The following is a 144,179-nucleotide window of genomic DNA, read 5'->3' on the forward strand; positions in this document are numbered from 1 at the left end:
TTTGTTTCTGCCGCTTCTTCATCCTCAGGGGGAGGACGACTCCTCTCATCGTTCCCCTGCTCCAGCACGGAGTCCTTCTCACGGGAGACAGTCCTTCACAAGCTTCTCCAGCATGGAGTCCTTCCCATGGGCTACAGTCCTTCTCGAACTGCTCCAGAGTGGTCTCTTCCATAGGGTGCAGACCTTCAGGAGCAAACTGCTCCAGCATGGGTCCCCCACGGGGTCACAAGTCCTGCCAGCAAACCTGCTCTGTTGTGAGGTCCTCTCTCCACGGGTCCACAGGTCCTGCCAGGAGCTTGCTCCAGCGTGGGCTTCCCACAGGGCCACAGCCTCCCTCGGGTGTCTCCACCTGCTCCAGCATGGGGTCCTCCACGGGCTGCAGGTGGAATCTCTACACCCCCTCATCCTTCCTCCATGGGCTGCAGGGGGACAGCCTGCTTCACCATGGTCTTCACCACAGGCTGCAGGGGGATCTCTGCTCCGGTGCCTGGAGCACCTCTTCCCCCTCCTTCTGCACTGACCTTGGTGTCTGCAGATGTTCTTACATCTTCTCACTCCTCTCTCTGGCTGCAAAAGCTCTCTCTAACTGTTTTTGTCTTTCTTAAATATGTTATCACAGAGGCGCTGATTGGCTTGGCCTTGGCCAGCGGTGGGTCCGTCTTGGAGCCGGCTGGCATTGGCTCTGTCAGACACAGTGGAAGCTTCTAGCATCTTCTCGCAGAAGCCACCCCTGTAGCCCCCCCACTCCCTGCTACCAAAACCTTGCCACACAAATCCAATACAATGGGAACTATTGATTACTGCTCACCTAACACTAAAGAGTAGGATAATCTTTATTTATGGGCAGCGATAAATAATAAGGCATAGACTTACTCCTGAGAACCATGAATCCAGGACACCCTTCCAGACTAGCCTTTCTGGCTGACTGTGCTTGCTTTTGAATGTTGTATTCTTGGCCACATAGTGGCTCCCTCTCATGAAATAAGTAAAGATAACCCAGTGCCAGTTTACCCTCTGGTCTATCTATGGCTTTTTTCCTGGAAGGGTGAACCCTTGTCAGAGGAAAGCACTGAACCAGGGTCTTCTACTTTCTGAATAAGTCTAAGTGTCAAGACTTCCTTTCAGAGGAATGCACGCTAAAAACCCCACCACCAACTCAGCCAGCATCCTGACTGAAAGGACAAACTGGTCTCTGTACTCTAGAAGGGAGTTTCTTACTGGGAATTTCAGGTTTTCATATACATCAAGTCATAAATAAAGTAGAGTTCCAAGCCCAGGAAAAAGGTGAGATTTAAAAATTACTTCTCTACTGACCTCTATCAGTCTGCCTTGAACAACCAGACTGGCTTCTAGCCCAATTCTTCACACAGTGCAAGATGCTGAACAGCCATAGGTTCCTTTTTTCATCTGAGACTTCTGTCATTAGCTTCCAAGCTTTTCAGTAATTTGGACAGCCTAAAAGATTCAGAAATCCAAGGGCACGAATTAGGAATATAGATGCTGGTACTGGGACAGCTGTGTGCAAAAGGTCTGCGGAAAATCTCTCTCAAAAACATGCACCAAAGTGTCTCAGCTTCTCTTTTTCTTCTGAAAGAAACAGTGAATGGGATAGCCCTGTTTGGAATCGCATGTTCTCTCAAAATCTGTAAGGCAGAGTGTTGCAAGTCAAGAGGTGCCTCATTTGCCTCATCATAATATTTGATACTGGCTGCCAAGAAAAAAATTACTTCTGAATTCAAAGTTCATTCAGTTAGACCAATACAATCATAATAAGAACCTGATGAAAACCTGTATTCTTCCATCATGTGTAGCTACCATTTAATCCACAAGATTTAATTGGAATGAGAAACTTCCTTGCATGCACCTCTGATCACAGAGTCTGGGGAGCCTCACATCCTGTTCTCCTCATGAAGACTGGGTTCTTCCTCTTTATGTCTTTGAGAAGGAAAAAGCCCAGATTTCTGAGCTTTTTCAGTTCCTATACAATACTCTATTTCCCTTTGGGGTTCATACCCACATTTACCAGCAGCTTTAGGTGAGAAATCAGATAACATCACTAGAGCACGATCTCCTGATTATGACCTGATAGATTTATTATGGCAGGCAGAAAGAACAATATACAGGCAGACAGACATCAGCAAATGTTGCATTACTGTCCATGGCTAAATAGTAGGTGAACTGAGGCAGCATATTCTCATCTGGGAAATGTAAGAGTTCTGTTTGTTTAAATGCAGCTAGTCCAGTGGAAGTATTAACTCATCTCTATTTCTGTGTCCATGTTAATACTGAGCTGCAGTCAGCATTCAAGTTATTACTTTCAAAGGAGACATGACAGGCATAAAAAGGAACTATTAATGTTCTCCTTTCTTTGCTTATAGCAAAACTTACTGGTTTCATTCATCTTCCCTTCCTACTTAATTTTCATGCCATGCCAGGGTGAGGCTTTTGCTTTTTTTTTTAAAAAAAAATCTTCTGTTAAGTCATTAGAAAAGTGTCCAGACGATCAAAATAAACACCAAAGAAAGAAGGTCCTGAAAAGTACTTCACCAAAGAGATCTCATAGTAATTTACCTATAGAGTTTGGTGTTGTCAGCTGGTGACCTGTTCTGTGTATAGGCTAGATCACCATCCATGAACGCTACAATTTGCTGAACTGTTAAAAACCAAAACTAAATTTAGATGAAAATCCAAATAATTTCTGGTGTTCAAAAGAGTTTTCACCATTTAAACTAGTGGTTGTGATAATTCTGTCTTTTCTTATACACTTCTAGAGATTTACATAGATAAATTATGGAATGAGGTGTTACATCTGAATGGGTTTTCTCTGAAAAAGGTGTACTTTAAAGAAACTATGGCATAGGCTGAAGTGTGAGCTAGCAACTTGTACAAGGTACATATTGAAAAAAGAGAAAGAAACTCCTGTAGCAGATGCAGTCATCAAAGTATCTGAGATGACTGAAAATTCAGTTGCTGAACATGGAGTTTGATTCTTGGAGCCAGCTGCATTTAGGGAAATATGATGTTATTCACCTTTGGAAGAAAATTATACAGGAAACTCCCTGAAGTATAAACAAAGCCACACACTTCCCCAGAACTAATCAGGGGAATTAGCTATGCAAACAAATTTCATTAGTTATCAGACTGTTTTGGATAATTAAGTCTCATGGGCAAGGGTATAATCACTGGAAAATTCCCACCCTCTCCCCACCTCTGTGTAAAACTTTGAATAGATACCTCATGTGTCTTATTCCTGTTTTACTTTAGCTCATCTATCATACAACACTACTGAAAACAGGATGCAGAGATGAAGTGTTATCTCTCATACTAAATCGTTAGACTGTAAAGAAGAGACTGGAACTCCTGCCCCAATGAACTTAAGGTCTGTGTTCCTGAATATTTTTATACCCTGAAAAGACTCTGTAAAGATAACTTCATTTAACTTTATGCTTAGAGGCTGGGAGCAACAGAAGAAACTGGATAGAATACTGGTCTAGTGTCATGTAGCTGAAGGTCACTTGCAGTTTTTGATCAGCCTGCAGACATCCCAGCAGACAGATCATTGCATCAGGCTTTTAACTGAGACCATGAGTGAATTGCAACACAGTGAAATGCTGCTAACCATTTCCTGTGAATCAGAATTATGAAAACAGTGCTTTGAACAGCTTTGCACTTCTGGAAACAGACCCAGTTGTCAGGAACCAAAGACAGGTGTCAGAAAAGAAGGTAGTGGAGAGAGCATAAAACAATAACCACAGACTTGCATGTTTGACTACATAGGAAAACACTTGAAGATGCTGTAGTGTTACTGTGGCTAACTTCAAGGCAGCTGCATCCACAGCAAGCTGAAAAAAACTTGTTAATCTTGCACTGGCTAATGGGCTCAAGCAAAAGAGAGTGTAGGCCTGAACTTTGGGACCTTGCTGTTATCACATATGTATTTGAAAATCCATAATCAAAAAGAAAGATTGAAACATTTGGCTTTATAAAAATACACCTTAACAACTGAAAAACAATGAAGAAAAAAATCCTGCTCTGACTTCTAGTGTTGGATAATAATGCATTTAAAAAAACCCCAAAACCAACTTCCTGCTATAGACTAAATCCACCCTGACAAATAAATATGGCAAAAAAAATCAATAAGGACTGTAAAGCAGATGCACTACTAGAACTATTTTTTCCAAAGCACACTTGTGATATTAGATCACTGCCAGCAGATTTCTGAAAAAAATGTCAACTGTGGCATCAATCCTTACAAAGCGAGAAAAGAACAGTATGAGGAATTCTTTCCTGTTCTTTAACAAAAAAAACCCCCAAAAAAACCAAACAAAAAAAATCTTCTCTCAGCATTAATAATGTTGAAAAAGTGTTTTGGTTGAAACAGAATTAAAAAAACCCCAAAACCACCACAACAGGCTAGAAATTGTACAGCTTGATAGCTGAGAAACTCAGAGCCAAATACATGTTCCCTTTATTTTTTTCTGATTTGATTACTAATTTAATTTACTTTCTAAGAAAGCTTACATGGCAAAAGTAAGTATCCTTGACATGATGTTTCTATTATTTCAATCAATGTTGCAAACTATACAGCTATAATTGATTTATATTGCAATAAGCGTGTTCTTTATGCCTCTCTATACCAGTGTCTATAGCATGTCCCCATGACTAACAGGCTTTGAGAGTTGTAGGAATGTCAGTTCAGACGCTGATGGTTCTTCATGAAACAGCTCAGACTTTCAAGCAGTACAGACAAGTCCAATAAACGAACATCCTGCCTGGGAAATCACAATACTTTTTCTAATGGCAGCTGCCATTGAGTCATCAAGAAAAGTGGTTAGGGAGAACCTCTTTCCCAATGCACTGAACTTCAATGATTCAAAGACAACAAGTACATAACATATTGCTTCCTTTCAAAAATTAACCACAAAGCCCAAAGAGTATTATGAGAAGAAATAATGTAGGTAGAAACTGTACCTAGGGGTGACAAACCAGACAGACTTGTGATGGACCAGCTGATGCATAAAAAAATGCAAAATAGCTAAAAAGATTTCCCTTTTTATAATACTATTTTTGTATGTCATGATGAGTTTAAAGTCCTTTTTTACTTAGATCATTCTAGAAAACATGGCTTGGGCAAAACCTCCATGAACATACTAGCTAATAAGAATGGTGCTTAAACTGACTATTCAAAAGAGTCTTTTTACAACATATTGCTGAATATGTAATTAGAACAAAAATTTAGGCTGAAAACTCCCAGATGAAGTCAATGGAGCTGCGCAGGCTGAGACTAGTGGAGAACCTACCCTTTGTCACACTCTAAAAAGGCAGTTCTATACAACAGCTCAAGTAGTGCTTCTTAACTTAGTGTAGGCAAACTGTGTTATTTATGTGAACAAGTCTAAAAAAAATAGTAAAAATAATGAGTGTAACACAAGATTATAGTGTGCTTCCTATATAAGGAGATCACAGCAGTGCCTGGATACTATTATCTGGTTGTTATAGTAATAAGTATTTTCAAAATGCATGGTTTCTATGTTGCAGTCAACACCTGCTGCTTTACCAAGAAACCTCCAAAACTATATTTTCATGCTAATAAATAGCATGCAAGCAAATCTCTGTTTGGGGGAGAGGAGGGAGGGTTGCTTTGGTTTGGTTTCTTAAGTGCAGTAGCCTCCAAGATGGATCTCAGCAGCTGCTCAACAGCATGCAGTAACACACCACAATAAGTTTAAACAATCCAAATTGAAGCTGTACAAGCAGCTTTCTAGGGAGGCTGGAGGAAATTAGTCAACCTGGAACATTTCCCACAATGCAGTTCACTATACAGCCCCTTCCCAGTCCTCTGTTTATTTCACTATTCTACTGTGACCATCTTTGCTAACTTTCCAGCACAGTCTTAAAAGTCAATCGCTGCAGTATATTATACAGGCTACTATTTACACTGTGCAGAGAGAGGGAACTTTGCCTCTCCTTTCAGATGGGACAGCACAGTTAAAATCTTGGTCAGCTTGGAAGAGATTTAAAATTAACATAGAATGGAATCATAGAATCATAGAATGGAATCATAGGTTTGGGTTGGAAGGGACCTTAAAGATCATCTAGCTCCAACGCCCTCCACTAGATCAGGTTGCCCAAAGCCCCATCCAACCTGGCCTTCAACACTTCCAGGGATGGGGCATCCACAACTTCTCTGGGCAACCTGTTCCAGTGCCTCCCCGCCCTCACAGTAAAGAATTTTTTCCTTATATCTAATCTAAATATATCCTCTACTAGTTTAAAGCCATTACCCCTTGTCCTGTCACTACTTGCCCTTGTAAACAGTCCCTCTCCAGCCTTCTTGTATGCCCCATTCACATACTGGAAGGCTGCTATAAAGTCTCCCTGGAGCCTTCTCTTCTCCAGGCTGAACAACCCCAACTCTTTCAGCCTGTCTTCATAGGAGAGGTGCTTCAGCCCTCTGAGCATTTTTGTGGCCCTCCCCTGGACTCACTCCAACAGTTCCATGTCCTTCTTATGTTGGGGGCCCCAGAGCTGGACGCAGTACTCCAGATGGAGTCTCACAAGAGTAGAGTAGAACAGAGGGGCAGAATCACCTCCTTTGACCTGGTGATCACATCCAAGTATGAAAGACCTAATAGCCCATGGAAACAACTGGAGAAAAAAATACAGTTATTAAAATGTCAGAAGAGCCAAGGATAACTATACTTATTGTTAACATGAGTGAAAGATCACTTGCTTCGATCCAAATCCCTCATATTTCATACAAAATATAAATCTGAATAGGCAGCATTTGAATAATGGTAAAGCTGAGGCCTAAAATAAAAGTGGGAAAAGAGACTTAAAAAATGAAAACAGAAGAAATTGAGAATAGAAAATTGAGAGGCATGCAAAACAGAATGATGGGAGAAGCAGTGGATAAATGAGACACACAAAGGGGAAGAGTAAGAGGAAGAAAAAAAAAAGAAGAAAAGAGATCAAGAAATGAAAAACAGGCCATGGGGAAAAGAAAGCATAGGATAAGGCATTGGGATTGAATAAGACAAAGCAAACATTACCTGGAAGACCCTGGTGTTCCTAATGTGACACCTGCAAGTTTTGTGAATGCTAACAGCTTTACACATTCTAGTTAAAGTGCAAAAACTTCTACTAAAACTTCTACATATTTTTTCCCTCAGCTTAATTAGTTAGCTGGCTGACTACCAAGTGAATCTGCCATTGTAACACTGCTGTCACCATAAAACACATCAATCTCTACAACAGTGAAGCTGCGCAGTCTACCAACTAAATTACTGTAAATACTTTATATACTGTATATTGTTGACTGGAAAGTACTGTATACAATGTATGAATATACATATCTACATAGTGCACCCTCTCTCAAGGGTTACCCTTACTTTAGCACTGACTGTCACTCTAAATCTGTACCTATTTAGCGATGGCTTTGTGAAATAAAAATCTTTTCAGAGTTAAATTTCCAGAGCCTGCCCATGTCAAAACATATAAACACAATGAAGGTCTGTAAAATTTCATTTTTCTCCAAAGGTATTCTTTTGACTCAACCAATAAAACTTTCCAGGATATCTCATCATCCACAAGGCTACTGAGAGTGAGGGCTACAAATTTTTGAAAGCACTCTTGTGTTCTTATTCATTATGTAGCTTCTAAACCAGTTTACAATGACAACATTAAAGACTGATACTCGGCAGTTATGGATACAACTTGAGGAAGATCTTGTTGCATCATAACCCATCCCACACTTGTGTCCTTGTTCTTGAAGAAGTAATAGCTGTCCAAGAAAAGAATGAACTCCTACTATAACACTCTAAAAATTAATCTGGATTGATTTTGCCTTTTTTCAGGCATAATACGCTTGGCAACTCAGTGTATTTCTTCTTACTTAGGCTAGTTCTGTGTGGCCTCATATTTCTCAAATGAGCTTTTTGAATCTAAAATCTAGCAAGGCAGAAAGTAACAGCATCCTGAGTTTGCTATACCTCCAGCTTTTAGAACAGAGGTCTAATGCTGAGATAAAATTAAGCTGGTTCTATTACACAAAGTATATACTGGTAATTAGGATAAAAATGAAAACTCATTTGTTAAGTGAAAAGAAGGGTACATTATAAACGGATCTCTGAGACTACACTTCCCATTTCTTAAAGGAGCATATAAGAAATAAATACAGCAGTAATTTTGAAAGGCAAAAAAGTCTCTGTAAAAGATGAGCTGGAAGGCTGACATTTTGCTAGGAAAATATATTTATGAAAATACAAAGATTAATCTTCAATGAAAGTTGAGATAAACTTGAATAAACAAAGATAAAAACTGAGATTCAGAAAATATTGGAACTGAAAGAGGCTGATCTGGAATTGAGAACACATTTTCACCTTGGTAAAGCTGCAGCAAAGGAGGTTGCACATGAAAACCATAGTACATTGAAGTTGTCAGAAGCTGCACAAAAAAATGACTCATTCTTGGAGCAGCAAGGGTCAGAGCAGTCCCACAGGGACTGAAAACAGTGGACAGAGACAGATGCTGCTAATGAGGGTTTCTTGACACTCCCAGGCAAGGCAAGTGATGGAGCCCATCTAGGGAATCCAGTCAGGAGCAGAAGACAGGGCCAGAAACAAGACTATAAGGTACATTCAAACCGACTGCTCCAGGAGATAAGGTGCCTACAGCCAAGGTCTGATAGACATAATTCACCTTTCTTAACAAATGGCTTTCTGCAGTCTGAGAAGCTTCATGAGGAATATGTTATTTAATATGCATAATTCTGGAGCTATTTCTCCAGGTGATGACTTTCCTCCAAGTAACATGCCCAATAAGATTATTTTCTGCATCTTCTCTCTGTACTGACTTCTTGGTCAACCTGAGACTGTTCCAGGGAAGCATACACCCCAGAAATCTCATTTAAGCACTCTGAAAAGGGTGGTTTTCCTTAAGAGTTCTTTTCTGAACAGATTAATAATGATAATGTCTTCTGATAGTGTCCACTAAGGCCATCAGCAATATTTCATTTATGATTTATCATGGCTCCTTTGGAAGTACTATGTCATCACATAAGAATAAGATCCAGCCAGCAAAATGCTTATAGATGCCAGAGCAGAGGAAAAGAAGAAAACTGCCTCAAGGGAATAGAGTAAGGGAAAACGAAACTACAGCAACAGCAGGAAAGAAATATGAGAAAAAAAGACCAGGAAGTCTGGAAAACAAAAATAAAACATTGGGTACACAAGGCTTGCTGGAACTGGAAAGGCCAGCAACAGGTATGGCAGGTAGATTCTGCAAAGCAATCTGCAAACAGAGGCTTTATGGTTAGTTCTATGTAAATAAAAAATGAACCACCAAACCACCATTCTCAGGTTCCTTTCAGCAGAAATGTGCCCCTTGTTCTGGCTGTCTACCCCTAAACTCAATGACCCCTCAGTAGAAGATTGAGTTAATAGCTCTTGCCTTGTTTTAGTTGTAGTCAACAGGCACAATGCTGTGGTTGATCACCATATATTTAACCAGCAGGCATAGCAAAGCAAGCTTCTGTTCTTTCTGGAGTCTATGAAAACTACAGAGAAGAACTTGATGTTTGTAGGTCATAGTGCATTTCTGTTCTTAGAAATCAGAAATTGCCAGCATGCTGCCAAACACATTGGCATATTGTAATAATTCTGCTGCTGAGACAAGAGCAACAACAGCATTTTCCTTTCTTAAAAACAAACTGTAATTAGTGATAAAGTGAGATGCAGTAACACTGTAATAAACAGTAGAGATGAGGCCTATTAGTTATGAAACACAATGGAACTTTTCTCAAGAAGAAATAGTGGTGTTTACCCTCTTTCTAATACACCACTGTTTTTTCTTTAGCTTATTCACTGCCATATAAATGAATGTGCTGTTTTAAAGATAGTAGCTACTTTTGTGATTTGGCAGTGGATCTAAATATGAAGGATGGAAATCCTGACTTTCTTAAAGTTTAAGGATAGTAATTTTTTTATTCTACTATGTGCTGGACATAAAATAAGGGTTGTGGAAAATTCAGGTTGCAATAAGAAGCAAATTTCTTCCAAATCTAGGGGGCAGTTATATTACAGGCTTTGATTCCTGTTTCCTTCTCCCCACACTGAAACTTGAAAACTTATGAGTGATGTGTCTAATACCTATGCCCATACTTAGTTTCAAATGGTTCTCATTTTCCAACCATCCTTTTCTTTTTCACTCCAGCTGTTGTAAGGCAACACAGTAAGTTAATATGTGGATTTTTTTAATCGGTCTTTGGTATCAGCAATTCTCTTCCTCCAATGTCATTCTGCCTTCTGTCCCTAGTGCAGGCAAATTTAGACAGTTGTCCACACCCTTTGATGTATTCTAGAAAATAGAGCTTATTTTACAGTAAATTGAACTGAACTTGCTTGGTGAAGTAGGTGCTATAGAATATTTTAACATCAGAATGCAAGGGTACGCCTGCTTAAAATTCTGGAAGGTTCATGATAAACAATACACTGTGGAAATGCAGCCTGGAAAGTTACAACTGTTTCCAAAGCTCCAAAAAGAATGACTGGTACTCCACTAGAGTTTAAGCATGCTACCATAGAGATGATGTACGATAACATGTATTTAGTTATTATAGAGAAAATCTTTCCTTCTCAAGTACCCACCCTACTGTTAATAATGCTGAAAATATTGTCTTCTGTGTAAAATTCAGATATTTATTCCCTCCAGCTAAAGAGCAATAGGAATTTTAGAAAATAATCTGCCATACAAGGGATTGATGTCTGGATAACAGATTTGACTCTCTGAAATGTCAGGATTGAATAAAATCACTGGAGAAGTTAAAGGCAGAGAATCATTGAAGTACAGTGTTCTCATGGTGAATACACAAGTGCACAGCAAACTTCACTATAGCAAACAACTTCTGATCAAGACAATTAGAGCAGGTATTGTTTCTGTTTAAGGAAAGTCAGGTTAGATGGGTTGCTAGCATTTAGCATTGGCATCGATGTGATACTGTGAGCAGAAACTCATTTAGGTTCAGTAGCTGTTAAAAATTGAAAGGGAACAATAAAAACAAACCATAGTCTGTTGTCAATAGCTTGTTAAAAAGGATTGCAAGAGATGCTTACTTGGGAGAATTTTTGCTTCTTAAAACATGCACAATTGTGTATCAGAGAAAGCAGTATATCTGCCTTTTCAGGTTTGTCCTCCGTATGTGTTGGGGTGATGTCCCATACTGCAGACATCTGAGTGGTATGGAAGGCAAAAACTATACTTCAGACTGAGAGAAACTGAAGAAGCATCTTGTATCCTTGCTCACCACATCACAAATCCACAAATGCTTATGTCCTGGTTTCAGCTGAGAGTTATTTTCTTCATAGTAGCTAGTATGGGGCTGTGTTTTGGATTTGTGCTGAGAACAGTGTTGATAATATACGGATTTTTTTGTTATATAGAGATATTTTTGTTATTGTTGAGCAGTACTTGAATGGAGTCAAGGCCTTTTCTGCTTCTATTATCACCACACCAGCAGGATGGCTGGGGGTGCACAAGAAGTTGGGAGGGGATGCAAACAGGACAGCTGACCCAAACTGATATTCCATACCATGTGACATCATGCTCAGCATATAAAGGGCTTGGGGAAGAGGAAGGAGGAGGAGGGACGTTCAGAATGATGGTGTTTGTCTTCCCAACTAACTGTTATGCATGATGGATCCCTGCTTTCCTGGAGATGGCTGAACACCTGCCTGCTGAGGGAAAGTGGTGAATGAATTCCTTGTTTTGCTTTGCTTGCATGTGCGGCTTTTTCTTTACCTATTAAACTGTCTTTATCTCAACCCATGAGTTTTTCTCACTTTCACTCTTCCAATACTCTCTCTCATCCTAGTGGGAAGGAGTGAATGAGCAGCTGCATGGTGCTTAGCTGCCAGTTGGGGCTAAACCATGACAGTTTAATCGATTCTTATTGCTCATATCTTTCTAAAACATTTCATACAAATGATACAGGCAAAGAAAAGTGCTTGTATCTCTTGAATATGTCTGAGGCATAAAGATGTGCCTTGACTCTTCTGTGATTTTAATTAAAATGCTTTGGAAATATTTTCCTGTTCATTTCCCCACAGAAAGAGGCCTATAACATCTCGAATGAATACCGTATGTTCATGGCAATGTTCAGAGTACAAGGCATCTCAGGAAGTTCTCCACTGGTTCCTGGAGTAAGTTACCTGTTACTTAATACAATACTTATGCTTAATGCATTATACACAAAGCACTGAAGGAGCTGAAGTATATCAGCAGCCAAAAAAGAAAAACTGCAAAATAACAAACCATTCAGTCTAGATTTGGTATCTGCACTTAACTTGCCATTTTCCTGTGAGCCACATCAAAGTAACCACTTAGAATGCTCTACAATGTGACAACAGATAGCTACAACACTCACACACTGACACCACTTTATGGAGCAGAAAAGAGATGCAGAATCAGAGCTATTTTCTTTGGAATCAAAATGGTTTTATTTTTATTAAGTACATTGTAGTCAAGGAGGCATTGTTTTCCATAACACAAACTGAAAAAGCACCTGGCTGGCATCCCAGCCACAAATTGTCCTTGTTGGATATCTGAACTAGGCCAGACAAGCCACTGAATAACTCCATCTCTATCCTGCTGATCACAAATGCACTCAATAGAGTCCACATAAGAAATCTCAAAGACTTGTTGCGTTATATGCTCACAATGGCTGGAGTGAAGGCAGCTGTACAAATGTTAACTTTTACCATGGATAAAACCCCATGACGCAGAAGAGGCATGGAAGGTAAGCGCTCAGTTCTGGAGACCACTCAACAGTTCCAGAAGCAGAGAGACAAGGCTGCCTATAAGTCACTGGGCAACTCACTTCCTCCATTCAACGGACTTGCTCTGCTTCCTGCAGTGCCAGCCAGCTGACTTGCATCTCTGTTTTTGATACTCATCTCTAGTTTCTGGCATATGTTCCTCTTCTTGGAAACTCCATAACCTTCTTCAGCTTGGTCTCCTTCTGTAACCTTATATGTCACCTGCTGACATGTACTCCCCCTCCAGACAAATTATCTTCCTTGGAATATAATAGGAATTGCATGCTCATCTGTTCTAAAAATCAGGCCTAATTACAGACTTAATTACATGGCTGTTTATATGAATTACAATCATATTAATTAATTGTTAATTCTTATTCCAAATAATCAGTTGGAACAGTACTGGGAAAAATCCAGTGTATGGCCTTTTATAGCAATTCATTTGCCTTGGTGTTTGAGATCAAAGGCATTAGTTTGATGATGTCATGCTCTTGGTTTAAGACAACAAACCTAGTGTGTTGCAATCAGCATCAACATGTACCAGCATCTCTTGTTTTTTTTGCCTACTGTTTTCCTGCTATATTGCTAGCCTACTATTCACTAAAGAAATGTTTTATTGTATACGTGCAAAGCATTTAGAAGATGCCTACCTAATTACTCTTAGGTTTTGGCAAGTCGTGTACGCTGGGAAAAGTCCATATCCTTATAGGAGCATTTTCTTCTTTATGTCTAGGTTGAGGGCTTTTTCATTTAAAAAAAAAATGCATACAGAAGAAGTAACTATATTTCATATTAATTTATTATGTAATGTAGTTATCCTGAGGAGCACTATTTAATTTTTATTTCCACTCTAAATAATCAATGAAGGCATCTAGTTTTCTTCTTGGCTGGATGTGTTCAATATGAAATCAGAGCACACTTCTAATTTATTGTTTGCACGCATCTTACCTAGTTTTAGTAGCAGTTACATGATTTTTAGTTCCTGATTTTAAAAAGTTTCTGTATTCTCTTTCATATACCTCAGTAAACCGCTTGGTAAGCATCTGATAAACAGGCAGTCCTCAGAAATCTGGGGTGGGATTGTGTTTGCAGTTTGGAGTTTCCTGGGCACCTACAGTTAAAATTCAACAGTCACATGTAAACATTTAGCTGTCTACCACGAGTTACTAGATAGAACTTTTGTCCTCTTTGATTCATGATCCAAATCTCCAAATTAAAGACAACAGTAGTTGATGCTGAAGATTGGATTAGATTTAATCAAAACTGAAGATTCAAGTGTCTCTTTCCTGCTGTTTCTATTTCATTGAATTTCAGTTCATTGTTATAAATGATCTGAAATCTATCAGAAAGATAAATCAAGCTATTCTCCAGCAAGTCCTTTGTTTCTCATTTTGGGAGTAGCTTGCAAGCTGATTTCTTACCTGTGTATGAGGTAGCTCTCTGCCAGTAATGCAGAAGTTGTATGTAACATGTATCTTTATTTTCAGAACATGCACAACTGCTGATGTTGTTAGAAACAGGTCTCCAAGTCTAAGGAAAAATTTATTGTTTTTATATAAAACCTTGCAGTGAAAATACAAAAGATTCTGCCAAAACCCAATCAATTAAGAAAAAAATCATTCAAGCTCATTCTCTAGGGAAACAAGAAACAGCAAGTCAAAACCTAACAGTGGTTTCTCTCTGTGCTTACTCAGTGATGGGAGTTCATTGTTTACATGCAAGCCCCAGTGTTATTTTAGACACCTTTGGATATCCCACCTGGTCTCTAGCTGCCAGTCCTGAAAAGCAGCAATTTAAAAAAACAAACAAAACCAAACAAAAACCAAGGTGTAAAGGGCCACCACAATCCCAACATGCAACTTGGGGGGTAAAAAAAATTAAAGCAGTAAAAGTAAATTATAAATTATGCTAGCTTCAACAACAGTGTATTTTACATATGCCTCAGTAGACAGCTTTTAACAAAGTGATTTGGGAATGGTTATAGGTACTGTGCTCTAAACTGTAAAACACTGTATGTGCTTTACATTAATGAGTCCTGCTTTAGTGAATCTTGAAGAATTAAAACAGTTTACAGATGGACAAAGGCTTTCTTTTGAAAGAGTGACAAAACCTGTTGGATTACAGTGGGTAGTGAACAGTTTACAAAGGAGGAAATAAAGTAATCGTAATGAAATATTTCCTCTTGCTTCACAGGCTTTCAATAGTTACCTCAAAATAAACCATTCAAAGAGTTTTCTGGATAGGCAAATGAATACGATATTCACAAATACATATATATATATATATATATAGTCATAGTCACAAATTTTTACTTAAAGTCTCTGCTTTTCTCCTTTTGACAAATATCAACCAGTTCCTGACACAGGGCTGGTAAGCATAGAAGACAGCTTCAAGAAGCAGCACTAGCAGGGATTATTCAAAGCCAGTGGGAAGATGAGCTAATGACTGAGAAATGATGGCAACACAAGGTTACAGAAAAGGAGGCAGCAGGGTTGTGGGTTTTTTTGCCTTAAGCATATGATTCACAAACTGGCTGAGATTTCAAGACTTACGTCTAACAAACAAAATAAAGTGCCTCTAGAACATCTCTACCACAGTCAGAATAAGCTCCACACCAGGAAGACCCAGCCTTCACAGTTATGGTGGTGGAGAAACTGTTATCTTAAATGTACAGGGACAAACATAAATCTAATTATCAGGTAACATTTCTCTCACCTTTAATGTCTGGAATCTTTACAATGTCCCCATGTAGCTAAACCAAATCACAGAATCATAGAATCATTTAGGTTGGAGAAGATGCTTAAGATCATTGAGTTCAATCGTAAACTTAACACTGCCAAGTCCACCACTAAACCATGTCCCTAAGCACCACATCTACACATCTTTTAAATACCTCCAGGGATGCTGACTCAACCACTTCCCTGGGCAGCCTGTTCCAATGATTGACAACCCTTTCAGTGAAGACATTTTTCCTAATATCCAATCTAAACCTCCCCTGGAACAGCTTGAGGCCATTTCCTCTTGTCCTATCACTTGTTACTTGGGAGAAGAGACCAACACCCACCTGCATACAACCTCCTTTCAGGTAGCTCTAGAGAGCAATAAGGTCTCCCCTCAGCCTCCTTTTCTCCAGGCTAAACAACTCCAGTTCCCCCAGTTGCTCCTCACAAGACTTTTTCTCTAGACCCTTCACCAGCTTTGGACATGCTCCAGCACCTCAATGTCTTTCTTGTAGGGAGGGGCCCAAAACTGAACACAGCACTCGAGGTGTGGCCTTACCAGTGCTGAGTACAGGGGGACGATCACTTCCCTAGTCCTGCTGGCCACACTCTTTCTGATACAAGCCAGGATGCTGTCGGCTGCCTTGGCCACCTAGGCACACTGCTGGCTCATATTCAGCTGGCCATCAACCAACACCTCCAGGTCCTGTGCTAGGCAGCTTTCCAGCCACTCTTCCCCAAGCCTGCAGCGTTGCAGGGGGTTGTTATGACCCAAGTGCAGGGCCCAGCACTGAGCCTTGTTGAACCTCGTACAACTGGCCTTGGTTCATCAATCCAGACTGTTCAGATCCCTCTGTAGAGTCTTCCTACCCTCAAGCAGATCAGTACTCCCATACAACTTGGTGTCATCTGCAAACTGACTGATGGTGCACTTGATCCCCTCATCCAGATCATTGATAAAGATATTAAATGGAACTGGCCCCAATACTGAGCCCTGAGGAACACCACTTGTGACTGGCCACCCATCCAAGCCATGAACAGCCAGTTCCTCCAGGAGAATGCTGTGGGAAACAGTGTCAAGGCTTTACTACAGTCGAGGTAGACAACATCCACAGCCTTTCCCTCATCCACTAAGTGGGTCACCTTGTCATAGAAGGAGATCAGGTTAGTCAAACAGGACCTGCCAGTCATAAACCTATGCCAAGTGGGCCTAATCACCAGGTTGTTCTGCACATGCCATGTGATGGCACTCAAGATGATCTACTCCACAACCTTCCCTGGCACTTAGGTCAGACTGGTAGGCCTGCACTTCCCTGGATCCTCCTTCCAGCCCTTATTGTAGATGAGCATCACATTTCCTAACCTCCAGTCAACTGGGGGGGACCTCCATGGTTAACTAGGACTGCTGATAAATGATTGAAAGATGCTTCAGCTTTCTGCTGTATCATCAGTTGTTTTCTTTGTCTTCTCACAATTTGACTGCTTGAAAGAGATGAGACTGAGTGCCAGGAGACCTGATACATGTGAACACAAAGGGTACATGCTTCCTCACTGATATTTCATGGTATCACTGGAAGCCAAAGGCAGCTTTTTAAAATGTAGTTGGAGCTGCTATCCTAATCTTTTCAGTCCCTCAGCACCTCTGTGGACAGTCCTGGTTGTATTTTCATGCCACAATTCTGAATGGACAGAGGAAATATTTCTAAATTGCCTAAAAAGCCATAACTCTTCTATACTTCTCAACAGGGTAATGCAAGATCTTATAACATCTGATAAATTTCTGTAGGCACAACCAATTCATTTGTGAATTGACTCCAAAATAATTCTGTACATAACTTGTCTCTCTAAATACTCTTGGGGGGAAAAAAAGTGTGAATATTATTTTCATTTGAATCTGTGTATTGCTTGTACTATGAAGTGAATAGCAGTGCTCTAGAATCATTGCCAAAATGAGCAAGTGAGTAAGCAATGTATTGCACTCAGAATATTTAGTTGAAATTTACACTATAAGCGAAGAGTGTAAGAATAGTTTCTTTCCTGATCAACCAAAGGATCCATTATAGTTCCTATTTTCCATGAAAGGAAGAGGAAATGGCGTGATGCTGTCTGCTGAAACCTAGAGAAACTCAGTGCATGCTGCTAATGAAGACTGAGACATGACAGAAGGTATAAGCATCTACACAAGCAACCTCCATGGATATTTAATCTTATAATTTATTTGGCAGGGAAGAAATTAAAAGTGCACCAAAATCACAAAATGAAACATATTTACAAGTAGTTTCTTAAGATAGGCAGCTGAAACAGGAACTGGCTGATGACTAGGTCACCAGGGAGTGTCCTACAAGGTTCAGTTGCTTTGATCCCTGCAAAGTGAAGCAAACAGCATGCTGTTACATAGATAATGCAAAAATCATGAAACTGTAGGAGAGAGAAAAAGATCTGCTGCACTAACAATTCAGTATATTCTTCATACAACAGTGAGCAGAAATGAAAATGTTCACGGCTGCCCTTTCTTCCTATCTAAGTCTAGGCCACATGAGAGGAACTTTTAAGGTATAAAAAAGAATCTTCTCTTGATGTCTAATCTTTAAGGAGATAAATAGTGTATTTATTAACAGCATGAATCATTTTCCTTAGTGCATGTAATGAACAAACAGAAAAATCTGTCATTTTCCAGCTAGTTATTTCTCATAATGACACAAATGTTTAACTTGCCAAGTAGGACAATATTGTTATTGTATCTGAATAATTATCCACTGTGATACCTACAAGTCAAAGCAAAACTGATATCAAAGGGAAGGAGTGCAAACTGAATTCAAGCAAACAGTGATGGCTTTTCACTGATACTGGTCAGGCAGATTTTGTAAAGTAACCATGCCAAGTAGCCAGTCAAGCTTCTAGTAAATGATTTGCACCCCAGTTTAATCAGCACATGTCGATTATCCTAAGTTTATGTGTTTCTTGGAACATTTACTTATTAGCATGCTTCTACAAATCTCCAGCAGGCTACCGTGAACATCCTGCTTTACTCAAGCATCATTACAAAGAAAGAAATTACAGAAAGTTACAAGTTTAAAACTTATGTTTAAGTAAGAACTTATTGAAAGGTACTTTCAACTCAACAGTTTTTTCTCTATTTAATCTATCATGGGTGTAATTGCCAGACCGACTTAGAGGACTCTGCTTTCTATGCCTTCAACATTTTAGGGACAAATGGAACAAAACATCATTGAATATGAGTTAGCAGTGTGCCCAGCAGTCAGATGGGCCAACTGCGTCCCAGGGTCCCTCAAGCACAGCTTAGCTAACGGGTCAAGGGAGCTGATTGTCCCACTCTACACTGCACTGGTGCAGCCTGACCTCGGGCACTGTGTGCAGTTTTGGGCATCTCAATATAAGAAGGATGTCAAACTATTAGTGTGTCCAGAAGAGGGCAACCAAGATTGTGAAAGGTCTCGAAGGTAAGACTTATCAGGAGCGGCTGAGGTCACTCGGTTTGTTCAGCTTAGAGAAGGCTGAGGGATGACCTCATCGCAGCCTACAACTTCCTCAAGGAGGACAGTGGAGGGGGAGGTGCTGATCTCTCTCTGGTGACCAGTGATAGGACTTGAGGAAATGGAATGAAGCTGCACCAGGGGAAGTTCAGATTTGACATTAGGAAAAGGTTTTTCACTGACAGGGTGGTTGGCCACTGGAACAGGCTCACCAGGGAAGCACCAAGTGTGTCAGAGTTCAAGGAGCATCTGGACAAAGCTCCTAGTTGTATGATTCAGTTTTAGGTAGTCCTGTGAGGAGCAGGGAGTTGGACTCAATGATCCTTATGGGTCCCTTCCAGCTTGAGATAGTTTATGATTCTATGATCCAGTTCTGCAGGAAGTGCCATACAATGACCAAAGTTTGCATCTGATCCTAATTCCAACAGATCAAGGCAAGTTAGTGTTTACTATTCCTTCTTTATTCATGTCAGGTGCTTTCTGAAACACTTCAAAACCAAACGACTAACCATCAAGCTATAGTTTAAATACAAGAATATCTACATACTAAAATAGTTTGGTGACTGTATTGTAGAGAGCCAGAAAGCCAGAAAACCACACTGCTCAGTCTGCCCTCTGCTGGCCTTTCTGTATTTTAGTTTTCTCTTTAAAACAATCTCTGTCATTGACTAAATAATCGAAAACAGTGGCATCATCAAGGTTTATTCCAAGTAATCCACCGGTGAAGAGTACATCAGTACCCATTTCTGAAGAATGATTCAGTGAACAGCTCTATGTGCAGAGATTAATAGGCTGATTAATATACTTTCTTGGAAACAAATTTTGGAAATTTATGCAATACAGCAAAAGAAAACACCACTTCTCATGCACTTGCATTTCCCTGTAGAACATTTTGTTTTTCATGCTACATTACTAGTCAAAAAGGAAACTGATAGGAAACACACTGAAGATACTTCTCTCTTGTGCTAACATCCTTTAAAGCTACTGCCGCAATGCTCATCTTCCTTGCATCTTGAGATCAATGTCATGCTCATCTTAGATAGACTCCTTTTTCTGCAAGAATAATATCTAGCTGGCATGTTTTTTAAGTGATTGCTAGGACTTTAATTTAAATGACATATTCTCAAAGGGTTTGGCCTTGCCTCTTAAAACCAACAGAGAAATATCTACTCAACTCTGTCATTTAGCTGAATTTAAAAAGGAAATAATCATAAATTAGATGTTTCTAAAACTTAACCTAGTCCACAGAGACTAAAAGGGAAGGATCAGAACATTTAAATTACTTAGAAAGGGTTATCAAAAATTAATCTCATTTTATTGGACTATCATTTAGCTAATACTTGGAAACTTTTAAGGAAAATGAAAAATCATTATTATTGTAAGTATACAAACAAGAACATACACTGAACAACCGTATTTTTCCATCTTGCTTACTTACAAAGCACTGTGTGACTATTCACATATAATTCAATAGCTCTTTGAACAAAAAAAAGGAAATGTAAATAGTCTACAAACAGATATTGGGGAACAGGAAATTGTAGCTGCTAGGACATTTCTTAAATGATAATGCCTGATTGCTTATTAGCAACCTTCAGGGTAAAAGAAATAATAGCTATTTATTTCTGATCCATGATGCACTATAGTACTAGATGAGAATCTCTCCTGATTTGGAAAACTCAGAAAAATATTAAGAGTGGGAGGATGGCTAGTTAAATTTTATTAGTTGTGCTGTGGTACTTCATAAGAAGTGAAGGGACATTTTATTTCAAGCCTTGAAAAAAAAAGAATTAAAAAAAAATTCTCTAATTTCAAGAACAAAATAGCACGAATCAGAGCAGTTAAGGCAAATCAGCCATGAACCAGAAGCTGAAAAGCAGCCCTTCCACAACATGAAAATGGTACAGAACATAAGATGAAATATTACCTACACAAAAGGCAGCAGAATTTACTCTCATGACTAGAATATCTAATGATCTAATAAATGATTTATTAACCTTGCAGCAGTACAAACAATACTCAGCATGGGCAATAGCTCAAGAGTAGTAGTTTTCATGCAATAATAGAATGGTTTGGGTTGGAAGGGACCTTTAAAAACGATCTAGTCCAACCCCCCCTGCAATAAGCAGGGACATCAACTAGATCAGGTTGCTCAGAGCCCTGTCCAACCTGACCTTGAATGTTTCCAGGAATGGGGCATCTACCACCTCTCTGGGCAACCTGTTTCTGTGTTTCACCATCCTTATCGTAAAAAAATTTCTTCCTCATATCTAGTCTGAATCAGTTTAAAACCATTACCCCTTGTCCTATCGCAACAGGCCCTGTTAAAAATGTTTGTCCCCATCTTTCTTGCAGGCCCCCTTTAGATACTGGAAGGCTGCAATAAGGTCTCCCCAGAACCTTCTCTTCTCCATGACGTGCATGTTGTCATGTTTCCCACATCTCTTTTACTTTATTCTCCATCAACTTATGGCACAAATTATTGTATATGAGAAACACATCAAGTATGACAGTTCCAATAATTCTGAATCAGTTTTCCCCTAACTCACTCTGCAATTGCGTATACTTTAATGTGATCAATTTGCAACTTTCTGTACAACACAGCATATAAAAGCATGCGTTCAGACTTTGTTTCTTGGATTATTTGTCATACTTTCTGCTTCCTACTCAACTTTAAAATATGTTGTATCCAACAGGACTAATCATTAGTTGAAATAAGAGTGTCTACTGTATTTTGTATGGATGGAGATGAGCACATGGACAAAAGGATTAGGTGAAAACAGCGCTTTGCAGGAGTGAAGTTCTTCAGGGATTACGTGCAGGAAGATTAATTACAGAAATTTTATTTCATAAGGAATACATTGCAGGAAAAAAAATCAAAAAAATATTCTGACAGTGTAATTAGGGATTCAAGTGTGACACACAGTTCAATACTTGTCAACAATCACAAAGTCCAAAATAACTACCTTTTATGTTTTTCTAACTATGCCTCTTGCAGCGGCAAATGATACAAAGAAAATAATTTTCCCCAAGCATATCCTAAAGGCAGACATTTTCAGCAGATGTTAGCATACTTCTTAGATTTTATTTTTTTTTAATTCTTCAAGAAAGTAGATGTCTTTATGGTATTTCTTGCTTAGGTATGTAAAAAAGATGTTGACAGAAGACATTTTAAAGAATAAAATGTGAAAAGTTATATTTTTCATCTGTGAAATTTTTCCTTCAAGGCAAATTTGCTTCCAACGTAAGCATAACCATTTCATATGCTTCACCTTCTAGGCCATTTTATCCATTGCCCCCATCCCCAAATCCCTAAATTCTTCAGGAAGACATTAAATGTTTTATTTTTTTATTTGAATCTGTATGGGCAACTATTGGTTGTCTCACTTCTGCTAAAATGGCAGAAGTTGCCAAATGGCACAATTACTCTGAATTAAGGAGATCTGACTATCACATGTTTGAATTCCAGAGATTTCCTTCATAAGCTGATGACTGACAAATCACATACATCTATCTTTATGTCAAATGACAATGCTGGCAAGCAGGCAGGTGTAAAGAAATTTGAATTAAAGCTTGTATTAGCCTTACTGAGATTTGCCTAGTTCAAAAGTTGTAAAGAACTGGAAAAACAGCTGCACTGTCTTCACCTCTTTGTGTTGAACAGGGAAAGTATAATGGATGTATTAGTACCCACATGAATGAGACATGATAAACATTCTACACTTACATACAACAGGGCCCTCCAATGGCTCCAAAAGCAAAAGTAAAACATACTGACTCGCACTACGTGAACACACATATTCATAAAACTACAGTTGTACACATCAGTCACACAACCGTTAACTGTGTCCAGCTAAAGAATAGGACCTACAAATGCTGGAAAGCACACACCACCACTAGAGCACCAAGTACAAAAATGAAGAACAGTATATCAGATTTTAAATTAGTCTGCAAATTCTCTTGGGCAGAGCAGATTTATCTATGCAAACTTCTTGTACATTATTAAGGACAATATATAAACTGGTGGGTTTTTTCCCTTCAGAGTAATATGGGATTGACAAAACAACTTTGGAAAAATTCATGGTTAACCATTTAAAATTGCAAATTAATCTTCAGCACCCAATCTGGAATATAATTTATCAGCGAAAAACTCCTGGAAATACAGAATGGGTATGTTCATTATTGCACAGTAAACTAGATTTGGTAATCAAAATCTCTCCCTACTGTTAGATTAATAGTTTATGAATTTTTTTTATATCAGAACAAGTCAAATAAGCAAACTCATTTAGCAAGAACTCTCAACTCAGTATTAACTAAAGGTTTTGTCTTGCAATTAATGTTTTAATTATGGCAGCAACTCAACAAACAAATCTTCCAAATCTTTAAAAAAAGTACTTGCACAAACTAGAGTAAGACAAACTCCCAGAATTCTACTGGCAATTTATATTCTCACCAGGTCCTGTAAAGTGAGAAAACTCATGGGTTGAGATAAAGACAGTTTAATAGGTAAAGAAAAAGCCACGCACACAAGGAAAGCAAAACAAGGAATTCATTCACCACTTCCCATGGGCTGGCAGGTGTTCAGCCATCTCCAGGAAAGCAGGGCTCTGTCCCACGTAACGGTTACTTGGGAAGACAAATGCTATCACTCCCAACACCGCCACCCCCCAGTCCCTCCTCTTCCCCAAGCCTCTTATAAAGTGAGCATGACATCATATGGTATGGAATATCCCTTTGGTGAGTTTGGGTCAGCTGTCCTGTCTGCGTCCCCTCCCAACTTCTTGAGTACCCCCCAGTCATCCCGCTGGCAGGGCGGTGTGGGAAGCAGAAAAGGCCTTGGCTCTGTGTAAGCACTGCTCAGCAACAACAAAAATATCTTATACTGTCAACACTGTTCTCAGCACAAATCCAAAACATAGTCCCATACTAACTACTATGAAGAAAATTAACCCTCTCAGCTGAAACCAGGACATGCAGTTATTTCATTACAAACTCATACAATATGTGGTTCCATATTTATATATAAGAAAAAAACTACCTACTTCTGTTAATTTAAACTTCAGGCCACTGCACTTAAGCACCCACGTTACAATTCAATATACACTCATGATGAAACACTTTCTACTTTCATCTTTATTCTATCCATGCAAACAACAGCATTAATCAGCAAATATTCAGTGTGCAAAATTTGACCTTTTATATTGGAAACTCTATGAGATTAAGAGATCAAAGCTAGTTTTTCATCACAATACTGCTGGTACAATTAACTTGGGTTTTAAGTTAACCACAACATATCAAAAAGCACCTGAATTTTTTATATATATATATATATATATGTAGGTACTGAAGAAGATATTTAGGCCTTAAATAAAGCATCCCATCTCAGCACAGAAAAGACCCCATATGGACAACTGCACCCAGCTGTGGAGCTCTCAGTACAAGACAGACATGGATCTATAGGAGTCCAGAGGAGAGCCACAAAAATGATCAGAGGGCTGGAGCACTTCTCCGAGGAAGACAGGCTGAGAGAGTTGGGGTCATTCAGCCTCGAGAAGAGAAGGCTCTGGGGAGATCTTATTGCAGCCTTCCAGTACCTAAAGGAGGCTTATAAGAAAGATGGGGACAGACTTTTTAACAGGGCCTGTTGTGACAGGACAAGGGGTAATGGTTTTAAACTGAAAGAGGGTAAATTCAGACTAGATATAGGAAATAAATGTTTTACGATGAGGGTGGTGAAACACCTTTAAAAGTCCCTTCCAATCCCAACTATTCTATGATTCTCTTTTAAATTTCATAAAGTTTTCTGCTATTTTCCTTTACATAGGAGATACTGACTTTTCTATGCAAATGTTACATGCTATTAGTACTAAGCGTTTAAAGAAACGTGATATATTAACTTCAAAGTCTTTTAGCTTTACAGTATAAAACCTGGTCATTGCAAAAGACTAAAAGCATGAAAATTAATAGCATTTCATGTCAATTCAATAAATTAAATATTTTAACTGTCCATCTGAGAGTAACTATTTACTCCTCAATACAGAAAAACAACCCCAAGTATATACCAGTAATCTATGCTGACAAAACAAGAAGCAATCTTCACAGAGTTTAACACAGGGCAAGTCGCATTGGATTCTCTATGTTGGCTTTCAAGGTCTCCAGAAACTTTGAAGCCAGTTCATCATCTACCACCCGACCATCACTTGAAAGAGTCACTGTCATGAGTTGATGCTGCTTAAGTTTCTCATTCCCTTCTTCATCTTCCACAATCTTGAGCTCTGGTCTTGCTCTGCCCACAGCTAGGATGCAGGCCTGCGGAGGGTTTATGACTGCGGTGAAATCATTGATGCCAAACATGCCCAGATTGGAGATACTAAATTAAAGAGAAAAGAGTTACTAGCAATGTCAGAAATTATATATCCCCCCAGAAGAAATAATCTGTATTCATTAACTACTGTCTCTCCCAAGGCCAAACCCATTAACTTTAAAATAGATTTGAACTGAATTTCAGCTGGGCAAATTCACACTGTCAAAGGTTTGGGATTTTTGCAATTACAACTAATGCACCTTTTAAAAAGTCCCATACAGTAACATATCCTTGCATTGCATGCACTACAGGCAGGAAGTAAGAGGGGAAAGTGGTATCTTCAAATAAACTGCCTGCCCCTGTTCCAAGCCAAATGTCTTAGATTGAACCTCACAACTTTAAGTTACAATGGCTGCTGATAACCAAGTGATACCATTTAGGCTTATAGATATCAGTCAGGCACTGGAAAGCCTCATCGTGCCTTTCTCCCTTGAACATTTTTGTCTGTGTCACCACTGGGAAGTGGTATATTAGGAAAGGCCTGTGGACTATTTGTGACAGATTGTCTATAGAGAAAGCTGGCCTACCATCTCCTACTTTTTGTTATAGTTACTGCAAAGAGTGGAAAAAAGATTAATGTGTACAGCATCATAGAATAGTTTGGATTGGAAGGGACCTTTAAAGATCATCTAGTCCAACCCCCCCCGGCCCCGCAATGTGCAGGGACATCTTCAACTAGATCAGGTTGCTCAGAGCCCTGTCCAACCTGACCTTGAATGTTTCCAGGAATGGGGCATTCACCACCTCTCTGGGCAAGGCAACCTGCTCCAGTGTTTCACCACCCTCATTGTAAAACATGTCTTTCTTATATCTAGTCTGAATCTACCCTCTTTCAGTTTAAAACCATTACCCCTTGTCCTATCACAACAGGCCCCGCTAAAAAATTTGTCTCCGTCTTTCTTAGAAGCCCCCTTTAGGTAGTGGAAGGCTGCAATAAGGTCTCCCTGGAGTCTCCTCTTCTCCAGGCTGAACAACCCCAACCCTCTCAGCCTGTCTTCATAGGAGAGGTGCTCAATCCCTCTGATCATTTTTGTGGCCCTCCTCTGGACCTGCTCCAACAAGCCCATGTCTTTCCTGTGCTGAGGGCTCCAGAGCTGGATGCAGTACTGCAGGTGAGGTCTCACCAGAGGGGAACAGAGGGGCAGAATCACCTCCCTTAACCTGCTGGCCATGCTTCTTTTCACATGGCCCAGGATATGGTTGACTTTCTGGGCTGTGAGTGCACATTCTGCAAGTGACACCATCTCTCATACCATCCTCATTAGCAAGCTTAGGAAGTGTGGGTTGGATGAGTGAACAGTGAGGTGGGCAGAGAACTGGCTGAAGGGCAGAGCCCAGAGGGTTGTGATAAGGAGCATGGAGTCTAGTTGGAGGCCTTTATCTAGTGGTGTGCTCCAAGGGTCAGTGCTTGGTCTGGTCTGATTCAATGTATTCATCAATGACCTGGATAAGGGGACAGAGTGTACCTTCAGCAAATTCGCTGATGATACTAAACTGGGAGGAGTGGCCGACACACCAGAAGGCTGTGCTGCCATTCAGTGAGACCTGGACAGACCAGAGAATTGGGCAAAGAGGAACCATATAAAATTCAGTAAGGTCAAGTGTAGGGTCCTGCACCTAGGGGGGAATAACCCCAGGTAGCAGTATAGGTTAGGGGTTGACCTGCTGGGAAGCAGCACTGTGCCAAAGGACCTGGGAGTCCTCGTGGACAACAAGCTCTCCATAAGCCAGCAATGTGCCCTTGTGGCCAAGAAGGCCAATGGTATCTATCCTGGGGTGCATTAGGAAGAGTGTGGCCAGCAGGTCAAGGGAGGTTATCCTCCCCCTCTACTCTGCCCTAGTGAGGCCACATCTGAAGTACTGTGTCCAGTTCTGGACACTCCAGAACAAGAAAGACAGGGAGTCCAGTGGAGGGCTACAAAGATGATTAGGGGACTGGAGCATCTCTCGTATGAGGAAAGGCTGAGAGAGCTGGGTCTGTTTAGCCTGGAGAAAAGATGACTGAGAGAGGATCTTATCAATGCTTATAAATATCTAAAGGGTGGATGCCTAGAGGAAGGGGCCAGACTCTTCTCTATGGTGCCCAGTGACAGGACAAGGGACAATGGGCACAAAGTGGAACACAGGAAGTTCCACGTGAATATTAGAAAAAACTTCTTTACTTTGAAGGTGACAGAGCACTGGAACAGGCTGCCCAGAGAGCATGTGGAGTGTCCTTCTCTGGAGATACTCAAAACCTGCCTGGATGCAATCCTGTGCAACCTGCTCTAGGTGATCCTGCTCTAGCAGGGGGGGGTTGGACTAGTGATCTCCAGAGGTCCCTTCCAATCCCTACCAATCTGTGAATCTATGAACTCTTTCTATTCTAGAAGATATGATTAATGTAAGCATTCAGAATCAACTTTTAAAAAATTGTCAGAAAGTGAGCTTAGCTAAAGTTTATATCAATAAAAAATGTTGCTTGATGATACTGTGTCATAAAATACAGTACGTTAAAAGGTTTATAAGCTTGGGAATTGTAAAAAGTCAGCGGAGAAATTAGTTGTGCAACTGTGTCACTACATTTATGCTAGTATTTTACACATGCCATTTATGCCATTGCTGAGTTTGCTAGCTCTTTTTGCAGAGTATCTTTTATAGAAAAAAATATTTACTAAATATATGCTACTATTTAAAATCAATCTACTTGGTTTTTAATGTTTCAATTAAAAGTAAACTGTAAGAGTTAACACCACAACCTTGCTGTAACTTTTTTTTTTGCCCCTCTATAGACATTCTTCTGAAGAGTGAATTGAAGACAAACTGGATATCACTATCTGCTGTGATGCCTGTGCCAAACAACTCCTTTTAAAATATTTATTTTTAAGCTAGTATCAATGGGTTTTCCTAACTATAGAATGTGATCTAATGCCCGCCCCCCCCCCCCAAAAAAAAAACCCCAACAAAAACAATCCCCCACATTCTTCTGCAACTGGGAAAAATTAGGTGCAAAAATAAACATCAGACCAGTCTTGGTATGAAAACAATGAAATTCACAGAAGGCTCAAATGAAAAAAACCTGTACCAAGATAATTGTTTCCCTCTAGTACAAGACACAGGATACATGGAGTATTTTAAAAAGCAATTAACATACATTAAATGCATTAACATACAGTGGAATAGCTGAGGATAAACCAGTTCTGAACCCACACTGCATGTATTGAATGCCCCTAGAGAGTTTTACCTAAAAGATCCTCCCTGGTACTCTTCTGGTAACAGTTTTCCATCTCTTGCTTTCTTTGCTAGAGCCTAAAGAAAATGAAAGATGAAAAAGGAGAGTGGAAATAAATTAAAGTGTTGTAACAGACTAATTCTTTTTACTTCAGTAAGACATTATAAGTACCATACAGCCATTAAAATGTCATCTGTTTTTGCATTTAGGGAAGCACCTCAGCAACATTGTTGTTTTAGCTGTAATAATTTGGCAAAGACACTAGGACAGAAAACTTCTTTTTCCCAATGATACTGGCTGTTCAACAAAAGCTGTTCTATTACCCTACAAACCTTGCTCCAGTTTTCACAACAGAACCAACATTCTCCCTGGTGTTTTTACATGACAAAAATATCTAGCAAAATACTAATGAGACAAATTCACAGTATTCTTCTTAACATATTTGTTTAAAGAAACTGCCATGTACCACCTCAGACCTTTCTAGCAGATTGACAGAATGTATTTCTTCCAGCTAAGCATTCAACTACCTTAAAGACCACCCTTCCTGTGACCTCCATTTCATTTGTGAGACTTTTCTACTTTTAAATATAACAGAAGAAATTGTCCACAAACTTTTTGTTCAAAATCCAGCCCAAGAACTTCATACTATGTTCTAAGATAAGATCAGAGAAAAAGAACCTTAGGCCCACTGTCCTGGTTTCAGCTGAGAGGGTTAATTTTCTTCATAGTAGCTAGTGTGGGGCTATGTTTTGGATTTGTGCTGCAGGCAGTATTGATAATATAGAGATGTTTTTGTTCTACGGACCTATTGTTGAGCAGTGCTTACACAGAGCCAAGGGTTTTTCTGCTTCTCGCACTGCCCTGCCAGCAGGATGGCTGGGGGTGCACAAGAAGTTGGGAGGAGACACAGACAGGACAGCTGACCCAAACTCACCAAAGGGATATTCCATACCATATGACATCATGCTCACTTTGTAAGAGGCTTGGGGAAGAGGAGGGACTGGTGGGTGGCAGTGTTGGGAGTGATAGCATTTGTCTTCCCAAGTAACCGTTACGTGTGACAGAGCCCTGCTTTCCTAGAAATGGCTGAACACCTGGCTGCCTATGGGAAGTGGTGAATGAATTCCTTGTTTTGCTTTGCTTTGCTTGTGCATGTGGCTTCTGCTTTACTTATTAAACTGTCTTTATCTCAACCCACCAGTTTTCTCACTTTCACTCTTCCAATTCTCTCCTCCATCCTGATGCGGGGGGGAGTGAGTGAGCAGCTGCATGGTGCTCAGCTGCCAGCTGGGGTAAAACCATGACTCCCACCTAGGATGCTTCTATTCTAGCTCTTCTTTAGACAGAAGCAGTGGGAATCATAGAATCATAGAATATCCTGAGTTGGAAGGGACCCATAAGGATCATCGAGTCCAACTCCTGGCTCCACACAGGACCAGCCAAATCAGAGTGTTATCCAGATGCTTCTTGAACTCAGTCAAGCTTGGTGCTGTGACCACTTCCCTGGGGAGCCTGTTCTAGTGCCCGACCACCCTCTCAGTGAAGAACCTTTTCCTAATATCCAACCTAAACCTCCCTTGTTGCAGCTTCATTCCGTTCCCTTGGGTTCTATCACTGGTCACCAGAGGGAGGAGATCAGCGCCTGCCCCTTCACTCCCCCTCGTGAGGAAACTGTAAGCCATGATGAGGTCTCCCCTCAGTCTCTTCTTCTCTAGGCTGAACAAACCAAGGGACTTCAGCCTCTCCTCATACGTCTTCCCCTCTAGACCCTTCACCATCTTTGTTGCCCTCCTTTGGACACATCAGGATGAATAATTCTTACAGTAGCTGTCACATAAGGAAGGACTGGGTGGATGTCAAGAAAAATGGCACTCAGTTGGTCAAAAGCCAATTATTCAGCCACCAACCTGTTCTTAACACCCTGTGAGTACCCAATGGAAAAGGTGGTGACTGGAAATGTATCAGATGACTTCTCCATTAGCAGCAACCTTTTCAAAATGAGGACCTCTTCAACTGACAGCAGAGACTGAAGTGGGAATATATGCAGGACAGATGACATATCCTATTCATACAGAATACATTTAGTGTTTTTGGCTTGAATCATATTTATTCCGCAGGTGGAAAAGCACATGAAAAATGTCACATTGTGACATTTGCAGCATTATGACATTTTAAGACAAAAATAACTGTTTCCAAAAGCACAGTCAGGGAAATAGACTCAGATCTGCTTCTGGGAAGACTGATAAAAACAACACAGTCTGTTTATATTTTCTTTCTTCTGGTAAAAACAATAAAAATAATGACAGTTTCCAATCATTTAATTATGTTACAGAAATTTCAGTGGACGTGAATAAAACAAAAAAAAAAATCTACTTTATCACAACATGAAAAAAGTGATATATCAAATTTGTGAAACTTTCTTGGAGAAGATTATTCTATGAATCCCCTCTGTTTTCTAGGAATTTTCCACTCCCTTAATTAGGAATTCTACCACTGTTTTCTAGGATATTTTCCATGTTCTTTCTAGGAATTGACCTTGGGTTTCGGTTGGGTTTTTTTTTTTCTTTTTTTTAAGTTTCTACATTGCTTTCTAGGAATTGCCCGTTCTGCTTTCCAGGGATTTCTACATGCATTCTATGAATATCCTGTCAAGCACTCAACTCAATCTACAAAGAGGCAATTTCTATGAAACCTCAACCCTGCCTTTAAGGACCAGAGTCAGTAAGTATAAACTATGATTGAATTGACTTCTTTTTGTTTGCATGTGGATGGAGGTAGAGTCATTACAAGATAAACTTTTGCCCAGATGAGTTTGTCAGTAGTTATAGTTCTGACATGGATTAATCTCCTTTCATGTTTTAATATAACTCTGTTGGTCATGGCAAATAGCTGTCTTCTCTATATACATTTCTAAACATCTTTGAGGTAAGGGTTCTGAAAGGCCATGGTAGTATAATGACTGCAATGACTTCAGCTTAGAAATAAATATCAAGAAATTAAAGAGACTCTCATTCTAATGAATTGCTCACTAAATACTCAAGCTTACACCAAGTTTTACAAACCTTTGACACCCTTATTATGAATGTAAAAGTTAAACGGTATATTGAATTTTATTTTAGGCTTTTATTCATCTCTGAATAATTAGTGAACCAGAAGACAACAGCCATGGGAACAGCATTCACACAATAAGGTCAATATGAGCATAACTTGTATGTGCCATTGCATTATTCGAATGATGAAAATACAGTGCTAGGATGCACGTGACCTGAAAAGAAGTTAAAATTAACATGCTGCAGAAGGGGACATATAAGTAATCTACACAAAGAAAGCACCTGCCAAACTACAGGGAGACTGGTAGAAAAGCAGCTGCAGTTTCAGTTTGTGCCTCCCACATGTGTATGTCAGCTATATATTTATTTCAATAATTCAGTGAAGAAGTTGAAAAGCAAAATTATGTTGGTGTGGACACCTGCAATCTATGTGACCCAATGACTTTCATATTGAGTAGTGTGACCAATGTTACACACATTCCATTTCAAATGAAAGGGGAATGCTTACTTTATTATAGCCCTATTGAACATAATGTAAGCCTACGTTCCCATCATGCGAACTGCAGGACACTGTAATTTATGGTAAGAGAGGTTTGTAATACTGCATCACAGTATCACAGGTATTTGGGATGATAATGAAAGTTCAACCTATACTTCACTTCTCATAATGCTTTTCTTCTTGTCATTCTATTGCTAATCACAGAATAATGCAACAATCTCACCTGACCTTCCTCCTTGGCTGGCTATTATATTAGTGAAAGGATTTACTTTCACAACACATTCAACATGAAGTAAGCAATATAGGCTGAAAAAATCTTTAAAACATCCAGTTATGGATGTTTTGTGGCATGACAGTCATGCCTTTTTCTGCTACAACTTTTTTGGTTGTTCCCCTCTGCCAACGCAGACTATTAAGATTCCTGTAGTTTTCGGTAAAAGACAAAAATTTACAAAGTGCACCTTGTGTCTAGTTTTGGGACAGTTTTACACCCCAGCACTACTTCCACTGCATTCCTCAGATGCTGTAGGCCTTTGATTAGCACTCATTAAATTACAAAAAAAGGCTTGTGTTAGAGCTGAACTCCATATTGAAAAAATGCAGACAGAAATAAGTGCCATAATATTACTACACAGAGAGTAACACAAGCAGCTACAAGCAAATTTCTGAGAATGGGAGCAAAACTCCTCCCAAACAAACAAAATCTTAAACTCAAAGACTGGAAATACTAAAGAAATTAACATTATCTATCTTTCTCATGAGGATTAAAGAAATACAACTATATTAAATTGCAGAAGTCTGTACAGGTTTATTTTTCAAACAGTCTAGCCAGCATTCAACTCAATAATATCATGGCTAAGTTACTGTTAATTAAAAATCAATATACTTGCAAAATTAATAATAATTTTGAAATCTAAGGACTGCTGAAACTGCTTTAGATGATTTTGAAACTGCCTTTGTTATTATTAATGTGTATCTCTGTGACGCTATGTTTTCTGCTACAAAAAAACTATATAGCTACTATATTCCTCAGCCTACCATACATTTAAGACCTACCTTTGCAGAGGCAGCAATTTCCTTTATTCCCTTGGCAGCAACATTTTTTATGATTGGTGTAATAAGACCTCGGTCTGTTGCCACAGCAATAGAAATGTCAATGGACTGCAGCTGCCTACAGACTTCTCCATCCCAGGTTACATTCACATCTGGCATTTGCTAGAAGAGAGTGAGTAAAAACAGACAGCTGTTAAAAGAACAAAGATGCAATCAATTATCAAGAAAAAGGAAAATCCTTTAAAACACATAGCTACATAGAGGCATTCACCAAATTAATGCATCACAGACAGCTGTGTGCAAATGTAGGCAAAAGAACAGGTCAGTCACGTCTGTCAGCAGGACTGCCACGAGCAAGGCAAAAAAAAAAAATAATCACAGTGAGGGTCTAAGAATAGATGTATACGATTAGTTTACCTTTATTTTATTTTATTTAAACTTACTTTGTCAAAAAGCATGAATGTATGCTCCAGAAACTGAAAATAGCAGGGCAGCCAGAAGGTTTTTTGGTGCTGCTGGAAAAAAAAGTAACAAAAGCCTACAAATTCCTTCAGAGTCACTGATACCAGTGTCATTAAAAAGCAGGGAAATGGACATCCTACTATACCTGCGTGTTGTTTTCCACTCATGTCTCAAGCATGACTCTTAACAAAGGAAGCTACAAATAGAATACGCTGCAGGTACACTCACTGTTTTTCAGATAAGGTTCTCCTAAAATGCATCAGGCTTTTTTTTTGTGTGTGTGTGTGTGTGGACTCAATTAAAATTGAGATAATGTTTACTGATAATTTCAACCAAATTTTTGAGAAGCTGAAACAGTTCGGGAGAAAAACCAACCCCAACATCTCAGGTAAATCTCAGGTAACTGGTAATAGATACTGTGAAGGTACTATTTACAATAAATCCAAGATTAGTATTCAGTGTCCTTAATGAATCAGGAATTAGGAAGTTGACTTCATAATGGAGTAGGTATTCCAGAAAAAAAGTGCAGGAGGAACACATTATCTAAACCAACTCCACTCCTAGAAGAAATGGTGTAATAGTACTCTCAGTTCCTATTCTTCAACACTAGAATGTATATTCAAAAAAAAAGGAAAAAGGATGGTATTACTCCTCTTTGCAAGTTAAATAAATTACAGGAAAGTCCCACAGTATGCACAGTTGTAAGATGCCTTCAAGTGGGTGTGGTGCAAGTATGACTCTCTATATAAGGTATACAAAACAGATGTTAGGGACAAGGAGTTTTTCCTATCAACTTCAGTATGATTAGAATACTCTTAATTTTGATGTAGACCAGGCAGTATTATTTCTCCCATCATTTCAGCAATGAAAGACTGTTTATTTTTAAAGGACGGATGCTATAGCGGCTGTTGTTACTAAGCCCAACCACTTGTGGCTATCAGCACAAATACAAGATGGGTGGAGAATGGATTGAGAGCAGCCCTGAGGAGAAGGACTTGGCGGTGTTAGTGGACAAGCTCAACAAGTCCCAGCAATGTGTGCTTGCAGCACAGAAAGCCAATCGTATCCTGGGCTGTATCAAAGCAGGTGACCAGTAGGTCAAAGGAGGTGATTCTGCCTCTCTACTCCACTCTCATGAGACTCCACCTGGAGTACTGTGTCCAGCTCTGGGGTCCCCAATACAAGACATGGACCTGCTGGAGCAAGTACAGGGGAGGGCCACAAAAATGATCAGAAGGCTGAAGTACCTCTCCTATGAAGACAGGCTGAGAGAGTTGGGATTGTTCAGCCTGGAGAAGAGAAGGCTCCAGGGAGACTGGAGTCCTTCCAGAACCTAAAGGGGACCTACAAGAAAGCTGGAAAAGGACTTTTTACAAGTGATAGGACAAGGAGTAATGACTTTAAACTGAAAAGAGGGTAGATTTACATTAGATACTAGGAAGAAATTCTTTACTGTGAGGGTGATGAGGTACTGGAACAGGTCGCCCAGAGAAGTTGTGGATGTCCCATCCCTGGAAGTGTTGAAGGCCAGGTTGGAAGGGTGCTCTATTGGAGGGTGTCCCTGCCCATGGCAGGGGGGTTGGAACTAGATGATCTTTGAGGTCCCTTCCAATCCAAACCTTTCTATGATTCTATGATGACACGCTACAGATGAGTTTCTCATGTTCACAGCATAGAACTGTTCTAATCCTTAAGTTCAAGATTCAAATTCTGTATTAGAAGTGTCAGCTGAAAATACTAAGATAAAGAATACAAATCTAATCACAGACTAAATATTTTTATTTGCATATCAGAAAGAGAAGTAATTTTTACAGAATTCATTAGTTATGTCACTTTGTGATGGCAGAGAAGGAAATCTTGTTTTGAATAATGGCTACGAACAACATGCATGATCCACATGTATGCTCCTTCAAAGTACAGTAAAGCAGCCTAATAGTTAAATAAACAGGAAGCTACTTGTCTTTTAATTTTCAGACAGCAATTTAAAAAATCCACAGATAACAACAAAAAACTTTTATAAGCAGAAGTAATAAAAAGTACATTGGATGCTTGTATTCAAGTCATTCTTTCACAAATAGACAAATGGTAAACTAGGATTACATCCCATTATCTTTCTTGACTGGTCTTTTTTTTGTGTGGAAGAGAAAAACACAAAACCTAATCTTTCATTCCTCTCTCTATCTCCTGTTACTTTCACCTGCTCGCTGGTGCAGAGATTTGTTATGCCACGCTCACAGCTAGCAGTTCACAGTAATTTTTGGATGTCACCATTTCGTTGCATAAAGTCTCACTAGGTCACAAAAAGAAGCTTCTTGCTATGTTCACATCTAACAAATGCATAGCAAGCATATCTAGCTCCTCCTTCTTTTTCTGGTATAGAATAACTTGGGAAGTTTTTTCCAGTCTATCCAATGCCCAGAATTTCTCTCAGGCATTTCCTTATGAAACTGCCTAGAATCTTATCTTTTTTCTGTCAAAATCTATAGCTCTGGCAAATATACATTAATATTCAGATCACGTTTGGTTTTAGTCCATTCCAGTGCACTGTTCTCTCTTAATTCCATTCTTTTAGAACCCACTGCTCAAATGATGCAATGATATCATAAGAGTTTAGCTTTTCTAGGCATTTACCATATAGCTACAAGGTGTGATCACTGTGCAATCAAGAAGGTATAGGTAACAAATCTACAGCAATATCAAACTGCTTCAACATCTGCATTCATTCCTTGTCACACATAAGTACATTGCCTTGATGACGAGGGCAAACTCCACAGGACAGTTGAGAGATCAAGCATGTGTCCCCCTTAATTATCTTTCTACATGAGAGAGATCTTTTCCAGGTGTTAGTGATCAGTAAAGACACTATTTCCTCCTGAACCTTAAAAATACCGGCCTTCAGGCTGGTCAGAGCACCCACCTATGACTTACTCTAAAATTAAGTGCAAACTGAATTTATACCAAAACCACTCCACATCTAAATGAAACCATCACAGTTCTTTCTTTTCATAAGCTTGGAAATAAGATTAATTTCACATTATGTTTTCCAAGTGATTATATTTGAGACACTCTGGACTAAGAAGACACAGTTCCAAAGTGTGGGAGTTATAAAGAAGGATCTCTGAAACCTTACAATTTCAAAAAATTTAGTGGCACTAGCAATGTTTTCCAAGCAGAGCCATCGACACAAATTAGAGGGCAACGTATCCAGTTCTACCCAGAGAACACACAAATAGCTTATGGAGACTGTGAAGTCTCTGTAGTTTGGCATGGAATAAGTAGACCCTAATGAAATTTAAGATCTTAACTTCAAGATGTACTGCAATTGTTTAACTTTTACATTGAGAGAGGGAACAATGAAAATTTTTAGCAATGAGCAAAGATTGGTTGCCTGAAGAATTTCTAATTCAAAGTAGAGGTCACTGAATATGCCATCAGAATACATCTGAAGTAATACATAAGACTGGTATAAGACTTGGATAAATATTTGTTTATAACTGCAAAAGAAAATAAGATGTAACAGCAAAGAACAGAAGACTTATCTTGCCAATTGCTTTAGTCTGCTGACAAACCATCCACCATTATCTGCAGATGGTAACTGTAATAAGTGGATCTTTATTAAGAAGTTCTCATTTTTACAGTCCACAGTATAGACAGTGTAGAGAATTTTACCTGGAGAGCTTAAAAAATCCTAACAATAAGCGATAAAGAATTACAAGCATTGCTATGATCGCATTCATAACTCCATATAGGCTAACAAAACACTCTTTTCTCCTTGGCAGTTTGCTATAAAACATATTTTTTTAAAGTCAATTATTCACTTACCTTCAGAGTGACTGCAGTTGCCTTGATAATAAAATCATTTACAGATACTTTAATGTCATCTGCAAAAAGACAACAATCATTGCTCATAAGATTTGTTTATCAGCATTGGTGTGATGACAATATTCTAGTCATTCAGCAGATTTGCTTCTTTAAACATTGCCAGAAAGTAATTAATCTCCAAACTAAAATCATAAAAGAAAGCAAACTTTTCTCCCCCTTGGGACAAAAGGAGTATCATCAAGGAAAAATCTTCTGAGTAGAGATATTTTTGCTAGCTGTTACTAGGTCCATAAAGCTGCTAACTTCAGTATTACTACTCTTGTAAGTAGCAGCCCACATGTGTTTTATGCTTTACATATTTACTGTCTATTTAGAAATCTATTGCAGGACCTAAATATATAAAGATAATACTGGAGATTACTATTCTTTATGTAGTGTGATGCATTAACTGGAATAATTGCAGAGTTCAGCTTTTATTCAGCTATAGATCAGAAGTATGTTATTCTCCAGTGACCTCTGGGGCCTTATAATGTAAGAAGTAGCAAGGTGAAAGCATCTGCCAATCCTTAAAATGAGTTAATAATATATTCTAAAGCAGGCTGCAAAATAATATGAGAGTGACAAAGATGTTAAATTAAAAGCAAAGCTACACACAAAAAAGGTAGCATTAGCCAGAAGCAGATAAAATACCTTGAGAGGACTGGATTTTTTCAATGTAAGCCTAAGAAATACTGCGTAACACTTAGTACATTTCCTTCCTTTCCCCAAAAGCTTGGGAGAAAGGATGGATGGAAACAATAGCTATATTTGCTTTGCATTATTTTTTCCAAGTTTTAGGAGACCGAAAGTACTAACTAAAATCAGGACCGGCAGCAGAAGTAAAGACTATAGATACAATGCAGAATATGCCACAGTTGCAACAAAATTATCCTGAAGATGCATGATATTTACACAATATTAAATCCATCATTCTTATAATAAAAAAGCCACATTATGCTGCTACCATCATCACTGCTGTCAGCTGTACAGATCAAGAAGCAAAACTACTTCATTCTCAAGTCTGGTTTATGGCATGTAATATACATACCTTTAGAAATGCTTTTTAAAAGGGAAAATTATTTCTAGATAATTATATTAAGTGAAATCTTCTTCAGTGATCATAAATTTGGAGTAATGAACCAAGTATCCACCCCCAAATTAACCTGAAACGTTTGCCATGATTGGCATGTCACTGTCTACTAGGGGGGCAGGAATACGGTGAAAATATAGGAGTACAGTTAAATGAAGTGTATCTGATAATATTTTACCCTCAATCATTGAAGTTGACAGTAAGGGTAATTGCTATATTTTACCTCCAAAACAAAGCAGCTTACAACAGGGTATGCTGCATAAAAATTCCACATTACATCTCATTATGTAGTAGAAACCACCATCATTTCCATCAGAAAAAAAAAAGTAATTTCCATCTCTGCAATTCAATTTTGTGCAAAGACATATTGCTGTTTCCCACCTCTACATTTTTAAAAAATATTCATTAAGAATCCACAGCAGCAAGAGAGATGTGAAAAATTTTGAGTGAGCATTCCTAAGACAATTTTTTACTTAATTTCTTATGAACTGCTGCTGTTTAAAGAAAATATCAACATCATAAACTGTCTTTGACATTAACTTGTGAATAAATGAATCATTTAAAAAAAGTCAAGTAGAAAAATGACCTCGGTACTCTTGCATTAAAAAGCAGTCATTCAAAACTCCAGTGAAAGGAGAAGCAGATATTGTCAATTCAATAAAAAACATTGCTAACCTTAGAAACTAGAAATATTGTCATTTTATAGAAATTAAAACATTTTGTAGAAACTTAAGACATTTTATAGAATCTTAAGATCAGAAGAATCACCTACAGATATTGCAGTCAATCTTACTATATGATCTTGACTAACTTCTCAAGTTCTGCCTTAAAATGAGATAGATTTCCTGAGAAGGTTACTCCTCCTGGACAGCTGCGGTCAAACCTCATTTCTCAACGTATTAGAATTAGTTAGAGCTCCATGGACAAGCAGGAAATTGGAGGCAGGCATTGCCACCACCCAGGCCTGTCTCCCTTCCCCTCAGCTACTGCTTCCTACTTTTGCAACAGCACCTCAATTGTGCTTGTATAACTGTTTTACAGGTCTGATGCCAAAATGTATCAGCGGACTGGAACAGCTTAAAATAACTCAAGGTTTGGCATCAGAGGGAATAAGGATACTACAGAAGCAGAAACACACAGCACAGGTTTTCAACTATTTAATCCAGCTTTTCCATGAAGAAGAGTAACGCCAAAAATCTATAACTTTCAAGTATCTTAGGAGATAAGATGGAAGATGCAACTGAAAAAGGACAGCGAGTTCATTCATTGATGTTTTTCCGCAGCTTACCAGATTGGTGACAGAGATATGACCTTGCAGAGAAAAATACAGTCTTGTACTGCAACTGCTCAACAATTCTCTCTCTGATTTTATTTCATTACAGTCCTTTAAATTCTTGTTCAAGATGTGTATTTAATGGAAAATAGCTTTATAAGCATGATGGAAAAAAGAAACATTACAAAATAATTTTTTTCTCAGGCTTAAATATCTCTGAGTCGAAGGATAAAATTTTTTTAAAATCCTCTAACTTAAGATGAGTTACTGAAGAGCAAGATGCCCTAGCTAACCTACTCAGCTGTAAATCTGGCTTGATCAAATTAACTTACAGATGTTGACATTTTAGAAAAACATTTGTTTCCATATTTCTGGCACTGGTATTTATAAATAGATTGTACTGTGTTGGTGTCCTCTTTACAGAATATTAAACCAGCTACCAAATTAAAAAAAAAAAGAAAAAAGAAAAAGAAGGAAAAATGATAGTAACTGCAGGCATTTGCAAGAACTGACATAATACAAAACAATGTATTCCTAAAGAGTTTCCACAGGATTTGGTTCAATACCTTCACAAACTATGAAATTGGAGCCACTTCCTGTAGACATTAAAGTCAGTATATTGACCAAATATTTCTAAATATAATAGAATTTATTTAAATTAAGAAGATTATGATGTTAAAGTAAGAAAACATTTCATTCAGTTTTCTCACCCAACTAAGTAGAAATCCTTAAACAAAAAGATACTCAGCAAACAACACCTTTGTGATATTTTGCATGAAAATGAAGTACCTGCCTGAAGAGTGTTCTATTGAAAAATCCTCTTGGTTTTTTAAATGCATGTAATATACACTTTGTTGAACTGAGATCTGGGAAAGAAGATTCTAGTCTGCATAGTTAATTTTGAAACTATTAACACATCCTATTGTACAGTATGTTCAGCTGATTTTAGCAAAAATAAAAAGTTTTAGAAAAAACAAAGCAATCTTTGATTATGACCTTAAACTTCAAAAACTTTTTGTAACTTAACTTCAGTTAATACAAATTGAGACAAAAAGCGAAAATTTGATTTCTTAATCTTATACATAAACATGTCTGTCATTTAATCCAATTCTCAATGTATATTTTAAAATTATACATCTTTCCCTTGGACAGATTTCTATTCCAACAGCTTTAACGTAGCTTTAAGCATATATATAAATTTCAGTGAAAGAGATAATCCTACCTCCTTCACATTAATACCATTACTTTGCCTTCAAGAGGAATTTACTATGCATTGGCTGGCACATACTAAAAACTCTTTCCTTCCTCAGCATGGATAAAGCCATTCTCACTCAGAATTTGAGAAGCTGCATTAGCTTTCCTTTTCCAGTAAATTCAACAAAGAGGCCAGCAAAACTAAATTTTAACATTGTATCTAGAAGGACAGAGCACAAATGTATTTTAATTTAAAGCTTCCCCTATAATCCTTCACATGAATAATTTGAGATTTCAACCATCAAGAAGTTGAATATTGCTGCATCTGGATGGAAGGAAACAAAAACCTACTGCACAATGCATAGTCCTTTGTTAAATTGCAGTTGCCTACAGCATGTTGTGTTAGCTGGCAAAGTAACACCTCTGTCTTCTTATATCTTGGTAAGTTGTCCAATTCAATAATCGGAGGAAACTACAGCTTGAGTCCAACATACAGAATACTGAAAAGAGTTTTTGAATGCATAGTGTTCTGATTATACAAAAATCTACACCTCTTGGGCAAGATTATTTAAAGAAGACAAACTATTATTTCCACACATTATAGTAAATCAGTTTATTTACTAACCTTTGGCCAATTCTTTTCTTAATTTCAAAATAGCATCAATGTCACAGTCGGCAGCAGCATATGCATGAGGTACAGTAGTTTTGGACTCTGTTAATCTCTTAGCAATAACTCTTCGGATGTTGCTAGCTGGGATTTCTGTGAATGTGCCCTAAAAGAAAACATATGCAGCATACTTAATACCAAGAGAGCAAATATACTTCCCTTTTGCTGAAACAGGACTCCAGCACTGATGCGTTATCATCAGTGACTCCTGCTCTTCAACTATACCCTAAATATCAAAAAGCAATACGTTCCAACTACTGAAATTAATATGATTAAGACCACTGGGTGTTCTAGTCTATTCAACTTAACTTGGATCAACACAACAGGTTTTATAGAATAAAGACAGTTTCACTTTACAGCATAGAATTAATCCTCCGCAGGGGTTGGTATTGGGACCGGCACTGTTTAACATCTTTGTCAGTGACATGGACAGTGGAATTAAGTGTATGCTCAGCAAGTTTGCCGACAACACCAACCTGTGGGGTGTGGTTGACCCACTGGAGGTAAGGAATGCTGTCCGAGGGACCTTGACAAGCTTGAGAGGTGGGCCCATGTGAACCTCATGAAGTTCAACAAGGCCAAGTGCAAGGTCCCAAGCACAACTACAGGCTGGGCGGAGAATGGATTGAGAGCAGCCCTGAGGAGAAGGACTTGGGGGTGTTAGTTGATGAGAGGCTCAACATGACAAGGCAATGTGCACTTGCAGCCCAGAAAGCCAACCATATCCTGGGCTGCATCAAAAGAACTGTGACCAGCAGGTCGAGGGAGGTGATCCTGCCCCTCTACTCCACTCTTGTGAGACCCTACCTGGAGTACTGTGTCCAGCTCTGGGGTCCCCAGTACAAGACATGGACCTGCTGGAGCAAGTCCAGGGGAGGGCCACAGAAATGATCAGAGGGCTGGAGCACCTCTCCTATGAAGACAGGCTGAGAGAGTTGGGGTTGTTCAGCCTAGAGAAGAGAAGGCTCCAGGGACACCTTATAGCAGCCTTCCAGGACCTAAAGCGGGCCTACAGGAAAGCTGGAGAAGGACTTTTTACAAGTGATAGGACAAGGAGTAATGGCTTTAAACTGAAAAGAGGGTTGATTTAGATTAGATGTTAGAAAGAAATTCTTCATTGTGAGGGTGGTGAGGCACTGGAACAGGTCACCCAGAGAGATGTGGATGCCCCATCCCTGGGAGTGGTGCAGGCCAGGCTGGATGAGGCTTTGAGCAACCTAGTCTAGTGGAAGATGTCCCTGCCCATGGCAGGGGGGGTTGGAACTAGATGATCTTTAAGGTCCCTTCCAACCCAAACCATTCTACGATTCTATGATTCCTACTATTCTAGCAGACTGCTTCCAAAAAAAAAAAAAATTTCAAATCTTCAGGGATTAATTCTCTGTCAGAGAATAGAAGCATTGTTCCATCTGCCAGAGCTGGCATATTGCTCAGAATATGCTTTGTTCCCTTTAAATTATAATAGAATGTTTCGTCAGTAAGATACTGCTTTTTCAGTCCCCTGGGTGGCTCCTTAAGACAGGCTTTACTGCATCTCCTTTTTGTTATTCTTCTCTCTCCTTCCAGATATATTCAGTAATATTTGAATGCAGAAGTTTTCCCACCTTGTTCATAGAAGCAAGTCAACTTTCAAGGAATCTCTTGAAATATCAGTGACTACAGAAAACAAGAAGATAAGTGATTCTGTAAAACATTATTTTGTATACCTAATCTATAGCAGGTATACTACATACTGAGTAGTACGCAACACAGAAGAAATTGCAATATGTATGTCTGGTGCAATCACAGAAACATTTTTTAATCTGTAATGTTAAAAATATTTAAGTTTGAGCTTTCTGCGCTTTGTTTGCTTCTTTCTACAGTACAACACCAGCAGCATTTTCTGAATATTATGAATTGTCACTACATTGTAAATTTCAACCTTTAAAGTTACTTCAAATTTAGTTCTAGAGCCAGAAAGGTTTTTCCTCCATTTTTCACAAAAGCTTTTCAATTTCTACTAATGTGTGTTTCAGCATGGGCATTTATTCTCTAAAAAATAATTTCTGGTATTTCTGAATTTCAGATTAACATAGAAACTGTATTTAGGTGCTAGAGTTTGCAAATTACTCTTCAAAGCAACCACTAAGCCCTTTCCTTCCTCGCTTCTTGATAACTCATCAGTGGACATTTACATATATTGCAAGAAAGCAACAGTAAAAATACATCAGGATTCAAGTTTTTCCGAGTTTGGAAATACACTCTGACACACTGATCCTTCAGGGATTGAGGGAAAGGGTGTATTGTTGATTTCCAAACTAGTGGCATCTTCTGTTTTGGGGACTGAAATAAAATTGCTGCCTCTCTGACTTTCCCTTTTCCAAGGCCTGCAACGTAAACTTTTTCATGGCTTCAATTTGCAAGTTACACAAAATAGTGTGCAGACCGTAATTCTGAGAACTCTGCATTTTGAATTACACTGCTTTAGAAACACTCAAACATACTACAAACTGCACGTGACTGGGCTTGGCATCTGGGTAGCCTTAGTTTCCTTTGTCTCTCCAGTTCTGGAAATCTCATATACCTATTTAAGTAGCCATGCCAATATTTAGCTGTAGCAATGTTGAGGACTTAATAGAAACATTACCAGTGCAGCGGGTTGTCCTGGTGTGGAAACTGGTGGAACTGCTGGCCGTGGATAAGCAGAAGTCACAGCTGTTGCTTGCAAAGCAGAATGCACTGCAGTAGGCTGGGGAGGAGCTGGAGAAACCACAGGTTTCAATTCACTGGGTTTGCCCTTCTGCTTCTCTTGCAGAAGTTTGAGAGCATCCCTGGTGATTAAACACAGTGAAATACTGACAACAAAGAAACTATTTCAAAAATTCCAAAAGTATTACTATTTCATCACTTTAACGAGCCACATCTGTGCAGTTAAATTTCTGTTGTCAAAACAAACGTTAAGAAGGTGATTATTACTGATACAAATTTTGTGTCTCTCGTTATCTTTTTAGTATATTCTCATTAACTTCTGTGAATAAATGGGCTTGAATATAGAGCAACAGAAAACATTTTTGCTAAAGAAGGATGACATTCATCATCACTAATTCTGAGTACAAGGTAATTTGTGAATTACACTAACAATTCTTCTGAATAAGATATCAGAATACACTTACTCAGGGTATAAAGTCTCAAATAAAAGCTGTTTCATCTATTGTATTTGTAGGCATTTGAATCTAATGTAATTAGTGTTCACAGAAAATTGAGTAGTATATTTATCATTCACTTTTGTGTACCTTTCTGACATAAATATGCACCAGCAGGTGTAGATAGTATGCAAGTCCATACTTTATAAGCAATTTGAAAGATAGCACCACACTAAAGAACCAAAGCTAAAAACTGAGTAACATCTAACAGTTCCAGGTGTGGTTGAACCTCATCTACTCTACAAACATTCTCCCAGGGTCTTTATACTGATATAGCTACCACCACAAAACTTCTCTCTTGTGGACAGAGAATGACTAACATAAGTAAACTCCCATCTTTTAAGCTACAATACTACATCTACTAGTACACTGTATTTATAAAACAACATGCTTGTTGTGGTTTAGCTCCAGCCAGCAGCTGAGCAACTTGCAGATGCTTGCTCACCCCTCCCTGCCTCAGTGGGATGGGGAAGAGAATGGGAAGAAAAAGGTAAAATTAGTGGTTTGGGTAAGGACAGTTTACTGGGACAGAAAAGGAAGAGGAAGATAACACCACCACTTATAACAGAATACACAAAGCGGGTGATACACAATGCAATTTGCTCACTTGATGACTGGACACCTAACCATCCCCAGAGCCGCTGCTCCTCCCTGGCCAAGCCTCCTTTTTATCCTGAGCATGACTGTCATATGGTATGGCATACCCCTTTGGCTAGTCTGGATCATCTGTCCTGGCTATGTCCCTCCCATTTTCTTGTGAAAATTAACTATCGTGGCTGAAAAGCAGGACAATGCTAAAGATTAGCACCAACAAGACTAAACAGAAAAGACTGCATTTACACCACCACTGCCAAGTGCAAAGGAAATAAGCTATAGTAAAACTTCTGTTTTGCAGTTGTAACTACACGTACACTAGTGACTTGTAAGAGCAGCTCTATCAGTCATACATGTCTTCTCTTTATGCTCCAGATCTGATAACAAAAGTCTGTATCTTACACCCTAGATAGATCTCTCTCACTTCATGAAGACATCACCACAGCATGTACACAAAGTTTTGTTACATAAACTGGCAGAGAAAATTAAAAATAAATGTAAAAATCAGACTACTTACAACCATACCATGGCTTCAAAACATAAGTCATAAATACGAAACAACAAAACTATCTAGTTTCATTAGATTACTGCTTGAGTGAGAGTCTATTCTTGAGTGAAAGTCAATAGTTTGTGTTATTAAATTTTTGTAGAAAGGAAAAAAATCTCAAAACATTATGCATTCTTAGTTGTTCCTGACAAAGCAGCACTGTAGAACCAAGAACTGAAACCTGAAAAGCTGTGTGTTCTATGTAATGCCTTTTACTGATTGCTGACTCGCTTCAATTTATTTTTAGCTTCAATATGTACTCCAGCAAATGATATTAAAAATGAAAAAAATTACTGAGGTCAGGATGTAAATTTGTCATTATTGAAGTTGTTACTTGTTTTCCCAAATTGACAGGTTAGTCAAAATTTCTTTTAAAAATGTGTTTAGTTTTTAACATAACTACTATATCAGGGAAAAAAATGAGATTTCATTAAATAAAATCATCCCCTAGCATTACAATTTGAGATGAAAAAGTAACAGCATGGCATAATACAACTTTCCTTGTTAACATATTAGAAGTTACCAAAAACTACCTAAGGGTTTTAACTTGGCAGTCATAAGACAGACCATCTGCTCATTAAGATTCCATAATACATAAAATAAAGCTTTTCTAACTTATATATTGTAAAGGTAAAAAAATGCTTTAAACTTACTTCCATATATTATGCAAATGACAAAACCCAGATGGTTCTACCTATCATAGCCAAGTCAAAATGCATTTAATAATTTTAGTGGGTTTTAGTGTGTTAACTGAAAAATGTATTGCCAAAATTGAGCTTATCTTTAGATTAGAAGATTCACTCAGGAGTTTCTGAAACTCATGTGTATGAGATATAAATATATATCTAAAATATACATATATAAAAGTCATAGTCATATATATTTATAGATATTATATAAATATTTGTTATACATACAAATAAAAATAATTTCCTTCCCACCAATTCCACATGATTTAACTGATTAAGAAAAACAGATACAGCAATGTTATGACTGTCATGGGTGCAAGATTGCAAGCCTGCATATAAGTATAGTTGGAGGAGGCACCAAAGCAAATCAAGTTAAACAGATTTCAGTACAAGACAGGCAAATAGATATTTTATGAGAACTGGAAAAGGAAGGGTTGGACACATCTTTCCAACCACTCTATAAACCTCTATCAACACAGGATAGTAATGCAGAAAGATGAGAGAGGTAACAAACATGAGAGTAGTCTACTGATGAGAAAAGATACCAGAGCTTGGTAAGCATTTATTAAACAAAAATATGCCTTACCAAACTGTTATTATTGGAAGTATGCAGATTCTGGCAACTCTGTTACATTTCAGTTTAGCACTACTACAGGTGTGTGTGTGCTGCTTTTGGCTGGGATACAGTTAATTTTCTTCCTAGTAGCTAGTATGGGGCTATGTTTTGAAATTGTGTTGAAAACAGTGTTGATAATATAGAGATGTTTTCGCTATTGCTGAGTGGTGCTTACGCAGAGCCAAGGCCTTTTCTGCTTCTCACCCCACCCCACCAGTGATACACTGACATCATCATCATATGGGGCAACACAGCAGAATAAGTGACTGAGAATGGGAAGAAAATAATCCAAATCCTTCTGAAAACCAGTTTTGCCATGCTACAAAGTAAAGTCAAGGGACCTGCACAGGAGATCCAGTTTTTGGCAATAAAATGGCAAGATGGGTGTTGTCAGCAGCTATGTCTCCACTGACTAGCAAAAAGAAAACACAAGCTTTCTTAGGCGTTGTGTGTTTTTGGAGGATGCATATTCCAGATGTTAAAAATGGGCGGTACACCTCAGCCGGGGAGAATGGCCCTACCTGGAGTCTCTGGCAGAAGGCACCAGGGGAGACTCAAGGTTGACCCCTAAGGTTTTGGAGTTGAGAATACAGAGCATCCAGGGCCTGCTACACTGCAACTCAAAAAGAGATATTGGCAGCGTACGAAGGGGTTCGAGCCACTTAGGAAGTGATTGGTACTGAAGCATGCCTCCTGGCACCCCGACTGCTGGTGCTGGGCTGGATGTTCAAAGGGAGGGTCCCCTCTACATATCACGCAACTGATGCTAGGTGGAGCGAGTGAGTTGCCTGTGATCACACCACGGGCTCCAATAGGAAACCCTGATCGCCCAGGAATTCTGAAGTGATCATGGACTGGCCAGAAGGCAAAGACTTTGGAACGTCACCAGGGGAGGAGGTGACGCTTGCTGAAGAAGTCCCACCATACAATAAACTGCCAGAAAATGAGAAGCCGTATGCCCTGTTCACTGATGGGTCTTGTTGCATTGTGGGAAAGCATTGGAGGTGGAAGGCTGCTGCGTGAAGTCGCTGAAACTGCTGAAGGAGAAGGTGAATCAAGCCGGTTTGCAGAGGTGAAAGCCATCCTGCTGGCTTTACATATTGCTGATCGAGAAAAGTGGCTGGTGCTCCATCTCTATACTGATTCATGAATGGTGGCCAGTGTCCTGTGGGGGTGGTTACAGCAATTGAAGTAGAGCAACTGGCTCTTTAACTGCCAAGCGGCTAAAGCCTCTGTTGTAGGGAGGACAATGGCTGAAGTATAAATATGGGGAGGCCTGGCAGATTGATTATATCACACTCCCACAAACCCACCAAGGCAAGCACTATGTCCTCACAATGGAGGAAGCAACCGCTGGATGGCTGGAAACGTATCCTGTGCCCCATGCCACTACCCAGAACAGTATCCTGGGCCTTGAAAAGCGAGTCTGGTGGTGACATGGCACCCCAGAAAGAACTGAGTCTGACAATGGGGGTCATTTCCAAAACAACCTCATAGACACCTGGGACAAAGAGCATGGCACTGAGTGGGTGTATCACATCCCCTGTCATGCACCAGCCTCCGGGAAAAGCAAACGCTACAATGGACTGCTAAAGACTACACTGAGAGCACCGGGTGGCGGGACCATCAAACACTGGGATACACAGTTAGCAAAGGCCACCTGGTTAGTTAACACTAGGGGATCTACCAATCGAGCTGGCCCTGCCCAGTCAAAACTTCCATGTACTGTAGAAGGGGATAAAGTTCCTCAGTTAGCCCTGCTTCAGGCAAAAGCAAATCAATCTGCTGGATTGCTCAAGGACCTGGGTACACTTGGGTGTAGAAGAAATTGAGAGGGGACACAGCTGGATCAGCTGACCCCAACTGATCAAACAGATATTCCACATCATATCACATCATGCTCAACATATAAGGGGCTATGGGAAGAGGAAAGAAGAGAGGGACACATTTGGAGTGATGGTGTTTGTCTTCCCACGTAACCATTACATGTGACGGAGCCCTGCTCTCCTGGAGATGGTTGAACATCTGCCTGCCAATAGGAAGTAGTGAATGAATTCCTTGTCTTGCTTTGCTTGCATGTATGGCTTTTGCTTTACGTATTGAACTCTCTAACTCAACCCAGAGGTTTTCTCACTTTTATTCTTCTGATTCTCTCCCACAATCCCGCTGGGGGTGGTGGTGAGTGAGCAGCTGTGTGGTGCTTAGCTGTGAGCTGGGGTTAAACCACGACAGTGTGTAGTCTTTCCACTTCATGTTAGCCAAAATCCAAAGAATAGCGAAAGTAAACTGAGTGTTTTGTGCTCAAAATATACTTTATTTGAAATGGACAAGTTAAAGGTTATACACCTAAAAATCACTAAGGATTCAATGGTGCAACAGGAGATGCGCAGGCTGACATAAGCTTCCTCTGGTGTCCCAATGCCCTTTCATCTGAACATCCAATTGCTCAGTTACCTAAAGGGGGCCTGCAAGAAAGCTGGGGGACTTTTCACAAGGGCATGTAGTGACAGGAAAAGTGGTAATGGCTTTAAACTGAAGGAGGAGAGATTTAGATTAGATATACGTAAGAAATTCTTTACAATGAGGGTGGTGAGACACTGGAACAGGTTGCCCAGAGAGGTTGTGGAGGCCCCATCCCTGGAAGCATTCAAGGCTAGGCTGGATGGGGCTTTGAGCAACCTGGCCTAGTGGAGGGTGTCCCTGCCCATGGCAGGGGGGTTGAAACTAGAAGATCTTTAAGGTCCCTTCCAACCAAAGCATTCTATGATATTTCACAGAAGATTTCCTGGAAAGGAAAAAGGTGATCAGAGAACGTTACACATCAGATACTTCTAGGTATCAGACTTACTGCACTATCAACAGCGTAGAAGTCATAATGGCAGCTGACAAATTGCATGCAGCATACATCCCACTGTAAGTCTGCAGTCAATACATACACATGTAATGACTCTCTGGAAAACCAGCATGACATGTATGTGCTGTGCCTTATTTGCAAACTGAAAATGCAAATGCCTGAGCAGCTCTGAGATCCCAAATCACACTTAGTGACAGCTGATACGAAGTTACAGATAGGAGGAATATGGCCTCAGAAAAACATATTTATTATTGATACCCCCCCCACCTTTTTATAAATCCCTAGATCACTAATAAATAGGAGGAGAAAGGGCAGAAGTAGTCTGAAACAATCAACGATTTTAACTTAGCTCTCCCAAACACAGTGTCTGAGCTGATGACTAAGAAGATGGTGCAATCTTTGATGGAAGTTGTGAGTTACTTTGTACTGACATGTCAATTTTCTAGTACATTTCTGAAGAAAGCAGAGGATATTGCTTAAAAATAATAATAATAAAAAAAGCTGTCACTCCATAAACCAAAAACAAGCAGGAAGAAGACAACGCTAACTCAGCCTTTCACAGATACATAAGAGAAATGAAGTATCAGCCTACTAAGAGAGTAGATTATGACAGAGAAAGCTATTACATGAAAGCTCCTATTGCTGTTAAAAGTTTTACAGTGAATTAAATTTAAAGATAGAAAGTTGCAGGGGGGAAGAATCTTGCTTGCTTACATAACTCACTGTCTTTTTTTGTTTCTTTTAATCTGGTGAGTGTGAGCCCTGGAAACTCAGAGTTTAAAAGTGAAAAGTGAACTCGAACACTTCCTCAAAGAATCAATTGCTAGTTTACTTGGAAAAGAGACCACAAGTCACACAGCTATAAAGCATGGCATGTACTTTAACAGTAATGGCAAGTTAGCAAAATAAATATTTCCCTGAATATCTGTAGCTGCTGTCTTACAAAAATCTGTAAACATTTCATTTCAAACTGAACATATAGCAGAGCCTGTAGGCATCTGAAAGATTAACACCATTTCAAAAGAATGGTTAAAAACCCCTCAGTCTGTATCTTAAAATGACGTTTCACAGTCAAATCTCTATGGAAGAAAGCAGTTTTGAAAAAAAGATACTGTTAGATAATTCTCATAGCTACAGAAAAATCTTTGCTACATCTCCATGACAACTAGGGAAAGTTAATTAGGTAGCTCAAAGTCCTAGAAGGTTTGCACATGTCATAGCCTAGTAATACACCATAAATTACCACTGCACTTACATAATTAAGAAAAAAAAGATCTCTGATAATTTGCTGTTAGATCAGATATTATATCTATTCAACTCCTTATTTTATCTCAACTCAGCCAAAGACCATAGGAAAAAGAGTTCTGAAAAAACAGCAGACTTCCACTGCCTGCTTCTCTGGGTTCAATTCCAATTTATGCTGGCCTGGTTGTCTTTGAATGGAACTAAAATTACAGCAGCTAACAAGGTCTGTGTAGGTGAATGATGGCAATTGTCAATAGGAATAATTTTACTGAGAACAAAAATAAGTATTCCAGCCAAAATCCCCATCTCCAATAACATGCACACTAATGCAAAGATAATGCACCATTTTGAGGCTAAGGGCTCTGGATCTACCACAACATGTTTTTATTACACGAGTTCCTCACTCCAAGGCTTGAGTGCCAATCATTGCATAAGAATACTCAAAAAGCATAGTAAACTACTAGAAGCCTGATTATGACAAACACCAGGTTTTTAAACAAATATTCTTTAAATCAAAGATGGGGAAAAAAACAGAGTTCTGGATTTCTTACCATTACACTTCATTGCTCTCCCCAGCCTAATAAAAAAGGGAACAAATTAAACCCTGACAGACTTCATAACTGAACTTCAGTTAAAGAAGCAAAAGACCTGAACTCCACAAAGAAAAGAAGCTGAAGAAAACAGGCCACTGGTATTTTATTTTGGCTCTGAATACATCTCTGAATAGCAAAATTATTGAGATCCACAATGGTAGCTAACAGTGGTGCCCAGGAGTTGATAGCTACCATTAGGCTGAGCTGCAGAAAATGTGACAGCAGTACCAAGCAGCAGATGGGGATATAACAACAAAGAGATTTTTCTTTTTTTTTTTTTTTTAATTAAAGGCTTCTTACAATATTTCCTAATCTATTCTCCATATTTTCTCAACAGGTATTTTGACTTTAACTAAGCCATGCCCTATAGAAAAAACTGGAACAAAAAGCTGACTTTTTAAATAAAAGGACTTTTTAAGGTCATGGAAATTGCTGTAGGTTCAAAGGAAGAAATAAAGGAATATGAGGTTGTAGCTTTACTGAAGTATCTACATACTCTTTAGTGAAGATTCCTCGAGGCCCAGAAGGTGTAATATTGCTTGGATCTAGTCCATGTGTCTCCAGAATGTTGCGAGCTGCAGGACTTAAGCGAACCCTAAAGAAATGAGGGGTAAAATAAAATATTTAAACAGTAAGATTAACTTATTTCATTCAATGTATATCAAGAGAAACTATACAATATATGCTCTATTTCAGAAGCAACAGCTGGGGAAGAAAACAAGAATTCTGTACAAAGGCTGTGATCGTAACACAGAAGTCAGACTGTGACCTTTCAGCAAGCTTTATTGCAAGGTTGAATCTAAAAACACAATAATGACCTTAAAGAGAGCAAAATAAAGAGTGGAAAACTCATCTCCAAATTTTCCTCTTACAGCAGCAATGTAATATACTTGTGGAGTCTTCTAGAAAAGGGTCATCAGTGAAGAACCAAACACATTTTTTAAGACCAGCTTATTATTCTAACATTAAAAAATGAGTTTTAGGAGCTCAGACAAGAGGGTTGCTCATCTCCATTATTTGTTTGGCTAGCTGTAATTGCATCATTAATGCAGCTTAATGCTAATTATAACATTACCTTTCAACTTTATTTTATAGGACTGACTTAACGAAATGGCTACTTTTTCGAAAAGCAAAAGCTATACTGAATTATGCAACCACATCTGTATCTGCTTTAGAAGACTAAATATTAAGCCCCCCCATACTTGAACATTTTAATCAGCATACACCTAAGATATACTATAATACTAGTAAACCTGTACCTGTCACCTTGACCTAGATGGGGTATGCTCAATAGTAACATTTCTGCCTGAAACAGAAACAGTGATCAATTACAAAGCACAGTGCATAGCTACAGAGCACCTAGGGAAGCTTAGCATGATTTCCTTTCTGAAATGAGGAAAAAAAACATGTAAAGAACAGATTTCAAAATTCTTAGATACAAAAGCAGCAACATTTTCACAAAAGAATAAATACTTGGTTTCAAGTCTTTCCACAAAATCTCCAATTCATTATTTCCTAAAGGAGACTATATTTGCACCACATTGAGTTTTAAGAACTGTCTGTAAGCCCTTGCCAGAAAAAACATGTCATAAATGATCACTTGATTCCAAAGATGCTGATACATCTCTAATTAACAGTTGCAGTGAAACAGACACACTTCTGATGTTCTTTGGTACTAAAATGCAACACTTAATCCTTTCCAAGGATCCTTTCCTTGGATCATCCTACTACTACTGGTAACATTTCAGCAATGACTTCAATCAGTTGTCTTCCACTTGCATGAGAAAAGCCTAAATGCTGACAATAAAAGAAAATATAGCAAACCAGATAGAAAAAGTAATGAGGTTTAAAAAACCTCCAAAACCCAGAAAACAACCAAACCCAAACAGTCTGCTAGCACAAGCTACCAAGATTAGTTTCCTATTCTTTTCTCTAATAGGCTGTAATTTTACAGCTTTTGTTATTGTAATTCACTCCAAATAAGGATTATACCTCCAAACAGGGTACATCCTGCGACACAAAACAGTGATTTATAGATTACTGTTACCTGACTAACATTTTGGTGTTAATTTACTCCCCCCTAAGATGTTTGTAATGCTTAGAGTACCCTAACAGATCAAAACAAAACCAACAAAAAGCACATAAATCCACAGTTTTGAGTATTTTGCATTCCACTGTTATGAAAACAAGAAGAAATTTTTTCTAATATCAAAATTGCAAGAGCTTGGAAGGGTTTTGGAGTATGCCACTTGTTTGTTTATTTTTTCTCCTAAAAAAGGAATAGAAAACAAGTTATAGGTAAACTGAGCATCTGATGCATAAGTATTAGTGTCTATTGTATACAAACACAACTTCTAATCTAACCCTGGAATCCTTCATAAAAAAATTGTATGTCAGAATAAAAGCACATCCATAGAAAGTGTTCTAATAAAACTATATTGTTTGAATTGACTTATTGGGTTTACAAGCAAAGAAATATTCCAGGCAGGCAAGCTTTATTACCTAACACATACTGAAACACTCCCTTAAACTAACGGCTTAATACCAGGTAAAAAGGGACAAAAGATTCTTCTTGGTTCAGCTCTACTGATCTAACTAAATAAGAGTTCCATTTCATAACAAACAGAGAAACTTACTGCAATTTTCTGGGTTGATGTTCCAGTTTACGAGGGGCTGAAACTGAAGGACCTGCATGAGTTGAAGTAAGCGCAGGTGCTGGTGATGCCAGAGAAGATGGATCAATACCATCAGCTGGTATTTCAACTTGCTTCCAGTCCTGTCCTTCCTCTACCAGCAGAGCAATTAGTGATCCCAAGCGTACATTTTTGCTTCCTTCTTCCATCTAAATTTAAGGCAATGAGAACATTAAGTTACATAGTGCGCTGTCTAGACTAATATGACTAAAAATGGTAGATGTAAGAATTTCAGGCATATTAATGACACTTAATCAAGAAAATATATCCCATTTTATTCCTGCTATAAGATGACTCATGACTGAAATTAATTATAGTTGGTATTATAAAGTGAGGAATATTAACTTATGCCCCAAATCCCATACATCTAAAATTAGCATTCAGAAATCAAAGCAAGCAAGTTACAGACTACCGAGTACCTCTAAGAATAAAGTCACACTAGCTACTGAAAACAAACGTGGGTGCCGAATCTTTGCGAACCCAGCCTGAAAATTTTGCTGGATACATTGAGCAGATGTACTTTAAGGTATCTACCCTGTATCTAGCAGTGTTACTTCTTAAAACACAAGCTTGTAAATTCAGACGTTAAGGGAACAAAGAGAGGCCAAAACCCCACAACCACAATAGTGCCCCATTACTTCTTTTTGAAGAAGATAACATTCACTTTCCACTAACTTCCACCTCTAAGGTTGTCTATTTTAACATAACTGGTGCCAAATAACAAGTCTGTCCCCCAAGAAAGTGATAGCACTTATGTGGTCTGTAAATCACTGTTTCAAAGAACATCTGAACAGAAGTCTTACAGAAAAATTAATGTAATCTAAATATAATCCAATTAGATTGGATGTTCCTTTTAAAACCAAAAGATGTCTGTATCACAGTCAAAAATTTTCTTTGATGCTTTGGCAGATGAAGGCATGGCAGTCATGTTGACTTAACAGCCTAATGAAGGGCTCTTCATAATGAAGGGCTCCTCATACAGTCTCTGAAATGGTTGCAGAAGTACAACGCCTCAGGTTCTCAAAACCAGTAACATTTCCAGGGCATCAGACCAAATGTAAAGATAGCCCTTTAGGACCACAGGTAGTCAAATATGACTCAGATTGAACCAGCCCAAATAGAGCTGATTTCCTAACAAAGGAAATGGACATCATATTTCCACCATAAATCCATATTGCACATACATTTGCCTCAAATGAAGCTGGTCTACATACGTGCAATGCTGACATTTTACTCCAGAAAACACAAATCACTATCATTTGAAAAGCCCAAAGACAGACACACAAAATAAAAATATACATAGTACCAGACATCACACTGTTCTTACTAACTTAATTAGGTTTTCTAGGCATTTAACGCTAATAAATAAACAGAATGCTGTAAAGACTGTACTAGATAGATGCAAATACTAGAACTCAGCTAAGACTGTTGCCTGCACACTGTTAACTCCACTGACAGAATGTATCACGTTTCACAGGATTACCCAGCTCCCTCACTAGAAGGACCAACACTAGACCTAAGAAAGAACAGCAAAGGCAGTTTGTTCTCAGTATGTTCCGATAAAGCATCTCACATTTACAGTTTTGCCAGTTCACTTTTTTTTCCCCCATAAACATTAGGTAAATTCTAGTGTAACACTTCTTTAAGAGTATTTATTACATGAAAAAAATTCAAGATTTAGTTCAATATCTCTTGTTCTGATCTCTTAATGCATTCTTCATTAATATTCTGAAAAGTTTCATTTGAAAGAAAAAAGTCTGAAGAGTCCATCAAGACTTGATGATATTTTATTTTTATGAGATGACTTTAAAGTACTTGCGGATGACAGAATGCCAACCAAAAGTCCTGAACCAATTTTTCTAAGGCTGAAAGATCCTACCACAGAAAGGTCCATTGATAAACAGATTTATAAAACTATGTATAATTACAATGTTACTACCACTCATAATCAAATAAAACAGCAGCTTGAAGCCAGTACAAACACAACCTACCTAATCTAGTTACTGAAACATAAAAACTGGGAAAAACAGAAGACGACAAAGCTATAAACATACAAAATACTGAAGTTATTAACTCTAATAATTTTACAGCATTATCATACTTAGCACTGAACAAGGTATTTAGAAAAACTATGTTTATCAGCATAATACTCAGATGTTTGATCCATATCAATTATGATGCAAACCAGCTATGTCCTCCAAGTTCAAAATACTCCCCATAACATATTAATATGCAGCACTTAACATTTTTTTCCAAAATAAGAATTTTTTTTTGCATATCTTCTCTTTCCTTCACAAAGGCTTGCACATACAACAGAGAACACTTATAAGCAGCACTGTCTACACAGTGTAACTGAATAGACCAAGAAGCACTATGACATGCTTGTGGTGTCAAGTCCTTACCACAATTTTGGTGTCAGTGTGCTTTAATGGTGCTATGATAACACATGCAGAAATCCAACAGGGACAGCTGAGCCTTCAGAAACATAACGCAACAATTACACTAGTTAGGCTTTGTTTATAACCCAGCATTATATGAGCATTCATAGCCATCAATGTTGTCAACTCTCACTCTTCAGAGCAAGCCAACTGTGTTTTTTCCTTATGTTCACCACTCCAAGACAGTTACATGAAAACTACAGCATTCCTTACTTTCCAATACAAGTTTCCAGCCTAGATGACTGCTGGTTTATACTTTTAAAAAGTGTATGCATGCAATTATTTTTAAAAAAAAAACCATGTTTTTAAACACAGAGCCTTTGCAGATCAGAACTAGAATAGACAAAGAAAAATTGCTATTATTTTGCTTAATTTTTCATCTCCTGGATTTTTGAGTCATTTCTACATTTTCATAATTCACAGTACCAGAAAACCTCTCTGCATAAATCTCAATGAACCCCCGAATCTCAGATGTAAGAAGAGCTGAAATAAGTAGCTTCACAATACTTCTATTACTATGTGTACACATAGCCAAGAAGAGTCAAAAAGATTGTAACTTTCCTGACTAACAAAGCACAGGTGAGCCATGACAGGGAGAAAAAACTGGAGGAGATTAAGTGCACAGAGGAGTAAAGTTCCCTCAGAGCTGCTGCCACTGCAGCACAGTGCTTTAGTCATTAAAGACATACCAAAGTAGATGTTTATTTCCTACACTGGGAAGAAAGGTGAATGCTACGTATACTGGCTCACTCTGCAGTGGAAGTTTTATACAAAGTAGTTTCAGTTCATACCAATTTAGGTCATGAATGAGAAAATGGTAATGGATAGTAAACCCAGTTCTTAAACAATAATTCATCATCTGGTTTTGGTCCAAATTGAACTAGTAAGTATTTTCAGCAAAAAAGTCAGTGTTAAATTAAAAAGCAACTGTACTGAAAGAATAATCACTATTCCAAAATTACCCTTCTAATATTTTAATTCAGTCATTTAATCTTCTACTGCATTTTACACTGAATCAGATGTGATCATTAAAAGACCTATTCAGACAGAAAAGGAATATATGCATGAGTATCTACTTTACTGTTAGCCTGCTCTTTCTGAAACCATACATACTTACATTATACACTCAAGAAAAACCAAGAAGGATTACAGAAGTTTAATTAATTTAATCTAATAAACTTTCTATCTTTAAAGGTGAAAAAGCCAAAGTGTTAGGCAGATAGTGTATTTAATTGACTCAGTTTTCCATAGTGAACTCAGTCAAGGTAGTGCAGAATTGTACTTGGCATCAAAGAACATAAAATTGTTGCCTTTTAGGAAGTAAGTAAACTTCAGCCAGATGCTGATAACTTAGATGCGTCAAACTTTCTTTAATTTCCCATCAACCACATCACATTTGAAACTTTTGAGTGGCCTTCGGAAGGACAGTCTTTTCAATAAGAAATCAACTCCCCAACCACAAACCTGAGACAGCTTAATGTTATAAACATTACACAAACATCTACTGAACACCAAAGATAATGCAGAAATATCCAGAGGATACTGCAGAAAGACTCCTAAGGATCATGCTTGAGCTAATAAAAGAAAAAAACCAGAGAATTTCTGATCACATTGCTCCCCTATTATTTCAGTTTCTTCTGTACTTTTTAGGAGACTGGAATAAAAGCCTATTTGTGTATCTACTCTGTACTCTAATACTTAAGGCCATCATTTCTAGATTCCAAAAAGGGGGATTAAAAGAATCCATTAAAGATTGGGTTTGCATAATAATCTGTTCATGTTACTCCAATAAAGCTGCCTCTCTTCCCTTAATCTGAACAACATTATAGTTATTTTCCACCTCCTGGCATCTCTTTCTCAGACTCAGCTCTTGGTGGATAATGTTGACATCTTGGCTAAAGGCTAAGTGTCACTGCTCCATGATACTGATATCACGTAGCTGCCAGAGACTCTTGTTTTGATGTATCAAAAAACGTGCCACAACAGCAATATACACAAAGAAATTTTGGAATTTGGAATGCATTCGTAATGCAAGACAGAAAACAGTAAAAACACATCTTCTGAAATACTAATGCTACTTGGACTCATCATGAATTACTATTAAAGAAACTCAAAAAATCAATATTGGAGTCTGCTATTCTTTTCTTAATGTCTCTCTAGGAATCATTCTTTAACACTTTTGACAGAGACAATCCCCGTATCTCCTCGTCACATAATCTAACAAAGCAGTATCTGTAAATGCAGAATAGGTACTTCATATTAAACAAAATAAAGAGGTCACACAAGTTTTTGTCAAGTGCTAAGACCAAAACCTGCAGTATCTTCCAGGGAAATTTTACTAGCAACACTTGTGGTCACAACAAAATTTAGTAACTACAGCTTCAGAAACAGCATAAGATTTCTGTGGAAAGCCACACACACACACATTTTTAATTCTTCTTCCTGTTTTCTACATAAACTTAATTTGATTGTGAAGTGTTTGTATTAAACATAGTGAAACAATGGAACATAGCAAACATGAAGGAACAAAGCAAACATCAAGGAAACAGACATTTAAATTTCACACCATTTTGTTTCTCAGACAATATTATCTCTTTACAAATCCTTTTCAATTTTGACTGAATGCCACTAAGCTTTAAATAGTCTCATTATTAACAAGTGCATGTATATAAAGTAATATTTGCAAGGCAGCATCTGATACACTTTGTTTAGCAAGGAACTACAAAAGCAGCCGTATCTTTTAGACAAAGTCCAACAGCTTCACAGAGTTAAGATAAGCATTCATGCTCAGAAGCATGACTGAGATAGTGGATATCATCTCCACAAAAGGATTTAGAGTACTGAGTAGAGTTAGAAAGTTTCAGTCTTCTTATGGGTATTTGTCGATCAAAAGATACGAGCACTAAAGCTATTGAGCTAAAATGGAGAGTAACTTTTTTCTAGCAGACGTATGGATTAGTTGAAATCTTAATCTAAGCTTCAAGAAATCATTGCTTTATGTTTACACAACTTTGCATACTAAAACTAGAAATACTTTTCACTTAATATCACCCTAAACACAGTGGAATTCTTATTATTTGTTCCTGCATTTCACATGCATTGCAGTCTACAAAATACTTCTAATCTGATATATGACCTCTGTATGTTAGGAAGGGGAAAGATTCCATAGCTTAAAAGGAATCTCACATTTAATTTTTAAATCATATTTTCCAATTATCAGCAGATTCTGAACAACTGTTTTAAGAAAACACTAGCAAAATTGGTATGCAGATTATGAGCAAATAACCCTTTAAACAGATCATGCAAAACAAAAATAACAATTTTAAGAATATTACCTTTCACATTACCAGGTCAAAATGGTAAAAATATTTCTATCACAGAAGACAAAGGATCTCAGTGAAGAGAAGTCGATGAAGTGTCTCCATAGTTCATGTTAATGAGCATTCATTTAATGAAAATCTATATAGTAAATTCGATTTTATTTCCAGCTCCATAAAAATTACTTTTGTCAATTAAAGTTTCAAATTAAAGGCTGGATCTCTCAGTCAGGTCTCACTGTTGATGCAAGAGAGGTTTCTTTTTTTGATCTGTTTTGGGGGTGTGTGGTATGTTTTGTTTTTCTCCCCTCCTTCCTATCACAAAAAGGATTTTGTTCAATATAGTTTTTCACTAGGGTCTTTGACCTGTTCTCCAAGTGGAGAATTCTGTAACTGCAGTATCTTCACTCTATCCTCTACCTCTCTTCAGCCTAGAATTTTCCCTTTCAAGTTTATTCTCGTCATCTTATTACATTTTACTTTTCAATCTCTAAATTTTTACCACTCTCTTCTCTCCCAACACACCAATTTGAACCAAACATTTTGACAAAGGGTTTCATAATCTATTACACATATGGCAAAACAATTCTCATAATTTTTTATTTCATTCAAAATTCTTCCAATCCACCCCATTATTTAATTATTGTGGACAGAGAGAAGAAACAGCTGCAATACTCCACCAGCATAGAAATGAGAGTGTTCTGAAAATTTCAAAAAGTGAAGAGTTTGGAGAGAAAAGCATAAGAAATGAAGAAACAAAATTTTAGTCCTCCCAAGCAAGCCACAAGGATGGACTCTTGTGAGGGTAACACAGACTATAATTTACATGTGTTATTTTCTTTCAACTGAGGCACAGAGTATCTTACAAGTAACACGAAAATTTGGAAAATGTGGTTTGCAACAAAAAGTATATTACAACTGATTTCCACACACAGGAATAGCAAAAGACCATTATCGTATTGCTGAAAGGCAAACGTTCAATCAGCACAATTTCTGCATATGTACAATTTAGTCTTTAATAACATGCTCACTTATATTTATTCCATTTTCTATGAAGCTATATCAAGAGTGTGAAAAGACATGGAGTTTTGTCTCTAGGATATTCCTGCTTCATTATTTTTTGCAGCCTTTCATTTGTGTTTGGATTTTTTTATGATATAAAAGATATATAAGGAATGAGGCAAAGAACTAAAAGGGAAGTATCATCAAAGACAACTAAATCTTATGCTGGAGAACTGAAATTTAGTTCCTTCTGTTACCAAATTCCCAAAAAATACAGGGACAAGTCATTTAAAATCAGACTTTTCATACGAACATTAATGGCATACTCTTTGTATCCTGAATGCAGGAGTTAAAACTGATGTACAAGTTGAAGTATGAAAACTTGCAGTTGAAGCTTGTCCTGGTTTTGGCTGAGATAGAATTAATTTTCTTCCTAGCAGCTGGTATATTTTGGATTTAGGATGAGAAGAATGTTGATCACACACTAATATTTTAGTTGTCGCCAAGCAGTCAAGGACTTTTCAGCTTCTCATACTGGCCTGCCAGTGAGAAGGCAGGGTTACCCAAGAAGCTGGGAGGGGACATAACCAGGACGGATGACTCAAACTGGCCATTGGGATATTCCATACCACATGATGTCACGCTCAGTATACAACTAGGGGGTTGGCCAGGAAGCTGCTCAGATCAGGAACTAGCAGAGTATCGGCTTCGGGTGGTGAGCAATTGTGCTCTGCATCCCTTGTTCTGTATATTCTTTCTATTATTATCATCATCATCATCATCTTCCTTTTCTGTCCTGTTAAACTGTCTTTATTGCAACCTGTGAGTTTTACCTTTTTTTTTCTTTTTGATTCTCTCCCCCATCCCACTGTGGGTGGGAATGAATGAACAGCTATGTGGTTGTTTTAGCTTCCTGACAGGTTAAACCACGACAAACCTGCAACAGTATTTAAATACAAAGCCCAACACATTCACTATAAAAGTATGGTGGTAAAAGCATGGCACCACACAGCTGCATATTCATGTATCCCCTCTGCACACAATCATGCTGGGCTGCGCCTATGTAAAGGCAAATATCCATGCCTGCTCCATGGTGTTCATTTCACACCTGGTTCAACAGCACTTTGTAGATGCAATTGGTTGGCCAAGCAACTGAGTGTTATGCAAGGGTAAGGAATTAGAGAAAGGCAAATACTACAATGCTGGAAACCTGAGCTATTAAGCAATGCTTCAAGACACAAAGGATCCTTTGACAGAAAGAATACAAGCTAAATTATTAGTCCTGGAACAACCAAACCTAACATACAGCTGTACCAAGACAGCTAAAGTGTCAGTCAAACACTCTTAGAGTTAAGACAAAGTAACAGTACTAATATCCATTTTAACATGTCTACCACCAAAAAAAAGCTATGAAGTTGCACAGTGATTCAAGTAGATTTCTTCAGTATCCTATGGATTGAACATTACAAAGTATTTCATAACTTTTCTTGGAGACACTAGCTCATAGGTAAGATGTTTAACTGTGGTAAGAAGTTCTTTATATATCAGTATATGCATTAAACCTGAGAAATATTATGCTGCAGAACTTTGTTTCCCTGTTTAGCTGCATAATTGCCCAACTAGATTTTCTACAATTGTAATTGAGCAAGTTGTTTTATCTTAACCAAACTGCAAATTCATTGCAAAATCATATTTAAGTATACCACATTTATCTACCCAGTTTCTAAAAGGAAAAAAGAAAAGGTATCAGTATTCTTGTGTGAGAGGCTAGCTGACAGTTTAAGCCTTCACAGGATAAATAAGAGAACTCCACAGATTTGGATACTGTTTAGGGAAAATTTTAGAAAAAGTGGTGAATATTGAAAGGGAGGGAAAATCCTTTCGCTGTCTTTATACACAATTAATAACAACTTTCATTTCCCTCCCTAAAGACAAGAAATTCTAAAATGCATTTCCCATTATACATATTTAATGGACAAGAAAAATATAGTCTCCCTTAATTTTTAAGCATAAAATATGAGCTTTCAGAAAATGCAGTATTTACTTTGACGCAGAAACAGCAATAGAAGGCCTCCAAATTACAGCCCCAACCTTCTAAATTCTGATGAGAATTAACATCAGGTCATTTTGAAATAAGAAATGTTTTTTAAAAAAGTCAGAAAGACAAGAGGAGAAAGGGAAAGATACAGAATTTGACTTGTCTTTTTAGAATCCAGTATGCAAAGAATAGCACAGGACTTGCAAGCAGACCTTACGCAATGCAGGGTTAGAACTAAGTCCTTCATCCTGATCTTTGTAGTCCTGTTGTTACTGATTCATTCTTGGTACAGAACAGGATTTAAAGCCAAACATAAACAAGGAAGCAAAACAAACTGAGCATTATCTCTGTTATATATGCACATACACACAAATACTCCAAAATGATGTTCAGAGAACTTCACTTTCATCCCAGTTCTCATTCTTTATATTAACCCTGATCAATCTAATTTTATGAATACAGGAAATTAATAGTTCTAAGAATGGTCTTCTGAGTCAGCCCATCTTGTGTAACGTTCCATCTTCAATGGCCAGCATAAGATAATCTAGTGTGGAGATCACACATCCTGGAAAAAGTATCATCCGAAATTCCACATTCCAACTAACTGACCACAACTTGGTTTTTTATAACTCAGAGTAAGAGATGTTATGAACTGTAATATTTCATGGACATAATCCATAAGGTGTAAAACATACAAAACATCATAATTCAATCAGTTTAACTGAAAATCCATTAAACATATATAGAATCATGTACCATGTACCAGTAGTCTGGTACATGTATGAAAGAAATAGAGTAATTATTTTTCACTAGGAATGCAAGTAAGTGCATTATTCTGAAAACTGAGCAGAAGGAAATCTAGCTATCTAAGTTTTTGCTATGCTATGTTATGCTAAATAACAGGCTGAAGAAAAGTTGTATCATCCTACTCAGAAAGGCAGAATCCCTACCAGTATTTTAGCCAATATGCCATCATCACTTGATTCCATGGTAATCACCGCTTTGTCTGTTTCAATTTCACACAATGCATCTCCAGCATTCACTGTTTCACCTGCAAAATATAACAGAACTTAAGAATGCTTAGCCTAAACTTCCTTTCAGATTTATTTAACCATGGAAGATAGATATTTATCAACATAATACAGATATTTTGCATTTTTTAATATATTCTATAACTAGGTGATCCCCTAATGTTATTTTTCATATTGTAACTTTGATTTCCAAATAAAACCCACTAATATTCAGAGACATAAACTGCTGCCGCAGAACATTAACATATTCCAAATACTGATGTTTACAGTAGGTTTTCAAAGAGGAAGTACACACACAATTAAATTTATTTCTACAATGCCATAACTCAGGAACACTACCATGAATAAAATCCTGATGCTTCCAAATTCATTGCTAACTATAAGTCAAAGCAAGCTACTTAAAACTAATTTTTAAGACAATGGTCACAGGCAACAACATTTTTAACTAAGCATCACAGTTCTCTAGTTTGTATCTACACTATTAAAGATATTCAAATAAAAACTTCAGGAACTTTAATCTCTTTGGAAAGCACGTCTGCAAGCTTGTTTCCTCAATCTCCTATACAGTTAAAAAAGGTCTTTTAGAAACATACTTACTTTTTGAAATAAAAACATGCATAAGTGTTAGAAATTCCTTTCCTACATTACACAAATCTACGATCACTTTTGAGGTATACTCTTCCTCTCCTTTTGAGGAAAACCCGTATATGCTAGCACATGATAAAGATATTATGGGTCTGGATTCTTTCAACAGATCAATACTGACTAGGTGGCTAACATTAAAATTGAAATTACATTGAAAAACTTTGAGGTAGTTGAATGTTTTGGCCTCCAACAAAATAAGATAACCCTTTCCTTACAGAGCACTGAAAAATAGGGACAATATACATGCAAGCCTAACACGATTACAATTTTTCTACGAAGTAAAATTTTAAATATTTCCCCAGTACCAGAAATGCTGCAACAGTATTATCTAAGCAGTTAATCTAATTCCTGATATCACTCTCTGTTGTACTTAAACATCAGAATAAACCTAGTACAGGTTACCACCTCTGTTTAGGTAACAGATAAAGATTTTTTATTTTTTTTAAATTATTATTTCCTGTTTCAGGACTAACTGAATAAGAAGAGGAAAATGAGCACTGTATGATCCTTGTGATCTCTGCAGTAGTAAACAACGGAAACATTCAAAGGTAAGTCGCTTACATGGTTTTATAAGTCATATATGTTCCTATTGTATAACTTGGCAGGGGAGCACACAAAGTAGCACCTGATCTTTTTAATTTAATAATCTAATTGCCACACTTAACAACAAATAGAGCATAGAACATTTTGACAGGAAGTCAAAACTCCAGGCTCTATACAAGTGTTTTAATTCTACTGGATCATTAATTCAAGTAGCCCATATATCAGATCATTAGGTAAGTCCTTCATAGATGTTAAGAAATCAAATTGTTGGGCAAATTCTGTAGCCTACAGAGCTAAGATAGGCAAGCAGAAAGGAGCTTAACTCCATATCTTTATTATTCTCTCCTCCCAACCTGCAATCAGACTCTAAGTGTCCTGCACCATTAAAAAGAAATCTTAATGCTAAGCAACCTATAGCAGTAACTCCAACAATGCAAGCTAGCCATGCACACTAGTCAAAGCAAATACCTTCATCGATATGTTTGTCACACACGACATATCTCTTAACTTGGGTACATGAGGCTGTTCACAGGAAGCTAAGGATTTCTTTGCACAGGGAAGGCAAGAGGAAAAGTCTTCAGAGAACTGGGCAAACCACTTTTCCACTACTATTTTTGCTTTCCTTTCACTGCTGCAGCCAAGAAGTGGTCATAAATTTGGAAGGCAATTGATTAAAAGAAATTTTAAGAATATTTCATAGCAGCATTCAAAAATCTCATGCGTGTTTCAGTACCCAAGTGCAACAGAAAGAATCATAGTTATTTTCATGATGATTGCAAAATTTGTGATAGTTCCTAATCCATGCCCACTTTGATGTCAGCTTTCCCAATAGACAGGATTGGAAATTGTCATGGTTTAACTCCAGCCGGTAACTAAGCATTATGCAGCTGCTTGCTCACCCCTCCCTCCCCAGTGGGATGGGGAGGAGAAAGAAAAAAAATCTTGTGGGTTGAGATAAAGACAGTTCAATAGAATAACAAAGGAAGAGAAATAATAAATAAAAAAAAAATACTACAAGTGATGTACAAATGCAATTGCTAACCACATGCAGGAAAAAACCCAATGATGCTGAGTCTATTTCTGAGCAGTGATCCCACCTCCCAGCTTCCTTCCCCAGTTATATATGGAGCACGATTTTATATGGTAGGGAATAGCCCTTTGGCCAGTCTGGGTCAGCTGTCCTGGCTGTGTTCTCCCAGCTTCTTGTGCACCTGGCAGGGCGTGAGAAGCTGAAAAGTCCTTGACTTAATGCAAACAATAGAACTACCTAGTAACAACTAAAAACATCAGTGTGTTATCAACATTATTCTCATACTAAATCCAAAATACAACAGTATACCAGCTACTGGAAAGAAAATTAATTATCTAAGCCAAATCCAGGACAAAAAAAGAACACTTTTGAAGAGCATATCTTTGTTCTTACGCTTTCTACTAAGAGAGCGGTCTGTGCAACAGAAGTTACCTAAACAGCAGAGTACATATAATGCCCCTGAAAAATCTTGGGTGAGGTTCATCTGGGTTTTTTTAAATGACTAAGTTCCTACAGTAAGGCTGAATGATTAGGATCTCTACAAGTTTCCCTCTAGGAGATCACATCCAAACAGCATTCAATAGCCTACATGCTCTGTTCAATAACTGACAGACAAGTATCCTAATCAAAACATACAAACTCCACTCCTTGATGTACTCTTTGAAAATCAAACTGAAGTTCTCTGACGATGTCATGGTTTAGCACCAGCTGGCAGCTGAGCACCACGTGGCCACTCACTCCTCCCAACCCCAGTGTGATGTGGAGGAGAATCAGGAGAAAAAGGTAAAATTCGTGGGTTAGGATAAGGACAGCTTACTAGGACAGCAAAGGAAGAGGAAAATAACAATCCTTAGGACAGAATATACAAATATACAGATATACAATGCAATATCCTCACAACCAGGAAGCCCGGACTACCGACCAGCTGCCCCTCCTCCCCAGCCAGCCCCCTTTATTTATTGAGCAAGACATCATACCATATGGAATATCCCTTTGGCTAGTTTCGGTCACCTCTCCTGGCTGTGCCTCCTCTCAGCTTCCTCGTCAAAATTAACTCTATCCCAGCCAAAAATGAGACTAGTATCCACCCCTAAATTCTACACTACTACCATCATGCCGGGATCCTACACTTTCCAATTAATCACCACCACTCTTCCTATCTTTGAACATAAATATATACACGCAGATGTCATTCCCTTAGTCCATGTACCATCCCTCTAACATGTCCACTGAATTCATTTAGCCCATGGCTTCTGGGCTCCATCTGTCTTAACATTCTCTCAGGGCAGGGGAGATGGTGTGTGGTGTTTGATTGTTGCATGCTGCATCTGGAGGTCATGGTGTACCTGGCACAGCCCACACTCATGGTCTGCAGGTTGAAGGTGTTGATCTCGAGGAAGTTGCTGGGTGCCAGTTGTTGCAGCCAGTTCTGGTTTCATCACCTCTGCACCTTGCTCAGTTTCATCAAAGTTTGTTCTTCATTACTCTGGGTGATGCTTACTGTAATACTGTTTTTATGGCATATAGCAAACGTAGTAGTGATGACATGCATTATTATGTAGTAATTAACATCATACAATTTAATTTATTGTCTACTGTCACCCAAAGTCAAATCCCCTTGAGGTACACATCAGACGTCCCCATCCTTCTGCATTACCCACCAAGTGCACCCAGGCCCTTGAGCAAAAGCGATCCAGTGAATGGATTTGCCTTTGCCTGAAGCAGGGCTAACCTAGACTGTCTTCCCTAACATATTCTTCATCAGCACTACAGGGAATTTATCCCCTTCTACAGTACATGGAAGTTTTGACTGGGCAGGGCCAGCTCGATTGGTAGATCCCCTAGTGTTAACTAACCAGGTGGCCTTTGCTAACTGTGTATCCCAGTGTTTGATGGTCCCACCACCCGGTGCTCTCAGTGTAGTCTTTAGCAGTCCATTGTAGCGTTTGCTTTTCCCGGAGGCTGGTGCATGACAGGGGATGTGATACACCCACTCAGTGCCATGCTCTTTGTCCCAGGTGTCTATGAGGTTGTTTTGGAAATGACCCCCATTGTCAGACTCAGTTCTTTCTGGGGTGCCATGTCACCACCAGACTCGCTTTTCAAGGCCCAGGATACTGTTCTGGGTAGTGGCATGGGGCACAGGATACGTTTCCAGCCATCCAGCGGTTGCTTCCTCCATTGTGAGGACATAGTGCTTGCCTTGGTGGGTTTGTGGGAGTGTGATATAATCAATCTGCCAGGCCTCCCCATATTTATACTTCAGCCATTGTCCTCCCTACAACAGAGGCTTTAGCCGCTTGGCAGTTAAAGAGCCAGTTGCTCTACTTCAATTGCTGTAACCACCCCCACAGGACACTGGCCACCATTCATGAATCAGTATAGAGATGGAGCACCAGCCACTTTTCTCGATCAGCAATATGTAAAGCCAGCAGGATGGCTTTCACCTCTGCAAACCGGCTTGATTCACCTTCTCCTTCAGCAGTTTCAGCGACTTCACGCAGCAGCCTTCCACCTCCAATGCTTTCCCACAATGCAACAAGACCCATCAGTGAACAGGGCATACGGCTTTCTCATTTTCTGGCAGTTTATTGTATGGTGGGACTTCTTCAGCAAGCGTCACCTCCTCCCCTGGTGACGTTCCAAAGTCTTTGCCTTCTGGCCAGTCCATGATCACTTCAGAATTCCTGGGCGATCAGGGTTTCCTATTGGAGCCCGTGGTGTGATCACAGGCAACTCACTCGCTCCACCTAGCATCAGTTGCGTGATATGTAGAGGGGACCCTCCCTTTGAACATCCAGCCCAGCACCAGCAGTCGGGGTGCCAGGAGGCATGCTTCAGTACCAATCACTTCTAAGTGGCTCGAACCCCTTCGTACGCTGCCAATATCTCTTTTTGAGTTGCAGTGTAGCAGGCCCTGGATGCTCTGTATTCTCAACTCCAAAACCTTAGGGGTCAACCTTGAGTCTCCCCTGGTGCCTTCTGCCAGAGACTCCAGGTAGGGCCATTCTCCCCGGCTGAGGTGTACCGCCCATTTTTAACATCTGGAATATGCATCCTCCAAAAACACACAACGCCTAAGAAAGCTTGTGTTTTCTTTTTGCTAGTCAGTGGAGACATAGCTGCTGACAACACCCATCTTGCCATTTTATTGCCAAAAACTGGATCTCCTGTGCAGGTCCCTTGACTTTACTTTGTAGCATGGCAAAACTGGTTTTCAGAAGGATTTGGACTATTTTCTTCCCATTCTCAGTCACTTAGGCTGCTGTGCTGCCCCATACGATGATGCCATCAATGCACTGCAGGTGCTCCAGAGCTTCACCCTGTTCCAGTGCAATCTTTCCTCTTTGAGTCGCTGGACCGAGTTCTCCGCATTGCCAAAGACGGCTAGCCAATTTATCTGCTATTGGTCCTATTAGTTGTGCCTCTTTGGAATAACCACAGTATTTTCCTTTCATATATTCTGTAACTCTATTAGAGTTTTGTAGTTGTTCAGGAATGAAATTTCAAACCATTGGAGATGAGAAGTTCTCTAGCTACCTGCCCATATTCTCCCACATGCTATGCCACCCATGACTATCCAGCCTTAGGGCAGATGTCTCAGTAGTATTTCCTAACACAATTTTTTGTAATCCTAAACAAGACTGGAACACATTCAGGAGACACAGCAATAAGAGCATGCTGGCTTGAACATCCCAAGGGTATTCACAGTTCTCAAAAGCTGTTGTAACTAGCCTCAATGAACAAGGGGAGGTGAAAGAGCAGTAAAACCGCCTGTCAGTAAATGACAACAAGCAAGGAAGGAATAACATAACACAACCATGTGAACAAACAAAACACCATTGTGACCAGCAACTATCTAATTGATATAATAAATGCATATAACATTTGTTTTAACATGCTGTTGTCAGATCTGTCATTATCTCAACCCTTCAAGACCCAGGTTGGGCACGAAAAAGGACTGTTCTGGTTTAGCTCCAGCTGGCAGCTGAGCACCACACAGCCACTTGCTTACTGCCTCCCCCCTACCCTGGTGGGATGGGGAGAAGAATCTGAAGAAAAAGGTAAAACTTGGGGGTTGGGATAAGGACAGTTTACTAGGAGACCAAATAAAGAGGAAAATACCAACAGTACTTATGAAAGAATGTACAAAGCAGATTATATACAACCTAATTTGCTCACTGCACAGAAGCCCGATGCCCAGCCCAACACTGAGCAGTAGCTCTTCCTCCCTGAGCATGACTGTCATATGGTATGGAATACCCCTTTGGCTACTTGGAGTCAGATGTCCTGGCTGTGTCCCCTCCCAGCTTCTTGTGAAAATCAACTCTATCCTAGCCAAAACCCAGGACAGCATAGATTACTAAGTCCCTGGAAGTGATATCTCAGAAGCAGTGGGAGTTACACCGCACAAGGGAACTGCTAGCACTGTTGCCTATTCTGTTTCCTGCCCACAATAAGAGGAGGATTTCAGTCTCCTGGGCTGTCAGTCTAGCATCTTTCATCAACATTAAATTCATACATAATACATACAAGTTTTTAGTAACACAGTTTTATTTTTACGAGAATGACTTTATTACCCACAGGAATCAATATGAAATGGCATTAACAATGAGAAAGAAATAGTAAAGCTGTCAATTAAATTCAACATATGTCCTTCTGCAGTACTGAAATCATCTGTCTATCCTGTGAAACCATCAAATGAAAAACATTTGATATTTACACAGAGCAGAAAAATTATCAAAATAGTATTCTACTGACCCCTGCTGGTTATGCAGTAGGCGAAATATTTAATATGCAATCATCAGCTTTCTTCTGTCAATTGCTTTAAAATATTTATTTTCTTGGATATGAGATTATCAAACACATTCAGCAACGATACTACATTTAGACGGCCAAGTCACTGGACAATTACGTAGCTATGAGCATCCCTTGCAGACAGAAGGAGTGTAAGCATTAAATCACTTTGCTTTTTTTCCTCAAAATCTATCTTCCCTTTTTAAAAATGTTGTCATTATGTTTATTTTCCAGACTGTCAGAGGAAAAAAAAAAATTATCCATAGGAACTAATTATGGTCACAGATGTGCCAAATAAAACAATACACTATATTCAGTTTTGGCCTTGTTTCTAAATAGAAAGTAGAGTAATAAAAATCCTAAAATAGTTTTCTCTCAAAGTCCAACCATCAATTAAGATTTGATTTTAATTTAATTAAAATAGGTGTAGAGCTTCCCTCCCCCCCCCCCCCCCCCCTTTTGTGCTGGGAGGGAAGTATAGTGGAAAGACTGAGAAAAACCATTGTATAGCTGTTGCATTCTAAGACATTTTTATGAGGAAAACTAACTCAATCATGTTGTGGAGCAAACTGGTATCTACTTTAACTCCCATCATGCTCTCTTCTTTGCCTTCTCTTGTAATTTTGAATGCTGTATTTATTGTAAAACAGACTGTTGATTTTTAATTTTTTTACAGTTATTGACAACTAATGAATATAAAAAGCACTTTGGATCATTCCTTTCTCTCTGTGTAATCTTGGACTTGATACTTGACTAACTGAAGCTTCAAGTTTCAAGAACATCTGTACAATTACTTTCTACGGACATTGACTGCCACACTGTTCCTAGTAAATTCTGCAAAAATTCTTACCAGAAGTTTTACAAGCAAAAGACCATGTCTAGTACTGGAGCCACAAGTTGCCTTTTGGCCACCTCTCAAAATGTATTAAAAAAAAAAAAAAAAGCATAAAAGCAGGGTGCTCCAGTAACACAGTGATGGAGCCTGTATCAACACTTAGAGGGTAAGCTAAAGGCAATGGCTTTTCTAGGCAGAATAGTCAAAATACGTTTAGCTCACCAAATTGCATTTGTCAAAGATAATATGCTTTAAGAAATTTTCTCTTCTCCAAACATGTTCATCTCTTTAGCAAATCTAAAAATGTCTGAGAACACAATATATTCCTACAGTCATCTAAAACTCTGCTTGCATCATATACCAATGGACAACTGCTACCTGGAATCCAAAACTACATTCAAAATCCAGTTTTAATATTAAATTGGAGAGGGGAAAGAGTAGGAGGAGAGGGGAGAAAGGTCTTCCTGACAGAACAGGGACTGAAGATTCTTCTGCAGGTCATTTTTCATTTACGTACAACCTACGCAAAGACAAAACATACACTCAGACTATTTATCTAGCTGCTCCAACATATTTTAACAGAAGTACATTACTTTTCAGTTGTCAGAGCACAGAAAACCTAAGATAACCATGGTTGTTAGGACTTTTTTTGGAGGACTAGTTTGGGTTTCGAGTTGGGTTTTTATTATTTGGAAACAGATTTCCCCATTTGGAATTTGGGTTACGAAAGTAATTTAATTTTTTTTAGCAGCTTTAATTGTAGACTATAGTTTAGATATGAAAAACATAAGCCCTGAATAGCAACTATAAAAATACCATAACTTTCATGTTATTTTCATAATGCAGCAGAACAATGAAAGAGAGACCCTTCCCAAAGTCAAAGGCTCTCAAACTTCCAAAGTTACTGATCAGCACGACAACACCGGGAATTCAAGACAACACATGCATACTCACAACCTGGAACAGCCTAATGGGAATTTTTCAAAAACATAATCAATGCAACAATTTCAAAGCGCGTATTGTTCAAGAAGACAACATCTATATACCAAACATTTTGCTTCAAAATACTAAGGTACAAACAGAAAGAATGATCTTATTCTTGCAGAATAAATTTATATAGCTGAAGAATTATAACAAATGTGGCCACAGAAAATGCTATCTTACCTTCCTTTTTTAACCATTTCACAATGTTTCCTTCTTCCATTGTAGGGGAAAGTGCAGGCATGAAAACTTTAATACCAGGCGTACCTGTAAAACAAGCACATGATTATCTAGACTAAATACATTTTCAGTATAATGATTTTCTCAGTTAACCGCTTAACACAAACAAAACTAGAAGTGCATGAATCTGAAAGTGTTGAACAAAAGATACAATATGATGCTGTTTTTTGAGTTTACAAACAAGCATGCACTCCCAAAAGCACCAAGGAAAACAAGGCACTAGGTATATAACCTATATGAGAACAAGGGCCAACTTGAGTATAAAGTCATAAATAATACAAAGCATTAAGCAAATTAAACTCTGTTTTAAGTAAAAATATGACACAAAAACTTTGGATCACATGAAGATGACTTTAGATACTCACACTGTTTCAACTTTGATTCAATTCATTTTTAATGAAAACTTTCTTCACAACCAAGTCTTAATGCATTACTAAAAATATACAAACTAGTACTTCAAGTACCCCTCAGTTCAGCCTGACCTACTGAACAATCCTACGGGGCATGCAAGTGAAACAGGGTTATGTAACTTTTGTCCAACAGAAATGTAAATGGAAAAAGAATCTACAACTTGCTTAGAGCTCCAACTACACACAAGCTATGATGTGTAGAATGAAAAAGCAGCTGTAAGATACATATATTAGAAAAAAAACCACAGCAGCTAGCATTGAAGTTGTGATTTTTTACATTTTTTATTCTCCCCTCACCCCCAAAATGCCATAAGTTTCAAATCTGAGCCAACTAATACCTCATGCCTCTTGAGTATCAGAGGCAGATGTACTAAACCAAACCACATTTCCATTTTTGGGGCCTTCCACACATGGCCCTGCATATGCTTACTTCTGCCCCTGTCAAGGCCTCTTTGATCAAAAGCTTGGTTAAAATGCTGCGTCACAGCCTCTCATTTATTCTAGGACACAAGTGAATGTCCAGGAAATGAGTGTCCTGCTCATTTCCTGCTTGCTTTGCAGGAAAGGAAGTCTGGACATAAGACTTGTCAGACATAAGCAAGCCCAGAGAAGAGAACACACACAGACACACATATTTCAGTCCTCAAGAGGCCAAAACTGCTGCAATCATGAGAAAATGGATGAAAGGTATTGATGTGTTCCCTGCTGATGAACCATGATGTGCTACAGAGGATAGTGTAACTCCACCCACAGATTCCTCAGTGGTATTTACCATAGTTTTTCTTCCTAGTTATGCAGTATGTCAGCAGTATGATTATGAATGTATGACCAGAGTACCAGCCAGGCAGGCATCTTCTCTTCTGTTTCAGAGTACTTACCCATCCTCAGGCTTCTAATCATGGGCATGCAAGCATGAGGACAGAGTGAAGTGTAAACGTGCAGAACATATCTAGACAATTGTTAGAATGCTTTCTGACTCTTAACCACAGGCTAGATACTTATATGTTGATTATGACCTCTGTCTTAATGCTGAAATGCAATATTAAGAGCACCAAGGCAAAGCATGTAAACCCATTCCTTCAAAGTTCAAACTTTATAAAAAGAAATGGGAATTCAGAGTCCAGAATTCCTGGGTGATAGTTTTGTTGGTCTTATCAAAATCCACCACAAACATGACATCCTCCTTTTTCCTCTCTGCCACAGGCTGTGGAATTTTTTCAAGATGACAGATTAAAGTATGTATTTTAAATTAATAAAAGTCCCCTGATCCTAGTACTCCATACACTCATGATCTACCTCTTTCACTGATGAGCTTGTCCAATGTTTATTTATCCCTTCTGCTATGAAACTTCTATTTACTTTGCAGACTGAAATTGCCTAATTTCAAGTTTCAGTGATTGGATCTTATGTCTCTGTTAAAAAGCTTTAAAGATATCTCATTAAAGAGATCCTTCTCATGGGTAAGTGTCTATAAACAGACCAGGTAAATTGTTAGCCATTTCTTTCCTTTAACAAGCCAAATAAAGAGATCTGAAAAGTCCAATGTATTTAAGCAACACCACCTCTCTGGCACTGCAACATCATGTACCAGACACTAGCTAAGCAGATCATTTCAGTCTGCCAATTGACTAAATCTGCTTAATAAACCCATATGCAGAAAGAAGTGGCACTGCACAGCAGCAAGCCGCATGTCATGCAAGTGGGATTTTTCTGAGGACAGGGCTCATGATACAGCACATTCCCTGGCTTCATAGCACACCACATCTCTCGTCATTTGATCCAGTATACCAAAGTAATATTCTGACATACAGCTTATAATGCAAGAGATACTTTTTCTGAACTTTAAAGGATCATTGTGAGGCCAAATAAATATACCTTTTTAGATACTATTTTGTAAGAGTAGTTTTCCAGCACCTGACTGATTTTTGAGGCTCCTTCTTGAACTATTATATCTGAATCTATATTCAGTTAGACAACTGAAATAGACACATAGAAAGTACATTGTATACAATGGCAAGAACCAGTTCTGCTTCATATTTATTCCCTTTTATCTAATACCCAGCATTAAGGCTTATTATCATTCAATAGGAAACAACACTACATTTCTCCCAGTTGCTGTATGGCTTACAGTAAGCAGAAAATGCTTTAAAAACATAGAAATTAATCCTCCCCCCCCAATCCAGAATAAAAAGAGCAAGGAAAAAATAGAAGAATTTTGAGCTGAAAAACACATCACCTAGAATGAGAATGCTTCTCATTCTTAATTCCAAGTCCTAAGAGTTACCATGGTTAAGATTTCAGAGAAGACAGAGATGGAAGAGAAACTTCAATTAATACACAATGACTTAAGGGAATTAAAAGTGTCCACCTATGTTTTGTAATTCACTGATGTTAATATATCAAATAAATCTGACCTTGCTACAGGATCTGATCCTGCTACAGGATCCTGCTACAGGATTACGAAAGAATAAATCATCATTGAGCCAACAAGGAGAGGTGCCATGCTGGACCTTGTTCTCGTCAACAAGGAAGGGCTGGTGGGGAATGTGAAACTCAAGGGCCACCTTGGCTGCAGTGATCACGAAATGGTGGAGTTCAAGACCCTCAGGGCAGCAAGGAGGGTGCACAGCAAGCTTGCTACCCTGGACTTCAGGAGAGCAGACTTTGGCCTCTTCAGGGATCTGCTGGGTAGAATACTATGGGACAAAGCCCTGGAGGGAAGAGGGCCCCAAGACAGCTGGCTAATATTCAGGGGTCACCTCCTCCAAGCGCAGGAGCGATGCATCCCAGCAAAGAGAAAGTCAGGCAAAAATACCAAGACACCCCCATGGATGAACAAGGAGCTCCTGCACAAAGTCTAACAAAAAAAGGAAGCCTACAGAGGGTGGAAGCAAGGGTAAGGTAGCCTGGGAGGAATACAGAGAAACTGTCCAAGCAGCCAGGGATCAGGTTAGGAAAGCCAAAGTACTGACAGAATTAAGTCTGGCCAGGGATGTTAAGGACAACAAGAAAAGTTTCTATAGGTATGTCAGTGATAAAAGGAGGATGAGGGAAAATGTGGGTCCTCTCTGGAATGAAATGGGTAACCTGGTTACCCAGGATATGGAGGAGGCTGAGGTACTCAATGACTTCTTTGCCTCAGTCTTCACTGGCAAATCCTTGAGCCACACTGCCCAGAAGGCAAAGGCAGGGACTGGGAGAATGAAGAACTGCCCAGTGTAGGAAAAGATCAGGTTTGAGAATATCTAAGGAACCTGAAGGTGCACAAGTCCACGGGACCTGATGAGATGCATCCGCAGGTCCTGAGGGAACTGGTGGATGAAGTGGCCAAGCCACTCTCCACAATATTTGAAAAGTTGTGGCAGTCTGATGAAGTTCCCACCGACTGAAAAAGGGGGAAACATAATCCCCTTTTTAAAAATGGGGGAAAAAGGAAGACCCAGGGAACTACAGGCCGGTCAGTCTCACCCTCTCTGCCTGGCAAGATCATGGAGCAGATCCTCCTGGAGACTATACTCTGCCACATGGGAAATAAGGAGGTGATGGGTGACGGGCAACATGGCTCCACTAAGGGCAAATTGTGCCTGACAAATTAGGTGGCCTTCTATGATGGGGTTACAGCGTTGGTGGACAAGGGAAGAGTGACAGACGTCATCTACCTGGACTTGCGCAAAGCATCTGACACTGTCCCGCATGACATCCTTGTCTCTAAATTGGAGAGACACGGATTCAACAGATTGACCACTGAGTGGATAAGGAATTGGCTGGATGGTCGCACTCAAAGTGTTGTGGTCAACAGCTCAACGTCCAAGTGGAGAACAGTGATGAGTGGCTGTGGTGGGTTGACCCTGGCTGAGGGCCACAAGTGCCCACCAGAGCCGCTCTATCACTCCCCTCTTTCATTAGACAGGGGAAAAAAGCTACAATAAAAGAAAACTTACGGGTCGAGATAAGGACAGGGAGAGATCATTCTCTAATTATCATCACGAGCAAAACAGACCGAACTTAGAGAGGGAATTCATCTTATTTATTACTAAGCAAAACAGAGTAGAGGAATGAGAAATAAAACCAAAATCTTAAAACACCTCCCCCCACCCCTCCCATCTTCCCGGGCTCAACTTCACTCCCGGCTTCAACCTCCGCCCCCCCCCAGCGGCACAGGGGGACGGGGAGTGGGGGTTACGGTCAGTTCATCACGCGATGTTTCTGCCGCTTCTTCATCCTCAGGGGGAGGACTCATTGTTCCCCCGCTCCAGCGTGGGGTCCCTCTCACGGGAGACAGTCCTTCACGGCCTTCTCCAGCATGAGTCTCCTCCACGGGGTGCAGACCTTCGGGAGCAAACTGCTCCAGCGTGGGTCCCCCACGGGGTCACAAGTCCTGTCAGCAAACCTGCTCTGGCGTGGGCTCCTCTCTCCACAGGTCCACAGGTCCTGGCAGGAGCTTGCTCCAGCGCGGGCTTCCCACGGGGCCACAGCCTCCTTCAGGTGTCTCCACCTGCTCCGGCATGGGGTCCTCCACGGGCTGCAGGTGGAATCGCTACACCCCCTCATCCTCCCTCCATGGGCTGCAGGGGGACAGCCTGCTTCACCATGGTCCTCACCACGGGCTGCAGGGGAATCTCTGCTCCGGCGCCTGGAGCACCTCCTCCCCCTCCTTCTTCACTGACCTTGGTGTCTGCAGATGTTCTTACATCTTCTCACTCCTCTCTCTGGCTGCAAAAGCTCTCTCTAACTGTTTTTGTCTTTCTTAAATATGTTATCACAGAGGCGCTGATTGGCTTGGCCTTGGCCAGCGGCGGGTCCGTCTTGGAGCCGGCTGGCATTGGCTCTGTCAGACACAGGGGAAGCTTCTAGCAGCTTATCACAGAAGCCACTCCTGTAGCCCCCCCGCTACCAAAACCTTGCCACGCAAAACCAACACAGTGGCATTCTGCAGGGGTCATTATTGGGACTGGCACTGTTTAACATCTTTGTTGGCAACATGGACAGTGGGATCGAGTGCACCCTCAGCAAGTTTGCCAACACCACCAAGCTGTGTGGTTTGGTCGACATGCTGGAGGGAAGGGGTGCCGTCGAGAGGGACCTTGACAGGCTGGAGAGGTGGGCCCATGCGAACCGCATGAAGTTCAAGAAGGCCAAGTGCAAGACCCTGCACACGGGTCAGCACAATCCCAAGCACAACTATAGGCTGGGTGGAGGATGGATTGAAAGCAGCCCTGAGGAGAAGGACTTCGGGGTACTGGCTGGTGAAAAGCTCAACATGAGCCAGCAGCGTGCGCTAGCAGCCCAGAAAGCCAACTGTGTCCTGGGCTGTATTAAAAACAGCATGGCCAGCAGGTTGAGAGAGGTGATTCTGCCCCTCTACTCCTCTCTCATGAGATCCCACCTGGAATTCTGCATCTAGCTCTGGGGGCCCCAGCATGAGAAAGAGATGGAGCTGTTGGAGCAAGTCCAGAGGAGGGCCACGAAGCTGATCAGAGGGATGGAGCATCTCTCCTATGAGGACAGGCTGAGGGAGTTGGGATTGTTCAGCCTGGAGAAGAGAAGGCTCCAGGGAGACCTTATAGCAGCCTTCCAGTACCTGAAGGGGGCCTACAGGAAAGATGGTGAGGGACTGCTTATCAGGGAGTGTAGTGACAGGACAAGGGGTAATGGGTTTAAACTAAAAGAGGGTCGATTCAGATTAGACGTTAGAAAGAAATTCTTTCCTGTGAGGGTGGTGAGGCACTGGAACAGGTCTCCCAGAGAAGTTGTGGAGGCCCCATCCCTGGAAGTGTTGCAGGCCAGGTTGGATGAGGCTTTGGGCAACCCGGTCTGGTGGAAGGTATCCCTGCCCACAGCAGGAGGGTTGAAACTAGATGATCTTTGAGGACCCTTCCAACACAAACCATTCTGATTCTATGACTACATTTGCAACATAACATAGATATCATCATAAGTATTTCAGAGGTTAGGTAGAGACATTAAATAACAGAAATAATGGAAAAACTATGTAATCTCTCTTTCCACACCTCTTGAGTGGATGGACCTCAAGGCAAGGATGTGGGGGAAGTGAAGTCCTTCTTCACTGTAACAGATCAGGTTCGTGACCACTTGAGGAATGTGAACATACATAACTCTATGGGACATGACGATATGTACTCCAGAATCCTAAAGGAACTGACTGATGTAGTTGCCAAGCCACAATCTGTGATATCTGAAAAGTCATGGCAGCCAGTCCCTGGTGACTGGAGAAAGGGAAACATTGCACCCATTTTTCAAAAGGGTAAATAAAAAAAAAAAAAAAAAAGGACCCTGGGAACTCCTGACCTGTCAGCCTCACCTTTGTGCCTGAGAAGATCATGGAACAGATCCTCCTAGAAGCTACGCTAAGGCATATGGAGGACAGGGAGGTGACAGCCAGCATGGCTTCATGAAGGGCAAGTCTTGCTTGACCAACCGAATAGCCTTCTATGATGGAATCACTGCATGAATGGACAAGGGACAAGCCACTGATGTAACATAGCTGGACTTCTGTAAGGCCTCTGACATGGTCCCCCACAATGTTCATCTCTAAAATTGAGAGAGACGGGTTTGACAGATGGACTGTTCTGTGAATAAGGCTGGATGGTTGCATCCAGAGAGTAGTGTAAATGGCTCAATGTCTGGACGGAGATCAGTGACAAGCAGTGTCCCTCAGGGGTCCGTACTAGGACCAGTACTGTTTAATATCTTCATGAACAACACAGGCAGTATCGAGTGCACCCTCAGCAAATTTACAGATGACACCAAGCTGAGTGGTGTGGCTGACACCTGAGGGATGTGATGCTGTTAAGAAGGACCTGGACAAGCTTGAGAAGTGGGCCCATTTGAACCCCATGATGTTCAACAAGGCCAAGTGCAAGGTCCTGCATGTGGGTTGGGGCAACCTCTGGTATCAATACCAACTGGGGAATGAAAGGATTGAGAACAGCCCTGCTGAGAAGGACTTGAGGTACTGGTGGATAAAAAGCTCAACATGAGCCAGCAATGTGCACTTGCAGCCCAGAAAGCCAACCCTATGCTGGACTGCATCGAAAGAAGCATGACCAACAGGTTGAGGGAAGTAATTTTGCCCCTCTACTCCCCTCTGGTTTATCAGGGAGTGCAACCCCTCCTGGAGTACTGCACCCAGCTCTGAAGCCCTCAGCACAGGAAAGACATGAACCTGGTGGAGCAGGTCCAGAGGAGGGCCACAAAAATGATCAGAGGGATTGAGCACCTCTCCTACAAGGAAAGCATGAGAGAGAGTTGGGGTTGTTTAGTCTGGAGAAGAGGGAGCTCTGAGGAGACCTTACTGCAGCCTTTCAATACTTAAAGGATGCTTATAAGAAAGATGGGGACAGACTTTTTAATAGGGATAATGGCTTTAAACTAAAGGACGGTAGATTCAGACTAGATACAGGAAAGAAATTTTTTTACGATGAGAATGGTGAAACACTGGAGCAGGTTGCCTGGAGAGGTGGTAGATGCCCCACTCCTGGAAACATTTAAGGTCAGGTTGGACAGGGCTCTGAGCAACTTGATCTAGTTGAAGATGTCCCTGCTCATTGCGGGGGGGGGGTTGGACTACACGACCTTTAAAAGGTCCCTTCCAACCTAAACCATTCTGTGATTTTTTTTTTTTAAAATGTGAAATGGAAACATTGTAGCAAACCTCTAATAATGTCAGCCATCATCAATGATCTTGATATTTTAAAAGGCACCAAGAGCAGGAAGCAAGTTAGTTATTCCCCAAAGTCCCCAGGAGAGCAACACAATCAAGATCATGCTCCCCAAAAAAACTGTGGGAATAAGCCCAGTGTATGTATGGTTCATGTTCCCAGAAGACTGCATGAGGAAATATAAATGTCTTCTATTCACAGGTTAATTTTCCAAATCAGTCCTAGAAATTGATCTATTCTTTCCACAGTACTTAAATACTTGTCAGTTTAATACTACTCATTACTGTAATGGTTAGAAATGTATCCAGACAGCGTTCCTTGTAACGCTGGCAATTCCTATCTGAACTACCTCCAAGGATTTTCTTTAAAAAGTTTCTTCTTGCAACCTCTCATCTTGGACCAATACACAGAAAAATGAACTGCGTTAAGAATGTGTATTATACTTTACATGTTCGTTCACCAAATCATGTTTTGTCTACGATTATTTTCCAAATACCACAAATTAAATTATGAGTTCACAATTTGCTTTACATATGTTCATTCAAAAAATACTTACAGATAATAGCAAGTAGAAAATAATACATTACAGAATATAAAGCAGTGTTCTCTGTTTCATTTGTCTAACTTGACAAGGAAAATCACATGCAGGGTTTGGGTTTTCCCCCTCCCCCCCCAACTGCTACAGTCACCAGATCTATTTCTAGGCTGCTTTTGCTGGCATATCAAAGAAAGAAAAGTATTCCTGACACTCAGAAAATTTTGGGGCCAGAGTACTTGAGAGAACACTACACTAAAAAAAGTAATAAATTATCTCAAGTAATTTTTAAATTGGGTTATCTAGGGAAGACTTAATCTTTAGAAATAATGTTGATAACATGGATAGCCATGGCAGCAAAAAAAGTAGACAAAGTATACCAACAAATTACTCCTCTTACTTTACTTTGCACAGAACTTCCTTTTCCTCCTCACTTATATGCAGCCTGATCTGACATATGCAGAATTATACAACAGAATTATAATAGTTACAGCATCCATTACAGTAACGTACAAGAAAAGATTTCAGCAACAGACTTGGCAATGCTATTGCACTGATTTTAAAACTCAATTTCTAATTATTTTCAATTGACTGGAGGTCAGATGTAGTCACTAAGTTCATAGAAAAACTTCCCAGAGAACACAGTTATTAACATTATTTGGATACTTTAAAGTCATTTCATAGCTACAATATCAAAGTGCTTTTTAAACAAGAAAACCATTTCTTCTCCCTACAATGTATCACAAACCTAATTTGCAAGGCAGCCCAATGATTGCATTTGAACTGGGCCAGTTCAGGGAACAGAGTCTTAAGTTAATGTGGAGCAAGAAGCTGTCGTGTGTATCCATGATACAACCAAAAGGAGTTAATCAGTCTTCTGCCCCAACTGTTCATGTTCATAACTTTATTCATACTAGCAGCAGTACTAATACTCATGTTGCTGTCCAGTTATCCAGACTGGGGAATAGATTTTGCTGGAAGTTAACCTCATCACAAAAACAAATACAATTTCAGTCAGGTTAGCTTCTTGATCTGGCTCATCATACAGCAGTACGAACAAAATCAGCATCTAAAATGGGCAGTGAGAACTAGGATAGAATTTAAGTTGAGTTAAAGCAATTAAGGAACTACAATCCGAGTGCTAATGCAAAGAAAACTCCTTTCTCATCCTCCAAACTCACCAACCTATCCATTTCTCATGTATTCATTCAATGCTCCTGCATAGATACGCCTACGTTCACAGTAGTTCAGCAACAGATGCACAAGAACACTAGCTGTTACAATGGACTTCTTTCAAAGCTATTTTAGTCGCTTTTCAGTTAGTAAGTGTACACATTCAAAAAACCAGGCTTAAACATGTGTCAAAAAAGGGTAATCTTTAAACAAACAATTCCCTTCAAGTAATATCTTCCCTCATTAAATAAAAAAAAACATTAATAAAAGGAGTCATTGCATTTACATAGGTTAGTTGCACTATACAGGCAGTCTTTGGGAAGTAAATATTTTTGCTCTTTTATTATGTGTAAACAAAAAGTTCTGGCAATTCGCACAGAATCTCAAAGACAGACCTCACTGGCATAATAGAATTTAGAGCCATGAGCATATGAAACTTCTGAACTCCCAGTCACCATCCATTAATTTTACTGCTATCAACAGTAACTGTGTTACTTCATTAAAAAGGAGGAAGACTTAAAAAACCTTTGTATAAATAGTAGCTACTATTTTAAAGAAAATCCTCTGTGTATCCAAGAGAATTTGTTCTTGGTAACACATTTCAAGAATCAAGTTGAGTCTAGGAATGATCTTTCTCCCTCCTTCCTTTTTCATTAAGAAATTAAGTGCATGTGTAGGCTGTGTATCAAACAGACTGAAGATCAGGGCTTTAAGGGAAGAGTAGACCAGTAGACCTCTATAAATTCCTATTAATTACAATCTGAGAATCCCATTGACAGTAAATTTTGTACTTAAAACTTATTCATCATAACACAGGTTCATTGCCTTTCTTTGACCTCATCTGATATAGAAACAGCTACAGCACTGTCAAACAAAAAAACTGCAATGAACTTAAGACAAATACTTTAATGTGCCCCATCAAAGAGATATTTCATAACTTCCTAAACCACACTCTGTAGTCAGTAGAGAACTGAAAGATTTACTCCAACCTGACACCAATGATAAGATTAAGAAACATTAAAACCAAAGAAAAATTGTCAGGCCTCTAACATAAAGGTTCATCCTATTTTTCTTCCTTCCTCATAACCAACAAACTAGGAATTCAATTCTGAATTAATCATTTTGACTATGCAAAACAACTGTCTCCCTCCTCTACCACCACCACAGAGCGGGACAGAAACACATAGATGTCCTGGTTTCAGCTGAGAGTATTGATTTTCTTCATAGTAGCTAGTGTGGGGATATGTTTTAGATTTGTGCTGGAAACAGTGTTGATAATATAGAGATGTTTTTGTTCTATGGACCTATTGTTGAGCAGTGCTTACACAGAGCCAAGGGTTTTTCTGCTTCTCGCACTGCCCTGCCAACGGGATGGCTGGGGGTGGACGAGAAGTTGGGAGGAGACACAGACAGGACAGGTGACCCAAACTCACCAAAGGGATATTCCATACCATATGACATCATGTTCAGCTTATAAGGAGCTTGGGGGAAGAGGGAGAGGGGGAGCGGCGGCATTCAGAGTGATGGCGTTTGTCTTCCCAAGTAACCATTACGTGTGACGGAGCCCTGCTTTCCTGGAGATGGCTGAACACCTGCCTGCCCATGGGAAGTGGTGAAGGAATTCCTTGCTTTGCTCTGCTTGTGCGCACAGCTTTTGCTTTACCTATTAAACTGTCTTTATCTCAACCCACGAGTTTTCTCACTTTCACTCTTCTGATTCTCTCCCCCCATCCTGATGGGGGGGGAGTGAGCCAGTGGCTGCGTGGTGCTCAGCTGCCGGCTGGGGTAAAACCACGACAATAGAGAAGCAAAACACTAAAATGACACAACAAAACTAGATCCACATGGACCAATACTTCAAATGATGGCACTTTCAGAAAAGTGGAGAAATACAACTAATACTAAAACTAACTTTTAAATTCTCAAACTAGGAAACAAGAGTGAGTCTTATGTCCAAAAGAGCTGTATTTTACCAGAGAAGTTATGACTTTGTTTTCACTTTAGAAGCTACAATAAACATTTAAGAAAAATAGCGTCACTGAGATATGCCCCACCTTGAAAAGCAGTAATGAATATTAAGACAGTTCAAAGAAACAAGTCAATGAGGAAAGCCTGAAGAAGTGTGATATATCCATCTTAATACATAAAAGCTTACTGTAAGGAAGAAAAAAACAAACCCACTCATTTCCATATCCAAAATTAATATTTTAACCTCAGCTATGTATTAAATAAACCTTTCTCACCATAAAGTACTACAATAGATTGCCTGAGAGGACTGTAGACGAGAGGTCTTTAAGGAGTTAGAGACTAAGACTAATGTAGAGGTAGCTAATCCTGCACTGGACAGAGACACAAATATTTTTTGAAGGAATCAATTTTTTTCTAATAAAATTTGGAAATAAATAACATTTGTTTCAAGAACAGGGATAGCCTTCCCTATATCAGGGAAAGATTTTCATACTGCAAAGCAGCAAAGACAACCAGTGCCGGAAGAGAAAGGTATACTGACATCTAAACCCCAATGATTAACAAGTCTTTAAATTACTAGTGAGCTTCATTGTAAAATGCACATAGTTTTATTGCAAAATACATGTAGCTTTCTTACACAAGGTTAGCAAAAGCTCAGTTCTTTATAAGTGCACTTAAAGCAGAGTTCAGGTATTTTATGCTCAGTATCACACCAGTACCCAGTAATAATCCATCTGATTATCATTTAAACATTTTACAGGTTGTAACTAACAGATCAAGTAGGGAGAGAAAAGATCACATTTCATTTTAGCATAAAAACTCTTTCCACATCTCATAGAGAAAAATATGGAAGGTAAGTACACCTGCCTGGTAATTCTGTAACAAACTTCTCAGAAGAAAAAAAAAAGTATCTTGAAAGGCTGTTGCCTTAACCTCATAGGTTGATTTCTATGTAGCAATGTACGCTAGACATGCAATTAATAAATTCAACCTCCACTTCTCCATTAAAAAAACCCATAAAATATAGCTTCCATGCTTTTCTGTAGCTACTTGAAACATTACTTGTAGAATAAAAATGTGACAGAAAACTGGTGGAATCTCCAAACACTGGAAAAAACAAACCCCAAAACTTTCACTTTCAGTACTTCAGTATATTTACACTTAGAAAACTCAACTATTCTCAATTATAAGCACTTTTTTCCTTATCCACAACAAAGTATTTATATATTTGAAGGCTTGATCTACCAATGTTTTCCTCTCTAGATTCCAATTCCTTCAGTTTTCTCAGTGATCACATTTTCTAGACCTTTAATAGCTCTCACACCTCTCTCCAAATTCTCTCCCATCAGCCCATACCCTTCCTGATGTACTTCCAGTACCTCCAGAGATGAAACCAAACAGCACCCTGCCAAACTAACCCACCTCCATAGCCTGCCATCCACTTCCCAATCGGTCATTGCTACTCAGTACACCGACGGCCCTGCTCGGCCTTTCCACCCCACACACCCACCTGGTTAATAGCAAGCACTCACACCTTCCCACCACCTTGCACGGCCTCTACTTCTCCCCCAGCATCACCTACCCTCATCCCTCACTTAACGTCGCAGCTCCTCCACACCTGCAGCAGGCCAACAGCGCAGGCACCCGACTGACAACGAAAGGCATAGAATCCAGCCTGTCACTCACCCAGTAGCTCTCGGGTCCCGTGCAGAAGCCTCCAGCCTCCTCGAGTGGGGAAAGACACACCTGCTCCCAGACCTGGCCACCCCCGAAGGAGCAGTCTCACCGCCCCCTTGCCGCCACAGCTCAGCCACAAAGTAGCTGCCATCTTGCTTCTCCTCACTTCCCTGTACAACCCAGCGCTAGAGCTGCCTCTCTCACTGCCTGAGTAGAAAAAAAAGGCAGCACGCGCGCCACCCCGCGCCCAAGCCGCCTCAGCAGCAAGCCCTACCGCAGCACCAGCCGTGGGTGCTCAGCCACTCGCCTGCTCAGGCCTGACTGCCCGTATCGCCCCGGTTACGAGCAAACGCCTGTAACTTACGCACCCGCACCTCTCTTGGACCTGCCTACCTGTCCTCCTCTGGAGTGCACCCGCGTCTCGTTTCGCTACTAGCCCTTTTCTGCTCTCCTGACCTAAGGGGGGGGGGGGGGGGTGAGGGATGTTCTGTTTATCGTACCCCGGCCAGTCCGGCTCTACGGTGGGGCAGGGCCCGCGCCGCCCGCTGGAGTATCGAGTCGATGCCCTACCGCCAGAAGTACACAAATTCTCGGCAGGCAGCCGCGCGGCCCCCAAAAGAAGCCCCGGAGAAAGGACCCCTGCGCTCGCCGTCTGAGTGGTGCCATGGCGGCCAGCGCCAACGACTATAGCGCTGTACAGGTAACAAGAAGCCACACACAATCCTCACGTGCGGCACCTGCTCCTGAGGCCGCCTGGGCTTTAAAGGGGCCTAGGGCTGGGCAGCAGGACGGGCGCGCACGCCTCGTCCTGGCAGCGCCCACTTTAAGTAGCCTGGCGGTGGTCCATGTGGGGTCGGCCACCTCTTGCCTACAGGCACCCCTCTCCGGCTGGGAGAGTTCCTGGAGGCCCGAGGCGGGACAGCGAACCGGCAGGGACCCTGCTGGTGTGCGTGGGCCCTGCCGTGGCTACCTGTGTCACCCCTGATGCTGCTGACAGGCCCACGCTCTGCCTGCTGCCTGGCTTCGGGCACTTTGCGTCAGCGGGTGCTTCAGGATAGCAGTTCGCAATTGCGGTAGTTGAGGCTATTTTTGTAATCTTAGCTAATTACTATTAGCTAGTAAGCTTCATAGTCACTAATTAGCAGGGAGTATAGAGATCTTATGATATTTACTATACTTCCCAAAATGTTGCCAGCTGACAGCCTGTATCAAACCAAGCAAACATCGTGCTAGAGCGTATGGGAGCATCACCTGGATGAGGCTTGAAATACCTGTCCTGTTTGAATATGGAACTGGTCAAGAGACTAGCCCAAGCATCAGGAGCAGTGTGGACTGACAACAGGGAGATGAGAATAATCTGCAGACTAGATAATGTGGCCTATCGGGAAAGAATCTGCTTAATAAAAAAAAAGAAAAAAAAATGAGGAACAAATGGAGTTACTGTCTTAATATGTAAAATGTTGTCATAGAGATGAAAGGGAAGAGCATCGTCTATGTCTGTAGCCGTTTGGTAAGAGATAACAAGCTTAAGTTACAGCAGGCAAGGTTTAGGTTAGGCATTAGAAAAATATTTCTAACCTGAGACAGTTAAACAGGTTGCCTAAGGAGTTCGTGACTCACTGTCATTGTAGATTTAAAATATGACGTTGAAGTAGAAGCCTCCAAATCTTGTCAAACTTGCCTCAGGCTGCCATCTCCATCACTTCCCCTGTCTCCTGCTTCAGCACCACTGCTGCTGTCTTGTACCTGTGCCTGTTTCTCCCATGGTCCCGCCACTGCCTCCCCATGCCTGGTTCTGCAAGTCCGACACCAAATGGAAGAATTCCTGTGGTGTGCAGTTCCTTGTAGCAACTGCATCGAGATACAAGTGGTCGGTCTTTTCAGAGGGACTGCATTAAAAAAAGCCTCTGCTTGCTGTGATTGTAAAGGCCAGGAGACAATATGTAAGGGCTCATAAAATTCTAGTTCCCCTTTGCCTTAAGTCTTACGGTCTTTCTTTAGACCATCAATGATCACTCAGTCTTCAGCTTTAGTCACTGTGGTATCAGGGTGGGGGGAGGGAACAGTGACAGCAGCAATTTTTTCTTAATATTTCAGCAAAGGTATTAGTCTAAGCAACTACCTGCCAACCAGTTTTGGTATGTGCTACTTAATTTTTGCTTTTGTTCTCTTTATTCTGTGAGTGTTAACAGAATACCCCACCTAATGTGGGTTCCTCCTGCTAAACAAACGTTTCTCTTGCAAATGTCCTTTCATGACCATAAATTGACTACAGCTAAGCAGTAGAGCAGCTAATCACTTGTCATTTAAAAAACCCCCCACTATTAAAGCTTCTAATTGCTGCAATAAACCAAAATCAAAATGTAAAAAAGGCACACCATAAATGATCAATTTCAGTTTGAGGTCTGTACTTGCTGTAAAAATTGACTGTTCGAGCCTTTTAAGTAGAGTAGGAATCCTCACTGCATTGCTTTCCTTACAATTATATTTTTTTCTCACCTAAAACCCCTCCCTTTTGCATTATAGAATCCTTGTATGGTGCCGAAGGTGGTGTAGAAAAAACTTTTTGAAAGGATCATGGCATTATTTTTGATCCATTTTCTGTTTTCTAAATTCTGTTTTCTAAATTCTATTTATTTTTTCCATTTTCTATTTGATCCATTTCTATGTTAAAGACAGATTTTAAACAGAAATCTACCAGCTTATTAATGGTATTTTTCTCACTTTATAATGTAGCACAAATCTGTTTTACCACATCAAACTTACCACTACCCAGCTATTCAACCTCATCATGATTTACTACCCATCAGTATGAAATATCAACAATATGATTTCATCAATGCAGTCAGTGCTTATTTCTGAGGAAAATATATGATTTCTTAGTAATTTATGAAAGGGAGATACATATTTTAGGCACTGTTTATTTACTATAATATCTTAAAATATCCACATTGTAGTTCAGTTTTACACCTTTTGAAAATTATACCCAAAAATTTTACAAATGTGTTTGTTCTACAAGTAGCCTGGGTCTGCCTTGATTTCCATTATGTTAGATTCACATTGTTTTCTGGGGTTTTGGGTTGGATTTGTTTTGTTTTTTAAATCATATTAGGTACAATAATTTGAGTAAAATAGGAAAAAGCTAATTTTCCTTGAGCAACCACAGTATTGCAGAATATAATTTTTTTAAAAGATTTGACTGCTGGAATAGTCTGTATTTTCAGTGAATAATTTCAGTCCCTGTTTAGAAATTTACCAGCAAATTTGTTTTCAAAAGAATAATTTAATGAATTGAAAAATTAGTCACTTCTTTTAGTTGATAGAAGTTTGTAGAGTTTTCCCTGATACCTAACAGCATGTAGAAACTTACGCTGACAACAACATAGAAGCAAAGAAGCTAAATTGTTCATGTTAGCTGTATCAGAAAACTAGTGGGCCAGATCCTGAGTTGGAGATAGGAAGGAAGAGATAACCAATGGCATCTGTACTTCAACTTAAAATTCAAATTTAAAAGTACTGCTAATTGATATTTTATAAAGAGTAATCCTGTTGAGTTGCCCACTGCTTTCACACGTGTTCACTCCTAGGCTTATTACAGCAAGTAGCCTTTTTAGTTATGGAAATAACTGTCATTTTTATTATCAGTAATTTTAAACATGAAATACAGTAATTTTTTTTTTTATGGTTATAATCAGTATCCACTGATCCTGGAAATGTACTGTTAAACTCTGAGGATTGATTTATAATCCTGGAATTCTTCAGAAAAATAGTCAAAATTCCCTGATTATGTTTATTTTCATATGTTCTTGATGAAAGTAGCTTCTGAATTTGAACTTTTAAAAATTCTTTTTAATGATTTAAAGTGGTGGAAAGTACTCATGTTCTCCCATGAATATGAATTTTGCAGTAAATGTCTAGATTCATTAAACAGGGAAAATATGAAACAACTGTAGGAGTGTTATAATCTAGGGGGGTTTATGGCTGTGTACATTCAATAAATAATAGCAATATAACTTGTTTAATACAAGCTTATTCCATCAAAAGTAGAAGAGACGTAATTTTTCTTTGAAATGAAAAATACTGGTGTAGTATATGTTAGAAATAGACAGTGATGTCATTTGGAATAAGAGTCAGAACAAGATAATATGGGACTCAGTTTCATGACAGGTATATAGATAAAAATTATGTCCAGCCATTAATTCTGTATAAATAAATCAGAGCAACAATACAGGGACCCATAATTTACACATAGTATGTGTTTGGTTTGTGTTTGTAAACATAAGACACACACATTAATATTTTCAAATGCACAGTACGTATCAGAGTTACTAGTATCTGAGGAATGTTCAGTTAGTCAGAGTATACTTGATATATATTAGTATTTTCAGTGGTGAAGAGCTGGAAAGGAGTGGTTTCATTTTCAGATGTGTGAATGGTGAAGATTTCAGATTTTTTTCACTATAAATGTAGGAATTTGTTTATTTGGCCTGGGGTCTTTTTCCGTTATGTACTCTTGTATATGCTGTTCTATTTGTTTCAGCTAATGTGAACTGATGAAGGTTCAGCGTGCTTTAAAAATCTTAACTTCTTACATAAGTTTATAGGAGTGCTGGCTAGAGTCTTGTTTCTGTCATTTGAAATTATATAAGCAGATGATTTTTTTAATGTATTGAAAGAGACTGTAAATAGTAGAAACAAAATCAGAGCAGGCAGGAAGAGCATCTGAACTGAATTCCAGTTCTTTAAAGATAATCGCTTCAGAAACAAGTGCCATTGAAGAATATCGTGCTACACTATTTAGTTGAAGTTTGAAATACTGATCAGGCTTAGTGCATATATAAAAATAATTACGTGAGAGTTAGCTGCAGTAGAGAGGACTGTATTTGGTGACCTAAGGGTTTAGCCTTCCTAAAACTAATCTATTTTCCTGTTGAAAACTATGTAAGGAGTACATCTGTTGTGCTTAATCGCTGCTTTCTGTCACACCCATATAAGAAACAAAACTAGCTGTGTGTATTACTCTGGTAATGTAGGTAAAAATCTTAACCCATCCCAGGGAGATAAATTGACGTAAATAAAATTACTGCTGTTTCTCTACTGTTTAATTCCTTACTTGATGGGTTCAGTTGTATCAGGATCATTGTGAAAGCACATACAATTTTTATTTTTACACTGGTAAATGGGGGAAGACTTTGGCTTTTTATTCTCTCAGATATGCTAAAAGAAATACTCAAGACAACATGCAAATGCATAAATTCAAGCACACAGCATGAATTAAAGTAGCATCTCACAGTTTTCTCTGTGTATACTGGTTATATTTCTCATGTAAATGATTCCAACGTTCAAAATTTTTAATTTTCCAATGTAGTATGCACTTAAAAAGACTGCTACCTGTTAGGTACAGCTTGCTTAGTTTTATATGTTCAGTGCAGAGTAATATTTAGGATTTCCAATAAATAGTCTTGACCTGTGCTGTAAAGGCATTCTGGTTTAGATTAACTATGAATGAATCTCTGACACCACAGATGGCTTTAGTTAATAGATAGATATATTTATTGATGTAATAAACAATGGAATATAGAAAAATTTAAGAAATTTTTTTCCTCTGAAAGAAATACTAAAATAATGCAATTTGCCTTCTGGCTAAACTGAACGTTAGGTAACCTCACATTGTGAAAATGTAGGAATGTGAAGTTCATCAAATAATTTGCCTATGTTTTTTATGGTATTTTTGACTGCTATGTAAAAATATTATATAACAGAACTGATGAAGTCTGTTCTACTGAAATTTGTAAATTAATCAAAATAAACCTAACACTGATTATTTGGGAAAAGTTATTGGTTGAGCTTTTCAAAATGGATAATGTTAGATGCATTTTTTTTTTTTTTATGGCATTAGTCTATGACTTAGTCTCGCTGATGTAATACCTGTGGGCCACTGCACTCGAATGAATTTGAGATGTGACCTTTCCTGTGAAGGATAATCAGGCATGCGTTTTATTTGAGGGTTTTATTTGTTCCTTTCAAGGCATGAATGGCACCTGCAAAGTGTAAAGGGCATTATGCAAACATGCAATCATTTTGTAACTGAAGTTCATAAAAGCATAAATTAGACTGTTGTACCGCAGTATGAAAGTACTACCCCTTTAAACTAAATTTCAGAATTGAAATTCTTAGGTTTGTGATGTTTCTGATGGTTTTTAATTTATTTCTTTTATTTATTTTTAGGAGAAGTTACATCCGAGAAATCTTATCCCAGAGCTTTGTAGGCTGTTTTATGGTTTAGGCTGGGTAACAGGAACTGGTGGAGGAATCAGCTTGAAGCATGGGTAAGTAAAGATGGAAGAGAAAGAATTTGATGGTTAGAGAGAGAGAGGGTGGCTTTGTTTAGTAGTTGGTGAGGGCATTTCAGTTCCACAAAAAATGTTTGAAAGTCAAGAGTGAGCAAGAAGGTAGAGGGACAAATGAACAGTACGCCAAATTTAACCATATAGGAGGGAGGTGACTAGTCTGAATCAATCATTGCAGTCCCTTCAGTGGACAGCCAGCTTCAGGGAGTGACTTTTTTTTTCTGTCCTTTTCCTGTCTTTGTTTAAGGTAGACAATTTGTCTTTAAGGAGCAATGCATTCCCCCTTTTTCATTTCATTGACTATGGAATTTAGAGTGGGTTACACCAGGAGCACAGCTTTCAAATGTCTGTGGTTAGATGAGATAAATTTCACCCTAGATATTTTGCAGGCAATACATTTCCTTTAAGAAGAAAATTACTGTTGTACTGAGATAATTTCTAAGGAGATATTCTTAACATACAATTAAAGCAGGACAGGTAACAGCAAAACGTTTTTTTTTTAATGTACTTTCCAAGCTTTTAATGGAGATGGAGCTCCTCTCAGTGGCCACTGAAAAAAAGTTAAGTCCTCATTCTGCAAAACACTTTGCACACTGCCTACAATTCTGTGCCCAGTCACAGGGTGTTGTGATACTCTAATTTGAAAGTGTCTGACCTCTCATTTTTCTGATGTATGCTTCCATGCAGACACAAACAGCCATTTCTATAGAAATATATTTTTTATATATATATATATATATGAAGTAAAGGCTCTAAATGCTAATATCTGTGCTGTTCTGATGGCTTTGGGCAGGTCATTTCACTTCCCCGCGTGATTTTGCAAGCAAAACGAGCAATAATAATAATGAGAGAAATGATAAGAGGGTTGATTCTTGTTTTTAAAGTTCTTCGTCTATGGAAAGATCTTTCTAGCACTAATTTCTCATCAGTAGCTAAATGTAGCCTATTTTCTTTGTCATTTCAGTGCAATTCATTTTTTTTGTGGCAAACAAATTGTGTCAACAGAGAATACACTAACATACTAGTACAGTTTTCCTCAGCAGTTCTATAACTTGGTTGCTCAGACTACACCAAAATACGTATTAGAGTTGGTACCAATATTGTATGTGGTCTAGGAGTAGTAATCTATGTAGCTGTGCTGTTTTATGCCTACAGTAACAGTAGCTGTGTTTCAAAATTAATAGTTATGAGGCAGAGGTCAGACTAGCTTAGAATTGTTACATAGGAAATAGTGAAAGAACAATTGAAATTTGATTGAAATTCTAACAACTGGTCTTACCAGTTAATCCTAATCAGCATTACTTACTGTGCAATTCGTATCAACTACTTGGAATAAAAATGCCAGTTAGGACGTGGGATGGCATGGATTTAGAACTCTTTATCAAGTGCCCTGTGTTTCAAAGGCTGTATTTCATCATCAGATTTTCTCTTTGTGATTAATTTCTATAAAAGAAAAACATTTGTTTTAAGAAAAAATGCATGTCTTTCATTAGTAACTGAATTACCACTTGATTTCTCGATATGTTGCGCTCTCAATCATCTTGCTCATGCAAAGGAATTAAGACTAAATTAATGCAATGTTGACAGTGTTAACTCATGAATGTTAAAAATTACAAATATGATAAAGCCACATTTTGATGTGCCTCACAGCCATTTTACCACTATGAAGAGTACATCATCTTTAGAGTTGTATTTTTGGAAGAGTTAGAATGATAGAATCATAGAATCATTTAGGTTGGAAAAGGTCCTTCAGATCATCAAGTCCAACCGGAAACTTAACACTGCCAAGTCGACCACTAAACCATGTCCCTAAGCACCACATCTACGTGTCTTTTGAATACCTCCAGGGATGGTAACTCAACCACTTCTCTCAGCAGCCTGTTCCAATGCTTAACAACCCTTTCAGTGAAGAAATTTTTCCTAATATCCAATCTAAACCTCCCCTGGAACAACTTGAGGTCACTTCCTCTTGTCCTATCACTTGTTACTTGGGAAGAGAGACCAACACCCACCTGCCTACAACCTCCTTTCAGGTAGTTATATAGAGAGCAATAAGGTTTCCCCTCAGCCTCCTTTTCTGCAGACTAAATAACCCCAGTTCCCTCAGCTGCTCCTTATGAGACTTGTTCTCTAGACCCTTCACCAGCTTCATTGCTCTTCTAAGTGCTCTTGTCCAGAAATATGAACATTTCATGGTCCTTAGGAAATGTATCTGTAGCTTAACTAATTATTCACTAGATGTCTCTGTGCTCCTGAATTTAGTAAGTTTCTGTTGAAACTGAATAATGATTACAGTTGAGAAAGATAATCTGAATTTTTTTTTGCTATTATTGAAAATATTTCAGATGCCATCTTAAAATAACTTTAATGTAAATTGATTTTTTTATAGTCTCTGTTCATGTAAACCTTGCAAGAAGTGATGCACTTCTACTTGAATTTCAGTCACTTAATTGCATTGAATTAGTGTTAACTTTTTATTAATACAAATAAATTTATAAATGCATTAAAAACCTAAACTACACAGTTATAACAAAACCCAGTAGTATTTACGTTGTAGAATACTACAGATAACTAATATTGTTTATATTATATTATTGTTTATATATTGTTTATATTATATTGTCACCTGTTTTGTCATAGATCAATATCTACTTGCAACTTCTCTTGTTCCATTTTTATTCTGAATTCTGGGAATTTGTGTTTGGAATTACTGCAGGGTGAGGCTGTGTGCTTTTCTTTGTAGGAATAATAAGGCTGTACTTCCTACGTGTGTTTCAGATCTCTTGTCAAGTTGAAAGCATGGTTTTGTAAACCTGCAAGTTAAAGATTTTATATGCCTTTTTATGATTCAGGTCTATTTTGAAAACCATCTACATGTCAATCTATGGAAGGAACAAGAAAGTTATTAAATTACGAGCGACTAGATTTGCTATTTCCTTTTCAGAGGTTTGAGAGCTCTAATGCCTATGCAATTCAACAACCCTGTGTTTATCGATTTTCCCTGTCTGTAACTTTTCTTAGGAATGAAATCTACATCGCTCCTTCAGGAGTCCAAAAGGAAAGAATGGAGGTACGTTAGACTGTATTTTTATCTCAGAGCTCATTTTGAGATGGATGAAAGTACCTTTCTTTAGAATTTAATTTTTCCTTATGCAGAGTTAGAGACTTGTTATACTATTGACTGCCTTACTAAAACAACTGAGGATTTTGCCCAGTACTCCACTAGCATAGCAAGCCAACATGTGTTTCAGTGGCCAGTGTAGATTAGTCTTCATGATCTCTTTGCTTTACATTAACACAGAAGAGTCTGAGATTCAAACATGACTCAAGTTCAGCTTTATTCTTTGTCAAGCTTGAATGGCTTTATAGCGGTCTGGCTACAGTCTCAAGTTACTGTGACACACCTCGTTAACACCTCATCTCTATTTTTGTCTTGATATTCTCAGTGAATAGATGCGCTCTCCTCATGAAAAGGTGACCTTATCTATGTGACTCCTTTCCAAAAAAACCCCCAAAATATAAGTGGAAGGGAAAGTTGGAAATTATAAGTATTTTATGACAGCAGGAACTCCCCCAGAATAGAATAATATGTGGAAATGATTTGTTGTTTTATAGATTTGAGGGTAAATACAATGAGAAGAGAAAGGAATCTTTTCACTGATAGAAACTTGGAGTTTCGCAGCAGTGCTCGCTGAGAATGTTAGCAAGTAAGGCATGCAAATGCATACCACGGCAAGACTGTGGTGGTCTGTTCTTTGCTAGCAGTAGCACAGTGCTAGTAGAGCACAGTGAGTAAGGAAGCCTCTTGCAACTGTATTTCCTGCTGATTTTTAAAATAACATTAAAGAAAAAATTTGATTGCTAGCCTGAACAATTCTTTGTACCATTATGAGTAGTGGATTGATGCAAAGGTAACATTCATGTAAAGCTACTAAAAGCAAAGTTTAAAGAAATAGTTCTACAAGTTAAATATATTACTTGTAGGTTTACTTCATGTCCTGTGTTGGTTCTTTAAGGGGGGAAGGAAAAGTACATCTACATTTCTTTTTTTGAGTCAGTTACTACTTTTCCTTTTGATCTATTATCTGTTATTTAGATACAGGCTGTCTCCTTTCTGAGAAAATTTTAGTTTTACAAATATCTGCTTGGCAGCAGTCTGATATTAATTCGCATTGCAGAATATCAGTAAGTAGTTTTAGAAGCTAGAATAAATGTGGTGCATTAAAGCAATTTTACAAAGTTAAAATCACTGTCTATATTAAATATATGGTGTATATATTTGTCTCCCTAGAAGGAAAACAAAACCATTTGGGTCATCACAGGTCAAAATAATTTCTTCTTTCTTACAGCCAGAAGATATGTTTGTTTGTGACATGAATGGACAGGACATCAGTGGTCCTCCACCACACAAGAAATTAAAGAAAAGCCAGTGCACACCTCTTTTTATGAATGCCTACACTATGAGAGGTGTGTAGCAAATGTTACTAGTTCAGCAATGATTGAAACACTGTATGTATGCATCCACAAAATTGAAATTCAATACCATACTCTTTATACCTGGAAGTTACAGTGAAATGAACATGAAACTATAAAATAAATTGGTTTGCAGAGGACTATGTACAATGGAAGGTAATCCATGGTAACATCCTGTGAGTTTCATTTGCATTTTAATCTTCTCACGTATACCTGTGATCATCTTTTTGGTACTAATTTTTAGTGCAGTATATTAGTAGGTTGTGGGAGCAGCTGGGGGATTTACAGGTGTTTTATACAGTAGTTTTACCTATTCAGCAGCTATGTTTTAGATGCTTATACAACCATTGGCTGTCATCAAAGGCTCTAAATTACAGATAGGTGAAAAAAGTATGAAACTTCTCTTTTGCCAGTGGACAGTAATAGAGAGCTTTTGCTGTTGTGTAAGATTTACATCTGTTACTTTAGAAAAAATTTAGGGAGTCTCTTCTGATATTCCTACACAAGAAGCTTACATGTGTACCTGAGGAAAACTCATTTCATGTTTTGGGCAACATTGCAACTTTGTAAGTAAATTATAATTATTGTCTACCTATCATTCAATCACGACACAATAAGATAACAATAAATATTTTTTCAGCGAATCAGTGGATAATTGAAGAAGAGTACTAGTATAAAAAGAAACTAAAAGTCTTTTAACTTTCATCTCACAAATAAGTTTGGAAATTCTTTAGAATCTCAGAACTCTGATAGTAGATGGTTTCAGTCATTGCAGTATGTAAAGAAATGTACAGGTAGTGTTTCTCCTTGAATTTATGCGCGTAGTTTCTCCTCTGGAATTTGTCACTAACTGCAAGTTAACTCTAGTGTCCTAAGACAATACATAATTATCCTTTATAGATGAGTAATTATCTTACACCTTTATTTAGGTTGCTGTGTATTTTTTCATCTAATACTGTAGATCACCATTTGCTAAGATGCCAAGCCAAAGGAAATGTATCAAGTATGTGAATAAAATTTTCTTAACAGACACATTTTAAATTAATTCTAAAAATATATTTTTTTCTTCTTTTTCTGTTCTTAGGGGCAGGCGCAGTGATCCATACTCATTCCAAGGCTGCTGTTATGGCTACCCTTCTTTACTCAGGGAGTGAGTTCAGTATTACCCATCAGGAGATGATAAAAGGAATCCAGAAGTGCACTTCAGGAGGCTATTACCGGTACATATCTATATTTAAGAAAAGAGGCATGCTATTTGATCATTTGTTTTCCACAAGATAGATGACAAGTCTTTTGAGTTAGTGCGTTGAACTGTGTGATATAAAGTATTAGGAATAAGAAGTAAAAAAGACCTGTGGAATAAATCAGTCATTGGCTTTCCCTAAGAAAGTCTCAAGCCTGTGGAAGAGATGAGATAAAATCTTGTAATGTCAAGGCTACTGTGGACTGTTGAGCTACAGAAACAAACCAAATAAAGAGCTATGTCCTGACAAATATCGCAGGAGCAGAGATGTTAATACATCTATTCAATGTTAAACTGAAACTGGAGCCAGCCAACATTAGGTTGGATTGACAACCTACAAACTACATTTGGGTGGACTTCACATATCACTGCCTGTGCTAGTTTAGGGCATGTTAAGAGAGTAGAGGATTTCAGATTTTACTTGACAGACTTTGAAAGAAAAATCAGAATAAACAGGGCATTAAAGATAATGTTACTACTTTTCACGGATGAGCTCTGAGGTAAGTGCTGAGTTATTCCAGATTATGTGTGATGGCTTGTTTTGAGGACTCCACCCACAGAGTGTTGAATTGGGATCTGCAGACAACATTTACATAATATGTGACAATTAGATGGAAAAATGAAATGCTAAATTCTTTCACTTTTTGATGTTAATTTTTATAACTAACTATTGCCCTTTGGCAAGGGAGCAAGCTGTATGTCTGGCGTGTGATTTTATGCCTGCACATATTTTATTCTGTTTTGATTGACTTGCCAGCTTTACCTTCCTGTCAGCATTAGCATTTGTGTTTTTAATGGGGCAAAAGACACCCCTTATACTGAATTGTCTAACAACACTAGTTTAAAAAAAATCCACAACAATTTTCTTCTTTGGATATGCATTTTGAATTCTCAAACATTCCTAAATGTTCATTAGGAGACATTGTATTTATTGGGTTCCATATCCTGTGTCATCCTGTTAATTCACCAGAAAAACTAAAGAAATCAAAGCTCCAGATTACATGGTTCCTAAGTACATATTTGTCCATACTAGACTGATTCCACTGTCTTGCCTCACACAAGGCTCCCCGTTGAATTCAAAAGAAATTGGATCGTACAGAATGGGATCTTTCAAAAAACAGATTCACAACATGTTTCTAATTACATAAACCTTTTCTGGAAGCTATCCAGGAAAATGCTACAGATAGGATAAACGGAACTATTTGTTGTCCTAAATATTATTCCAGTGATGTCAAAACAGTTTTACTTTTGACTTCGGTAGAAGGAGAACTAGATCTATAGTAAATAGCTTTGAAAGCCTCAGACTGTCCCAGGATATTTTATATGAAAGTTTGGTTAAATGTAGGCTGCTTATATTTCAATAAAACGAAAGAGATATCAAGTATTTAACTCATTCAGAGCCTTCTTGGAGTTTTATAGATACTAGTTCTCAATAAAAAGCTTACGGTTATGATTAGGAATCAGTTATGGTATTTATACCTGCTTCCAAACTTATGTCCAAGTAGAAAACAGAACCTTGGAAAACAATCCCTTAGCTCATTTGGTCTCACTAGTAGAAAACACTCCAAATCTAATTTTATCGATCAGCATATGTAAAAGTCAAAGTAAACCTACAAAAAACACTTAATTTTCTTCATTCACTATTTTAATAGACTTCCTTGGGAAAGAATCGGCATTGAAAACTGTAAGGGATAAGACTTCTTAGTTTTCTAAATATCTGATTTGAAGTACAAGCTGTTTTATTTTTACCATTGGTTTCTGTCTGTGTTCTATAAAAGTAAGTACTACTAGCATCCACTCATGAAATATCTATGGGATCTCAGTGATAAAACTGAATCTGAACTGGGGACTTATTAAAACTATTTAAACAAGTTTCTGCCAGTGTTAATTAAGGTTCAAACAATGCCAAATATCCCAGTCCTCCTTCAGAAGAAACTCTTAGACAAGTTCCACTGAGTAACATGCATCATCTTGTCTTTGGAACTGGGGTTCTCAGGCTCTCTTAAGATCACATATAGCCCACCAATGACTCCATCACAGACAATTTATTTTTCACGTGTTGACCCTTCTTTCTATTTATATGCCTTAGCAGGACAATCTTATTTCCAGGGGCTTTTTGGACTACCTAAATTAATTTTTTTTTCTGCTCTCCAGCAAACAGCTTCATTTCCTTCTTCATGATGTGAATCTTTTAAATAATTTCATCTGAGATACAGCTTGTATGTGATGCCAATACAGGATGAAGAGAGTCTGAAAAAGTTTTGAAGGGACCCAACTACAAAGTTATACATGAACAAACGGCTACACCTAATACCTTAAAGTGTTATTTTCTTTTTGTGCCTCAAGTGTAGCTCAGGTATTGCTACATTTGGCAATGGGAGATGTTCCTGAGAGTTCTTATGTTACAGCGTAACTCACAAGAGAAAAGCGTAAAATCACTAGTGTTGAGAATTTAACATCTTTACACAGTCAAAGGAGAATCTCTTAGAGAAAAGTTTCATACATCCAGACACAGCAGGTTTTTAAGTACATGAACATTCATTTTTCTTTCAGATATGATGATACACTAGTGGTTCCAATTATTGAGAATACACCAGAAGAGAAGGATCTGAAGGAAAGAATGGCACGTGCAGTGGAAAAATACCCAGACTCTTGTGCTGTATTGGTCAGACGTCACGGAGTTTACGTATGGGGAGAAACATGGGAAAAAGCCAAAACAATGTGAGTACAATTTAGGCATATGGTATCTTTTGCCATTGTACCTCAAAATCTTAATGACTTTAATATCCTGTGTATTTCCAACCCATGGATAATGATTCAGAACATTAAGTTCTGGCCTCACTGAATGTATAGGGAGCTTTTAGGAATGGGTTCATCCATGATTCCACCGCTTGGTTTTCCTTTCATATCATATGCTGGCTGTAAGGGTTTCCAACATTTTCCTTTCATATGGACAAGTCCCTCCTCATATGAAACCTGCAGGCAATCTCTGCTTTTATATAACACCTGCCAATACAGTTTGTGTAGTCTTTCCTAGTCCCATTTTTGTAATTTAGTTCTTCATTTGCTGATGGAACTGCAGCAAATCAGGATCATGTAGCAAAAATGCCAGGCATTTTCCATACCTCAGTAATGGAAATAAATGATAATAGAGCTGTCCAGTCAGACTGTCACATTGGTGATGTAAAGCTCAAGAAAGAAAACTATTAATTTTCGTAAGACGTGGTAAGACTTGAGCCTTACTTTACCTTTCACTTTTTTTTCCCTTTCAATTTCAGGTGTGAGTGTTACGATTACTTGTTTGATATTGCAGTGCAGATGAAGCAGCATGGGCTAGATCCTTCAAAACATCCAGCAGGAGAAAATGGGATCTTGTAAATGACAACAACATTTATATTCAGGTGTGAATTTATCTGTAGAGATGATGTGTTTGGAGGGAGAGACTGCAGATGACACCATCACTTCAGTCTGCTTTCCCACTCAGGAAACTTCAGTATTGCAGATCTCCCCCACTCCGCTCCATTACCATTGTAATTATATCTACACCTGAAATAATGCTCCTTTACCACACAATTCAACAAAAAGATATGTATTATAGTTAAGTATGTCCTGTGCATATTTTAGCACATACGTACAGCATGGAATGTACCTGCTTTTTAAAACTAAATTGTATCAAGTATTACCAGAAAAAGCCAATGGAGGAAAAAAAAGACCCCAGCCTAGTAAGCTAATCTATACAGAGATGTCTGAACACCCACTTTTGTTCTTCAGCTTGCAGGATCAGGTTTGATTTCAGTGCATCTCAGTGGTGTTACTTATATGGTAGGTTGGTTTTGTTTTTTTCCTTCAGCAGAAATGGCTGGTTGCAATTTGATTGTTTCATTGATTAGTGTCACCTGTTTACCATAACTTGCTGTTTGCTAATGGAGCAATGATCAGTACTTGAAAGTTTTCATAACAAATATTTTAAAGTAAAGGCACATAGATAATATGAAACAACTCTTATGTAAGCAATATACAGCTCGGTGTGGCAAAACACAGTGGAAGCATAATGTTTCAGAGTCTGGGACACTTCTTCCTGTAAATCTATGCAAGTTTTAAGATACTAATACTGAGATTATAAATTTTTGCTCGGCCAAAGTGGTGGTCTAATTAAACAGAATAAGCTAACTTGTTGCCCAGAGTTGGCCCATCTGATAATCCTCTCCACCCACCACGTTTGCATCAGAAGAGATGACAAATGGCTGCTCAGGCAGCATGAGCCCAGAACAGACAGGTACTTGGATCATTAGCCTTTATGCCCACACTAGGGGAGGAAGCAGTGGGACAGGAGGCTTGCTGTCAAGGGAGTCTCTGCATGAACAGGTATTTGGAGTGCTGCCACCGCATACAGTGATGAAGACACACTGGCTACCACACCTGCACAGAGCCACCTCACGGCCTGCAAGAACCATTCCTAAAATTGCTCCTCAGCCCCTACAGTTGAATAGGTTGGGCTAACGTAGTGACATTAATATTCCTTTGCCTATTTCTTATGAATAAATACCTAATTTTAGAATATCTTCATTTTTATCTTGTGATTCTATTTCATGCTGTAAAAACCAGAAGGGGGTGCTGTTATACTTGGCTGATTGACAGATGTTAGCAGTCACTTTTGACTGTTTAAACACATCCAAAAATAAAAGGAGAGTTAAAACAGGAAAAAAAACCCAACAAAATGCTGAACAATCATTGCTATTTATGAATCCTGTCAAATGCTACAGTAGGAGGAATGAAAACTCAGATGAAAAAAAATTTTTGAAAAAAAGCTATGGAGAACTAATGTGGCATTTTGTTTGCATTCTTTAAAAATTCATATTTCAACAACCTACATTTGTTGATCCTGCTCTACTACTACATCGTTTAACTTGTTCTAGGTTTCCATTTCTGAAAGTTATAGTAGCCTTTATTCTTGGGGGAAAAAGTGGGGACAGCCCCTCAATTAGAAGTTAGGTGTAAAATTTTAAAGCATTGTTTGAACAGTTGATTCATTCATGCTGTGTTAATAGGGTTTGGGTTTTTTTAATTAAGCCTGTAGCATATGTATTTTTAAATTGTCTTAATTGTCATTATAATGAGTAGGAAGCACATAATTTTATAGCATCCATTTGCAAGTTGTTACTGAGAGACTGCTCTGGGTTTCAGTAAGATGTTGTTTATTACAACTTGAAAACAGCTTTTTATGACCTATGATTAGCTAGTTTAAGGTAGATTTATTTAAACTGCTCATTAAAATATAGTCTTACATATTTATGTATCTTAGTGTCTTCTTTCAAAATTTCCTGGAGTGGTCCCCCAGTGGCATCAGTCTAAGAGTTGATTGACCAAGTTTCTGATAGAGTATTGAGACTCTAGTCCCAAGGGTGAATTGAGGCAGGGTAAGCACCAATTGATTTCTGCTAGGGGCCATGCTTTCCCACCACTTCCCCTTGGATCATCTGTGGCACATTAATTCACCTCATGGATGCTCAAAAGCTCTTCAACCTGCGAGAAAACTACTGCAGGAGTAGGGGAAAGAAAATTCCTGTATTTTTTCCTAATAAGCCACTGGTAAAACGTTGAATCAACTCAGAGGTGGGTCCAAAGGGAACCAGAGCTGGGGCAAAAGAGGAGATGGCTAAAGCCAGAGATGGCAGACAATGCTTCCCCTGTTTCCTGAGGATGACTATTCAGCCTTACTCAGCAACTTGTGGACAGGCATTTGCTGTGGATGTTCTGAAGAGTTTAGAAAGAACTGAAATCTGTGGAAAATATTCTGCTAAACCAAGAAGTCAGGAAGAAACTTCTTATATTTTTCACCTATTAATGAGCATTTTTTCTTTAGTTAGGTATGTCAGCCTACTGATTATAGCAGAACATATGCCTTTAGTGAAAAATGTTATTTTTTAGATCGGAGAGTGACTTTGGACAGGCTGCATACTCCTCTGCTCCACTTAAGCACAAAACACATCTGTAAGAATTTTCAAGACTTCAGAGGTGCAACTGACATGAAGGGAAAACAGATTGTATTTTCCTTAAGTTTTTCTTCTTTATGGGCATGCTAGTGAAAATAGTTCTTGATGTGACAATACACTTAGTCTTGAAATCTAATTGCCATCTGTTGATTGTGACCTTTAATTCTTTATTTAAACTGCTAGATTTCTGCAACAAGTAAACTCCTGTGGTATTATGACGGTGCTGTCAGAATAGGACATAATTGTATCATTCCATAATACTGATGTTTTGTAAGGGTAAAGACGATTTTAGACTTGGTGGTGTTTTGTTCTGCATGTATAATGACAAAGTACAAAAGAACACTCAAAAGGAAAGGTTTTTTTTGCGAAATATTTTCCTCTGGGATCATGTTAATTACAAATACTCACTTCCTCATCCAGCTACAATTTGCCACTCTGTAGCTTTTCTAAAATCTGTGTGAAATATCAAGTTTAGTAGTAGTAAAGTTCTTTCATGTAGGATTCCGAGATGCTCAGAGTCCCATTTAGTGGTATGGAAATGAGCTAAATATGCTTTTCTCATGTCATGTGACTTCTCAACAAAGAAATCAGTGACTTCACAGCTTTAGTGACTTCATAAACTTTTGAAATGATTACTGTTTCCCAGAGTGTTCAGAAAGCTCTTAGAGTTAGCTCAAATTCTGTAGAACAAAACCACGAAAATTTCCTATATGATTTAAAACTTCTAAACTCCCATAATTTTTAAGTCTAGATCATTTTCTGATGTGAATTATAAGCTAGTAAGCCAGCTAGATATTTTTATACATTTGCAGCAAAGACTTGATCTCCATTGAAGCCAATTATCTAGGTTTAGTATCACCAGATAGACTTATGTAAAAATGGCATAATTCTCATTTCAAGTGGGTCATCCAAAGTAGTAATTAAGTTCCAGTATTTCCCAATAAAAGTAATTTCCTAGCAAACATCCCACTTGCTTTCCAAGAAGGAAATAAAACTGCAGAATACAGCGTCTTGAAACCTTAAGAGATAGAGCTCTAACTTACATAAGCAGTTACGATGCCAATATAGGTCCTCTAGTGAATGCTGCACAACTGGCATCCTGTTTCCTTTAACTCTGAGATAGGTAAAAATTAATATCTAAAAAAGCCCACTGACTAGTAGAAAAATACAAATAAACCAGTGGTCTTCCTCTAAATTCTTTTTTGCCACACTTTTTGGCAAATATGTCTGTAAAAATTTTTTGCCATTTTACAGAGGAAGGCAAATTGGCAAAAAATTCGTGGAGCACTTTAGAAGGCTTACTTCTGTATCAAGGAAAAAAAAGAAAATACATAGTTTGATATTAATGCTTCATAATTTCAAAATTGTTAAAAAACCCTCTGAGCCGATATAAGTTAAGGTATCCCTACTTAAAGGGGATATCAGTCATGTACTCTACAGATTCATAAGCAATAAAGAAATTGGGACAATACTTCATTTTTGAAGCCACTTCGGATTTGTAGTTCCCTTTTGTTATAAGGGGAGGTGAACGCTTGCAGGTTTTGTTTTTGTTTTCTTTCTGTTTGTGTAAAGTGAAATAAAAGCTGTGCCTTACAGACCAGGTTGTGTCCAAGGACAGTCCTCTGAGCCAAGGTACGCTTTTGTAACAGAGAATATAGAGGTGCCTGTGACTGTGCTTTAATACCAGCTAATCAAAGCTTTCATAGAAGTCAGCAAATCTGTATATTTGTGTTAATTCTAAGTCAGCTTAATGTTAAAAGCTTAATGTTACTCCAAAAGAATGCTACCTGACATTTTTAAAAGAGCGAAAGTCACTGGGTCTGAAAAGGAGCTTTCAGGCATTTATCTTCATACTACCCAAGGGTTCACTACATAAATCAGATGGTAAATAAAATCTTACAATTTTGTGGTTGACATTATTAGCATAGATACCTGTTTCTGCTAAATTTGAATGCTAGTGGTTCAGCATACTTAGTGCACCATTGCAAAATTATTTTGGACATGAAACCTCTAGTGGGACCAACAACAGTTGGCTATTTCATAGGATTTTAATCCACTGAAAACAAAATCAATTCCAAATAGTATTTTTTTTAAATTTTTCTATGTGTCTTCAGACTTAATCTAGCATCTGCTGGATTTTGCTAGAGCAGTCAGAAAAAACTCGTGACTGGCTAGTACTCGGTACTAAAAATGGACTGAGCGTGTTTGACTAGGTGAGATTTAGTAGGGAATCATGCAAAGTCATATTGCCACAATAGCATTTGCAAACACCCATCTATTTGTAGTTACATATGTGCATATGTGTGTTGGGTTTTTTTACTCTTAAGTTACTGTGCTATTATACTAGCAAGTTTCTCCCATCTATGACAGATAAAATTGCAGAGTTTAATCTCCAGAAACCAGATCAACAAGACTTTATTTAAATAGTTAAGCATAAATTCTTGCTCCTTAATGAGCTTCATATTAGCTCCGATTTCTCTAATGGTAATTTCTGGTAATTACAAACAGAATACACTGGATATAGAAGAAAGAATAGGTCTTACATTTAAAGCAAAGAACTGATTTTTGTGGATGATTCAAGTGTTAACCTTAAGGTCATGCCTTGAACAGTTCACTTTGATGGGAGTTTCAAAAGAGCTTGAATGACTCAGATACTACCCTAAATCCCATTGGAAAGTTAGGAGTTTCATTTCATTAGGCTCCCCTGTAATTCTGAGGATTTAGTTGTCTGTGTTTCAATCAGGGGGGTAAAAAAGAAAAGGGAGGGGAGGGCACCTCAAGTACTAGCTGCAAACTTATCACTAGTGTATCTCAGATTTAAATCAAATGCTTAACTGTTTTTTTTTTTCCTAAAAAGAAAGATAACCTCTTATACTAGAAACTCTTAGTTTAAGAAAAATGTTACCTAAGATAATTTCACCTAGCAGAGATTTACAAAAACAAGAAATCAGGAACTGAGCTTTCCTGTTTACTCAGAGATGTACATTAATACTACCACAAGTAACACAATGCAATTTTTGTGACTTCAGTTCCGCTCCTCCCAAAGGATACAAGCTGTCTGTCTTTCCAGATGAAACATATGATTCCCATTCTTAAGTTCCTGTTCTCCAGACAAAGCAGGTTATGCTCACAGTCCCCATTTTGGTGCAGTTCCTGAAAACAACAGCACTGCAAAAAATTTATGTATGTCTATATGCATGAATGCTGATGCCTGGGCTCAGCAGGTTGCTGTGCTAATGATTACATTTCTTTTGTCTTTATGCTTTGTCTCATTTCCATGTCTTATTCAGTTTTAATCCTGCTTTTCTGTAAGATTTTTCTACCTCCCCTGTTTTCCTTACTATCTTTGAAACCAAATGTAAATTAATACCGTTTGCATTCTGGTTGAACTTTCAAACCCAGGAATATTTTTGTGTTAGGAAACTTATCTCTTTCCTGATTCATCTGCTACATCCCTGACATATCTGAGCATGTCCTGTTATTTGCATGTTTGCAAAATTTTGGTACTGAAAAGGTTAATGTGCCTTTTGTACATCAGACACTCTAGGATTTTGCAAGCAAATGTCTGTTGGTTGCAAGAGCATATGAGCAAGTATGAGACTAAATTTCCTGTTAAGGAGTCGCTACATTAAAAGGATATTTGCATAATCATAGGCTAAGATAATGTAGGGAAAACCCCAGAGATCATTGTGATGCCAGGATTAAGCCAAGCCCAACATGTAATTTATTTGAATGTATGAAAGCTGCTTCTTATCGTTCACTTCTATCTCAAGTCCCCAAGCACTTTTGTTGGCAGCAGCAGGCTCTAACTCCTCCTGGCTAATTCATTATCCTCAACAACTTTTAAAAAGGTTATTTTAAGTTTAACTTTAGAGTCCCTGCAACTTTATTCGTAGAATAAAAAAACTATTCCTTTTATGACTCGCGTGACATGTTCAAAATCAAGCTACCGCATCTTCTTGGGTCATCATTTCATTTAATGCTCTAGCCTTCGTGTTATGATAATTTCTGAAATATTGCATGCACCACCAAAACAAGAGTTCAGGACTACAGGTATGAAAAACATAGCCAAAACCAATGAGATATCATAATGCAGGTAGTTTTTTTGACTTGTATATAAATAAAGGACTGTCCACATAGGAGTTTAGGAGAAGAGCCTCAAGAAAAAGTACATTAGCAATTAAAAATCAAGGCACTTAGATGTTTCTGAACAGATTAATACTTAGTCAGGGTTAGAGGTCCCTGAATTCCATTTTAAATCCAGTTGCCTGCTTTAATTTTTTATTTGGAGAATCCCATTGCCAAAGTAAAGAATTTGTCACACTTCTCACCTGATACTTCCTCCATGTAAATATGTTTAGAGGCTTATGGCTGGGGTGCTGTAGAGGTGTCTGAAAGGTTATTTAGTTTTTACTCAACTTGGATGAGTAAGTTATTTGAACATGAAAGTCCAGTTGCCAGAAAAAAAACCAAAAACCAACCCCAAACAAAAAAAACCCAAGGCTACTGTCATGCTTGCTTGCCATGGTTAAAATGAATGGGGTACAAAGAGATGCGTAGGAGTAGGAAGAGGGCAGCTACTGTTTCTGACAAGCAATAGAGGGAGGAGAACCCATTCAATACCATTTCAGTGACAGATCAGTCTATCAAGCCTCAAGTCATAGCATGAGAGGGGAATAATGTTTCAAGTGAGGGAAGGACAAACATTATGATAACAAATTATTTAATTGTAGTAAAGGCAAGAAGAAAGAATATAATTAGTCTCAGACACTTAAATAAGAAAGCATTTAATAGTAATGGTAGGAACATTACTAGATAAGCATAGTTAAATGAATAGAATGATGACCACTGTCTATTGCAATTGAAGCACTAATAAAACATTTTCACTGTACTAGAAAATAGTACGTGTTTTACTATACTTTTATTATGCTTAAAACAGTACAATCCTAGTAGCCTGAATAGTTAGTCCATTAATATTAATAAAAAAGGTATATAAACCTACATTAAGATGTATTGTCCTGTTTGAAATTTCTAGTGCTCAATAAGGAAGACTGCTATGTTTGCAAGAGAAGGTCTAGGCATTTTAAGTAGTTAATACAACACAGATTTCTCCTAAATTTTGGAAATGTTAAAACCAAAACTATCAGATACTGAAGATGAGGAACTAATTCTAATTAGACCAAAAGAGAACAATGGCTGATCAAGTAGACAATACTTGATAATTTAATGTAACCAGAAACTTACATTGCACAAAGTTAATTATCAAATAAAATGAAATGACAATACATTGTAACCTGTTCCCATAGGGAGACAAAGGATGAGAAACAGTCATCCCAGCTATATTTAAGTTTAGTGTCTCTCCATAATATATAGTCTATGTTTAACTCTAACTTGATAAAGGTTCCCAGGCTGCAACACTGAGACCAAAGTTGTGGCATTATGCCGTATAACAGCATTATGCAAGTCATGAGCTCTCCCTAACTGTGTTTCTGTGTATGTGGACATCTATGCAGAAAGCTATATGAAGAAATTTATCAGAAGGCTTAACTTCTGGGGGGAAAAAAAAAATCTTCCTGAAACTTCTTTGCTTACTTCCTTTATTATTAATGACAGATCATTCACAGCCTCACTTCCAGAAATCCTCCAAAGCTCTGTAAATCTCCTCAACATTCCTATCTACCTTATCTATCTTCACGTTTATGATTTTTTTTTTCTTCGTACCATATTCAGAATTGATCCTAACAACACAGGGGATAGTTTTACAAAGATTTCTCCATGGAAGAAGTGTCCATATGTGAGAACTGCTTCAGGATGAAGGAAGGAATACAGAATATTCATATGCAGAAAAAAGTTGCCATCATGAGCACAAGGAATGAGCACAGGATTCCTCAACAGCAGAATACAGTGCAAAAGAACAGAAAGGAGAAAGCTAAAAAACAGGGAATGGGTGTTAAAATCTCCGAAATTCAAAGTAATACACCAGTAACGTAAGAATAATCTTGCACATGAAAAAGAGAAAACCCATATTAGAGAAAAGCAGCCATGAAGAGCTCAGGAGAAGTGTCATGAAGTTGACAGAATTAAATAACTAAGTGGCCAGACTTAGCCTTGTGCTACAGATGTCAGCTAGGTCAAAAGAAGATTTCCCATTATATGATTGAGCTGTAAAACACAGATGCAGATTTACTATGCTCAGAAGCTAGTAGAGAGATCAAGAACTTTATGGTCCATCCCACGAACATCAGCTTAGTTACTGTTGTAATTATCCTCTCCTTTAAAAAAAGATACTAATAATTGATTCAGGATATTTCTCATTTGCATATTTTCTTAAAATCTTTAAGCTACTATTTTGAATTACAGTTGACTGAGACAGATTAATTTTTAATTTTCTTTTAATTTTTTTTTTTAGAAAATGTTTTCATCCTACTTCATCCTAAGTATCAGTCCAGTGGAAATGACAACTCAAACTCTGCAAATAAGAGAAGAAACTCATTTTCAAAGAAATAAACAAAAGACAGCTGAAGTGCAGCAGCGATCCCTGAAATGCTGTTAGGCAGGAGAGGTTAAGGTCAGGATAGTTTCATGAGTTGTATTTTCACACCTTGGTGGCTGTGCACTGAAATTGTACTTGTTAATATTACTAATGTCTATAGAGGAAACTGTCACTGTCTTCCATGCTCTTTACATTGGGTAGAAAGACTAAAATGTCAAAAAGGCTAAGATCAGGCCAAAGATAATTTCGCCAGGATGGAGAATAATGTAAGCAGCTGAAGCCTTCCTTGCAGAACTCTTGCAAGCTGTCTGTTAGGGGTTGAGCATAAGACAGTGATTTTAGGAGCAGAGGGTACAATATTTCCCCAGAATTTGTAGATCCTTGGGAATTACCTTCTATAACCCAAAAAGTCTCTTGGAACTATCTAAGATATCCTATTCAGTCATTTCAGCTTCAAGTGAGCACAACAGCAGTATAAAATCACAACATCCTCCCCCAAACTATGACTTCCATGCTTGAGTTCTTAGAGGATAAAGGTGGGATTTCCCAGTTGGGTAAAAATCAATTCCTGTTCAGAGAAGTAGTATCAGGTCTTTGACTCATCTATCATCCACCTAAGCTCTGTAAAGATTTTGTACTTCCTTATGCATCTTCACTTACACTTGAAAGTGCTATCCAAAAAAAAAAGGACATAGATTTCTGATACTTGTAATGGACTTCCTTGTAAAAACTTCAAGGTATAAGAAGATTTCCATTTTAAAATACAAGCTGTGTGTGAAGTAGAATAAGCAACCAGTAGCAAACAACATGAACAATATTAGGTCTTTAATCTTAAGCCATATCTGTGTCTTAGACTAAACACAATGGAGAGGAGCCTCCTCCTGTTTGAGAAATCGCAGCCTAGAATCCATTCCTAAAGATGGATGCCTAAGCACTGTCTTTGAAAAAAATGTTAACAGGGATTATTAATTTATTCCTGAGGAGAAGGAACTACCAGCTCCTTCAAATTGTACCCAGGCAGTTCATAGTCTTATTCAGAATGATGAAAACCTGGTACCTTTGTGTAATGAGGAGGTGCAACCAAGTTTCTCCCATCTCCATTAAGAGAGCTAAAACTTCAGTTATTCTAAATTTGGAGGGAGTACTTTCATTCATTCTTGCTGAAGATGCTGTGAAACTATTCATTGTCTCAGAAAGAGATAGCAGTGGGCACCTATGAATCCTCAAGCAACCAATAGATCATTTACATAAGGAAGGGGAGTCTTTAATTCTAATCTGTATTTAATTTATAGATACATACTTGAATCTGTGTCCCACTTTTTTTTAGCTTGAATAGAGAAAGATGAGTCAGCAGAAGGAAGTTAAAGTACTATCAGCCAGCAAAGTTTTTGTCATGGGAGATACAGGGCTTAGGTTTGATATAGGGGCTTGGTTACTCAAGGTTTTTGGTGACTATACACAATTTGAGGAGAAATTTAGATGACAAGGGAAAAACCTATGGAATCGATACTTCTAATTGAAATACTTAAGATGCTTGAGAATAGTCCTTGATTCTTGAAATGGAGGTTTAAAGAGGCACTTGAGAACAAATATAAAGAAATGTGCAACTACAGCTTCCAGGCCTTCCTTTTACCAAAAACCTCTTTTGCTTTCCATGATTCTTATAATCTTATAATGTCCTGAAATGGATGACAGATGCTTTTACCAATCATTTATCTCAGCATTTTTCAAATTAGTAACCTTTAATAAACACACCCCTGTGATTTGCGTTGATAATCCTTTTCCCTAGAAGAGTGGGTGTTGCTGCAGGAACATGTCCAAAGGTTGCTTTCCAACCAATTACTACTGAAAAAAGCACCATGCCAGTAGCTGTTATGACTCAATAATAGATTGAAATCTCTTTTTATGCATTGATATGGGATAACAACTCCCTTAGACTTCCCATTAATAATGAAGAACCTTAACAAAATACAGACAGAACAACAGCTGCTGTGAACTAGTAGATACGATTTCTGCAAGATCTCTGTATTACACTAGCACTCAAGACACTGCATCCCAATCTTCCAGACACCCAGAAAAATTATGACAGGCCCAATCCAAATGCTGACATGCAAACAAATGAGTAAATGTGATTTCAAGACAGTACAGTAACACAGATATATTTTGCCTTTGTGAATATGGTAATGTTACTGCGTTAAATACTACATTGTTCTGACTAGAAAGGGGTTAATCTCAACTGAATTAAAAGCAGAAAAAACCCTTTGCATCATATCAGAGGAAGGGAGTTTGTAGTAACTAACAGCGTCATCATAACAGATGGAGCCTTCTAGTCTAAAGAAGTGACTTAATACTGATAAGTTTTTATCTTGGAATAGGAGTATCCACTTTAGGGCTTGAATAAACAACTTTTTATTCATGCCCTACTTTATTTTGATGTTGATCCTTATGTACATCGACTGTGGTTCTTTCTGTCCACATGCAAGCATGGATGCTAAAACCCATTGGGAAAACATATTAATTCAAAAGTGCTTTCAAGAAAATTGACCACAAAATGGTTCATTCTTTAGTTTTTAGAAAGTCTAAAGTTCAATTTTCTCTTTTATCAACCAAATATTCATTTCCATATTAAAAACTTAGAGTCTAATTATTAGATGCATTGATTAATTTCCCCTTCCATTAACAGAAGCTGATGCTATCTTGCTCTCAGAATTAGAAGTTTAGGTTTGGAGAGTTAGAGGTAGTAATAACATAAAGTGACAGGACAGTAGTCCTCTTGCTTTGTAAATGAGATACAGCTAAGTATACATTTCACCATGCAACTCAACCTTCCCTCACCCAAATCATTTACCACAAAGGAGGATAACAAAACCCAAAAGGCTATTTGACCTTCATTTATACATGTCAATTAAGTACCTCTTTTCTTCCTCCTTCTCCCCGATTTGTGCATCTTTCCCCATTACCTTGCAGCAGAACATGGGTGGAATTCAATGAAGGCACTTACTTACTCTATTTTTCCCCTTTATTTTTGAGTAAGCTATGATAACTGTTGTCACTAATGTTTATGGAGGTAGTAGGAGTAACCTTTTCTTACTCTGTTAGCTTGAGATTTTATGTGCAAGCATTTTTCCAAAATGTCATTCAATTACACAACTGCTGGAAAATAGCAAGCACTGAAAGTGTTAAGTTAAACAAGCAAGTTAGTGCTATTGCTGATAGAGTCACTGAATGGTTACCACCAAATAATTCATTTTTGGTTGTTTTTCCCCTCCCCCAGTAACTATGCAATTAACTTGTGTGCCTAGTGTTATTTCAAGATGGGTATGCTGTTCAACTTACTTGAGTTATGCAATACAGGTGTTCTGTAGTTGATGAAACCTGAGATCATTGCCACTGATTTGGGTGGAAAGATATCCACTCAGAAAAGTGGCCAAGGGTTAGTAAACATAGAGAATAAACTGTTCTCTCTGGAAAAAATACAAAAGAAAATAGAAAAGACAGAGCACGCAGAGAGAAAAGGTGTGTTTAAAAAAAAAAAAGGAGATATGACTGATAGCCTCGTATCAGTGGGACACATGAAAACTCCAGTTTTTCTGGATTTTAGTAAGGCTGTCCCTCACAGCATCCTTCTGGACAAGTTGTCCAACTGTGAGGTGAGTAAGTTCATGGTGCGCTGGGTGAAGAGCTGGATGAATGGCAGAGCTCAAAGGGTTGTAGTAAATGGGGGCTACATCTGTCTGGTGACCAAACACCAGTGGTGTTTCTAAGGGTTCAGTTCTAGGGACAATTCTGTTAAATATATTTATCAACAATCTGGATGCAGGGGTTGAATGCACCATTAGCAAGTTTGCTGATGATACCAAACTGGGAGCTGCTTCTGAGGGACGAGAGGCCTTGCAGAGGGATCTAGATAGATTGGAGCACTGGGCAATGATTAATGGCATGAAATTTAACAAGTCCAAATGCTGAATTCTGCACCCAGGATGGAGTAACCCTAGGCACAAGTATAAATTGGGAGAGGAGTGGCTAGAGAGCAGCCCTGCAGGAAGGGATCTGGGGGTGCTGGTTGACAGCAGCTAAATATGAGTCAGCAGTCTGCCCTGGCAGCCAAGAGGGCAAACTGCATTCTGGGGGGCATCAGACACAGCATCACCAACTTGTCAAAAGAGGTGATTATCCTGCTGTATTCAGCATTGGTGCAGCCTCACCTTGAGCACTGTGTGCAGTTCTGGGCCCCTCAATTTAAGAAGGATGTGAAGGTATTTGAATGCATCTAGAGGGCAACAAAGCTGGTGAAAGGGCTGGAAGGAGTGACTTATGAGAAGAGGCTACGGACTTTGGCTTTGTCTAGTTTGGAGGCTGAGGGGCGACCTCATTGATCTCTACAGCTTCCTGAGGAGGTGAAGTGGAGAGGGAGGTATGATCTCTTCTCCCTGGCATCCAGTCATAGGACATGTAAGAATGGTTCAAAGCTACATCAGGGGAGATAAACCCTGACATTAGGAAGCTTTTCTTTACAGAGACAGTGGTTAAACACTAGAACAGACTTCCTAGAGGGGTGGAAGATGCCCCCAGCCTGTCATTGTCTAAGAGGCATTTGGACAATGCCCTTAAATAGCATACTTTAACTTTCAGTCAGCCCTAAAGTGGTCAGGCAGTTGAACTAGATGATCATTGTAGGTCTCTTCCAATTGAAATATCCTATCCTATCCTATCTTAAATAGTCTCAAGCCTGAAAGCATCGGGCTTCCTTACATGGGTTAGGTCAAGATACTGACTGGCCAAAGCCATGTTTTCCTTATCTGTGAAAGGAGGATAAAATTCCTTTCTGCTATGCTTTGTAGATTGTGACCAACATAATAGGACCTCATGCTCAATTGAGACTGCTTAAGTGCAGTTAATAAATAAATATAATACTGGGGAAAAGGGGGAGGAATATGCAGGGGAGAATAAAGAAAGGAAATAAAAAAGGAAAAAGCAAGCTTATTAAGAAAGTGAAACATGAGAAAGACTTAAAGATATCAAGGGGACATTAAGACACACAAAAAAAGAAAACATTAGAAAAAATTTGGGATGAAGGACTTAGGACAAGAATATCTAAAGGGCAGAAAAATAGCAGAGCCTAGAAAAACATTTACTCACTAAATATGGCTGATAACAAAAAAAACCCCACCAGTGTCTGTGTCATGAAACAATGAGTACCCTATGGCAAACCATCCATTTTCCCCATGCTGGAAGAACAAGTTTCTTTCCTCTGCAATTGCTTACATTTCTCTGTGGTACAGCCAAATGTCCTGCACCCTTCTGAGATAATGAGAGCTCCACAATGCAGAGATCCCCAAAGAGCAGAGTAGGTGCCTGTGAACCCAAAATACTTGCAGAGAAGTGCTACTGATAAAGAAAGTTGCTTTAAAGGCTACTAAGTTTTGGACTAAAGTGGCTGTTTAGCAGCTGTGAAAAGTGTGGTTCCAGTCTTTCACAGGATGATTACTTTTACAGTTTGTTTCTGTGTATGTGGTGCAGCTAGCACATGATTCCTGATCCCCTGGAGCTAAGGTAATTACTTTTCTTCCTTTTCCCTCTCTATGGAAACTTCTGAAATTACCAGTTTAGGCTTTTTTTGATCTCTTATTCACCTGTACTGGCCCAGATACTTACAAATGAACATCAGCCAGCAACGATTGAAGTGATTGGTTTTGACTTTCATTCTTAACTTTTGTGTTGATGTTGACTCAGCTCATTCATCCTCCCTCATGCACTGTGAGCTTCAGGCTATTCTAAAAAAATCTAAAATCTAAAATATGCAGAGGGAGATGGTACCAGTTTGTCACCTGTTCTTGAGGCAGGGAATGACAAGGGGCTTCCAACTCAAATCTGTGAGAGCTGTAGGAAGAGAGAAAATAGAGAAGAGCTAGCTTTGGGAGAAAGGGCAGCAGCTGTGAGAAACAATCTGCTGGAAGAAGCCTTCTATGCCTGGCTGGGAATTAACTACAATTTTGACATTGAATTATCTCAATCTCAACAAGATCCTGTTGTTTTTGATAGAAACCTGATGGCAATCTAAGGAAGTCAGGTTCAGAACCTTTTAGAAGGTTGTTGTCTGGGGTTTTTTGGGGGGTGGTGAGGCATGGGGGAGTGACTTAACCCCAGCCAGCAATTAAGCACCAGGCAGCTGCTCACTCACTCTCCCCTGGTGTGATGGAGGAGAGAATCGGAAGGATAACAGTGAGAAAACTCATGGGTTGAGATAAAGACAGTTTAATAGGTAAAGAAAAAGCCACGCACACAAGGAAAGCAACACAAGGAATTCATTCACCACTTCCCATGGGCAGGTGGGTGTTCAGCCATCTCCAGGAAAGCAGGGATCCATCACACATAACAGTTAATTGGGAAGACAAACACCATCACTCTGAACATCGCTCCTTTCCTTCTTCTTGCCCCCAGCTTTATAAGCTGAGCATGACGTCATATGGTATGGAATATCTCTTTGGTCGACAGGGGTCATCTGTCCCAGCTGTGTGCCTTCCTAGCTGCTTGTGCACCCCCAGCCTACTCACTGGTGGGGTGGGGTGAGAAGCAGAAAAGTCCTTGGCTCTGTGTAAGCACCACTCAGCAATAGCTAAAACATCAACACTGTTTTCAGCACAAATCTAAACCATAGCCTTATACTAGCCAGTATAAAGAAAATTAACTCTATCCCAGCCAAAAGCAGCACATTCTCCACTCATTATTCCATACCATTTACATCATGCTCAGGTTCCACATTACCCAATACATCTTCATTAACCCCCACCACCCTTCCCATCCTTTAACATAATACACAGATATCATTCCCTTAGAACAGCCCTATAAAATGTCTTTAACATGTCCACCATCTGTTATGGTGGTCACTCAGGACGGAAGAGGTGGTTTGTTGCATGGAGTTATTTGGCACCAAAGCCAGATCAGGTAGGATCACAGCTGCACTCGCACTGCTTCTTGTAAGGCTTGTTCTCCATTGGTTCAGGTAGTTCCTGCTATAGTAATTTCTATAACATGCAACTCAAATTGTGGTTTACAACAATTTAAAGGTATTTCCACTACAATCTCCACCCCTTGTCCCTTTGGGGCAGGTTATAGGATTTAACATTCCAATGAACTCCTCCCCTTGCTCCTAGCCTGTCTACCAACAAGGGGTTCCTGCTTTAGTAATTACCATAACATGCAATTCAAATCCCAGGTTACAACAATTTAAAGGTTTTTCCATTACAATCTCCACCCCTGGTCCCTTTGGACCAGACCATAGGGTTTAATATTGCAATGAACTCCCTGGTCCTGCTTGGACTTATCCACAGACTACAGTGCTTTAGGGGTGTACCTGCTCCAAGTGGAGCCTTATCTATGAGCCACAGTCTCTTCAGCGGTATACCTGCTGCAGCATAGACTTACCCACAGCCACAGTTGCTTTGAGGTATACCTGTTCTAGCATGGTCTTATCCATGGTCCACAATGCCTTCAAATATACCTACTCCAGTGTGGCCTTACCTACAGCCACAATCCCTTCAGAAGTAAACCTGTTCCAACATGGCCTTACCCATGGCTGCAGTCCCTCTAGGGATGTATCTGCTCTGTCATGGACTCATCCATGGCCACACGCTTTGAGGTGCTCCAGCATGACCTCATATACAGCCACTGATGCTTCACGGTATACCTGCTGCAGCATCGACTTTTCAGTGAGGTGAATAAAATAGGTTCAGTACAAATTACTTGTTTCATCCCTGGGGATGGCTAATCGAGAGACTGGAAGCACCGTCTGGGCACTGACTTTTTAACAAGTCCTACAAGCCTACAAGATGGAGTAATCAGACCAGCTAATTTAGAAATACTGATGTATGGAGTAGGGAAGGATGAAGATCTAGACTGAGTCTGGAAGGTTTTATTAAGTTACTGCTGCACTGTCCAAACACATCTGTATCTTGCTTCTTTATATCAGGCTAGGAAGAAAAGTGGCTCCCAAGCATTATGAGACTGTCCTCAAGTTGTGCAAACAACTAATAGAAACAGTCCTGTAAACTGGGATATTCATGCACAGCATGCGTGGATTTTTCATACAGGGCAAATTATTCCTTACTTGACCTAGGGAAACATCACACCTACTCTGCACACAATTACATCTTTTATGTTCTGCATGAAAGAATATACTGCAAAAGAATCTTAGTACAAAGTTTAAATGAAGAATTACCAAGTAATAATTAACCCAGCCTGTCATTTATTATGATTAGTTTCCTTTAATGCTTCTCAAGAATGTACTCGTTTTAGAACAGGTATGACCAGTTACACAGAGGTCTCAAAAGATGTAGTGCTCTCCTACTGGCTTAGTGATGCACTGTGTATTCACTTTTATTGCTGGTTTTGACCCAATTATCGATATCACAACCAAGATGACATACTAAAAGCCAAGTCACACTGAGGTTATGACCCAGGACTTTCACCTGTAACCTCTCCTGTAAGGTTTAACTAAGGATCTCTTCACTTCTGTGATGAAACACTTTTCACTGCAGGACAAAATATGTTACTGTGGTTCAATCATGAGGACTCTCAGGTTACATTTTATTTGTAAGCTCTCCATTAACATGGGAAGCTTTTTGTGCACTGGTGGTCAACCACAGGTTGGTAACAACCAATAAATCAGATCTAAGTATGGAGAAATTCATTTGCTGTGTACTAAAAAACATCTTACAATGGAAATACTTTTGTTCTAACTTCCTAGACTGGATGGTGTTTTGAGAACAAGTTGTGTAGACTTACACATGCAGTTGCCCAAATCTGTTAGTGGTCCTCCATATTATTGGGCAGGATTTGTCTGGTGATGAGATTCTGTTGTGACACCCCAGTGCCTTCTCCAGTGCTTAGTTCCTCCCAGTGCACTGCAAACCACCTTCTGAAGTTTTATTTTCAGATTTTTGTGTTAGAGATAATGCTAATCTTATAAAGTTACTATTTACTATTTATATTGTAGTTGCACCTAGAAACCCCAAATCATAGGATTTAATTTAAGTAGGTGTTTTGCAAACAATAAGAAAGAGTTCCTGCATCAGAGATTTACCAGCGTTCTTATAGACCAGGATAAAAGTGATGAACGGAACAGATAAACCACAAAGTGGGAGTGGATTGGAAAGACTGAATAACTATAAAGCAAACAGACTTCACTACAGCTCACTACTTGCCTGACCGATGGGAGTGGTTCATGACCATCACAGCAGAAAAAGGTTTTGAGGAGGGATTTAGAGGAGGGTAAGGCTTTACAGATTTTGGCAAGGACTGGTTTTTACAGCAGAGAAAAGCTTTAAGACTTCTGCCTATCCTTTAAAGAAGCATAACTGTTTAAGAAGTTGCACTAGGTGACCACCCCTCACTTTAATAAATTAATTGCTATAACCTATGGTGAAAGATGATTTTGCTAATTGACTCAAGCCCATTTAACATCTATAAACTGGAAAACAGTTTTAATTTTCATCTCCTGTGAGTACATATAATTATATCCTCTCTTTGTTGTTTATCCTGAAGTTGATCATGCTCCAATAGGGCTGGAGTCCAGAAAACATAACTATGTTGAAATGCAAATTGCACAATAATTATCATCATAGAGACTTAAAGGGAGAATTATGAGATTTGTTATACTTATGTATGGCTTTACAGGACATTTTAAACCAACATATATAAAAAAAATAGTTTGTGAAATAGAAAATATGACTTTATTTCACAAAAATCTCAACTCTCTTCCATTGTGGGTTGAACAAGATTGTTTCTTTCCCACTTTTATGCTTTCAGTGGAGACAATTGCAGTCTGTGTTAAATACAGTTATTTGGGAGCTGATAATACCATATTATTATTAATGTTATCTGATTTGTACTACAATAAACATCTAAATTTAAATTAAGTTAAATTCTTAAGAATATAATGATTAAGCTCTCCTAAAAATGATGTGTGCTGCAAATCCTTTCACCACCTCTGTGCCCTATTCCCACTGATTCTCCAGAGTCCCTGGATGGTAGCCCAGGTTTGACTGTTCATCCACTAGCCTTGCATCCCTGGCAGGAGCTTCCCTCTCCTGCCAGTCAGAAACTTTCACTCACCTAGTCACCTTTAACCAGATATTTAAATGAAGACCACATTTGTTGCTCAGGTTCCCTTTACTGATGTAGCACAGTAAGTAATGAAGCATGATGCCGGTCAAGCTTTCAAGCAGCTGAGTCAAAAAATTTGTATGTAAATATCTTCTCCTCTTCCCCTTAATTTACATCTAATCTCTTCTTTTTACATTTTGCCATGCATTTCCTACTGCTTAACTTCTGTCATCAATCTGCAACACATTTTTCAATTGATTAATGACTTATCCATAAAATATGCATCCATGCTGGCTCCAATCATTGTCTGCACCATGTGTTCATGCCGTATTTGAAGGCCATATTTGGTCATTTCCTGGCTTTCGTGCTCTTATTAAAAGACAAATACAGACCCTTTGATGGGCTATAAATATTATAATTATCTCTGCTAAATCACCTCCTCCCTAACTACCCACTCAACTCCTCAAGCACCCCATTACTTTGGTTGCACAGTTCCAATAATTAAGTCTCCTATTTTTTCTAAGCCTCAATTACATTGTTTTCACTGACACCTATAAAGTCTTATTTCAGGAAACAGGAAAATTAACCACAATCTTTATTTATTTACATCCACGTAAAATAAAACCGAGCTAGAGTTGTTAAAGCACCTGGCAGAAGTTTAGAAACATAATTACAATATCATAGAATCAGTCAAGACACCAGCTGTTCTTTCTCTCCTATATCTCTTCCATCAGCTACATATCATTCACTATTTAGTGAGAAGATTCAGTAAAGATTAAAACTCATCCTAAACCATACCTATTATGCAATCATATCTTTACCTTGCTGTTAGAGCTAAACATCTCTTGTACAATCTTTGGAAAGAGGCTATGGGGAATAAGTAAACAAATAACTTCTAAAAACAAGCATTTATGTTGTCTTCTATCATGAAGCCCAGATTACTGCACCTATGACACAGTTCTGCCGTTTCTATTGCTCAGAAGCTACTTTCATGTAATTTTGAGAAATGCGTTAAACAAGTCTACCCTTCCCACCAAGTTGAAAAACAAAGAATTAATCATCCAAATAAGATCTAAAATAATTCCTACTATATACAATTGTCTGATAGCTAGCAAAAAATATTTTTAAAGGTCAATAGAGAAGTGGAATGCAGAATTAAATACTGATTAATCAGGATAGGACTTGTAGTTGATACAAGAGCGAGTTAACCACCTAGTGCTGTAAATAATTACTACTCTTGTAAATTTAATATCCATGAGTACAGCAAGAGAGGCATATGTTAAAAAAACTACGACATTTTTATATACATGGCTGAAAAAGGATGCAACAGTGTTCTTCCAGGCAGTCTGTCAGGCATTGGCTACTGCCCACATAACAGTTAGGGGTATAATTCAACAGGTAGCCTTATAGTTTCACTTAGGATACTTTCAGGACAGCCAGGATGATATTCCTGCTGATCCAATCTGGATTGGCATCAGATTACATTTTGGCTGCTATATGTTCAGAAATGTAGGAAAACCACGACAAGATTTTCATTGTCAATTAAATGCACGAGGAGTTTCCCAGGAATGCGTATTCTGGACATTCACTTTAGCTGCTAGCAAGACTGAAAATAGGAATGATGTATTGTGTCAAAATGTGTTCCTGAAAAACATGAATGCAATCCAGAAACCTTAGTAAATGGATGCTACATTAAACTTAGATTAATATAGCAATTCTCTGTGATATTTTTGAAAAATCATCTCTTTGTGAAATATTTGAGATATCAAAGTATACATTCTCTTATTATTTCTTTTATTAGTAACAATTTATTCTGCAGTACGATTAGTTATGGTACGTACCTGTAATGTACTTTCCAAACTGGCTAATCATCTCCTGCATTAGCATAAAAGGTTGCTGTATTTTCTCCTCATTTGGTGGTGGAAAAATATGTGCAAACATTTCTCAGTAACATTACTAAAACCATGAAGCCTGGATGTAACTAAGGATTGGAGTGAGACAAAGACTCTCCAGGCCTGAACTTGGACTGTATGCTTCAAGTCTTCTCAAGGGACTGAGAAATTTGATTGATTGCTTGGCTGGCTGTTTGACTTTCCCTCTAAAGTTTAGCTACAGCTCTACAAAATCCAAGATTCCCCTCCTCCCCCTCCCAATTTTTTTTTTTTTAAACCAGCTAAAAACTGATAAATATCTCTCAACAAGCAGTTCATTTGGTATATCAAAGGGCTTTGGTATAACAAAGGGCAAGAGATCATAGAACAGGCATTTGTCTAAAATGTAGCCAGATTTTCCAAAGAGCTCAGGGATAATTTTTTCATGTGCTTGGCATCCACCTCTATAGGCAAATTCTCATAAGTGCTCAAAGCCATGTGTGGTAAAAGTGTCTAAGAATGCTGCTAGTTGTTTAGGTTCTTAAAAAGAAGCCAAGCTTTTTGAAAAGCCTGTCCCCTTTGAAATATTTCTGCTAAAGGATATTACAGTATCCCTCAGTTACTATTTTGGGTTTTATATGTATCTGTATATCTCTACAAAATAATCTTATTGTAAACCCAATTTTTTTGTTAAATGAAAAAGAAATGCAATTGCTTTGGAACATATCTCTCTCATTTTGTTATTTTTTAAATGACTTCCTAGGCAGCCTTCGTATGAAATACTTCATCCTTGTTTTTTGGAAAATTTATTTCATAAGGATATGACATTTTTCCATTGCACCTATTTATAAAGCAGGCATTCTATTTTGTTTCCTTTTCACATATATCTTTTCCTAAACTAAAGCCTATTTTCCCCACTACAAATACTGTGCCTTTTACAAAACAGAATTACATCTGACATGTTAATCAAATTGTTCTGTTGTTTTTTGGAGTACTGCAACTACCTTTTACTAAACCCTTACTTCTGACTAAAATATGGAGAACAGCCTCAGAAAGCAGTGCTGACTGTTGTAGTTATCAACAACAAAATTCAAGAAACTGGAAGAAAAATAGAATACAATTTAATAACAGGGTCAAGTGGAAGATGCTACACTTACACAGATGTGTTCAACTGTACAAGTACAGAATGTGGAATGACTGTCCAGAAAATAGTTTTGAGTATATGGAGGCAGGGGATCTATTTGAGCACAGGCTGGACTTGAGTAAACATTATGCTGCCACAATGAAAAAAAAGATAAATGACAGAGGCTAACATCACCCTTGGATGTATAAAGCAGAGCACAGCCTGACAGACACATGAAATATCTGTTTTCAGTGTTAGTAAGATTTTAGCTGGAATACTGAGCCTAGGACTGGGAACCTCACTTCAACAAATATGGCATCTGGAAGTGACATAGAGGAGAGCAAGAAGGGGTAGGGGTCTTCAAAAGACTTCAAGATCTAAAGCTTGTTAGGTTTAAAAAAAAAAAATGTTCACTACACTTGCTGTTGCAAAAAGGATAGGTATCGTCTCTTTATCAGCGATACCTCCAGCTGGGAGGAGTGCAATTCCAAGATGATAATCAAGTCTGACAGAACTGTGAGATATATTGATATATTTCAGGGAGGGGCACCAGTAGGTGACTGAATTATCCAGTGCCAATGGAGATGAAAAAGAGGAGAAGGTTTGCACTAGTGAGGTGGAGCTGGGGAAGGCTCAATGCTTGTTCAGCAGAAGGAGTGCAGAGAAAACAGAAGAGCACCAAGCAAGAATGAAGCATGGGGTCATGGCAACAGAGTTAGTTGTACCACCATGGCCTGAAAGTGAATCCCGTTGGGACATGTCACTGAGGCGATCTGATGTAGGCATCATGACCACAAAGAAGGGTATTTCCTGTGGAAGATTCCACTTTTCATATGGATAATGCAGAAAGACTGCACAGTGTGACTACCAAAGGTCATGTTATCTATTTCATCAAACAGCGGAAACTTCAACATTTTATGAAATAGGTCTCGTAATATGACTAAATTCTAAAGTGTTTTAACACAAGCCAATTTTAATCATGCCTTCTCAAGATGTTACTCCAAAGACTATTTTTTTCAGTTTTATCATTTAAAGTAATTAACAGTGGACAGGAAAGCAAAACCCAGAGAGGGAAGGTAACTTGACAATGTTCATCTGACCCAAAACTGGAGGAGTCCATGCTGCCTTTCAAAGCTCATGAGACACTTTTCATGCTGCCACCTTTCACAGCTTCTGTTTCTGCTGAAACATATACATCAAACATAAAATGAATCTCAGAAGACTCCTAAGTGCAAGATTATCTTCTGACTGGGTATAAAGGAAAAAAATATTTCAATGAGAAAATAGCATGTTCGAACAGGTCACCAAGAAAGGTTGGGGAACATGTGTCCTTGAAGGTTTTTGAGACCCAACTGGTCAAAGCCCTGTACAACACGGTCTGCATTCATAGTTCACCCTTCTTTGCAATGGGGGTCAGACCAGAGACCTCCTGGGGTCCCTTCCCACCTTTATGATTGTGTGCTGACCCTATGAATTCACCTTTCCTCAAGGCTACCAGCTTTGGAAGTGACTTTTCTTCTAACTGGAAAATAAATTCATTTACAAGAGAATACTTCATTGGTCAGTAGGTACCATGGGGGCATTGTCTGGGGTAAGTATTTCATGCGTACACGTGTCTCTGCACATGAGTGTGTCCTCACACAGATATATATGTAGACATAGGACAGTGATCAGAGGCTGTGTTCAAACTTGGAGGCTCTCTGACACCCAATCATCCATCATTTAGATAGACTTCAATGAAAGATTAAAAGAAATACTTGTGTATTGCTTGGCTCAGAACACCCAGGATGGAGAGGAACAATACTGAATTGCCTGTGGGAGTTTACGACTAGGAGCAATGGGGTAAAGTCAGGTAAAGAAAAACAGTTTGAACATCAGTAAAATTTCCTAACTGTGAGTGTTATTAGACTGGAATAATCTCCCCTAAGGGAAGCAATAAAAACAACATTTGCATCTTTGCAAACTAGACCAGACAAAGCGCTGGGAAATATAATGTGAGGAATAATCCTGTAAAATGATTGCACTAATTTTTCCCATCTATTCTTTCTTCATAGGATTGCTTCATACGTGGAATGGGCCATACTCTTTTTCCTGTTACTTTATTCCTTTTCCCGTGAGCTGAGTAAAAAAACTCTGAAGGAAATGATACCATTCTAACTGAAAAGTAACATATTAAGAGAATTTGCATTTTTATTTTAAAAAAGACATCTTTTCTCTTTAAAATATAACCAATGATAGACAGAAGAACATATTCTCTAGGATAATGACACACTTCAGTACATTAGGCAATTAGGCTTGCCTTAAATTAATTATTGTTTGACATGCTGCTCATACAAATACTCTGTGTAACAGGAGGAAGTCAGTTTGACCTTAATTATTGCCTGTAAATAATCCCTGAGTTGTAACTAAGTAGTGCCTTTTAAAATGTAATTATTATAATACCAGAGTTACAAAGTTCATTGATTTTAATTACTTAATTGTTTATACCCATTAAACCACAGCTGTGATAAGTTCATCATGCCTACATGCACTAGCCTGGAAACTGATGAAGTACGGCCAAGAACTTGGGCTAATGTTATCTCCCACAACTAAATGGCTAAATAATCATTCCAGTCTAGTCAAGGTCAGTAGCGGTCATCAGATGGCTGATACACTGTGGAAAATCAGTTGGTCATTTCAGTACACATTCTTCAGAATGAAAAGGAAGGGAGAGGAGGATACAAAATATAGACACCTCCAGGGTCCTGAGCTCTCACCAGCTAATTCAGAAAAAAAGCTGCTTCTTTGTGAGTCTGATTTTACACTTTTAGAGTCATAATGTATAATGCACAATTGGAAGTACTGGTAGCTGTGCTACTGGGAAACGTAATACCCATGTAATTATGAAATTTTCTCCTCCTTCTAAACACAGGGTATGTAGTTGTCACTTGTATGCAAAGGAGAGACTGTCATTTTGCTTCTCATGCCTTGCACTTTAACATGGTAAGAACATTTCAAAGAGAGAGTTCAAGCCACACACATGGTCCTCTTGTCTTTAATATATTCAGTTCTTTCTCTGCCACTGTCTGATAATCACCATCCAGACCACTCTGTTGTACTACACGTATTTCTCCGTTGTGAGCAGAAAAAAAGGAGATATAAATAATAAAGCATTTAAAAGTAGCCAGCATGATACATTTTCACTTAAATTATAAATCACACCTGTCAAAGGAATGGAAAGCCAACACATTTCTCAAATCTTAATTCTGAGAAACTGAAATCCTGTATTTTGTTGTGAAGATCCTACTATATTTTGCTCAAAAGTAAGTGGTATGTAGAAATAATCTGTGTGGTTTTTATAGCATTAAAAGTTTGATTTGGTTCAAATAAGCCTTGGTTTGAATCTTTTGCTGTCTTACAGCGTAGTCAAAACCATCAGGTAAGAAGCATGTGGATTCTGTGTGTTACAGAAGTAGACCCTAGAAGGAATGGTAGAACTATGAACTGACCACTCAAATAACCGTGCTAGCCATAAAAGTATTCACAAAGCAGGTGTCAGGAATAAGAGATTATGCATGTTCTCAGTATTCATATTCTTACATATTTCTTAAAAATGAAATATATTTTGAAAGTCTGAGAAAACACTTTCTGGGTTACACCATTAAAGAAGCTTCTACTATGAATTTCTTCAGAGTATGCCCATGACGCTGAAGGTGAGAATGAAGATTTTTGTGCAAGTTGTACATATAGTTTAGGGGTGAAAACAATTAACCCTTTAAAGATTTGAAGACCTGGTTCCAATCTCAGACTTTCCTAGTCTGTACAGCATGGAGGAAAAAAAAATACCAGCACTGTTTGTCTCAATTTCTGCACTCCTAAAAAGGAAATATTAGTCATGTAAGTTCATCAGTCAGGTTATGTCTAAATTCCCCATGGTAAATGACACTAAAGAAATGCAAACTATTCTAGTACTGTACAATCCAGATGGAGTGATAATGCCCTGCTTGTTATTACCAACATTCCACAGCAATTAGGGAATTGCGGCAGAATCCTAAAACTATGGAAAGAAAATCAGATTGCCTCAAAGTGTGGTCCTGTCCCATCATCTGACTGAAAGTGTAGGTTTAAAGGAATAACTGTCTCAGTGTTTCTTGTGCACTTTTTATTTTATAATTGAAAGCGCTGTTTTTTTCAACTGTCAGTTATGCAAAAACAACACAGTTCCTTGCCCTTCTGTGTACCCTCACCAGTCATCAAAGCTTTGCAGCCAAACTCTTTTCCCAGTTCTACCTGCACAGACCTATTCCTTTCCATCTTTTTGTTATATATCAACAACAGGCAAAGAACAACTTGCTTATATGTAGGAGTTATCCATTCCCAAGCCTTGTTTCCCTTGTAAAGGTGATAAGCTCCTCTTATCTATTCTGCTTTTTCAGATACAACATGAAGAAAAAGCATAAATTAAAAAATGCATTCATTCACAGAAGTTTCATTTATCTTCCTTAGCTGCAATGCCTACTGAAGAAAGTAATTTTGTGATTTTCTTCTTCTGTGACTTGCCAGCATTTCTTATCTCAGACTTAAAATATAAACTCACTAGTGCAAGCACCATCATATCATTCTGCATTCCTCCATCATTATAGCCGGAGCAAGAACAGTGAGAAATGACTTTTTTTTTAAAACCAGAAATATTTGGAAGACTGGTTGGTATGTGAAGTGTATTCTGAAAAAGTAGAATATTATATAAATAATATGGGCAACTGAACTTTTCTTAGCTTCCAAAATTTTGACTTTATTTCCTATATTATTTTTCCTTGGCAGAGTGCAGCACTTCACTGAAATAATCAAAGGAACTTTAACCAATAAAAATAACTGTAGACCCAAATGTATAAAATGTTAAAGGTTAAAACTGGTATCAAAGTTACTCTGTGTAGGAAGTAGCAAAGATGCAAAAATTAAGCAAGTCAAAATACTCACAATATAGACAATAGGGGAAAAGATGCAATTGTGAAAAGTTGATACTTAAATAATCACTACAATGCAAAAAAGAGTTACTTTCCTGACATTCAAAGGAAGGAAAAAATAAAAACCAAAAGCTCCTTATTAAAAGAAACTTTCCCAATTCTGTGCTGGTAACTCAGGGACTGAACTTTTGATAAGCCTGATGACAAGACCAGCAGAGGTTGCAGTTTTGTTCTGTAGTATCCGGTGAGTTTACAGTATTTTTGTTGGGTATTTTAGAACAGTAATTCCTAACTGAGAGCTGAGAGTGGTTCTGAGCTGATCACCAGAACTGGAGTGAACAGCATTTTTGGTTAAACCTTAACTAAGGCAGTGTAGGAAGGCCTTTAAGAAAACCTGACGGTTGATTTTGATCCATTAAACCACAACATTCAGGAACCAAAGGAAAAAACTAAGGAAAAACAAGGAACTTGGCCTATAATTTGAGTACATACACTGGCATACTTTAAATACCTAATATTCAGAGATTACTACTTGGTACTAAAAACCCCAAACAAACAAAACCCCCACCACGTTAATACACAAAAACTGTGAGCACTGAGAAATAAAACCTTTATACTGGGATAAGTTAAACAAATAACACCTCCCCCAACAGTTCTTAATAGAAGTTCAATTACTAATTCATTCAATATTTTTTTCCACCCACTGGACAAAAAGGACATAGCAGTGAGGCATTCCCTAATTCTGTTATCAATCCCTGCTCCAACATTTAGCCTATATCTAGGAAAGTCTTTCTGCTTCTGCATCACCCTGTCTGACAGGGAGAAAACCTTTCTTCTTCCTCCTCAACCCATGTGGGCATACATGGTCCTGCACCTGTACCCTCTGTAATAACTGTGTGGAAAGCCAATGAAGGTATTGAAACAGTCCTCTATTGATGGCGAGGCACATCCTTAAGGAACTCGCTTCCATAAGGGGGAATCGGACAGAGCCACTGCTGAAGGGATGTCCACAAGTGCAGACAGAAAGGCCATTAAGACTATATCATACAATCTTAAGCTTGTGCAACACGTCCTAAAGACACCTGTGTGTTCAAACTCATCAGCAGAGGCTTGTTTTCTCCTCCTCTAGTACTGCATGAACTCACTCCATTTTTCAGAAATATTATCTATAAAAATAACCTGTGCATAATAAGCTACTAATAAAAAAATTTGAATTATAGTAGTAACAAGATAGGGCCTTAGGTTTTTAAAAGATTTGTGTACCTAAGAAGCAGCCCCTACACCAAAAGAAAAAAAATTATGATCAAAGCATAAGACTAACTTTTATAATTGAGAGTCTTACTTGAGGACACCAAACAGCAAATAGATACACCTCCCTGTGTTTTACTCCTCACTTCATCCTCCCAGAGGTTCTGCAGGCATGGTACCCTGTTCATACAGGACCTAGGGTCTAGCACATTTTTAACCTTCTTTTAATTGAGATCTGTAAGGAGTAAAATACAGATTGGTGTTGCTCCTAATTAAGTATATCTGTGTCCACCCAGAGCACTTTTCTTTCAGCTTGAAGGAACACTCAGGACTGGCAAAACAGACACCTTGAATTAGCAGAGAAGTCATATGTGCTGACACGCATAATATAAAAAGATTGTCCCACTTTTTCACCTGCTGAATTATTGTTGCTAATCTAATTAATACCCTCTGATTATTTCAGATGGTCACTTGGCAAGTGACAGCAAAGATAAAATGCTTGGGTATCTTGTGACATGTACCTGGGTTTTGTGTGCCCCATTTCCAACACACTCTTCTGTTTTCTGTTTCTCTCCTCCTTTATCTCCCTCCTTTACTGTTCACCCCTTGCAAACATGGTTCCTCTGCTTCCCAGCTTTTAGGAGAAGTATTGAGATACAAAGAACATGCTTGAATTGGAAGCCCAACATCTCTCTCTCTTTTAGAATCATAGAATCATAGAATGGTTTGGGTTGGAAGGGACCTCAAAGATCATCTAGTTCCAACCCCCCCTGCCATGGGCAGGGACACCCTCCACTAGACTAGGTTGCCCAAAGCCTCATCCAACCTGGCCTTCAACACTTCCAGGGATGGGGCCTCCACAATATTTTCCCTACATTTTTCAATTTATTGCCTCTGTTCTCCTCTGTATCCCTTCCCCTTTTCCATCTCTTCTCACTTCTCCCATCTCCAATACTACCTGCTCCTCACTTTGCCCATAGGGTTTTCATGCAGCCCTCACAAACTCATCCACCACCCACTGGTATGGTGTTGATCTAGAGGCTACAGCTAGGACTGAGGGCCACGCTGGGCTGGGTATAACCCATGGAGCAGGAGGACAGTCCATGCTTAGAGATTTTGCAGACTAAGTATTTGAAGATACAAGGAGTGAAGCAAACAAGGAGGATGAAGATTTGAAGGTAAAGTACATATGTTTACTATATGTTGGCCATTTTCATGCATTCTAGGAACATGTAAGAGGCAATGAAGGTGTAGGGTGGTGGCAACAAAGATCATCTCTGCAGAATGGATAGGTTCATGAAAAGCTAAGGGCATAGCAAAGGGAGCTCCTTTGAATGAAAACCTGGTAATTGTCAACCCTTTATATCCACCATTCTTGCACTCCTCACAAGTGAGTCATCTTCTCCATTCAGAAAACACTGCCTTGCATGACTAACACTAACACTATCTGTCTGATCCAAATACCACCTAACTCAGCTGGAAAAAATAAAGAAATTGTGAAGATATCCCAAAAAGTTAAGTAAGACCCACTGATTGAGTGCAGGGAATAAATCCAGTTACTATATTTTTTTAACCTGAATTTCAAGTATTCCCATGGCAAGGAAACAGTCATAATATGACCAAGCAGATTTGTATGAAAACACAGGCCTTTCCTTATTTAAAGAGTAGTAGTATAACTATGTATTTTCTTTTATGCAAACCCTACTCTAGTAGAGCAGAATTCTTTAACAAAAAGGTTTGAAATATAAAACTCAAACTGTATCGAGCCAAATATTTCACAAAGCTCTTGTTACGTTGTAACAATTTAACATGCTGTTGGCAATAAATACAATAATTGCATTCAGTCAGACAGAAAAAACAAAGACTGTGGACCTGAATTCTTTATTATCATAGGTCTTATACTAGATCAAAACATTCTCTTTAGTTGCACCATCCTTTTGCCTCCTTGGGGAAGTCAGTAGAGGGCATTATCACTGTCGTGGTTTTACCCCAGCTGGCAGCTGAGCACCACGCAGCCGCTCACTCACTCCCTCCCCATCGGGATGAGGGAGAGAATTGGAAGAGTTAAAGTGAGAAAACTCGTGGGTTGAGATAAAGACAGTTTAACAGGTAAAGCAAAAGCCGCGCGCACAAGCAAAGCAAAGCAAGGAATTCCTTCACCACTTCCCATGGGCAGGCAGGTGTTCAGCCATCTCCAGGAAAGCAGGGCTCCGTCATGCGTAACGGTTACTTGGGAAGACAAACGCCATTGCTCCGAGCGCCGCCCCCCCCCTCTCTCTTCCCCCAAGCTCCTTATAAGCTGAACATGATGTCATATGGTATGGAATATCTCTTTGGTCAGTTTGGGTCACCTGTCCTGTCTGTGTCTCCTCCCAACTTCTTGTCCACCCCCAGCCATCCTGCTGGCAGGGCAGTGCGAGAAGCAGAAAAGGCCTTGGCCCTGTGTAAACACTGCTCAACAATAAGTCCATAGAACAAAAACATCTCTATATTATCAATGCTGTCTCCAGCACAAATCCAAAACGTATCCCCACACTAGCTACTATGAAGAAAATCAATCCTCTCAGCTGAAACCAGGACATTATCCACCCCTTTTTCCATACTATTTATGTCATGCTCAGGTCCCACACAATTCAATACATCCTCATTAAGCACCACCACCCTTCTCATCCCTTGATATAATATGCTGATATCATTCTCTTAGTCTGTGGACCACCCTCTTAAAATGTCAATAAATGTCCACAAAATGTCCATTGGGTTCACTTGGTCCACAACCTTGGGCTCCATCCACCATGGTGGTCACTCAGGACAGGAGAGGTGGTTGACGTGGAGTTACTGGGCACCAAAACCAGCTCAGGTCAGGTCCACTGCTGCACTTGCGCTGCCTCCTGTAAGGCTTGTTCTCCATTGGTTCAGGTGATTTCTGCTACAATGACTCCTGTAACATACAACTCAAATCATGGGTTACAACAATTTAAAGGTATTTCCATTACAATCTCCACCCCTGGTCCCTTCGAGTCAGACCATCAAGTTTACCATTGCAATGAACACCTCCCCTTGCCCCTGCTCCGGCTTGAACTTATCCTCAGACTGCAGTCCCTTAGGGGTCTACCTGCTCCAAGTGGAGCCTTATCCATGAGCCACAGTTTCTCCAGGGGTACACCTGCTGTGGCATAGACTTATCCACAGCCACAGTCACTTCGAGGTGCACCTGTTCCAGCATGGCCTTCCCCATGGGCCACAATGCCTTCATAGATACGCTTGCTCCAGCGTGGCCTTGCCCACAGTCACAGTCGCTTCAGTCCTCTCAGAAATAAACCTGCCCTATCATGGGCTTGTCCATGGCCACACACTTTGAAATGTTCCAGCATGACCCATGCACAGCCACTGATGCTTCAAGGTGTACCTGCTGTAGCATGGACTTATCCTTGCCACAGATGCTCCGAGGTGTACCTTCTCCAGCATGGACTTATCCTTGGCTCACAGTCCTTCCAGAGGTATACCTGCTGCGGCACAGACGCAACCACGGCCCCAGACACTTCGAGATATACCTGCTGTGGCACAGACGCAACCACGGCCCCTACTCAATCTTGCCTGCAGACCAGGTCAGGCTGTTCATACCCTAGCCTCCAGGGAACAGGATGGGTGCACCTGCGCTGCTGCCTGTAGGACTGCCCTCTGCAGAGCTCTGAAAACTCAGCTTTCCAGTTGTTCCCACAGCCCTAGCAGAGGGAGACCTGCAGGGCACCATGAAAATGGCCTACCTTGGATCATAGCAGAGAGAATAATTTAGGAATACTTGGTTCTGAGCACGCTTTAGCTTTCAGCACACATAGCGGAGGAACCTGGAGCGCTCACCCCCTGGTTAGAGCTATCACCTGCTTTGCAACCACCCCTGCACAGCAGCTCCCTCTCAACTATCTCTTTAAAATGGCACTACTAAACAGAGATGTCCATCAACTGCCTAATACTCTGACTTCTTTGTAGGGTTATCTGTAAAAGTGCTCACATAGCGACTTTATGAAGTGCTGAATAGACCATGAGAAGATGATTAGCTTTGTTACACTGAAGGCAGGAATCATCTCCCACAGATTCATCATAAATGGTCTACTATGCAGCACTCATACAACAACCCAGGTCCCATTTTTACACTAATGCTCTTGCAGTGAGCATGCCAGTGGAAAGATCTGGGTATTGTCTGAACTACAAACACAGAGAAGATCCAGCCACTGACTTGCGTATTTGCACACAGCTGCTTTACCCTCATTCTTTTTTGATCCCTTTCTCTCTCGCTTCTTGTTCTTCCTAAGGTGGGCCATCTCCATGGCTTGGTATTCATTACCATGAGCACAACCCCCACTGTCCCAGAATTCCTTAATAACATCACTACTTGGACAGATTTGCTGGAGGTAAAACATGTACATACAAACTGGGAGGCAGGGAGCTTCTGAGCCCTTGAATCTGATTACAGACACTGCTATACATGTACAAATTCACATCAGGGTGAAACCCACGTACATGCTGCACCCTGCATATCAACACCATGTCCCAGTCCCACAAGCTCCCAGGCACAGCAAAGGGAGCACCTGCTCTTCAGCTAAATGCAGGACAGGAGTTTTCTCTCATACCTCACTGCCTACACTTTCCAAATTAATTTCTTCTGTGGGTGGAGAGCTGTAATGTCTTGAGGAAGGTGTTCATCAGAGGACTTGGAAGGAAGCACCCCTTTTTTCAGGAAATGATGAAATTCAGAGAGACTGTGGACAAGTGACATGATGACTCGTTGCATGCAAAATACACATTTGTCTCACCAGGGTCTTCCAAGAACAGCTTTGGACTATCCCCAAAGGCTGGAGCAGTGTAAAAAGCACCTGAAGTTCCAGTGTCAGGAACACCTGTTATATAAGGAACAGATCTACAGGTCATAAAGAGTTTGTGGCATTTTGATTTTTACCTGAGTTTTTCCCTTCGAAAGGTGGGTACCTGGAGCTGTTCTGTCCAGGCTGACTCCCAAGTGCATGCTTTAGTTTGGAGAGAATAAATAAGCAGTAGGTGTATAGCACCCCTGCCCTACACTATTAGCACTGGTCTACCCAGTATAATATGCAAAAGAGCAGGTTTATCAACTTGTTAGCAAAATAGATCAAATGTTGGAAGCACAACAGGAACTGGAGGAGGGAAGCTGGAAGGAACATTGATATTTATCACTAAAAAAGTGGAGGGGCAATGCTATAAAAGGCAGGTAAGGTAAGTAGGTAGATAGGGAAGAGAAAGAAGGGGAAAACATTGGAACTAGATTCCAGTTAAAGGGGTAATAAATTCGGACTGGGGCACAAATTACTTTGTTAGCTGCATTGTCCGAGGCCTGAAAAAGATGACATATTGCACATATTTGAATTAGAAAAATCAAAGCAGCAGACTCAAGTGGTGTCATAAGTCTTAACAATTTTGTGTGTTAGAAACTCCAAACCTTTGTGGAAATTTCATGGAACATTCTGCAATGAAAGTTATCCATGTTTTCACGTAACACCAAGAAAAAAAGCACTTCAGAGCAAAAGCTTGCTTTTTCCTATATACACTGAATGACAAAGATTTCCCTGGACAGGAAAGAGTGACTCCTACCTTTCTGTGTACATACAATGGGAGGATACTTGGTGATTATTATTCACTAAAGCTCCTATACTAGGCAAACAAACAGTCTGAGTCACTCGAACAGAAACCCACCTATTCCCAGGCCTACAACACTTACTCACAAGTCAGCATTTAGATATGCAAATAACAACATATTGTTATCAGCAGTTTGTCCAATAATATTTCCTTTGTTTCATCAAAAAGGTGTATCAGTTTTGTACAGCTGGCAGTCAACATGCAAAGAGGAATTTGAAAAAGCAAGACCAGCCAGAACAGCAGCCTCTGCCAGTCTGATTGCAGGCATTGCTGATGTCAGATGATGCATCAGAAACTTAGGGTGCTAATGATTTGTTGATATGTTTGACATTATGCAGCTATCCCTTAGCAGATATTTGCACTGTAGGTATTGTTTTTATAGATTTTTTTACAGATATATTACTCATGAGCTGGAAGTTTCAAAGGAAAATTTTGAAAACAGGATGAAAGCTCGAGGGGACAGGGAAGAAGTGAGAGAGAAAGCTTGTCTTAATCTTCACACATACTTAGTCCAAAACACAGAAATGTGAAATACCTTGGTCACAAGTCTGTTACAGAATCAGAAATACAGGACACCTGACTTCATCTTCTCAGCTACAGTTATTTGTATACATATATACATAGATATATAATCAGGTGTAGTCCTTGAACAGAAGTTAAAACATATTAAAAAAGAGGAGAGAATTTGAAGTAATAGATCTAACTAAATTATCATCCTGAAATAATCTAGGTAGTTTATCTTCTTTGGGTTTTTTTGTCTGTCTTTCTTTTGGAGATTTGCAGGATAATTTTTAGGTCCTAATTAACTTTTTACATGAAGAGGCACTCCTTTCATTTTGAAGAATTAATCACATTTAATCTGCAGACACTAGCCATTACAGCAAATCTGTCTGTCCACTGTGACAGATAGATTACGACAAAATAAATTGAAAGTGACATTCGCATTAGCCTGAGAGTGTTTTTGCAGCCATTGACTGGCTTTTCTAGTTACTATGCCTGTAACCCATCATCACTTTTTCATTACAACTACCCAATTGAGTAGGTTAGGTTGCCAAGAGACTTTTCCAAGCATTTACTATGACAGTAATGTTGTTTATGTTTGAAGTTATCAAACTCCTCCTGAGCAAATTGCTTTCTTAAATGTGGAGTATGTTACTGTCAGCTAGAGACTGGCTGCATAGGGTAGTTGTGGGGTTAAAGCTTTTTAGGTACAGAGGACTGCAGATCCAATTGCAAACGTATTCATTAACACATTTTGAGCTGTGTATCCAAGGAAGTTTCTTCTAATAGTGAAGGTACTGGAAAAGATGGCATATTCTTCCACGGATCTTTGCATAAAACAGAAATGTGTGTACCTATATGAGAAGACAACTGAGCAAGAATTATCAATGCAGTGAAATATGTCTAAGAATGAGTGAGAGGGGGAATGAATGAGTTCTTTCTAGATAAAAGGGGTAAGAACTATGGAAAAGATTTCTGTAACCACACTAAAGAAAAAGAGTGTTTTGCACTTCAGCCAGAAGTGCAATCAGTACTTTGCAGAATCCATGCAGAAATAGGGCTGCTTAGGAAAGCATGTATTCTACGGTGATTTATATCAGCTAAATAAAGGTAATTAAAGATATAAAAGACTGAAGCAGTAAGAACAGGACTAAGCTATTTAATCAAGTGTGACAGCTTTGCATAACTGATTATTCATTAACTACTCCTAGGTAGTTAAAAAACATAAAATGTGATTCATAACCTCAAGAAAGAAAACAAGCTATTTATTAAAAAACCTAACTTTATGCTGCTTCTAAAACTAGTATAAATATTTTAATTTCTTTATAAAAAACTTTCTTAAAAACATGAATAAATACAGCCATTCACATAATGCACATATATATACATACATATATTTCCTAACTGGCAGTTATAAAGTAGGCACTGATGTATGCAATATAAATGTATATTCCAAAAGCATTACACAGTTAGTTATAATTTCTACCAGATTCTTACCATGTATTTTGATGGAGATCAATTCTATCAACTAAGCAATGCTAAATTAGAAGGCCTTTTAAAAAGAGAAATGATCCACAAAATTATCCTCTGATGAGGCTGAAAGCTCCTCACAGATGTGAAATTGAGTAGTACACTAAATGATGACTGTAGCGTGTATTAACAACTCTTTATTAGCTCTTGACATGCAGTAATTGCAGCTGATTTACTCCACCAGTTAGCTGCTAACACTATCCGCACTGCAAGGGTATATGTGTGTGTGGGGGGGGGTTAAAGTGAGAGCCACTACAACACTCTGAATTACCAGGTCATTACACAGCACCTAGGAAATCCCTAATTACAGTTTATGATTTGATAATGAACCAAACATATATAATTCTGCAAAACAATCTGGTAATGAAAAAAAGTGGAAAGTAATTCTTGTTTATTCATCTGGGCAACAAAGCAGAAAGAGAGATAAGTGTTCATTTCCATGTGATTTTGCGGTTTTGTTAAATTTTTTTTTTTTTTTAATTTTCCCTTCCCATTCTGCTGCTAAGTATGACTATTTCTTTTGGTTGTTGGGTTTTTTTTGCATTGATGAGGTACAGTATGTGTATATATATATATTGTTATTAAAACTAATACTATTATGAGCATGCTTTATTATGAGCCTGCTTTAAAGTAAATATAAAACAAACACCAAGGAATTGCTATCAAAGGTAATTACCATAAAATAATGTTACTTGACTATCAAATGCTGTAACTGGATATTGCTACAGTTGCCAATGCATTTGCAGTTGAAGTATTCAGGTATTATGTGGAAGTAATTTTCCCGAAATGTCCATCTGAATCAAACAGCAGACTAGCTACTAAATTTCACAGACTAGTTTAAACATGGATATTTCAGCTTTTCTTTCAGGGTAAGATCATAGCACAACTTCTGCAGAATCTGTTTTGGAATTGTGGCATCATAGTTAGGTTTTCCTTCATCCTATGTTACTCACATTTTATTGAAGAAGAAAAAATATTTTTAATGTATGTAAGCACAAAAAAGTCCCTGTAAAACCCCTTCATATTGATTTCTACAATTATTTTCCATCTTGTTTTGCTTCAGTATTTAATGAATAATTTACATTTGTTCTGATGATTGAAACTACAAAGTTTCCTGGAACAAATCAAAGCTCATATTTAAAAATCCTTTATGTCATATGACTATAGAGGTTACTTTAAATAATGCAATGGCCCTTTATATGATTGCTGCTATATCTGACTCCACTGCAGCTTTGCTTGCTTTGCTTTGCTTTGCTACCAATTAACAGTTGTAGCTAAAGGAAAAAGATTTTGCAAGGAATCTGCAATGGGATGTTAGGCTTTCTCTCCTTTCACTGCTAAAATTTTTGTTTCTCTTACTACAGTCAGGGGATAAATAGTCATAATAAAGGCATATATTCTCATTTTCCTCCTGCAAATTCTATAGAATTACATGGGTAAACTTTCTGTAAAAACTTAAAAAATCTATGATGCTCTGCTATAGCAACAGTGTTCTTTGAAATTCAACGTTTACAACATCCTACAAAAAAAATATTAACGCATGAGTTGAAAATATTTCTACTGGACTTTGAAGAATTTCCTCCCTTCATCTTTTCAACACAACTTATCCACAGTGCTTAAACACAGTTTTGAATCTATGTCCCTAAAGGTACTAAGAGTTGGAAAAGAGTGCCAGTAAAATAAAGGCAGAACTACTTCCAGAAAAACATGCATAGTTATGCTAAACATAAATTAATTATATGGTCCATTAGATATGGAAGATACTCATGGAGGTTGTCTAAGCTGCCTCTATTTATGAAGGCTTGAAACATCTAGAGACAAGTATAACTAATACCAGAGCCAGTAACCTCATGTGGTATCTGTTGCTTGGACAACTGAACTTCCCCTGTACTGAGCACCTCATCTGAATTATCCTCCAAACCTGCTTTGTTTCAAGAGGTTTTTGTAATAGCAGAAACAATTAGCCTCAGTGTTTTCATACTGCAACACTGTCAGCCCAAGAGAGGAACATACACAATGCAAATGATGACCTGAGGACTCGGGAATTTAATAAGCAAAAACACCACATGCAAACTCCTGTGGGTAGAGATTCCTCTAATATATACGAGTGTTGGTTTTAGAGCAAGATGGAGTGATCTCGCTGGAATAAATTGTTGCGTAAGTGTGGAATGCCCCTCTTTGACCTGCTGGATTCAGACAGCCCAGCTCTGGGCAGACATGCAATGCTCTGACCCTAAAGCTATTCTGCAGATATTCGGAAATACTCTGGAAGAAAGCCAATGGTCTGGTTTTCAGCTGGACTCAAGGCATTTAGGCTGTATGACATAAGCATTTCCATTGCATGATAAAAGGCATTTGCGGCATCTAATAAACTCATTGGTTCATGCAGGTACTCATTGCTGCTGTTATTGTTGTGGTTAATAGTAATAGTGCTAATAGCAGAGTATCAACTGCCAGTCTCAGCAGGGACTGAGTTTTGTTGGAAAAAAAAATAGTAATTAAAAGCCAGAACCAGTCTCAAAAATTTTATGCTGGAAATAAAATTTCAAACTTTTTTTTAGCTGCAGCTGAGGGGTCATGAATCACCACCGCACACAGCCACGTTTCAAGGCAAAGTAACACAAACCAAAAGCAAAAGAGCAGTTTGTGTGCATTTATCAGCCTATGATCTATAGAGCGTTAGAAGCTGATACTCTGCCTTGTCATCACCCCCATTGCAGGGCAATAACCCCTGGCAGACAGGTGTGGCAGCTCATCATGCTGCTAATCTTTTCGATCAGCCCAGCATGAATAGGTAGAGCTTGTGAATCAGAGTCCAAAGGGTGGATGTGAGAGCATTATCTTGCTGCTACCTAGAAAAATGGAGGCATCATTTCTCCTGTAAGCAGGACCATTTCATCTGCATTGTTCCTTGCCCTCCAGAGCACAGGGGCCTCCTTAGCTAGGAAATTCAAAGAACAGAGTAAGTTCAGCACCACCAGGGCAGAAAGGAGCTTTGCACTTTGCAGGGGAAACAATTCTGGCCATAAAGACCAAAAACCCAGTGCCGCAAGCTCAGCTGAAAAAGCATCTTCAGCCTGGGATGTTCAAGTGCCATCCGGTTTTGTCACCCTTGCTTCCCTGGGACTGCGAAGCCCACTCAGTTTGCAGATTCTGCCACTATGCCCCTGTGGGCAAACTAAACCCTACTGCCCCCAGGGCCATCAGACTCCCTCGCCCCACACTGGCTGCTAGTGGGGAGTGGTTAGTCCTAAAACATGCTGGGAACTGCTTGAGAAAGTGGCAAAACATGTGCCAGGGATGTTATGAGAGTGAGAGTAAAATGCCATAAACGATCAAGCGAGGAGTGTTTCTTCACTGTTTAATTTAGCAGCTCAGATAGAGCCACAGAGGCCTTAAGCATTTAGCTCCCATCAGAGTTTCCCGGAGTGATTAGGTCCAAGGGCCAGCTCTGTGCAGAATGGACCAAATTCACCTCTGCTATCACTCCATTCATTTCAGCAGAATTATAGGAATTTGGTCAGGTGAGAGAAACACCTCACAGTTCATGCTGGCTTGAATTGCCCCAGTTCTCGAGACTTTACTGAAAACACCCACTGGAAGAGAGAAAGGCTGCTGTAAAATTTTTCATCATTCTCTTCTCTAGCCCTGGTTAGATGTGCTTTCTGAAAGGCTTCCAGCCAAACATTTTTGCTTTTTTGTCATTACTGAAAACACCCACTGGAAGAGAGAAAGGCTGCTGTAAAATTTTTCATCATTCTCTTCTCTAGCCCTGGTTAGATGTGCTTTCTGAAAGGCTTCCAGCCAAACATTTTTGCTTTTTTGTCATTACTGTTTTGCTTCAGCTTGAAATTAAAACTGAAAAGTTTGGGTTGTTGTGGTTTTTTTTCTTTTTTTTAGGAAAAAAGGTTTACTTCTAGAAACAAATGAATGCATAATGTTTGAACGGGTAAAGAAAGAGGGGCTTTTTCCTTATAACTGACTCACCAAAATTAATTTTGCAGTGAAATTATTCTTCCTCCAATTCTGCCTTCCCTTCTTTCTTTAAACTCACACTTAAATAACACTCTTAATCCCTAAGAAGCATCAATATTTTTGCTGCAAAATGTTGCACAACTTGTGGTATGGACTAATGCCATGCATTAGCCATGAAGCAAGGTTTGACGTAGCTAAAGAACATCAAGTACAATACCACATTTTATCAAAACCAAACAGCAGAACAATGCACACAAGGCTCTTGCAAATATACCAGACCCATCAGATTTCAATCTGATAAAGTCAATACAGAGAAGAAATACAGGGTACAGTCTGTCTTAATTAACACAGAAATAGGCCCAGCAGTTTCACTCTCCCTCTGCACCATACTCTTATCCCGACAGACTTGAGGACCAGCCTCTTGGGCTGAAATATTGAGAATTCAGAGTTTAAAGATATGGTTTTTTCACCAGGGCGCACAGCCCTCAGAAATGCCATGGAAGGGACTTGCCCAACTTCTCCCTCAGGCAGAAGGACCACACAGTGCCTTGATATCTTGGCAGCACCTCTCCGGAGACCTTCAGCAGGGGACTGACCACTGTCCCCAGCTCTGCCTATAGCTAGAAGGGAGGCACCCACATAAATAATCAGTTATCTGGCAGAGGCTTAACATCTGCTGTATGGCTTACAACAGTTTACTGTGCCCCTTCTAATGAGGAGGAAATATTTTAAAGAAGAATGTGGGGTGCACCACAGGGAAAATCTGGAGAGCGGTTGCAGAGGGTTGGGCTGAGCTCTGGCCATTGGTGTTGAAGTGAGGTGGCTCACCAGTGCCACAGCAGTCCCTCATCTTCCTGTCATGGGTGTCAGCACCAGGAGCGCTCGGGACACCAGGAATGCATCCTGCGGGTGTACAGCAGGCAGCGCAGTGGAGACAGACCCCAGCTGCTTTCACCTGGAGCTTGCAGGTCTAGCTGTGGTTGCATGGAGCACTACGTGGGCTAATTGCCCAGAGATTTACCCCATTTCCCAGGCAGGTTTGGCTGTTGGCCACACGCTCCCAGTTCGAATGCCACCAGTAACTGAGCAGGCTGAATGAAAGCTACCTCAGGCCCATCTGCATGTCCAGCTGACATACACTGTTACAACATGGGTTGTCTACATTGACAAGTTAGGGGAGTAATTGTCTGTGTGTCTTTCATTGTTCCAATTACAGGGACAAAAGATCTGATCAGAAGGATCAGTTTGTCTGCAGAGTCCAGGGAAGCACCATGCAAAAATGTGCAAGCCAGTCCAAACACCAGAAACAACATCACTCTTACAGCAGGGATCCACCTAAGAATGTAAGAGATGAACCCTCCTAATTAAGGATCTACAATAACCCTGGGCAACAAGCATAAAACCACCCGGGACACATTTGTGCTGCACTGGGCACTGGGCAGTTCAGCAGAGAGGCTGTGCTAATTTTGTGGCTAGCCTGCTTCTGTAACCCAGTCTGGCTGCCCATGGTGACCCAGGACACCCCAGAGCTGCACCCTGCCCTGGGCTGTACCCGAGCTGAAC

The 144,179-nt window shown here is 38.9% G+C and overlaps 2 protein-coding genes across 5 annotated transcripts; one reads left to right on the plus strand and one right to left on the minus strand.

Moving 5' to 3' along the window:
* Positions 1-24,378: 24,378 nt before the first annotated feature.
* On the minus strand, positions 24,379-87,566 carry PDHX (pyruvate dehydrogenase complex component X). 3 transcript variants are annotated; one of them, XM_075754758.1, is made up of 11 exons: positions 87,496-87,566; positions 73,601-73,684; positions 64,506-64,606; positions 54,704-54,909; positions 52,564-52,662; positions 44,374-44,557; positions 41,706-41,853; positions 37,485-37,543; positions 33,204-33,362; positions 28,611-28,675; positions 24,379-25,393 (listed from the first exon to the last, which is right to left on the minus strand). In XM_075754758.1, exons 2-11 carry the CDS (start codon positions 73,659-73,661, stop codon positions 25,129-25,131), a joined length of 1,347 nt encoding a protein of 448 aa, XP_075610873.1. In that variant the 5' UTR covers positions 73,662-73,684; positions 87,496-87,566; the 3' UTR covers positions 24,379-25,128. The 3 variants fall into 3 exon arrangements, with proteins under 3 accessions (XP_075610873.1, XP_075610871.1, XP_075610872.1); XM_075754756.1 differs by lacking the exon at positions 87,496-87,566 and adding an exon at positions 87,112-87,260; XM_075754757.1 differs by lacking the exon at positions 87,496-87,566 and adding an exon at positions 74,023-74,346.
* A 90-nt stretch (positions 87,567-87,656) lies between these two features.
* Positions 87,657-104,456, plus strand: APIP (APAF1 interacting protein). Of its 2 annotated transcripts, none has more exons than XM_075754759.1 (7): positions 87,657-87,802; positions 93,331-93,431; positions 96,474-96,522; positions 97,802-97,919; positions 99,010-99,145; positions 101,722-101,889; positions 102,447-104,456. In XM_075754759.1, exons 1-7 carry the CDS (start codon positions 87,767-87,769, stop codon positions 102,544-102,546), a joined length of 708 nt encoding a protein of 235 aa, XP_075610874.1. In that variant the 5' UTR covers positions 87,657-87,766; the 3' UTR covers positions 102,547-104,456. The 2 variants fall into 2 exon arrangements, with proteins under 2 accessions (XP_075610874.1, XP_075610875.1); XM_075754760.1 differs by having other exon boundaries at positions 97,802-97,877.
* Positions 104,457-144,179: the final 39,723 nt, after the last annotated feature.

This window comes from Balearica regulorum, chromosome 5, assembly GCF_011004875.1.
Source record: "Balearica regulorum gibbericeps isolate bBalReg1 chromosome 5, bBalReg1.pri, whole genome shotgun sequence".
NCBI lineage: Eukaryota > Metazoa > Chordata > Aves > Gruiformes > Gruidae > Balearica > Balearica regulorum.

Excerpts from the sequence above, each read along its gene's own strand:
- PDHX (XM_075754756.1), bottom strand. The coding sequence starts at position 87,253 with ATGGCAGCTACTTTGTGGCTGAGCTGTGGCGGCAAGGGGGCGGTGAGA. Across the intron at positions 54,910-64,505 it reads GCATATTGGCTAAAATACTG|ATGGAAGAAGGAAGCAAAAA; the intron begins GTAGGGATTCTG and ends CCTTAAATTTAG. Across the intron at positions 25,394-28,610 it reads TACCAGGGAGGATCTTTTAG|TATCTCCAATCTGGGCATGT; the intron begins GTAAAACTCTCT and ends TCTTTAATTTAG.
- APIP (XM_075754759.1), top strand. The coding sequence starts at position 87,767 with ATGGCGGCCAGCGCCAACGACTATAGCGCTGTACAG. Across the intron at positions 97,920-99,009 it reads GAATGCCTACACTATGAGAG|GGGCAGGCGCAGTGATCCAT; the intron begins GTGTGTAGCAAA and ends TTCTGTTCTTAG. Across the intron at positions 99,146-101,721 it reads ACTTCAGGAGGCTATTACCG|ATATGATGATACACTAGTGG; the intron begins GTACATATCTAT and ends TTTTTCTTTCAG.